This window comes from Macrobrachium nipponense, chromosome 5 (genome assembly GCF_015104395.2).
Source record: "Macrobrachium nipponense isolate FS-2020 chromosome 5, ASM1510439v2, whole genome shotgun sequence".
Classification (NCBI taxonomy): domain Eukaryota; kingdom Metazoa; phylum Arthropoda; class Malacostraca; order Decapoda; family Palaemonidae; genus Macrobrachium; species Macrobrachium nipponense.
Genome location: NC_061107.1, coordinates 56,587,484 through 56,720,393, shown reverse-complemented (window position 1 = coordinate 56,720,393; position 132,910 = coordinate 56,587,484). Strand labels below are relative to the sequence as shown.

The following is a 132,910-nucleotide window of genomic DNA, read 5'->3' as shown; positions in this document are numbered from 1 at the left end:
CCATTAATTACATGTTACGAAGTGCCAAGTATCTGGTTACTACACTTACCATTCATTAACTGATACCTCACAATACCAGACACCTGAACCCTCATCACAGGTATTAAACGACTGAATACTCTAAAGGCAACAGTGATCCCTTAACAACTTACCAGTATTGCAGAAAATCAGACTAAGTTTCATCAAAACAGGTGCGAGGTAATCTTGTAAGTCATTAAATTAATCAAAGGGCATCATTCCATCAACAACTTTAAAAGTCCTAAGTATTTCCCTGATTTCAGAAGTCTAAGTACTTCCCTGGTTCCAAGTCACTTCAAGTAAATTGAAGGAAACAGATTAATCACCACTCTATGTTTTCTACCCAACATCAATAATATTCAATCATTTGTCTTAATTTTGAAAACAAATTGGAAGTCTCTAGAACAATATTTAGAATTAGGGTGAATTTATAAAATAACATTTGTTTACGTCCGCGCGTTACGAATTCGTACATCATTTTGTGATAATATTTTTCCGGTGTTTGCTTTTATTGTTTTACTATGTATTATATATCAAAAGGATTGCAATTTAGTGTACAATACAACGAAAAAATAAATTAACTCGTTAGCTTTGACCGTTTTTTGCACAGCGTGATTTGAATACAATTATCTATGAATTTTTTTTTTTTTGCTACCATATATCGCATTATTTACATATGATAATGATATTATTTTTCATTTCTGATGATTGCATACTAAACTTCAGGCAATGAAAAAAAAAAATGAGCCAAAAATGAACTCTTAATCTTCAAAACTAAGCACGCTGTGATTTTTTGAAAAAATTTATTTTTTCCGCTTCCGCGCTCACTCCAAACCGGCGCCGGCATACAGGAGGGGTTTTTGATTTTTAGGGCTTCGGCGTAAGAGGGTTAATCACCACTCTATGTTTCTACCTAACATAAATATAATCATAATTAAATGCAAATATACTGGTGTAAAATAAAGAAAACACTTATAAAAATTTTAAATACAAAAATTTATTATTAAACTCAAAATTTATAAGTGAAATTCACAATATCAGGGAAAATTACTGTTACTTGAAAACAAAGTAAAGTTTAATTAATTCTTGAATCAAATTGGAGTAAAATTAAATCAAAATTAATTTATCACAAAAATTCAAGAAAATTAATTCAATTGGAATTCAAAAGTGTTAGGTAATAATTGAAAATTTGAAATTAATTCACAAGTGCTAAACAACAACAAAATTGAGAAGAATTCTAAGTAAATGCAAATTAATTCCCAAGTGTTAAATTTAATTAAATGTGCAATGATTAAGCAATGAAAATAACTAAGTCAATTAAATTGTGAATGCAAATGAAAATATAAAATAAAAAGGCACACTTCAACAAGAAAATATGCAAATACACAAAAAATGAAACAAACACAAAACAAAAATTTGCAATGTGTAAAAGTGTAAATCTTTTCACTCAAAACATTGTAACCATCAGTTTTTACCAAACCACTGTTCCGTTCAGTTATTAGTTTCTTACCAAACCATCATAACCGTCTGTTATTAGTTATTAGTTAAACACTGTTCCTATCCGTTATTAGTTGCAACTAATAAAAATATAACACACTTTACCTTTTTGGTATACCAATTTCTTCTTTGCTGCAGTCTTGTTCTACACTTTCACATATATATATATATATATATATATCATATATATATATATATATATATATATATATATATATATATGTGTGTGTGTGTGTGTGTGTGTGTGTGTGTGTGTGTGTGTATCAAGGCAATTTCTGACTCAAGAAACTGTTGTAACCAATTGGAACAAACTTTGTTCTTGGGTATTATGAAATCTGATCAACTTGCAAGTAGGGCTACATAGTGCAGTAGATCATATCATTTTTTCACTAAAACACTCCAGTTAATGATAAGGCATGAAATTTGGTACATATCTTCTCCATAGGCCACTTTTTAAAAATTATTGGGTTTCCACTCAAAATTCCAAAATGGCTGCTGTTTTTCCAGATGGCCACTAGTCTAGGTCTTAACATGGGACTCATGTACCTCTGCCTATGTTTTTATGCATTTGTTTTGGTTATACGCATTTTAGGCAACATCACCAAGCAATTGTAATGTGTATTTCTGTTAGATATTTCATATGGCATATATAAAGAAAGATGGCATCCAATATGGCAGCCAAAAACTTTAAATAATTTTCTCAAGATTCAGCAGGCATGGAAAAATGTCTTCCTGGTCAGTATGATAGTTGGCAAGTCTATATCTAATTTAGGTTGTGGTTTTATCTTTAGTTTTAGTTTAAAATAGTGAATGTCAGCACACAACCAGGGCACACTGGTGACTTTACTGCATGGGGTTGAGTGTCAGCTACTCTTGCTTTACTTACGCTGTATCTAGCTTTGCTTTAGCGTAGTTTAGTGTCCCAAATGCTGTCTAATACCCCCATATCAATTAGCTGGTAGAAAGTATATGTATAGCTGGTAGATCTGAATTGACAAAAGGTGCCAGCGTGGGAGATCCGAGCCAAGGGTAAGTGGGGCTCTGCATGGCTTGTTCATGATCTTACCTGGGTGGCGTACAGATTACATGGGATTTAAATAGCACTGGATGAATGATCAGGCTGGGTGTAGGGTGACTGAACCTAGTTGTATCCCATACATCTATGTGCATGTCAGATTAAGATTTGTCTTAATCTGATAGCTCCTTGGCCTTAGTCAAGAACTCATAATGGCAAGTGTAAATTCAATCACAGGCAAAAGGAAGACCAAATACAGCAAATGTTGTCTTTGCCAAAATGTCAAGAAAAATGAAGGTCTAACTTCATCCTTGGCCTCTGTACATCATAATTCTAAAAATGATGGGTAAGTAATGATTTCAACCAATGTGGTATTATTCCAGGAGATTGGTGAAATGCCACTTAACTTTGACCCAGCAAAGCTGGATGAAGGCAGTGGCATAGAACCAACACTGAGGCAAAACATGACAAAATACCACAAGAGCCATAGAGTCATGTTTAATAATGCAAAACTTGATCATGCAAGAAAGCAAATATCTACAGTTGAAGGTAGTGAACTACAGGAAAAGCATGAAAAACAGTGTCAAATGAGTCTGGCAATGAAGCATGCATTTTTTGTGAAAATGTGGCACCTGTATCAAATCTTTGACAAGTAATGACCGTGAAGAATGACATTAATCTCAACAGGAGACTACATGAGTGCTCTCACACATTTAATGATGGTAAATTATTCGCAAAACTAGGTGTGGGTGATGCAATTCCACAAAAGCTGAAATACCATCTTGTATGTCTCACTGACCTTTACAATAGGGTAAGGTCCCATCTTAGAAATCTTAAGAAAGAACAGTGACAGCAAAGAACCAGGTGTAGTATATCCATTGGTTCTATCTGAGGTTGTTAATTATATCATTGAAACCAGCTTGAGTATAGATGGTCCTGCCATATTTCCTCTTGCAGACATATCCCAACTGTACTAGCAGTGCCTGGAACAATTGGGCATTGCCTCACCCACTGCCATGCCGAGAATTAGTGCCTATGCTAATGCATACAAATCAACACATATTGTCTTTGATGTGTATAGTTCATCAAGTCTGAAATCAGATACAAGGTCCAAAAGGGGAAAATGGGGAAAATGCAAGGTAACAGAAAATAACACCATTCCTTCAAACAGGCAAAACTTCTTGAGGCACAATGGCAACAAGTCTGATCTCAGATGTCTGCACTGAACTTGGTTGTTATGACGAAGGGAATCCAAACACTTAGCACTCACAAAGTGAGTCTACTTGAACTAGACAAATGTTCTCATGAGGAGGCAGGCCGCCACATCTTCGTCCATGTCAGATATGCTGCAGGAGAGGGGACCAAATCTATCATGGTTAAAGCCAATGACACAGACGCCCTTGTCATTGGCCTAAGTGTGTTCCCAATTCTGCAAAGCTTGGGTCTACAGCAGCTGTGGCTCTCATTTGGCCAAGGATAAAGCCTTCGATGGATTGGCATTCACAACCTGTACAATGTTGGTCAAGTAAAGGCCAAAGGCATGCCATTCTTTCATGCTTTTACAGGTTGTTATGCAGTCTTAGCCTTTAGAAATAAAAGAAAGAAAACCCATGGCAGACATGGAACATTTTTCCAGAAGCCGCTCCAGTTTTTTCTAAACTCAGCAAGTACCCATCAGCCATTGAAAATGGTGATTTGAAGATTCTGGGGAAGTTTGTGGTCCTTATGTATGACAGGTTAAGCACTGCTGACAATGTGGATGAGGCCAGACTTGACTTGTTTGCCAGAAAGCAGAGACTATATGAAGCCATCCCTCCAACCAGAGCAGCTCTGCTTCAGCACACCAAACACTCAGCATATCAGGAAGGTTGTGTATGGAGTCAGGCAATTCTGCACCACCCAGAAGCATAGAGTCCAGCTGACTGAGGTTGGGAAAAGATTAGCGAAAACTGGAAAGTCTTTTGGTCCCCCCATGCAAAGAGTTGTGACCAGCTTACAAAATGTGGCTACAAGTCTGGTTGCTGTTGCAGGTGCAAATACTGCAGGCTTGGGCTTACATGCACAGCTTTGTGTAGCTGCAAATGTGAGGTATAACTATAATGATGCTTCAGATACATCTGGATGAGTATTTCGTCACACTAAAGGGTGACACCATGCATCTTTAAAATCTTGCGTTCATTTCAGGGTTTTAAAAAGACATTGGGACAGTGCTCAAACATAGATAAGATACAAGTGATTTACTCAAAGTGTCATAAATCGAAATAACTAGCGGCCATCTGGAAAAGTGGACACCCAAACTTTTCAAAAGATAGGGTTTAAATGAGTGCTTGTGCCAAATTTCCTGTTTGTATCACAAACTGAAGTATTTTCCTACTTATCTGCTGCACTAACAAGTTTACCTTCAACTGTATGCACGAATGCATCCTCTTTCTACATTTTCTGAAAATCAGATATGCATTAGATTCTTAATCTAACTTGGAAGACCACATGAGTAGAAGATTTGAACGAAAACAAATTACTGTAGCTGTGTTTTTTTTTTACACTGAAAAAGCATGGGCTACTACATCGAGGTATGTAATATTAGAAACGTTATATAATAACAGTATTCGGGAACATTTGCCTAGGTTTATGCACAACCTTTTGATAGATCGGAGTTTCCAGGTGAGAAATTAATGACGTTTTGTCCAGGACATTTCCAACTGAAAACGGTGTTCCACAAGGAAGCGTCCTTAGTGGCACACTGTTTACTTTAGCAATAAATGATATCAGTAATAACCCACCTATTGGGAAAAAAAGTAGCCTCTATATAGATGATTTTGCCATATATTCTACAGCGTCTCGCATAAAACATTCAGAGAGAAACACAACATGCACAGACGGATCTAAATCAGAAACCGGGTGGGAGGGATGTGCTGCAGCGTCACCCCAAGACAAACCGTATCAGTTCTCTCTACCTAATGATGCTTCAGTATTCACAGCAAAGTTGTGCGCAATTGCATAGGCCATAAAAGTAATTCAAAAGTCATCATTCAATCATTGTGTGATCTTTAGTGACTCGAGAAGCGCCATAATATTGTACAAAAAATAAAATTATTTCTCCATAAGATATATGATAATGGGAAAATGTAGAAATATGTTGGATCCCTGCCCGTGGGGCGGGGGAGAGGCGGGTGGTGTGGTTTTGGGGGAGGGGGCTGAATCAAAAAACCAACCCACAAGAGAAGATCAAATGTGAATATCCCTGTTACTGATTAGTAATACACATAAAGGTGGAATCTTAAATAGATGGAAATATATATGGAATGAAGAACGTGAAAATAATAAATTAAAACAAAAAATACCTGGTGTTAAAAAAAGGAATTCATACCTTACCTTACCTTACCTAACAGACCTTACAGCTCGTTCGGACTTCCCCAGGTCCTTCAGTGTGAGGCACCTCTAATGTCTACCCGGGAATTGCTAATGCATCTTCCGGTATATTTTGCATCTTCCAATCTTGGATGGTCTGGGATGCAGCTTAGATATTTGTCGAGCTTATTCTTAAACACATCTACGCTCACTCCTGATATGTTCCTCAGATGAGCTGGCAACGCATTGAATAGACGCTGCATTGTCGATGCTGGTGCGTGGTGGATTAATGTCCTGTGTGCTTTCCTTAGTTTTCTGGTATAGTTTTGGGCACTATTAATCTACCTCTGCTTGCTCTTCCTTATATTTTTAGCTCCATGATGTTTTCGGCAATTCCTTCTATCTGTTTCCATGCCTGTATTATCATGTAGCGTTCTCTTCTCCTTTCTAAACTATATAATTTAAAAAATTGTAGTCTTTCCCAGTAGTCAAGTTCCTTAACTTCTTCTATTCTAGCTGTAAAGGACCTTTGTACACTATTTATGCAATATCCATTTGGTAGTGAGGGTACCATATCATATTGCAATATTCAAGTGGACTACGCACATACGTTTTCAAAGCATAATCATGTGTTCGTCTTTTCTTGTTTTGAAGTGCCGTAACATCTTTCCCGTTTTTGCCTTGCATTTTGCCAATAGTATTGCTATTTGATCATTGCATAACATGTTCCTATTCAACATCACGCCAAGGTCTTTAACTGCTTCCTTATTTGTGATCGTTTCTTTATTAGAGAGAGAGAGAGGAGAGAGAGAGAGAGAGAGAGAGAGAGAGAGAGAACGGCCAGACGTGTCGCGGAAGTGTCCAGAGGATGAGGACCTGCAGCAACTGTCAACTTAAGGAGAAAAATCAAAGAATGAGAATTTGTCAGAATCTGCATTTTCAATCGTTCCGATTATAATGTTCATGAAGAGATGTAATTTAGTTGATGAAATATAAATATAGGTAAATGATGAAAATACGAAATCCTTAGGTCATTTAGTGAATTTTAAAAACAAAATATTAAAATATGACTTGACTTTTCCCGATTTTATTTTTTATTATTATGTATGTATGGATGCATGAGTGAATGTATTTGTTGTGCACATGTGTTCCAGTGTGGAAGCATGTGCCTCTCTGCACTTTTTAGTCTCATTTTCACTCATTCGTCATCACACCGAATGAAATATTCGGTTCCAGAGCTTCGCCCCAGGCTGGTTTTTTATTCTAATCATTCAGGCCATCATCCATATGACAGATGAAGGTCAGTTCAGTGGTCTGGTTAAACTACTCTAATAATAATAATAATCTGAAAATCAGCTATTTTTTGGTTGTACAGTTTGTTGACTGTTGCTTTTCTCAATTAAAAGCTAATCTTTGGAGTTGCGTTCCAGGGTCCATTTTCGTAGATTTGTAACTTTCCGTCGCTGGAGGGCTTGACTGCCGCCTCCTTCCGAGTAAGGCCTACTTTTTGTATCGTCCGCTTCATTTACTGGGAGAGGGGTTGCTTAGTATAAATAAGGATTTTAGGTTGCTAATCTACTTGGACTGTGCTTCAAAAATAAAGCGACTGAATGATTTAGACATAATCGCCCCAAAGCCGAGGAATCTTGCCTGACACATAGTACTTGTCTCAGCCATAACTGTTTCCAGGATGAACGATGGGGTTTGATGCTTGCCTCGGAAGAGTCTTTTACCAGAGATGTTTCGTGACCTTCAGTCAGGATATTTTGGACAACGAGGTCAAGGTTTCATGGAGATAAAGAAATTCTTGTCTGGTTGAATTTTTCTTCGGATCATTGTGTGTATCATGACCGGAACCAAGATCATTTAAACAAGGTCAGGGTCATTGACAGAGGAAGAGGAATTATTTTCTGGGTCATGAGTTCGAAGAGCACTTATGGCTTAGAGACATAAGACAAAAAAAAAGTCCAAAGTAACTTACACAGATAAATGTCCCAGGAGATAAAAACCGATTCTTCTCCAAGTCATAACTTTATGATGCAGGAATTCTGTAAGCATGGTTATTACATATAGGTCAACTGATAGAGGTACAAGGACACTTTTTTCTGGCCATAACTTTATGATGAAAGAATTGTGCAAGCTTTATCAAAGATAGTAAGAGTGATTTAGAATCAGTCACGAATCTGTATTGAGAGTCTGGGTCACAGAGAAAGGAGCGAAATTCATGTCCTGGTCCATAATCTTGGAATGCAAGGGTTGCTTTAGAACTCTCATCCAAGGTCACTTGAGCAAGTTCATGGTAAGACGGAGAAGATGTAGGACATTTTTACTTGAATCATAACTTTTTGACCCAGGGGCTTACTGCACTTCTTTCTAGCTTGACGCAGAGATATCCCACAACTGGATGGTGTTTCGTGGTCTTTACACAAAGTCAGGTGGACAAGTTCAAGGGCGCTTTAAAGGTTATAGAAGCTTATTTCAACGCCAGGCTTCGCATGACCTTGACCTGAGGTCACAAAGCCGAGGGAAGGAATTGTAGTCCCGACCAAAACGTTTCAATGCAAGATATGCGAAAGCTCAGAACTAACAGGAAAAGTTTTTAGCGACCAGTTGGCTGTCGTGGTCTTTTTCCAGTCATTGTAACAAAGTCAAGGACTTGGATATTCCTTATTTTCATTATGATATCATTAATACGTCTGTACTGTATTTTAACGATATTAACAAAGGATTATTGAAACATTGAAAGTGGCTTTGCCGTGTTCTCACTTTGCTATTTCTTGATCCTTACGTACATGATCATCATCCTTGATGATTTGGGGGGCTTTCCTTCTGGCCCCGCTTGGCCCATTTGTTTGCCAGTTACAGTTGAATCATTTTCTTCAGTAACATTTGATTCCGTGTTGTAACTGTCGCTGGAACTGAAAAGTTTGAAGAGTCTTCTTGAATATTATGTTTTCACATCTTTTCAGTTCTTGGGCTAACTTACCGAACAGTCAAAATGCTGTCCATTCAAAAGTTTTTCCAATTTCTTTGTTGCATGTCCATGCTTCCTCGAATGTCTATGCTGTCAGTGGGCTGCCAAAATAAACAAATAAATAAAAGATAAATTTGGCCAGGTAAGACCTACATGTGATGGAAGAGAGGGAGATGGAACGATCGTGGCTTCCCTCATGAATACCGAACAACTAGGAGACACGAGTCTATCTTGATTGTCTGATCATCATGACGTCATACAGTAATGTACATTATTGATTTACAGATTTTTATAGACTGGCGTCATAACAACGATGGTCATCGACGTAGCATTTATTGGACGTGTTATGTCGCCACTGGTTGGTTTCATTATTGTGATATGATTGGTTGTTTATATATATATATATATATATATATATATATATATATATATATATATATATGATTATAATCACTTTAGCACGTGATTCATTTATCACACATATCCACAGGTGAAAAATAAGAGACAGGGTGTCGGTCCTGACCGGTTTCGGCTTTATTTTTCAAGCCATTTGTCAATGGCTTGAAAATAAAGCCGAAACCGGTCAGGACCTACACCCTGTCTCTTATTTTTCACCTGTGGATATGATATATATATATATATATATATATATATATATTATATATATATATATATATATATATATATATGTGTGTGTGTGTGTGTGTGTGTGTGTGTGTGTGTGTGTGTGTGTGTGTGAGTTGAATAACAGCCGAAACCCCTAAAAATGAGGGTAACCAAAAGCATGTCTATAGGAGCCAATGAAGTCCACACCTCGTAAACGCCCCCAGCCAGACAAGCGAATTAGCGACGCTAATTGTTTATTTTTCCACTCAGGAGGAGAGGGAGACACCTACTGCATGACTGGTGCCGAGGTGCTTCGGCAGGAGGCTAAAGACAGAAGTGACGTACAGATGAACACAGCAAATGGTAAGGGACACGGGACTCCTCACCACAAGTAAACAGTTAATCATTCAAGGCGCAATGAAAGTTTTATTGCGAATGTCTCTATGTGAATATGGTGTGTACGTATGTGCGAGGAGTATTTTTTGTCAGTATGCCCTCTCTCTCTATGTACTAATTGTAATGGCCGCAATGCGCTCTGTTATTACGGTTATTTGCGCATCTGGTAAAAAGTGACGAGTAGATTCTCTGTACGTATTTCTGTTGTGTGTGTTTGTGTGTGTGCACGCCACTGTTCTGAGTAGCCTACGTATTAGCAATATTTGTAGGGTCAATAATATTCTGTGGTTCGACGGGTTCTCTAAAAATGTGTAGTGGTTTATGTACCTCTGCGTAAGTATTCTGTACAAGAGAATATCGTGCGTTACTGCGTTATTCAGCACAAAGAGCTCAAGTCATTTACCTTACATATTTTGTTCAAGGTGTTCTTTTGAACCCTCCTGAACTCTCATTTGCATATAATTACCGCTCAGGTGCGGTAATTACACACCCTATGGGCGGTGGTGTTATTTATCTATTCCAGTGTCTACGTTATAGTTAGGCCTCACGTCATTTATTTTCTGAATTAGTACTACTGTTAAGTAATGAAGTTTGGCCACCTTTGTGTAGTTTTGCAATGAAAAAATCAAGATTATCACCTCTCCTGAAGAGCTGTCCGCGTGGAGGGAGCTCATGATCACGGAAACTGCATCGTGAATCTGAGGAACACGTAAAATTCGTCTATTTTGCCGAGTATATATATATATATATATATATATATATATCTATATATATATATTTATATATATATATATCATATTATATATATATATATATATATATATATACTCATGTGGGGTACTTTTCGCATCCGTTATGAACATTTTGCCACGAAGACGTTGCCCAGAACACGAATACAGGGTCCTTGTCCCCGGAGGAAAGACCTTCTAATCTCCTTCGCCTGGGAGTGTGATCCCGACGCCCTGCTGGGGAGTTTGATCCCTCAAGGCTGCTCTGACTCATAGCAGAGACCTGGGGCAATGTTTCTGATGGCTGGGAGGGGCTGGGGGTGTTGATGGGACGGGGAGCAGGAATGGATGACCGTAGTAATGGCTGGAGGGTGAGGGAAGTGGGGAGGGATGCGTGTTCGAGATTAGGATGGGGAGAGCGAGAGAGAGAGAGAGAGAGAGAGCGTCGTGTAGTGTAGCGTTTTGGGAGGAAGGGAGTAAGCAGCGAGCGAGGTGGGAGGTACAGAGGTAGCGGGGAAGGGGAGAGCGAGGGAAGGTGCTGACGAAGGGGGAAGGAGGATAAAAAATGGGCGGAGCTAAGATGTGGAGGGTACGACGACCACTACACCAGCACTTGGGCCCACGGCAGTTTGTTAGAGTCGTCTTAGGTTTGTTGCGCAGGTGGTGTGCGTCGGGCCGCTGTTGAGGCTTACTCTGCTGTTGGTGTGTGGTGGGATGCTCTGTCTGTGTTCAGTGCTCCAAGCTTTATAAAATAATAATAAATATTGTGGGTGCTCCATTCATTACGAGAAGTGACTGTGATTCCGCAAACAGTTTACGAAAGCGTGTCATTTAACATGTCATAGTTGAAGTCAGCATAATTGTGTTTCTATAACATATTGTTATTACTGTATAATTGTTGTGCCAAACTCTCGTCCGTCAGTACTCGATGGAGTGGTCTCATTTAAAGGCATGCCTTTTGCTTTGGTGAGGTGAGTGAGTTGTCTCGTCGTTTTTTCTTAGTATTTTATTGTTTTCATTTTGCTTCTGTATCATCTTCTCATAATGTTAGAAGTCGTCAGTACTCACTCTTGACTTGTTTTTGCGTTATATGATTAAAAGCATTATCATTCAGAAATGAAATGAAACACGAATGTCATTAGAACAAAGAAACTAACAAATAAAGTGCCTTCTTCGCTTTTGAATGTTTACAGTTTTAAGGGACCAGGCCACAAGACAGTTGGACTGTTGGAGAGAGTTGGGTAGCTATCACCAGGGATACCTTAGGCGGGTTTTGCGGGGGAGGGGTTCGGGATACCACCTAGGTAGGTGAGGGAGCCAGAAAAAGAGGAGGCTGGTGGAGGAGGACTTTTGGGGGTATCCCTGCCCGAAGTTGGATGATGGGCCTATCTTGTTGACTTTTTTATGGGTAGCCAGATTCCTGTCTTTATGTCATCTTCCTATGGAACGTTTTCATGTGATAATGTTGTTTATATCTTTATTTCTATCCCAAGATTGTTGTTTTTTTTCTGACAGTGGCTGTGTTGGGTCCGCTGTGTTTTTTCCTACATCTTACTGACATTAGGTACACACACACACACACACGTGTGTGTTTTAACATAACATAATAGGGTCCGTTAAATTTTCACGAAGTTTGGATTTACTCTACGGTACCTACCTGCTGTGATAGAAATAAACCCTTTAGGCCTCCAAAAAAAAATTTTTTTTTTAGGCCTCCAAAAATTCATCTGGTAAATAATGTAGAATATTGACAAACTGCTACGGTGTATTTGAAGTAGTATGCTGTCATAATCTTCTGTTTTATGGATGTGTGTTTCAAGATATAAATTCAACTTTTTATAGTTGATTTAAATATCAATAGTATGCCTGGGAAAAGCCACCAAATAACTTGAAGGAAAAGCAGTGCATTAGATTAAATATTTTCTTCGGATCACCCAACTTCCTATTGACGTAGGTAACCTTCGGTAACTTTCTGAAGTTTGCCCCATTTCCATTTGGTCTCGAGTCACAGAAGTGAAATTCTGTGGATAACTCTACGGAAATATCACTTCTCCTTTGGCTGATCGTGACCCTTTAAATGGAGGTTTCCCATCCCCGTAGTACAACAAAGTCTGTCCGCAATTTTGATGGATATTGAAACATTTTTAAGTCACTACTGTTGACTTCTTTTTTTTTAAATGTAGTAGACGGATGTTTTTTTTAAATATAGTAGACTAATGTTAAGGAACTTTATCACACAACGTTGATGAATTACTTAGTAAGGTACCTTAAATATTTTCATTTTCCTGATTACTTGTGTTGAATGCAAAGAGGCGTGTTTTGTTATTTCTTCCTCAGCCAAGTTTTAGAAACAAAATTCTGTAGTAGAAACGTATTGGTTTTCCAGGTTTAAATCCTATAGCTCCTGTATCCGACCACAGAATGTTGACTTTAATCGCGATTTTTATTGTCAACTGGCATCCAGGAATGAATATCCTTGTTATTTATTGCAAAAGCCAAGTGCCAAGTCAAGTGTGTTATATGTTCCTGGACAGAGAGAAGCTTCTTTGTTTAGCAGTGGTTGCTATTACTTGCGTAGCCTAATATGCTTCTTAACGTTATATCTTAGTCTTAAACAAGTGAAATATATCATAATCTTAAACAAGTGAAATATATCAGCATTGTAAAGCAAAAGAAAAAATTAGAATTTTATTATTTGATATAGCAGCATCCACTTAACTGTCGTGTATTTTTAAATGTCAGCGGCGGAGAATTACACGTAATTCCTTTGCAGTAATGACAATCGATGTCAGTGACCTTTACCAAGGTTACGACGATAACCAAACACTGATTAAGATCGATTTTTGTCGAAACTTTTTTTTTCCAAATGTAGTATATGAGAGTTTTGACCCTGCTGTGTTTTTTTTTTTTTTTTTTTTTTTTTTTTTTTTTTGTACATTATTAAAAAAATAAACAAAAGTTGGCTTAAGTATAAAGACAAATCCTAATTGGCGGATCATTAACAAAACTGAAGCATCGTCAGCGATCCAGCCGCGTTTTTTCGTTGATTTTAATACAATTGATTGTTCATTTTCATTAAAAGTACAGTGGTTCGTGAAAACATATAGCTCTTTTATCTTATGTAATAATTACTTAGTTGGACTGAAGATGAATTCAGGATAGGGTTCGAAAACTTTTTTATTACATTTTTATAGTCTCACATTCTACCAACACACACACACACACTACAGCCTCGCGGAATCCCCTTTCCCCTCCCTCCCTTTTCTGTTGAAAACAGAATGGAAAAGAAGCCAGAGTACCATGCAGGCTGATCTGTGCACTTCCTGATTGTAACAGGTAGGCTATTCTTTGCATATGATAGCGACATGGACCTTGGACTTTGGTGAAACCTAGGCCTTTAATGTTGACCAATAAACATTCCATCGGCCCTCCCAGCCATCTACAGGAGCCTTCAGTGGGTTTCTAACTTCCTTCAGGCCAAACTGGGATCATCAGTCGTGAAGCTCAAAAGGCGAAGCAACGAGCGGACTCTGGTGTTGAGCAGTATCTTGAGATCAACGTTTACCTACCTACTCCAACGGTCGTTTAAAGTTTTTGCTTTCGCTTTCTATGGTATTTAGGAATTTATCCCTTTCTCTCACTCGCCCTCATTGCGTTAATCGGAATTTTGAGCATCGGGTTCGATTCCTGGTCAGGGTAGAAAGACTCAATCATAATTGATTTCCTTTGATGGTGAGCTAAAGTAAATTTCATATCAGTGGACCATTTAGGGCTTAATATTTAAGTGTGCAAGAATAGCAGCAACAGTCAGGATAAAACGGAATAGCTAGCAAGAATACTGATAAATAAGAACAGTGTAGTCATAGAGAATGAAAATACTTAGAGGTTTCTGTGGTAAATACTAAGTGACCCAGAAGGGGAAGAGATTTTGAAATACAGTGTGACCGTAAAATGTGTAAGAATAATGGCCAGAGAGCAGATGGAAGATCAAATCTCGAGTTTTACGTGTCAAATGTGGTGTTTACTTGCTTGAAAAGAGATAAAAGAGGATAATGAACAGCGAATCAGAAAATTAGTAGATGTGGAAGTCGGTAGGACGAAGACCTGGTGGAGATCCATTTAAAAAAATTATGAAGAATAGGAATCGGTCGTGGCCACCTAGAATTATTTTTGTGGCCTCAGATAACTGAAGCGGGACAGAGTGGAGAGAGCTCATTTCACGTCTTACCCCATAGAGGGGAAAAACTGGCTTGGAAAAAGATTATGTATATGGTGATGAGTAAACAAAAAATGCTAATTTTGAAGTAAGCTTTCACGTCAAAGTTAGTCTATAGCTTAAAGTTAGAATAATACGTAATTATAAGTTACTACCTTAAAAAAATAAACCAGCTGAACAAATCAATGACGAAAAGTAGGTTATGTCGCTTTCAATTCAGAATCGCTGCCTTATAAACTAGAGATCATTCATCCAGAACAGGTCCTTCCGATTCCTCTGGGAGAAAGCTCCTCTCTTGGAGCTTGCGAGAGGAAAGGAAAGCCGTAGGTCGTTCTCAGACTTAAATTCATCCACACAAAAGAGGTATCTAGGCAACGAATTGGTCACGATCGCCCATTGAATGAAGATTACAACACTTCCTTTTCATGTTATAAGCCTCTCTAAGAGGCGATGTCATGGAAAATTATGACTAATGAAACAATTCTCTCTCTCTCTCTCTCTCTCATTGCATTCCATAGTTAGCCAAATTACAAACACAAGTCTTTTAACTTTTATGTGTATAACTTCAAAATACAATGTTTTCCACCCTTGGCAGGCCTAAGTAGCCTCGCGAAAATCTACCACATTTGACAGTGTTTGAAAAGTATCTTAAATTGCAAAACAAACTTGAGTTAGGTGAGGGACCCTTTTTGTGTATACACGAGAGTTTTATGGTTATAGACCTATTAAGCGCATACTGGCACCATCACGTTGAATAGGACACGAGACTTGCTCGTAAAAGACTGGCCCTTTATTTATTTATTAGTGATTGTGCTAACTCTGGAGTCTAATGAATAACCCTGATGAATGAAAGAATGAAGCTTTTTCATTTAAGGGAAGAGAGATTGTTTGGCTGAAGAAATCCATGAATCGCAATCTTGTTTTACGCTTCAATTCGATGGACAGGCAGTCTCTTGTGATGGTTGTACGAAATAGGAAACAGTACCTCAATGAAAACTGTTGCCGGTACTGTTGTATTCCTTTGCCAGGGTCTTTGTTGTGTGATGGCAACGGGACTGAAGGGGATCTGGGGATACTACTACTAACAAAGAATGATCTACAACCAAAGGCACCTCTTTCAAGTCGAGTCGAATTACCCTGCTAAAAGAGAGGGGAGCTCTGAAGAGATCCTTATTCTAACATCATGGCGAGAGATTATGGCTGCCATGCGGGAAGGGCGTCTTCCTAAAGTGAGTGCATCTAGTGTTATAAACATACGTATATTGGTAAAAAAAAAAAAAAAAAAAAAAAAAATCGACCACTATTACTGCTTACGTAATTCAAGTGGCCAGATAATTGTGGAAAGGTCTTTTTATTTATATATAACTATTACTTCTTTTTCAAAAAGTAAATATCTTAACAAGTCTCTTTTAACCGCGAGCCCTTATCATAGCAGGGTGTAAACGTTAACAAAAGGACCTTCTTAGGCCACAGCAACAATCTCTCATAGCCACTTGAAGACTTACCACGCGTCCTTTACTCTTATCTCTTCAACGTTTTTTAATACGGTCTTTCTCGGGAGTTATTGGGAGTAGGTATCGTTTCATTGGTCAAAGCGTGTTTGCAATTAGGCTTCTGGTTATTAAAAAAGCAAATTTATATTGTCTTGGCTGATTATTTATAATCCTTGTTGTAGTTGTATGATGTGCTTGGTAGTATTTTTGTCGTTACTGACGCATTGGACCTACTGGATTTTTTTTCCGCAAAGCTATCTTGCGTTTGTTAGTTGCTATGAGTAATTTTTAATTGGGATTGTTTATAGTACCAGAACGAAGTGCCGAGCAATTCCTCTGATGATACACGTGAAAATGTGTCATTACGATTTCCGCGTTTGTAAGTACGTTTTCTGCCTCTTTATTTATATTGTTCATAATTAGTGTCATGTTCGTGGCACGAGAAAATATGCAAGTTTGTATCGCAGAGATTGGATTAATGTCTATTCTAGCCAAGAGCGGGTAAAAGAAAGAGACCTCGTCATTCTGGGATTTTCCCCTTTTGGGAAAACATCATTTGCCTTAAACGTGTCAGCATTTACTGGAGACGGATCAACTTTTGGACGTTCATATTTTGAGGAATGACTTCACTCTCAGGAGAAGGAGCGGCCACCCAACTCTCTCTCTCTCTCTCTCTCTCTCTCTCTCTCTCTCTCTCTCTCTCTCTCATGTGTGGCTGTTTTTATATGTAAAACGATACTCACAGTTAGTGTGTCAGCCATTGAGCGATGATTTCAGTCTGGCTGTTATTGTGGTGTTTTATCTGTTACCATAAATGGTGCATCATGTTTTTCTATTTAATTATTTTTGTTTGCCTGTTTGTCTGTAGGACTTTCAGACACCCTGGAGAGTACAGTGTTCACTACAAACTTAGGCATTCTATCCATATTCAATAATTGTATATATTCAGTCGTTTAGCATCATAAGTCGTCACATTCAGTTGGTGGACAGTCATTCGCTTGGAAGTCAACACGCAACGATCTTTGAAGTGCGCAAACTTTTTACAACTGTACGTACCTATAACAATATACAGTATTGAAGCTATGCAAAAACCATGGTGCCCACGATCTATGGCTTAGTCTGCTTAATACCATGTTATCCCATTCAATAAGCTTTATACATATTCTTAGTCCATATCTTGATGTCCAGATATCCAGTCTTTCGGTGTGATACGTCAGGCGTCGTGATCCTCTAGAAGGGCAATATAGGGCCCCAACGTAGCCATCTTGCGAGAAGAATATTTCCACTGGCAGATAATTACGCAGTTAACCACAACAAAGCAACTCTTATGATGTCCTGTCGAGCTCAGACCAGAGTACTGTCTCTGTATCAGAGTCAAGGTCGCACTCCATGAGTGAACCACACTGGAGGTTTCGATACGAAAACAAGGCGAAAGACCTCGTGTTTATAGTGTTTGGGCCTCACGTTTATTTATTTTACTTATTCTTTACAGTTCTGCTGCTTCTTTATTAACCTATTATTTACAGTCTTGCTGCTTCATCGTTATTTTGTGCTTTCTCAATTAGTTTAATATTGGTTGCCCTGTCTTGGAAATATTAAGTAATCTAATTTTATGGTTTGATGTATTCCCGTAGTCTTGACTCTTTGACTGTTCTGTCCTGTTTTTTTTTTCGTATTTGGTTCCTGTATGCCTAAACGTTAATTGTGTATATATATATATATATATATATATATATATATATATATATATATATATACATATACATATATATTATTAACATACATATATATATATATTATTATTATTGTCATCTGCACTTCTGTTTGTTTAATGTTTCTGTGCGTGTTTATATGCATATTACTACTAGAATTGCCTTTACATATTTGGATAGTTTTACAGCTTATTTTAGAAAATCCATTGGTCCAGGGAAGCGAATATGATAATAACCACTTTTGAGACGTTTCGCGTGTTTTACTCAGCAATCATGAATCCTCACCGGTCTCACTTTTATGAGTTGCTCTCAAAACTGGAGAGGACAGAATAGAAACCCATCAACGTTTAATTGTTCCCCAAATCTTTATTCCTTCATCTGGAAGATAGAACACTGTCACGTGGCCTCAGAGCACCTGTCAGTGTATATGTATTTTACAGAGTTCAGCAACCTTCGAAGGTACGAGTACTCTCTATCTCTCTCTCTCTCTCTCTCTCTCTCTCTCTCACTGGCTGCCTCGGAATGATTTCGTGTACTGTTCTGTCTGGCCAGTACCAGATACAGACATCCCTTGACGTTGACGGTGGAACCGTGGAATTGTCCTCCTGATGACGCAGATATTGATGCTCGTAAGTTAGGGCGGGGCCGTAATCTAGTTCACGTGACTGGGTCTTCCAGTATCAATTTGCTTATTACGATTGGGTCATCAATTGGTTTTTATTTTCTCTCTTATTTTCATGTTCACCTTTGTAAGAACTGGAAACGAAGAGAATGAGGTAGTCTGAAATTTTTTCTTCCATGAAAGGTCAACGGAGTTATTGTTGATGTAGATCTTGTCCATGCAGGTCTTGCTCAGTAAGCAGCCTTTAATTAGAAGAATGCTCCATAGTCTAAGAACTCTTTTGGATTAAACGCAAGTTAGACATTGTTGAATGTTGATCATGAACACGCGAGTTGGTTTGGCTCCTTCCCTCTGCTGCCCTGGGTCAAGTTGAATAGTGTAGTCTGTTTTTACAAGAACATCACAAATGAATTTTTTTTTTTTTTTTTTTTTTTTTTTTTTTTTTTTTTTTTTTTTTTTTTTTTTTTTTTTTTTTTTTTTTTTTTTTTTTTTTTTTGCTGTCTTCGGTGTTTGTTATCTTGAAGGAAAAAGAGATACGAGATTTCGGTCAGAGCGGGATCATTTTTTGCACTAATATAAATTATATTAACTTGTGCAAACTAAATTATCTCTATACATTCATTTGCATTAAGAAAAGCATTTGTGGCCGATAAGATTTTTTTTAATGAATATTTTGTGTAGGCATCGTCGTCTTGGTTCATGTGATTCCATTGATTTCATGAGCTTGCTATTGCTGCTGGTACTATCTAGTAATCAGTGTCTGAAAATGATGTATTTTCAGCGATAAATTTCCTTTTGTTCTCGGTGTTGCCTTTGAATCTGATCTGACTGACCTCCTTTGTGAGCGTCAGGTCAGACGCCCATTTATTTAGACTAAAAATCGACTGGTCAAGTTCAAGGTCGAAAAAAAAATTTTCCGGTAAATTTCTTCCTTGTTTTCATAGTCTTTTTGTCAGAGTTTGGAATGTGTGCTGTAAACCTTGTTTGGATTCATGATACCTGCTCAAAATCACTGTTGCTTCACAGCCAGCCCCACGAGAGCTGATAAGAATCAGATAAGTAGTCTGATTAAACTCTTTCAATAATTATTCAGCACCAGTTCGGGCATTTTTACCCTGCCCATCTGCCACCTGGTCAACTTCAAGGTCACAGTGGTTGTAGGAATTTCTTCCTTTCTTGAAGCGGGGTTTTGCAGCGATGTTAGAAGTGCTCGCTCGCTTTTTATTCTTTTACTCACTATTTGACGTCATGAAACGTTTGCCCTTTTGCTCTTGGGCATTTTGAACACTTGCGACACATCTAATGGTAATATTTGAAAGGGACAGCTTGTGGATATAAAGCGTTGAATAATATTGACGTAATATTACCCTTAACTACGATGACCTTATTGAAGTGATTATTCGTTCTCTATGAAACTAAACAGCCATTCTGGAGTATAATGAAAAAGGAAGAGCTATACTAGTAGTTTTTGTCGCTATACCTGCCACTCGCACGCAACCGAGGTAAAGAGAGGGCAACCACGTCGTGATGGATGGATACTGGATGGATATAGATCAGGTAGTCTGCAGCCTCCGAGTGTCGTCGGTGTCTCGAGAACTCCGAAGCTTTTGGAGAGAGAGAGAAGTTTGAGCGTCGAAGACCCAAGTCGTGAACGGCGTTGACTGGTGTCATGTTAAAGATGGTCGAGATAAAGGGTTGATGGCTCTGATAAGACAGGTCAAACGATTGTTTTCGTTGATGATGAGAGGGAAAAATTTGCTGCTTTAAGGAAAAATATAAAAACTTCAAGAGTAATATAAGACTATGCGGGGATCGAGTTATTATTATTTTTATTTTTACCATAAATCTATTGTAGTTGATCACGCGCTAGTATTATTTCAGTGGCAACTAGTAATGAAAACGGTATAACCTTATTTTTGTAAATGATCTCTGAAATCTGTTGTTGGTGCTCAGTGAGCGATCCGTTTCCATGGTTACGGTAATATTCTGAAAAGAAGCTGGACTTGTCGGTGAAAGCTTGAAGTTGGGAGGGTGGTGGTGGGAAGACGAGTCGTGCCCGAACGATGTGTAGCGGGCATGATTTACAACTCAACCCTTCCTCGTCCGACAGCTCCCCCTCTTCTCCCCCCCCCCCCCCCACCTCCACCTCCCGGCCCTTGGATGAGTTGTATCGGGATGGATGGATCTGGGGATCTGTTGTTCTCTTTTGAATAGAATCCGATGGGCAGATCGACGTTATACTTGGTCGGCGTTGTCTGGCAACTGTCAGTCACGTTACAAGCTGGCTTTCGAGATCTTCTTTTGTCTTTAGTAAATAGGGACCAAAGATTTCCATAGTTCATCTGTTCTTCCATGTGGGTTGTTGTCTTCATAACATTATCATAAATATAGCACTGTAGACAGCGTCCTTTCGGTGGGAACGATGCAGTTCTGCTACAGGTAACACGATGGATGACTCAGTCTCTCCTGTTGAGTATCTAAGGTGGATTTTTGTAATACAAATGCTTGTTATATATGTGATTTATCTTAGGTTAGTTTAGGAATGCAATAATCTCCTTTGGGAGACGCAAGGTTGGGACCTAACACGTTTCGAAAATTGAAGATTCGGGTCCCGTCGCGTCTAATCTATTTTTAAGAAAAACCTAGAGGCGTCTCTCTATTCCTTGTAGTTTACATTTGTTATGAATAAAGGTTCGACTGTGTGTTTTGATGCAACCATACTTTTATTTTTATTATTATAATTATTATTATTATTATTGAATTTGTAAATGGAGCGGATGTTTTGACCAAGTGCTTCATACAGAATTTTGTTTATCATCTTGACTTCCTCACAATTCGGTGTGGGAGGTAAGTCAGTCCATCGCATCGGTGTGTTAATTAGGCGAGTAATTGACTATCACCAGGTGGGTTCTTTTGAGAACCCCCGACTCTCTCTCTCTCTCTCTCTCTCTCTCTCTCCTCTCTCTCTCACCAACAACAACAACAACACAAAACACCAAGTTAGACCAAATGTACCATAGTATAGTTGATGTTAATTACCAGCTGGTACAAGGCATTCTCGTATTTGTATTCATACTGGAGATTATAGGACGAAAATCGATGTCAGTCGGAGCTAAAGCAGATTAATACAGTGGTGCCAAATGTACGAAATTTATGGTATATGAATTATATTGAACTATGATTTTGAAAGAACTACTGTACAGATTTGTCCGAGAAATTATCATTTTCAGCTAAAAAGTCCTATTTATATTTACTACCAGAAGATAAACAAAAAAGAAAAAACTGATATTCGCCGTAAACGTGGCATGGTTTTTGAAGACCTTTGCCAAATGTCCTGTATGGTCAAGAAGACTTCTACTATGAGATTCAAAGCCGGTGTCCCGTACCTGACAAAGATGACACTTAATCATATGGTATCTTACATTCCTACCTAATTTCTTACTGTCTACCTGGTAAGTAATTATAAGAGTAACACCGACTTCTTGTAGACATCGCCAGCAAACTTGGTGGACTGACTTTCGAAGATATAATGACGTAACTTATGACGTCATTAACTTGCCTCCTCCTCAATGGATAATTGGCTATTCGTGAAAAAGTCTCAACCTCTGGCAACAATGAAATACAACCAGTACTTCTTGTTTACACTTTTTAGTAGTGGTAGTATTATAGTAGTAGTAGTAGCCTTGGATGTCCGAGTGCACTCCCTACCCAAAAAAAGGGCCCTATTATTCATTTATATACCTGTTCAAGCTTATGTAGGATTTGCCGCGGGCCTCCTCACTTGTAAACAATTGTGCAAGTCGAATAACAAAAGCTGTCCTGCAACCACGGGGACAATGACTTATCATAGCCGCCATTCTTGAAGCCTTGACAAGTTACGAATATTCATTCAGAATTTCAGAGACGGCAAATATACTTTTTTTTCTAATATACGTATGTAATAAAGAATGCTGCCGAAAATTAGGTAGGGATGTAAAGTATACTATGACTGAGTAATATCTTTGTCAAATTTACAGAAAAAAAGTTATTCCGGAAAAACACCGGGATAAAGGCTCTGAATCTCATAGTAATCTCATTTAATGGCCATGACCCAACCATACAAGACAGTGGAGAGAGACCCAAGTTTTTCTAGCTTGTTTACGCGCTTGTAGTTTTACCACCACGAAGTACCGCCTCTGGCGACTGGCGTTTATAGATCTACCCTGTTGTCAATTTCACAGAACGACAACTTTATGCGTGTGACAGATCGTTGAATGTCTTCTATGAGACAAACAGTGGGGCTATAATTATAAGGTTATAGAGGTTGGTTTTCATTTCCAGGTATTTTAATCTTATTCCGCTCTCTCTCTCTCTCTCTCTCTCTCGTTTTTTTTATTTTAAAGTTTTAACCAATATTTTATCAGTACTTGTTGATGTACATTTATTATTATTACAAAATTGGATACTTAAAAGTAGTTAGTTAACGCTCAAGAAATAGGAGATATATTTCTTGTTCATTTTTCGAATTACGAATTGAAAAACACTGTTCCTTGTCGCCTATATATTAGCTATAGCGAGGAGTGTCGTCCTTCTTAAGTTTCCAATCAATTATTTTGTCAAATTATTGTCAGAGAGAGAGAGAGAGAGAGAGAGAGAGAGAGATTTGTTTGTATACAATTGTTTATTTTCTCACGCATCCCATCCCTCTATTATTCTTTATTTCATATTTCCTCTTTGCAATGATATTAAGAAATCAAGATATTTGTAGGAAAGGGAACTGCCTCCAAACATACCGTGAGTGACCACCGGAAGTGCCCCTGGAGACTCTTTGAAGAAGCTTCTTTGTGGATTTCAACGCACGTGGAGAGAGAGGGAGGGAGCTGTTTGAAATATTGGCCACAGCACCAAATCAAATAGAAAATCTAATTCCGTGTTTTGTTATTGCATAAAAAATAACTGCGTAACGAAAAAGATTATATTTGACATCTGTATTGGGAGAAATGGTTTTCTCTGTTGTCGTTGTCATAAATTTGGCAGATGTGCGGAGGAGATTAAACATAAGTGAAGAGACCCAAACAGCCCCGCCAAAGAGCTCATTTTATTCGGATATGACTGGAATGACTATATGCCCTAGGCCAGTGGCTCTCATAACCACTGGTTCCATGCAACGTAAAACACCATACAAACAAACGAGTTCCTGGAGAGGAGAAACACACAAAATAACGAATTGGGGGTTCACGGTGATATTTTACTGGTCCATAGGGCAATTCTACTTCAGAAAGTTGTTATTACTGAGAATGGAATGTCTGTCATCTACGCCACATTAAAATACTAAAAGTAGAAATATTATTGCAGCTTTGAATTTTTATGACAATCAAGTAATAAGTAAAAAAAAAAAAAAAAAAAAAACGACGTTTTACAGTGTGTCGTAAACTGAAAGTTACCGCCAATGCCTTCTCTACACTAAAGCCTTGTATCTGGTTGAATGGCCTCCATTCGGTTACACCGGGCGGTGAGTGGCAAGAACAAACGAACTTGAGTATCGCCCATCTTTTATCAGGCAGCTACCTTAAATGCTTTGTTTTCTCTTTTCGTGATGAATTAGAGATTATAGCTACTATTTTTACCTTGAGGGTTGAAGGGGCTCAGGACCACAAAGGTGCATTTACTGTAGTCCTAATTGTCCCACTATATATAATATCCTTTGGTATTATTAAACCTATGGATGAAGAGAATACGCATGGCTTTGCCTGGTGGAACGCAGTTTTAGACCTTGGCTTTCACGTTTCATAAAGTTCATCGTTGGATTCAAACTTTTTCCTTCAGATTTTTCATCCCAACTCTAGTTATGAATAACTGGCAGATACAAATGCAATTGGGCGGACGTCTGCATGATGCCCTTAGTGTTGTGATAAAAGTGTTGAACCATTTTATTAAATCAAATGCTCTCCGAATCGCCTCATTCGTGAATTCTGCAGAGACAATGGAGAAGTTTTATTGCACTTTGGGACTCTGCTGTCTTATTTCTGTCTAGCGCCCAACTTAGAGAACAACTGCTTGCAACTCAGTGTGATTTATTTTACTTATCAGATATATTTGAAAAAATCAAAATACTTAATAAACAGCTCCAAAGAAAAAATTCTGATCTCATATTCAGTAAAGGTGCTGTTGCTGCTTTTCTGAGGCAACTACAGTTGTACAAAATCAACGTCAGACGTCGTACATTTGAACAGTTTCCTTGTTTGGGTTCGATTAGAGAGATTTGCACGATGACGACGTTGCAATGCACAGGGTGGGGGGGATATTTAGAAAATTTATATCTTCCTCTCGATCTGTAATCTGTTGCTTTTGTGGTCAAGACACTGAAAATGACTTCAACTGCGGGATATACTATTATAATATATAACTAATAAACGCTACAGTCACTGAGTGCGCGCACATATTGGACTAGCTCATCCTGACCAGCAATCGGGCAACTTCTTTCTTCATTGTGTCATTTGACATCTACGTCTATGGGCCAGCGGTTGTGGTTGGACATAAGGCCACTATGATATCATGAATGCTTAATTAATTCAGAGCAGGGGCGGGGGTGAAGCAGCAGTGTGCACGATTGATTACCTTCTTATGTTCCGAAGGGAATTTCATTCATTTTAGGTTTTGACGCACTAACACGAATATATTTCATAGTATATAAATGTGTGGTTTTGTACCAGCATTGAAGGGTCGAAAGATGATATGAGCCTGCATTCAGACCAAGAAACCAGAAGGATGCGTTTTTTAAAAAAGCGGGAAAGGTATATAGTGGGATTTTATGCGTCTGTGTTTTGATTGTTTTGCATTGTTTTTAATATTAAGTTGAAATTTTCACGATGCGCGTTAGTGTCTGGTAGTTACATCTAAGCGCTGCATCAATTATCTCCTACTTTTTTTTTTTCAGTTTAGTCGACCTCAATTGTTTCCATTCTCTTCATTAGTGATCTGCAGTTGACAGTCGCTGATCTTTGAGGATTTCTGAAACTTGCGCTTTGTAGTTTCCCACCAGAACCGTGTGGTTGTCGAGGAATTCCTTCTCCGAATGGCGTCGCTATGGACTAGGGAGTGCTTCTTGCCTCCATTAGAAAGGAATGGTAATGGGAGTCAACGCCGCTCGTGTAATGGCCGTGAGAAACCCGAGGGAGGTGGCAAGCGCTCTCGCGCCACAACGAGCAAAACTCACGTTGGCGTGAAAAGGTCTGGCGTTTTCTGAAAATTTGTGGCGTAGGTGTCAGCGTGATCAGCTGTTAAGGTGGGAAATCGTGTCTCGTCTTTTTAAGGGCCCGGTTGCTTTGTTCTCAAGGTCAGGGAAATTCCCATAGAGATATTGGGGTTGTTGCGAATGGTGTGAATTATTGCTGGTGTAGTTACGACAGTGAAATAAAATTCTAAACCCGAGAGAGAGAGAGAGAGAATCTTCGTGGCTCGTGTGATTTGAGCGTCTGTTAGGTGAGGCAGTAATGTAGTAGGTATTTTGCATGATAGGTCAAACACTTAAGGGTTACTTCAGGAACATAGATGGCATGTAGGTCTGACATTGAAAGAAATGTTTTGTTTTATAAACCAGCTTTGGTCTTACGTTAATCATTTGTTTTGCACTTGAACGAAGGACACTCGTGTAGAACTATTTAATGGTATATTATTCTGCAGTCATTACCTGCAACGGACTGTCTGCCTCTCGTCATTTAATTTTTTTTTTTATGATTAATGTTCGATGTAGTAACACCAAAAAACTATGGACCTGTAATTCGTTTTCGTCGGTGCCGCTTTTCCCCGGTTTTATTCCTAAACCCTGGAGATGTGGCACAAACGATGCCATATCTTCCTCCAACCAGGTCGAATAGGGTAAAACACCTTGAAACCATTGTTCTGAGTTTCTAACACTGAAGACGTAAAATAAACGAAAGAACTGAGGTATGATGTCGAGTAAAGGATGATTTATAGTTTAAAAATGCAGTCCGATGTATCATACCTTAAACTTTTTGGTAACACGGTATGATAAGGATGATTTAGTTTTCATTCATCGAAATGAATGATAAAAATGCCCAAAATCTAGCACTGACTCAATGATGAAAAGAAATGATAAAATGGGATGAAAAAAAGTACTGTTAGTCTCCGCAAGTGAAGGCAAATTGTCAGAGAAGAAGGCCTTGTCTGGGATCCGTCTCTTTCTTCTGGAAAGCCCCTGGAATGATGGATCAGTAGGAGTTTATGATCGGATTAAAGAACCTCGAATCGAGAGGCGCATGTTAACTGTAGTAGGATTATAAGTCAGGAAGAACTTTGGCAACGTAGCAAATTTCATTGTGGTTTTACTTACATGCAGCTTACCCATACATATTCGTTCTAGAGACCTCATATTTGTCATTTTAAGTTTCCCATTGTCCAGATATGTTTTTTGACCAACTTTCTTTTGGTTTGAAATAGTTTCCGAAACATGGCAAGTTTCCGTGGCATAATATGCCCATGAGGAATGTGACCCAGCTATAACAATATGAGGAATATGACCTATCTATGATAGTATGGCCTAGTTGTAAGAGCACGAGGAATATGACCTAAATACTTTGAGCTCAGGTAGACAGATCATTAGAAAATACCATCCTCTCTCTCTCTCTCTCTCTCTCTCTCTCTCTCTCCTCTGCTCTTCTCTCCTCTCTTTACGAGTCCCTTGAGGTAGAAGTTTCATTGCGAACCTCCAGTTTAAGAAATTCACCCCTTTCTCTCATGAATAAGAGTCAGCTACGCAATTTTTCTTTTGCCCCCCCCCCCTCCCCCTATCTTTCACAACCCTGCCGCGTCACCCCCTCTTGTCCCATATGGTCAGATGGCAAGAGAGCAAGATTCTCTCTCTTCTCTCTCTCTCTCTCTCTCTCTCTCTCTCTCGTTGCATATTATTCATATTTTTTTTATAAGGCGGGTGCTTTGTTTTGTGTTCAAGCCGCCCCCCCGACTCCCTCTCCTCCATAGTGGGGTACTGTCATCAGTGTACCTCACCTATTGGCTGTGGGCATTATTCAAAGGTGCCTGCATCCGCTACATCGTCCCTCCGGCCACTAACTTCTCCCAATTTTAGCCTTTTGTTACACATCCATTCCCGGTTTCTTCTATCTTCTTGCTGTGGATCCTCTTTGATCTATTCTTTCCTTGTGAAAATCTTGGAGATTCTCTCAGTTTCACCTTTCGAGCCTCGTTCTTCGTCGCATTCATTGTCTGGATCTCCCTGTCTGAGTGAGTGTCTAACCACTTCAGCTCCCTCTTTTCACTGCCTTCAGTGCTGAGTGGCCAAAAGTGCCTGTCTTTATAGCCTAAAATTCAAAGATCATTCATTCATATTCATCCTCCTTTTATTTTTAACTCTCTCTCCTCTCTCTCTCTCTCTCTCACTCTCTCTCTTTCTCTCTCTCTCCTTTTCCACATATTCTTTTTCTATCAAGGTTTGCTATGATTCCTTCCCTCTTCCCACACGACCAAGAGTCTCTTTCTTGACAGCCAGAGTGCTGTCCGTCAGTGTCACTACTGACAGACTGTGTGACTTGATAAGGAGAGTCCTCAGGCAGAGAAAGTATTGACACTGCATTTCTTGTGAGGAAGCCTTGACGATCTGGTGATTCCGAATGAATGGTAAGTTTTTCTGTGAACTTCTCTTGTCAAGTTGGTGTTTCCAAGTTCAGTTACGGAAAATATATATACTATTTCCCCTTTCTATAAAAATGCTTTGTCCGCCCCGGGTTAGGGCTTGGTAAGTATGGGAGACATCCACCCTCCAGCAAACCTGTTTGTCCGCCACGGGTGGGGCGTGGTTGGTAGGGAGACATCTGCCTTCCTGCAAACTTGTGTGTCCGCCCCATGTGCGGGCGGGGTAGGCTATCGGGAGGGTAGGGAAGACAGCAGCGCCGAGATCCAGCGTGCCAACAAGCTCGTAAACAAATAAATAGCAGAAAAAAATAATAGACTGACGCGTCGGGGCTGGGACTAAGTTGTTCTGTCATTTAATATCAGCCTCATGAACGAGTGAAAGTGTGTGAGAAAAAGAATTTTTAAAGTATAGTCAACCCCTTGGTTGAAATTCTAGAATATATATTTCCAGTAAGTTATAATCTATTATCGGCAAATAAAGCACTGTGTCTATTTTCATTCATAATTTATTATCGGCAAATAAAGTACTGCGTCTATTTTCATTCATAATTTATTATCGGCAAATAAAGTACTGTGTCTATTTTCAATGTTGGATTATTTGCGGTTTCTTAAATATGAGATTGCAAAAATGAGCGTAATATTTTACGATAAGGTTTTTATTCTTATTTGAGTGGTTCTGTAGTCATATTGTTACATTATTCAAAATAATGTCTAATTCTTTGTAACAGACTTTTCTAAAATTGGACGGTTCTGTTTTTATACGAAACAAGGGTGTTGTAATATTTTTCAGGAAGCGAAAATATAGTCAAAAGGAATGTCCGTGTTTCAAATGTCACAATTTCAAGTTGTTCCCGCTAAAAATTGACAGTAGACGAGATGTCAAGGGGTTTCAAGAAATCACACTGCCTACATTTTGCACCTGAACGGGAAATGTCTATATTTTTATTTTTCCAGAAACAGTTCAGTGCAATTTGTAAGGTCTAGTCCTATCATTCAAGTGCAGTAGTCTGAAATGTTTTAGTAACCAGCTTCAGAAAAAAATGTAAAGTATTTGTAATCCGTGTCATGTGCATTTAGCTTATTAATACTTTTAAGGAAACCTTATAAAATCCGCCTCCAGGAGTTTGAACTTGATAAATAATCGTTCAGAATGAGTCTGTCGACTACATTCCTCTCCTTGGAGTTTCGTGTCGCTTCAGAAGAAGACAATGATGGATGGTTACCGACCGTCCATTGTCATGGTTTTGTGTTCTCCCTAACGTCGCCCTAGGCCTAACTCTTGGTTGAAGAAACCAAGGTGTTCTCTGTCCTTCTTGGGGTTTTACACTTTATCGTTCATTTAGGCGGTTTTCCGTCGTGTTCGTGGTTTCTGGGAGAACAAGTTCATTTGGTCAGTTACATTCTTTTCGGTTGCTTAGAGTCATGTTCAGAATCTCTCTCTCTCTTCTCTCTCTCTCTCTCTCTCTCTCTCTCTCTCTCTTCTTCATATCTCTCTATTATATATATATATATATATATATATATATATATATATATATGTGTGTGTGTGTGTGTGTGTGTGTGTGGATGAAGTACTGGATTATGTACGCACGCGCTTACCACACTAAATTTGTCTGTACTATTTAAACTTATTTACTTCCGTTCGCATCATTTGTTTAGTACTGGCGCTTCTTTAGGTGTACGTTATTAGCTCCGAGAATGTGTTAACAGAGATGAAGAAAGAACAAATTAAGTGATGTTGAAATTACTAAGGCCATCCTATGAACCGAGAGACTAACGGTCCTTTACAGTTACGTGAAGTTGAAATAAGCCTAAGTTTGGTTGTTATATATAAACCTTTGATTAGGACTAACGTCAGGTAATAACAATCGATTGTGGTATATGAAAGGTTCCTTTGATGCATTCGAATGTCTTTGTATATTGACTATGACTGGAATCTCTCTCTCTCTCTCTCTCTCTCTCTCTCTCTCTCTCTCTCTCGCCGAATCTTGAACCGAATGAGAAGGATCGAAAAAAAGCTTCTACATCTACAGCTTCATAGCCACTTGATGGTCTCCAGATTACGGAATCCAAATTGAAAATTTTTTTACTGGTGTTGCTATAGATGTCATGCCTTCACTGTTTTATGCAAACTGTGCTCATTTGATATCGAAGGCTACGGAGATACAAATCTGCAGTTTGCTATTAAAACAGCTTTTATTTGTATTTCGCAAAAAATTAATGCAATCGACCGCAACTGAAGACCATGTAAATTTATAACCATTGTTGATGTTTGTGGTCCCCTAATGAAGACGTTCATTGATAGAAAGGGGTTGCACGCCCTCAAATTATGCTGCGCAAATCGACTCTTGCCGGTTTTAGTGATTGAGAGTCCCTCTAGTCTTAAGTCTCTCGGACTAAGGAGTTTACTTTCACTTGAGAAAATTGCAGAGATTGTCATGATCTGTATGAGTCATGACTTGGTAAGGTTATTACTATTATTATTAATTAATAATTAAAACTTGAGATGTATAACTAAATTGGTTACTTAGTCGGTTGATATTGAATAGAGTAAGTAAATGTTTATGTATGTGTATATGTATATAACTATATTTTATTTATTTATAGTACTATTGTGTGTTGGCACACACGTTTAGTCCTTATCACTAATTTATACTTTAGGCTGTTTCACATTGTCTACACTTTCTATGTAAATATCCTGTAGACTCTACAGGATATTTACATAGAAAGTTCTGGATGTCTTGGCAGCTAGGTTTCGTGATTCTCAGGTCGTCTGAAATAAGTCTCTTACTGAAATTAGCAGCATCAGTTCCCCCGCCCCCCAAGAGTCCGTTTATGGATATGTCATCAACGAAAAAGCAGACTTAACTCATGCTCCTTCTTGTTTTATCATTTTCATATTTTCCTGTAATATTATGTACGGATGACCGGAGCCAGTCGTAAAATATTAAAGTTGAAAGTCCTGGGAACCAGCCTGATTTTGTGGCATTATTGGAGCCATGACTGTTCTTCTCCCATGGCCGTTCTTCAGCCAACAACTGACATTCGTTGTTAGAAATTTTTTACTCGTTGCCTCTTCCGTGGATCGAAGTCTAGTTATTATATATATATATATATATATATATATATATATATATATATATATATATATATATATATATAATTTAGTTTTTTCTGAATAAGCCTAATTGGATCGGTTTATATGTTCGCTGATTAGCACTCCATTAGGTTACTATAAAAAAAAATAGTAGAAAACCATTTCTATTTATGCATTAATGAATCGAATTAAGTTTGAATGAAGCAGCTGACCTTCTAGTGCCTGTCGTTTGACTTTTCACATTTTTATAGGACAGGAGAGAGAGAGAGAGAGAGAGAGAGAGCGAGAGAGAGAAGAGAGAGAGAGAGAGAGAGAGAGAGAGGCGTTCCCACGATAAGGAGAATATAGTTTCAGCTGTTCTTGTTCGTGTTCTGTCGGTAGCCGGACAGCAGTTACCCTCAAACATGCCAAGACTGAGCTCATGTTGCGACTTAAAGGCGCTCAGCTGGCTTGCTGATCCGGATACCATTTCAAGCCTACGAAGATTCTTGGAGTGTGTGTGTGTGTGTGAGAGAGAGAGGAGAGAGAGAGAGAGAGAGAGGAGAGAGAGAGAGAAACTGGTTTAGCAAGTTATGTATGAGAAAAACTTGGAATTCCTCCAGGATTTGAAAAGAAGTTTTGACAACTCATCTTGCGAGATGCCAGAATTTTATACATATATATATATATATATATATATATATATATATATATATATATATATATATATATTACATATATATACATATATATATATATATATATACTAGATATTATATATATATATATATATATATATATATATATATATATAATAAGTGAAATGTTTATATTCATTTGCCTAATCTAAATATTGTTTTTTATTTGCACATGAAATCACACACGTATTATGTACTCCTAAGTCTTTTAAGTCAATGACATGAAATACCTTGCTATTCTCAAAGCTGCGATTGTCACCAGCATTCAGAGTTCGCAAACGGCTTCCTCAAGACAATTTATATAGAATCTAAACTTATTGGTAAATCGTTTTCGTCCTAAATTCATATTATGTTCCATGGTTGCCACTCGGAAACCAAACTATTTCGTGCCATGTAAAAGGTGACCAGAAGGCGTGGTTCCATAGGCGGTGAGGGAAAAGGATTCACTTTGGCAATGGCTGCCTCGACGTGATTGATGAAGGCTGTAATATATATATATATATATATATATATATATATATATTATATATATATATATATATATTTATTTATACATTATACAGCCCTTTTGAAGCCTCAAGACTTTTTTTTAGCAACCTTTCATAATGACATACCGCCACATTTCTTGACGTCTGGATGGACAATTATGATCAAGTGCAAGCCTTTGTACCACCACTAAAAATATTTGTTTTAATGGGAAATGCCTTTTAAGATATGTTATAAGAAAGAAAAGACCCAGAAGTTACTCTGTTAACAAAAATCTGAAAACAACATCGATATATAGCTTGTAATTGCATTATATATATATATATATATATATATATTATATATATATATATATATATATATATATATATATATATATATATATATATATATATATATATATATATATATAATATATTTTTTTTTCTTCTTCTTTTCTTTTTTTTCTTTTTTTTTCTTTTTTTTCTTTTTTTTTATTGAGTGAGTAGTTGTGCGTGTGCAGAGAGATGTTATGGTAGGTTTCGATTCAAATGCAGAGTGAGTCTCATCTGGGTCACGCCCTTGACTTGCAAGCTTCTCTCCTGCCAGGGAGGTGAGTGTGATTGGAAGATCCTGAACTGTGTAAATCTACTCAGCTTTGTACTAAGCTGGAGAGTCAGGCGTGTTGTGACATACAGTATTTGGTTCCTTCCAAATTTTTCTTCTATTACCGATTATAATTATTGAAGTTCCTTCGCTAGATTTTGGTGTGTAAAGGCGTATTGAAATATCAACTTCTCAGCTAATGTCTTCAGCATATTGAAGACCTCATACACTCAATTTCAAACACCCACAGTAATGGTTTTGAACAAATCCTACAGCCAGAGTGGCGAGCAATTCTAATAGTAGGCCTCCAACATGTTTGCATTGTGTTAGAGAAAAAGATCACATGTTTTCCCTTCTCCCGAACATGCGAGATTTGCATTCAATTCCAGTATAGTTTGTTCGTGATATCAAGGCTTAGCTGTTTCTGTCATCTTAATTAACTGCCGTACTATCGCTTTTTTGAGCTTCATCCGCAGATCTGTTGGATCAGTGGCACCATTCTTCCTTATGAGATGACTGAGGGAAGTAAGTCAAGGCTAGGAGCTGGTTCCCGGGTCCTGATGAAGTCAGTTCAACAAAACTGCTGTAGTTTTGCCGCGCTCTTCTTATCCCGAACACAGCAGGTGTTGTTCAGTTTTCATTCTTGTGGTTTACTTCATTGTGAAGATAGGATGGGGTTTGTGTGTGTGTGTGTGTGTGTGTGTGTTTATTATGAATTTTTATCACATCATCGTGATTCATATACATGCGTTAACCTACGAATGCCCTTTGATATCCAACTCGTTCTACCTCGGAATTGAATATATTTTCATATATGTTAACCGAAGGGAAATTTTTAGTTGATAATTTCGTCCTCTCGTGGATTCGAACCAGCGCACAGAGATAATCAGGACTTCAGTGTTGTTAACGACTCGGCCAACAAGTGAGGTGTAAGTTGATATCGATTCCGACCATACAAATCGCTGTCGAACTTAGGTATTTGTAATAGATATAAATATGTGTGTGTGTGTATAAAGGTTTTATCACTAATTTGCTCATGATATTTTATATACTCTTAAATATTGAGCCACAGATACTCCTTAATATCTAATTCACTTTACGATGGGAATAATTTAATCCAAAAGGAAGTATAAGGGATTCTGCCCTGGCAAGGATTTGAACCTTCTAACTTTAGGGTATGATGCAGAGGTAGATAGTTAGTTTATCCACCATACTTGCAAAAGAAAGAAGTTCATTTCGACTCTGCTGTACATATTCTTCTCGGGTTGAGATCCTGTTCCATGAAACCATCCCAGCCCAACCAAGATATTTAAGTGTTACATTCGCAACTGGTAGATATATATATATATATATAATCTATCTATATATAATATATATATATATAATATATATATATAATAATAATTAGTTGGTATGGCGGTGTTAAAGCAAAGTTACTGAATTTGAAATTCTGAATTTCCAAGATTATTCCTGGTGCACAAATTCAGACTCTCCTGACTAATGACATGCAGACTATGAACAGAAAGATGATAATGGAACCCTTATAGAACACCCAGAATTACTCTCCAAAATAAGGAATGAATGTAATGTGTATTCTGTTCATATAAATTAATATAATTTCTGAAAGGGTAATCAGAAGATATGCAATTTACAGGAGCTCTGGCATCTTGCCACCCGTGACATGAATTCTACTATTCACAATACCGAGGGAAAAGGTGCCACTAAGTTGCAAGCAAAGATAGAAGGTCAACTCGAATTTTTGTCCATTATGAGGATGCGCACCACGAAGGAAGTCCCCCGAACGGTTGTTCTCTGATGCCGTCATTAAGGACGAGGCAGTGACGTCACATGAAACGTCAGGACCTACGTCACGAATTTAAATACCATGCATTCAAGATTTTCTCTTTATACCATGTATTCATAATGTTCAATCTTACACCATGCATTCTGGGCTTGATCTTGATACCTTTCATCCAGGATTCTCTTAATGTCACGCATCCCAGATTTCCTCTTTTCACCATGAATGCTGGGCATCACTACAAACACAAGACAGTCGTAATTCTTATAAGTTGCAATTATAATATTCTTTTTTAACAGGTATGTTTTTAGAAAATTCAAAATGTGATCCACAAAAATGAAAGTTTGGCTACATAAGCTGCAGCCAAAATATACCTTCCGAACACACATGTAAACAAATGATGCTATTCATCAATCATGTGGAAAATTGTGTTCCCATTGGTTGGGATTTATGACGTCATGCTTTAAATTTGGACTACAGTCGCCAGTTGTCTACTGGCCGGTGGTATGGCTCATATGGCTAATTTGAGTTTCTTTGTGTACTCTATAGTATCTTTGGTTGAAGGATCACATAGGTACAGGAGAATATGGATCGTGAACTTAAGATTAGCAACATACAGTATCACTATTCAAGTGGAGTACTGTAAGTGAGCGTAAGCGCCACTGGCAATCAGGGATACGGTTCCCCAATATTGGCACTGGCGGAATAGGTGAGTGGCACTGTTGATCCACAGGGGGAGGCACACAGCAGGGCAGTCTACACAAATCTGCAAAGTATTCGACAATGATAACACTGATACTTGCAAAGGCAAAATTACTCAAGGATTTGTAAGATATCCTTCTATATTAAAACCTTTGATATTATGTTAAAATACGTTGAGCTTAACTTGATTTAAAAGTAGCAAATTATGATCATTGATATCACTATTCACACTCAAAACACATCTGGTCTCATAGGGAGACGGGAATTCTTGGAATGGGAATTTACAGGAGAAAACACAGCTAAAAAGAGGAATGAGTGTCAGGAACACGGGTGACGGGCAGACACAACAAATGTTTGCTGTCACTTACCTTAATTCCGTGGCGTGACGGGCGTGGAGTTGTACCAGGGCGTCAGCCGAAGTACGTTGGGTTACTTGCAGGACTTCACCAAAGGAAATCAAGAACTAATCAGGTAGGCAGCTGTCAGGAGGACTCACAGTCAGAGGCTCAATGCACAGTTGTGGTTACTTGAGAGGATCAGCCGTTACCAGCTTCAAGATGGTGGTTGAATAGAGTGGCGGGCTGAGTGGTCAGGTATGGAACCACTACTGGGTAGGCATAAAGAACATTTGAACACTGGCAGAGAAGGTGCGAACATTGGGAGAAAAATAGAAAACACATGGGTTGAGAGGCGGGGGTCATGCAGGTGTGAGGAGGCAGAGTTGGGACACAGGGTCCGATGACAAAGGTAGCCGGGTGGAGTAAAATCTAGGAAGACATCCCGTGAGACGTGTGAATTTTCACGACTTGGCAGGAAGTTTTCAATTTAATGGCTTTTGCTAAATTATGTCGGGGACCATATTACAATGGAAAAAAGGACGCAAGTCTCGGGATTTGACATCAATCAGTAGCTAACCCTGCCGGGGAGATGACACCTCATAAATCATAATACGATGGCCATTAGGATGTTTTCCATCTTCGTTTGGCTTAGGAATACAAAAGGAAAAATCTGCTAAGTCAAAATGCTCTTAAGGGCCCCTTACTCCATTCGCAATGTGAAAGGGAAATTCTTGACTGGGCCTGACTTAAAAGATCTTTACTCTACTTCACGCTACTTCTCTTCACAATTTGAATTTAATGGTTTTAGTTTGTACTTGTTCCCTCAAAACTTTATGATTGGCTGAAGAAAAGATAAGAAACTAGGATCCAAGGTTGATACTCATAATATAGTTTTTGCATAGTGAACTCATTTTTCCGATGATGCAGAGAAATGGCATGTAAACACAAACTTTCAATATGCCCCCAGAGGCCATTAGCCGTAAGGAACACTTGGTATGAAGACCTTTTTTTTTTTATGAAGGGGCCCTGCCCCTTAGGAAGTTCATCATAGTCGCCTCATAAAACTTCTCGGTGCGTAACTAACCGAACCTCAACATCAACAAGAACATTGAGATAATCATGCACTCTCTTCACAAGATCACTTGATAGTAACTAGCCTAAGTGTCTTGAACACTAAAAGGCTTCGCTTGTTCTCACTGTTTTGAAGTCGAGACTTATTAGGCTTGTAGGTCACTCATTTTTTCCCATGCTTTGTTCACCGCCTCTAAATTCTTGTTGGATACAGGCAGTCACCAGGTTACATCAGGTTCAGGTTAAGTCATCCCGGACTGAAGGCGCTTGCCTCATAATGCTGTTAACCTGCTTTATAGCTCTGTAACCCAGACTTAGCGCTGTTGCTATTTATTCCAATTATAATTATGATGATTCGGGTTACGGCGATTATCTGCTCACGCTGCCCCGCCGTAAACCTGGCACTGCCTCTATTCAGGTTTTTAAATGTGCAGCTTTCTGCATTAGATTTTGTTAATATCATTTCCTATGTTTAAAATTTATTGACACGTCACATTTTTACGCTTTCTGATCATAAAATTCACCAAAAATAATATCTCCCTAGCACCTCTTCCTCCGCACATTTTTTTTCTCAGTTACAAGGGAAAGAAAGAGAAAGGCTGGTCGCCATTTCATAAGATGAAAGTGAGTGGTGAGGAGGAAGAGGCAGGAGAGGAAATAGACAGAAGAAGAAGCCATGACTGGGTAATGCTACGGTTAATGAGGTAGTTTGGGATTAAATGGCTTCCGTGACATGGACCTTGGGTTACGTTACGGCTTTTCACTCCGTTAAAGTCTCTCTCTCTCTCTCTCTCTCTCTCTCTCTCTCTCTCTCTCTCTCTCTCTCTCTCTCTCTCTCTCTCTCAGAGAGAGAGAGAAAAAAAGAACTTCTCCAAGTGTGAATAATAGAGCCGAGATGATTCTCATGAATAATGACCTGTTCGCATCGATCCAGACGAAGTAATTTCTTTTAGGTGTTTGTTGCTGCTGGGGCAGATGTTTCTCTTTTAATGTTGGGTCAAGGGACAGGTTTGAGAGGTTGCGGATCATTGGGAATTTTGACCCCTACAAGTGACCCAGGGCGTGTCTCTCGTCACGAAGTTTCAGGTTTTTTTTTTAGTTGGAGAGAGAGAGAGAGAGAATCGCAGGACATTTGTTTTATAATTTTTTCTTTTATTTTTGTTTTTTATTGGGTTGTTCATACGCAAGCAGAACTGTTCCTGTCATTTTCAGTGTACATAACTTTTCTTTGGTTATTAATATATTGTTTTTTTTGGTAGAGTTGTTATTTTTTATTTATTAAGGGATCTTGATATTCATGTATTGTTTCTTTTACTTACAGACACCATCGTCTGTATTTTTTTTCTTAATTTCTAAAGTTCATTGGAGTTTGGTTTGTTTTGGCAGCCTAGTTAACCGCTTAGATATATTTTTCGAGAGTCATAAGACAAGGGGTCTCAAATTCAGCTATGTAATGTTTAGAGAATCCTTAAAATTTTATAGGTATGCATTGACGGCATCTTTTAATATGTGAGTTTAATTTTCTGATATCCCGTGATAATAATTAATTAAAGCCTACTTGGGCATGTATATATTTGCTGGAGAAATGTGGAGTATTCCAGAGGAGATCCGAGCATTCCAAATTGTTCAATGGAAGCTGTTTCCAGCGCCCATTTTTTCACTGTTACAAAGCAGAATTAACATTCATACATTCATACCTTTATATATCAATGCATTGCTTTATTTCGTTAGGAAACAGAATCCAATACTGAATGCATGTTACAGAAATATGAAAGTCGTCTCCCATTGGTCTTTTAATGGCCACTCCAATGTCATCTTTCACCTGGTTGCTGCTGCTGCTGCTGCCTTACAGATCCTTGCGGCGCCAGAAGATGTCGTCAAGAGTTACCTCGACAGACGACAACCAGACGCGTTGTTCCATACACTCAGCCTCCGTCGCCATTGTGCGCACAAAAAAAAAGGAACATTCCGCCCGCTTTCTCTTTCGCCAAGTCATGTATTGGTTCCTTCGGCAACATGCATAGAAGTATGCTTATATATTATATATATATATTATATTATATATATATATATATATGTTTTTTTTTTAATTATAATATATTATATTTTTATAATTTATATATTATAGATATAATATATATATATAATATATATATATATATATAATAGATAGGATTATGGAGTGTTAATGCCCGCGTGAGACGCCTTTGCCATATCTTGAAGAAATAGCTCTTTAATAGATACATCGGAAAGCCAGGTGGCTCTTTCATTCCCTCCCTCCCCACTAAATCGGCCCCCCTTGAAAAGTACTTAGTAATCACCCCCCCCCCCCCCCACCCCCCCCCCCCCCCCCCCCCCCCCCCAACCCCCCCCCCCCCCACATCCACCCCCCCTTTCCCAACCATCATACACCCGACTACTCACTCCGGACTACAAGTTCTGCACTTTGATGAGGTAAAGGAGGTGCCCTGCTAACTTTAACTTTCATAACGTTCTCTCTCTCTCTCTCTCTCTCTCTCTCTCTCTCTCTTCCTCGTCACTGATGCCTTCTCTTTCCGTTGCCGCCCGTGTTATTCAAACACCTGTGCTGAGGTAATGTTCAATTTGGAAGATATTCTTTGATAAAAATTGAGATATATATTTTAATTTTGCCGTTGTGCCTAAAATACTACAATTCTCTCTCTCTCTCTCTCTCTCTCTCTCTCCTTGAGAGATAGAACAATCGAAAGACAGATGATTGGGCAAGGATGTAGGTCTTAGCAGTATTGGCGAATGTTGACGTATGACTTACGTTTAGTCTTATTTTCAAGAATAACGCAAGTATTGTGTGAATGCCTGTGGTCTGCTTAATGTCCTTTTGATGTCGGTTTCTTTTACAAGAAAATGTATTAGTCTAAGGCAGACAATTGTTGTGTGAAGGAACAGATGTCTATTACTGTAGCGTTTGTAGTTGAGCAATTTTTTTAGTTAACAAAATAATAGAGAAGTTAAGAGTGATGATCATCACCTGGTGCTTTGCAAGTATTTGTTTTTTTGTGTGCATGCCTACGCAGTTTTGTGGTTTTTTCTCAAGACAACGTCCGCGGAGCAAAAGAATGCAAGATTTTAAAATCATTTGTTGGTCATGGAATGTGATGTATGGAAGGGCAAATAAGCCCCAGCCTGTTTTTTCTGATCGTGGTTTCTTTACTTGGTTGTAGAGAGAGAGAGAGAGAGAGAGAGAGAGAGAGAAGCAATTTAATTAAGGAAGATCCTAGAAGCATTTTAGAGCTAAGAGTCAAAAGAAGGAAAAAGAAATCGTTAGTTCGTCTTTGGAGGGAGAAAATAATCCAAAAGCCTCCCTCGACTAGAAGGAAATGGAGGATATGAGAAAAAGGGACTGAGAATTGAGAAGAAAGTGCGTGAGAGGACATTCATCCAGATTCAGTCATTCTGGGATGAAATCCTTCCTTCCTTCACTGAACGACGCCACTGGGTTCCTTGGTGAAGAAAGAAGGTTGTAGCTCTGAAAACGATCTGGTCACTTTGAAATATTAGGAGGCTTTAAAAAGAGCCGTGTCGTGATGTTGAAAGTCTATTGAGAGATATTGTTGCCACTGAAAATATTGACAATTTGGAGATGTTCGTGATGATTTAGTCGTTTCAAGGATGTCCTTGTAATGCCTTTATGACTCGGTTTTTAAGAGAAAATTTTGTTATTTAAAAGTTACAGTTTTCAACGTTCATTTTATCATTATTTTAAGACGAAATTGTAAAATTGGTGTTGACGTGTTTTGTACGCATGGCTATGTCTCTGTTGTCGATGATATCTCTTTTTAGGAATCCTAATCGCCTTGAAATTAAAGCTGGTATCACACTAGTCATTCTTGCTCGTGGTTTTGGCCAGCATCCAGCCGATGCTCGCGAGCAAAAGTGTTTGTATCGTCACACTCGGACCTCGTGGTTTCGAGGAGCCGTAGGAAAAAGTAAACAAAACTGATCATCTGATATCATCATGGCGCCCAGAAATTGTCGGACTGTTGCAAGATGCGCTGCAGTGGTTTATTTCTCGGAAACTTACGTGAATGCAAGAGTAACAAAAAAACGTTTGTGGGTTCAAGAGTGGCTCAGGAGAGTACGTCCTATCAGCAGCAGCCATCTTGTTTGTTTACACTATGTTGTGGCTCGCGGCTCGTGCTGGCTGCTTTCCGTCCTGTTCGGAAGCAAGAATCTCGAGCTAAAAGCTCCCGGTTTTTCATTCTCGGCAGCAACGGCTCGCTGCTCGAGAAAAAAATGCCTAGTGTGAGGCCAGCTTAAGGGTCAGCGGCCAACAACGTCAGTGTTGACAGCGGTCATTAAACAAAGCTGTATCATCCGTCCTGTTGACTCGCTCGCCTATCACTCTGTCAGATGATTTTCTTCTTCTTCTTGAAATGTTTTCTTTATTAGAAGTTGTACTTCTCAAAGAGAAATGTCATTAGCTTCTGTATATACGTCAGATACAAATACACCTCCGTAACTATTTAATTAATACTAGTAGCCATAATTTTTTTTTTCGGCAGTTCAATAAAAGCTTAATGTCCACGTCTTTGTTCTGATTTGATCTTTCATATTTTGAATCTTTAATTAGGCCTTTGATCATTATGATTAACTGTCCAGCGTTTGATGTTTATGTTAGAATCAGTTTTAGGTTCAATTTAATTTGTGCCGGTTATTTTGTATGCGCTTTGGTGTGGAACTTTGGAGAGAACGGTTTTAACCTCTCTCTCTCTCTCTCTCTTCTCTCTCTCTCTCTCTCTCTCGTGCTTGTCTTTTTACATTGCGTTTAATTGTTAAATGTTTGACAGATGGTTGATTAATAGGATTGTACTTAACGTCATTAGCCACCCCGCCAAATAGCTTAGGATCTGGAATGCAGCTGATATGGGCTAAGTCGACAGGAGGAGGAGGAGGAGGAGGAGGAGGAAGGAGGAGGAGGAGGAGGAGGAGGAGGAGGAGGAGGAGGAGGAGGAGGAGGAGGAGCAACGTTGTAGACAGGGTCTCTCGGCCTTCCAAGAAATAAAATTGATAATCACTATCATGAATTTCGGTTCCGTGTTCGAAAAATTTTCATAAAAAATACGAACGCTAGAGCAAGAAAACAAATAGATGAGTTGCAGCAGGAGAAAAGTTGAGTTCGATCAACTCAGTTGTCACAAGAGCCTGGCAGCTACTTGTGGTAGAATTGCAGCCCAAGAATCGACGTCTGCTGCACTGCAAGGGAAATTGTCCTTGATTTTTGATAAACGAACATTGCTCTGACCGCCACCCGCCACTGATGTCGCCAAGGTCTGATATGAGCGGCAGGTTAAAGTTTTTGAAGTAAAAAAAAACGTCGAAGCTGATAGGTTATGGGTCATGACTACCAGGTTTGAATGATAACTTCCCTACGGGAATATTCGAGTGCTTTTCAGATCCAGTCCCTCCCATTCGTCATATTGATCTGTTGGCAACCTTTAAACCTTTCAGAGTTTTGGAACTTGTACCCACCCTGCTAGATCTGCCGTCTTCTTTCAACATTTGACAATTGTTAGTGTTAGTAGTGCATGTTTAATCAGTTTTTTATCGTATCATATGGTGCAGCCTTTTGTTTTCAAACTGCGCACCTGCACAAAGTGTGAAAAATAGTAGCCTCTATGGCCGTGGTGCTTTGACCTGAAAGGTGAAGGAAGGAAGGAAGACCTTTTGTCCGATTCAAGAAGCTGATGTTTTTCTATCCTTCCTCTGGGGAGTCAGTCAGTCAGTCAGTCAGTCAGTCAGTCAGTCAGTCAGCCAGCCAGCCAGCCAGCCAGCCAGCCAGCCAGCCAGCGATGCCTGGTTGAAATCAAAAGTGACCAGCCAGATGTATTTCTGAACCGAAAGGAAATTACAGGAAGAATATTATTTATTCGGCCTTCGTCACCTCTCGTTTCTTTGTATATAAAAATAGATTTTGAGACATTTATCCTTCGTTCATTTTATGTATTTTCTTTTCCAGTAAATTTTCTGTGCATATTGTTGTATTATATATACTTAAATGTATTTGTGTAGCGACCTCCAGCGTATTCAGAATATACGAAGACTTATCAACTGACTTAAAGGTTATTTCTTCCCGACGGCCCACAGGAAACATCGTCCGAACCGACAGAACTTGGGACAGACCACCTGAGCCTCGTGACTCTTGATCGGATTAATTGCATGATTATCGAGGTGACTCAGCGGCGTCATGCACGAATGCAAAAGTCATTCATTTGATGAACGCGACGTCTTTCTTTCGCTTTTTATTTTACTACCCCGTTTGTTTAGCGTTTGGTATTTTGTTTTCCAGGAGTTTTTTTTTTTTTTTCCTTTTTTTTAAGGAATGTAATATAGTCCTAGCTTGTGCATGTTTAGGTTGTCAAGTAAACAGGAATATTGATTTATTTTGTTAATTGCTATTATCAGCGTTCATCTTCTTGCTTTATATATATATATATATATATAATATATATATATATTTTTAATTTGATATTATAGCGTTTCATCTCTTGTTTTATATAATATATATATATATATATATATATATATATATATATATATATATATATATGTATGTATGTAGTATGTATATATGTATGTATGTATGTATGTATGTGTATATATATATATATATATATATATATATATATATGCAATTGTAATAGCCTCATTGTCCTCTTAACTTCTTAAATTCAAGAAGTTAAGATGGCATTGTGGCTATTACAGTTATTTAAAAGATATAGATAGATAGGTATATATACCTATCTCTCCATCTATCTATATCTGTTAAATAGATAGAATGCTTGCTATCCTACGCTTCCTATAAATGTTCATTGTAATGCAGCATACTGACTGATCAACAAAATCCGTGAGTGTCATGAAAGCCCAGAGGTCTGATGCAACGTAGCCGTTCACAATTCGACCTTTTACCTTCGTCATTCCGTTCATATCCTTTGGCCAAATGAACTGACGTCATTGGATCGTAATTGTCGGGTGACTCTTTTGAGTCAAAGGAGTCAGTCGTCTCTCCGTGTCAAGATTTGGAAAGCGGTCGAACGGCTTTTGCCAGCTGTGAGCAACCGGGTGGTGACTACTTCGTCTACAATGATTGGATCGCCTGCGGCTTTGTTACTACACTACGCCTTGTATCCGATGCTCATCACTTTTAGTGCTGTTGTCCGTTTTACGTTATATAGTTGTCTTGAGGTTCTTCTCATTGCGTATTATTTCATTTAATATCCTCTGTTATTGTAATCGTTATCATGGCACTAAAACACCAAATGTGAATAGTAATTATTTCCTCATTCAGACGAGATGTCAAGTGCTACTGCTGCTACCACTACATCAACGAGTTTAGTCTCTCAATGATTTGAAGGGCAGGTTACCTTATACCGCCTACTTTTAAAACGGTCGAAATGAAAAAACGCCGTTATAAAAACATTGGTGATAATAATAATAATAATAATAATAATAATAATAATAATAATAATAATAGTCACATTATTTCCCATTTTTGCTTCACTTAGCTTCGCTATTCTCCTTTATTTTATCTTCTCTGTTTCTTTGATGGAATATATGATATACGTAAGGAGCAGGTACTGACTACGCCCTTTTATCCCAGCTGTGGTCATTAGAGTTAATGTTAACCCACTGCCTTTAGCTTTCTGTTTTTGCTGTGCGCTCTTTATATGACGTATTTTAACCTTTTATTGGTTATTGTCATTACATGATTTGATATATTTTTTGCGTTTTTTTATTACTATCATTCATGCGAGTTTTTGCAAACATGATAGTCTTACTTTCACATGAGTTTTGCTGAATTCTTTTGGAATTCAAAAGCTGACGTCATTTATTTGTGCTGTGATTTCCACAGATCATCGACTGCTTCGGTTATTTCAGGATCTCATCTCATCGAATTTGTCTAAATAAAAACAAAACAAGAAATGCGCAACGCAATAATTCGCTAAAGAGCGTAATGACCACGTTCATGGGCTTCTCTGTTTATAAAAACTCGACTTGAAAAGATGCTTTTTGTATTTTTTTATCTGGATTTGGAATAAAGCTACTTTTTCTTTGGTGTCGCTACCAGGTGCGTGAAGACATCAAGTTCTCCGGTGACTTTATGCGGCTCATATGTTGATGTAGTATTCTTCATTGGGAATGACCACGCCCGGATCGTTTGTCCAATTAACATTTGATTGAATGAAATTTGGTCCGGAGTCTGATTTCGCTTTTCATTGCTGCTCTCGTTTCTGTGGAGGATCTCGCAAGTGAGACCAGGAGGAGTCTCAGGAGAGAGAGAGAGAGAGAGAGAGAGAGAGAGAGATACTTGGCTGGTGCTGATTTCTGTTGAGAAGGAACCAACCACCTCTGCAGGAAACTCGCATCACGATTTTCATATCGACACGAAGGTCTCACCATTTACTGTAGCCTGTTGACATCACTTCACCTTTTCTATCTTGTGTCCGGTATTTGCTGGGTCTTGCTCTCCGTTTTCACTGCTTATCTTCATTATCTCCACATGACTCAACCTCATCTTTCCTCATGTATTGTCCTCTCATCTTTGTTGTGTCTACATCTGTGCGCACTCATCAGACTTATATATATATATATATATACTATATATATATAATATATATATATATATATATATATATATATATATATGAACTGACCATCCTTTAATCATTACTTATTAGACAACTGGTTCCCCAGTTAGATACCCAGACCTCCTCCACACAACTGTATTCCTTGAGTTAACTTTTTATTTTATTGTTATTCTGTCTTCTGCCTTCTTTGCATGAGGTTGGTTAGCGGTCTTTGGACTTGTTTTTTTGTTTGTGTGTGTGTTTTTTTTAAATTCTGTGTTGTAATTTGTAAATGTTGTTGAATTTTAAAGTAATTTTATTTGTTGTCTAATAGAACGAAGGAAATAAAAGAGTTACAATGAATTACAACGTTTCTAATGGTCCACCTTCCCGTTGATTTATATATATATATATATATATATATATATATATATATATATATATATATATATTATATATATATATATATATATACATATTTCACGCTCGAGTAACCTAAAAAGAAGTAGAGTAATTATGTAATGATTTCCACTTCTACCCACGTTTTGCATACGTTATGAACACATATTCCACGATATCATTATATTGTACGGTAGATAATTTTTTAAATTAGCAACCTTTGAAAGTACTTAAACAAAATAGTGCTTCAAAAATAAACAAAAATGTGTATAGTGAAGAATATCCAGAAATACTTGAACATTCTCTCTCTCTCTCTCTCTCTCTCTCTCTCTCTCTCTCTCTCTCTCTCTCTCTCTTTTTGTCAGCTTGGGACGAATAAGGCTCGTCAGTGGAATGCGCTCGAAGCCACCTCCTTCATTCCTGGGGCACTCGCTCCACAGACAGTTGAGAGTGATGATGATGGTATTAGTTTCCTTTTTGTGCGTTTGGCCACTGTCTGTTTTCGCCTGAGATGGCAGTTTTATTATTATTGTTATTGTTAGGCATTATTGTTATTTGTGTATGCTGGAAACAGACCTTTCAAGCGTGTTTTAATTGAATACAATGGCAGAATTTACAGAATTGATCTTATTCAGAATTCTCTCAAGTCTTCTAACATGAACGGAATTTCGCGAAGGCTGGTGTTATCAAAGATGGCTTGGGATCAGGGATAGGCTAATGCCAAGAGCTCGCCACAACAGTGCCGTGGCACTCGCCCAACAACGAGCGCCTCAGTGGCGTGGTTGGTATGGTGTTGGCGTCCCACCTCGGTGGTCACAGGTTCGATTCTCGGCCATTCCATTGAGGAGTGAGAGATGTGTATTTCTGGTGATAGAAGTTCACTCTCGACGTGGTTCGGAAGTCACGTAAAGCCGTTGGTCCCGTTGCTGAATAACCACTGGTTCCATGCAACGTAAAAACACCATACAAACAAACACTCGCCCAACATAGGGCCAGTCACCCCTCTCCAGCCACACCCCAGTCCGCTCTAAGCAGCATGAGCACGCTTATCCAGACGTTGTCGGAAGAAGAACTTGAAGCATGGCTTAATCGTGTAAAGAATGTGTTTGTCAATTACATCCCCACTGCAATCGAGATGTCGTTAATCCTGAACAAGCACATGTAGGACAAGGGTTTAACCGCTCTCCGTACTCTGACAACTGCTGTACAAGGAGATCTTGAAGCAGTCAGAGGAGCGGTCAACAAAGCCTATGGAATTACACCTGAACGCTGGAGAAAACGCTGGGAAGCCTACTTTAAAGAAGACGAACTGGACGTATCACAAAGGGAAAAATGATAACCATTGGCTGGATTCCCTTGACATCAAGACACTTGCAGAACTTTCTGAGTCTCTGCAATTGGAGGATTTTTTCTATTATGCTCCAAGCGCACTCGTCACATTATGGCACCTCCTACAGATAACTAACTACCAAGTATGCCATGTCGAAGATTAAGATTTTGATGACTGGCACGCAGATCTATTTCATAAGAGAAGATCGAGTCCCCTACAGAGCCATCGTTGACAGACACAACTTCGTTACCGATAATGATACTCCCAGCAGTTCAACTGAGGGTCACCAGACCTCATCAATGAAAAATCTGCAGACTTGCAGTAGTCATATATCTTCCAGGAGGTTATGATGTCCTCCTGTGACAGGACTTGAAGGCCTCCACAGAGAGTCCTTGCGAACTGTTCTAAACACGCTGCCAATGCCACTTGAGTGCCCAGAGCAGTGCCACATTTCATCCACCCCAGATGTTGAGCCACTCTCCAGTACGAGTTCTGTGCCTGGCCCCGACTCAAACCCATTGCCAGTGCCCACACTACATTTTCCCCCAGGAGATCCCCAACAGGGTACTCTCTCACCTCCCAGCTTGGCCCCGCTACCAGTGTCGGGCCGAGAGTTAACCCCAAGTGCACATGAGTCCTGTTAGGACCCCCACGACCAAATCAGACACTCGCACAAAGATGTGACCTCGCAACCCATGCCTGAGTTGGTCATCGTTACTTGCGAGGCTCCAACGATTGACAAACCTTCTTCCTCTCCTTCCAAATCCTCAGAGCAGGATACTCTGGAAAATCTGCCAAGTAGCCAAGCTGGAAAATTGAGCTAAATGAACTGTGCCAGCAAATAACAACGATTGTTGGCACCCTCAAAACTCCCATTGTTGATGCAGTAGGAGTGCCTAAAACGCCAACGTCTCCTTTGGAGATTTGGCATCAAAGGCTCTGCCTATACCAATGAACATGCATACTAAAAGACGACCAAGGAAGGATTGTTAAAGGCGTAAGTCTTACAGATAGCCTACAAGAGCCACTGAGTTCTTGTGCCCCAATTTATCTGGGTCTGATGGCACCTAATCCAGAGTGCCACTCACTCCCTTCATACTTCTACTTCTCGCCCCTTGTGAGTGTGTACTCATAAACAGTAAACCAATTATCCCATACTTAAACTGTGTACTAATTACATAACCTGTTAAACCAGGATTTCTTTAAGAGTACTTGGGACTTTCATCCAGAGGCGGAGGCTAAGGGACTCCCTATTTCCCACCTTTTATGATTTATAGCTTAATTTCCTTTGTAACCTTGATATTGGTTCATTTTGCAAATTTACCCCCCCTAACACTTATTCCCTATTCTGTCTGATTACCTTATTGTGCACTGGTGCAAATTGCACAGTGCCAATTACCAGTCATACTGGTCAGAAAGTAGGTCAAAAGGCCTACAAGTCAAGTAGAGTAAAACATTAATACTTCGTCAAATCTTGGAGGCGAACCTAGTTTAAATAGTCTTAAGTAATGTACTTGGGACGGAAAGCTGTGAGAGAGAGAGAGAGAGAGAGAGAGGAGAGAAGAAGAGAGAGAGAGAGAGAGAGAGAGAGAGAGAGAGAGAGAGAGAGAGAGAGAGAGAGAGACTTAAAAAATAGTTCTTTATATACCTGATTTCGTAATAAATAATTCGTTGCATACTACCTACAATTTGAAGTTCATTTATTTGCATTGGGACCGGGAAATTCACTTTCATTCGTGTAAGCTCGAATTCGTTACCAGCCTGTACGTTATAAACGAACCTTTATATATATATATAGCCATATATATATATATATATATATATATATATATATATAATATATATACACACATACACACACACACACACACATATATATATATATATATATATATATATATATATATATATATATATATGTATGTATGTATGTATGTGTGTGTGTACAAACACAATGTATGAATAATTCGTGAAGTATTAAAACGTACTATTGGCATGTAATTTATCGTGATCGTGTGTTGAGAGAGAGACAGACAGACTTGAGTATCCATTAATTTCTAGCTTGATATATTGCATCTAATAAACTGATTCCCCGTAATTACTCCGGATTGAAAAATTATCGACAGCTTGACGGGGGGGGGGGGAGGGGGGGGGGGGGGCGGGGAGGGGAGCGGGCGCGGGTGTTGGTGGATGGTTCTCTTGTCTTCTTTTGATCACATGCAGAACATTTTCTTATGTACAGTGTGGTTTTTAAATCTTTGTTGATCTGACGGCTAAAAACGTTACGTTTATTTATTTATTTTTAGTTAAATGTTAAAAGCTTATTTTGTTGTGTGTCAATGTAATGTACAAATGGTAGAATTAATTCAGGCCTGTACCGAGGTGGGGGTCGTTCTAATTTCTGGAAGTCCATATTTTCAAGTATTTCATCTTGTATTTACCTATATATGCAATGACATTTATAGAAGACAAGGTCCAGTCTTGGGAAAACGACCCCCCACCCCCCAATAAAAAAAAACACTGGTTACGAGCCGGTAATTTTATTTGCTATTGCAGTTTGAAATAATTTTTGATATGTTTGTTTTTTGGGAGATATTTGGGATGAGGTAGAATGCGTTTCACTATGAAATGATCAATGTTTAAACGATTTTGCGATTGAGATGGAACTTGCAGAGACAGATATAGAGTCTAGTAGGAACTGCTTCGCGGACAGGTGCGGCTCTGATGATTACTGAATGTATATGCCCCATTTTTGGGCCTTCACTCAGTACTCCCTCAACTCTTTTCCAAACTAATAACTTCTAGCCTTTCATCGTTCTTCTTAGCCTATGGCTTTCTATTTCATTTTATATTTACATGCATCTGACTCCTAAGGTAATCACCGCAGAGGTCAGTGTTCGTTCATTGGCTTGTTCTTTTTCTTTTGCCGTCTTTTCACGTCTGTTTTCTGTCTGTAGCCGCAGTACAGGAACAAAATTGGACCAAGGCGGAGTTAGGCTGCTCATTATTATGGTGCTCTCACCTGCCAAACGATAAGTAAGGCTTGGAGCAACGTTCGCTCCTTGAGTTAATTATTCCCTCGGATGTTGCATTCCTTTGCATTTGGTCATCTGCTGTATCGCTCTGTCTGCTTCTGCTTAGCATAGTCTCTCTCGCCTTCTCAGCCAGCATTTGAAGTCTTCATTTTCTGTCATAATGCCGCCTTCAGTTTTTGTCTTTCTTTTTGTGTCTTTCAGCTGCTGTTCAGTTGTTCTGCACCAAAGCATAAGAGGTTTTCTGCCTGTGGGCCTAATTTTTTTTTCAACTATCTTAAACACAATACGCACACAGGGTGAGGAATTCAATGTAACTGGAGAAAATTTGCCTTAAAGCAGCCCAGTGAAAGCTGTCAAGAATATGCCAACAAACCAACTATCTGTCCCAGACCTAACAGGAGCCATCTTTTATTTACCTTTTCTCCCTCCAGTAGACCTGGTCTTTTCCTTTGTGTTTGATGCCTGATTCGAGAACTCTGCATTTCCTCTCTCCCTCTCGCGGTCGTGGACATGTTTACACATGTTCTAGGGCAGATAGTTATTCTTGCTATATCTGAGTTTATATTTTTTTTTGCGGGGGTAGGGGGGGTGATGTTTATTGAGCCACAAAGTTTTTTGAAATGTCCTTTAACATGGAAAAATTCGGATGGAATAAATAATACAATCATCAAATATTCCATACGTAAATGCCATGCTTTAGTGAACCTGATTTGTCTGACACGCTACACTGTTGCAATCAGTAAGTAAATTGCCTATGCTCAACCACACACACACACACACACACACACACACACACACACACACACACACACATATATATTAATTATATATATATATCTATTATACATATATATATATATATATATATATATATATCATACATACATACATACATACATACATACATACATACATACATACGTAAACCAATCATATCACAATAATGAAACCAGAGTTGTAGTAGGTGTCCCAAGGAAAGAAAGAAAAAATGAGACCTGTTTAATGTAGGTGTTATCCTGCCAATTTGATACAGGTGGAAGGAAGATCCTTGGTCACTCGGCGCCTGCTTGTATCAGCCACAACCCCAATTTGACTGTTGTCACAGCCAAAGTCTATAATATGTGGACTGGTCATCCTGCTAGAGTGATTGATATGTACCGATACTTATACTAAGCCTTAGGTAAGCTGTAATACTGCTAGAAAGCGTCGTGGACCATTGCCTTAGAATTTACTTGTGACCTGCGTTGCTGGTCTTCAGTTGGTGTTCTTTATGAGAGAGAGAGAGAGAGAGAGAGAGAAGCTGCATGTGGTTTATTCTGCCCTGCCGGCCGCCTCTCCTACCTTCTCCCTGGGTTGCTTAAGGGTTCAGAGGTAATTGAGACAAATGGACGCGCAAAGTACTTTCACGCGATGCTCGGCATCGTTGCATAATGACAGTGATACGGGGGATTGGACAGTCTAGTCGGTACACGCCTTATCACGATGTGAATTCCATCTCTCTCTCTCTCTCTCTCTCTCTCTCTCTCTCTCTCTCTCTCTCTCTCCATTTATAATCCAATTGATTTGATCCCTGTCATTAGACTTGATCAGTTTCTGATGAAGATGGTGAAATGGGGCGTTGATGAAAGAGTCATTACGAGGATACTGCAAGAAAGGAGAGTCGTGGCCGAAATAGCGTGACAACAGAAGGGAGAAAAAGCTCATCGTCACCTTCGTCTCGGAGCCAAGCGTTTTAAGAAAGAATTCTAGTTAACTGGTAATGACAGTTCACTTTGTTTTGTATCATTCGTAACAACAACAAGAGTTACGATAGATTCCAGTGTGTTTTTAGATGCTGAAAAACGGTTTTCTCTCTCTCTCTCTCTCTCTCTCTCTCTCTCCAACGCCTTTGTGTGGGGGGAGGGGGTGGGTAAACTATAGTGCGTTTACTTTTCTAAGATCGCTAGGGTGGGGCCAGGTAGAAAAGACAGAGTTGCCATATCTACGGGAATGTAACTCCCATTAAATGCTTCCCGCAGATATAATCCTTCTTCGGAGGATCCGCTTTAGACCTTGGGAGTCGAGGGAAAGGGTTTGCTTCTTCCCTGTTAACTTTTTTTTTTCATTCCCGATTCTACTTAGCTATTCCTTCTTTCTCTTTCTATAATTATAGATGCCCTGAGTGGCCTGTTGGCTCCGGTGTTTGGACTTGAAACATAAATTCATGAGTCAATCGATCTATTATGCCCATGGAAAAGACAACCACTAATTCCTTCTCTGCATAACATTTTCATCAAAATCATCTAAGTCAGTCACAGGACTCACTTTCTCTTTTCTTTTTTGAGACATTGGAGATTCCACAATATTTCCCGCCTCTCTTGCTTCTTAAGTCTACGAATAGTCATTTCTAACACTTTTGTCGCTTCAGATGTTCTCTGGATAGCCTTCGAAACATCAGTTACAGGACCTTCAAGATGTTTTTTATAAAATAAAGTATTTCAGGAAATTATAGATTATTTCCTTGTCCTCAGGTGGTGGGTGAAGATGTTTACGGGAGTCACTTGGGCTGGGCTGTCCATACTTTTCACAGTGGGTGATCGAGTGCGAGTATCCTTTAATGATATTGACCATGACCTTTTAAATCCTCTTAAAAACCATAGGTCCCCTGAACTCAGATCTGGCATCGCCGCCGAAAAAATATGCCATATCTTAATTTTCATTAATGAAACTGAGGTTTTAACGAAGAATATACGAAATAAGATATATTCAAAATATCTGATGCAAACAAAGAATCACATTTCAAGAAATAGAAACTATTTCAATAGACTCCATGAAACTAATATGATTACCATAACATGAAAATTGGCAAGGTATGATATCTGTACAAGCCACACCACAGCGATCTTAGAAAAGTAAACGCACTATAATACCTGTACCATTCCTTCCATTTCTGCATTTTCGACTCTACCAAGAAAACTCCTCTGGCAAAGAGTTATGTTTTGACATTTGGTTAAAACAAATTCAAAGATCTGCATCCAAATTTTCCAGATTGAATAATGATCATTGTTTCAAATAGGTTTTGTCGAAACCACAATTATGTCTTAACGACGTAATAACAGGTACTCGACCAAATACTTCCTAACAATTTTACTCGGACAGGAATTTCCCAATGATTTCTTTTCATTCATTTCTCTGTAATGATCTCGCCCACAAGCGGGTGTTGGTTGTTGTCTTATTGGACAATAATCGTACCGATTGGCCTGAAGAGCTCCCCTTGTGACGTGACTGGTTGGATGATGTTTTTATTATAGTTTCGTCTTTTCTTTTTCATTCATTTCCACTGCCAATTTGTTTTCCTCTGTTTTTTATTTATCCATTCTTATTTTTGTGTCATATTTTCTGTAAGTAGAAAGCTTTCGTGTTATTTTTTGTTTCCACCTCAAAACCGTTTCTTGCAGTGGGAGGTGGCCTCAGAAAAAGACAACAATCGCTGCCCCATGCCGTCTTCGAACCACGCTGACGCTGCCACGTTGGAAGTGACAGCGTTTATTCCATTTTGATCATCCTTGCCCGTAGGGGCAATAGTCATCTTGGTTTGATCCTACTCTCCAATACCCCCGTGGTAAATCCCCCTAGGGTATTTGGACTTTAAGATACGACATGATCAATAGAAAGGGTGCAAAATATCATCGTAACTTATGACAAGATATCTACATAACTTTATCTACAATTATTGAAGGTAGAAAGGAAAGAAGTATTATACACGAATGCAACCCGTCCAGAACTTTGTTGCTTGAGATAACTACTTACTTACCAGGTGAAGTCCTGGGATTGACTGTTTTTGGGCAGGAAAAACGCAGAATGAAGGGGGGTTTTCACTGAGCTAAGGCCTCTAGTCATTAAGGAATTGTTGTCGATAAACAGTTTAAGATAACTTAAAATTACATAAATGTACTACATTAACAATAATCAGAAGGTTAAAACGGCAGTCTATCAGGTAGCAATTCCTGTCTAATTATCAAGCTACCGGGACAATGGAGATTGGAGAAGAATACCGCATCGTTGTGAATGCAGACGACAATCAAGAGCAACATCCACAGCTAAGGTTCCCTCTGTAACGGAGAGTTTTATGAATGAAGGCCAGAAAAGGCACAGGGTAAGACAAGGCAGCGCACTGAAGGTGCCAAAGAATGGATGCCTTGGACATACGACCTCCAACAAAAAAAAGCACTTATTATTAATATTAATGTTAACATTTGACTGGCAAGGGGAGGCTGGTATGAACACTGGCACTGGAAACACTAAGTCGGAAGTTTTAGCGAAAAATATGAAATGACGTGACTGTTAAGAACATCTGTATCACAGAATACATTACCTTCTAGGAGAGGTGGTTTTGGCGTAGAATAGGATTGGAGGTGGACTTTGTGGCTCACTTGTAAGTAACTTGTGGTCCAACAACGGACCATACGGTAGGGAAAATGGCCCCTGATGGAAGCGGGAAATGCAAAAGGGGTGATGCTATTCCGCCAGCTTCCAGAATGCCTCTCTTTTTTTTTTTTTTTTTTTTTTTTTTTTTTTTTTTTTGTTTTTTTTTTTTTTTTTTTTTTTTTTTTTTTTTTTTTTTTTTTTTTTTGCGTCGGTCCTTTTATGTCCTTAACCTGTAGATGTTTCCCATTTTCTACAGATGCGCGCATCCCGACATGTGTTTTTTTTTTTTTTTTCCTTATCAGGAAGGTCACGTGATTTGTTCGGCCCGCCCCCACTTTCCCTTTCTTAATCCCAAAAGCTACTCTATTGCCAAGGCCACGGGTCGTCTCCAAAACGGCCTGTTTTCTGGAACATTCTTAAGGCAGTCACATGGTCAGAGAGAGAGAGAGAGAGAGAAAAAAAGGGGGGGGGGGGGGGGCAATTAAAGGATTTAGGAAAAGGGCCCAGGGGCCGCATACTCAAAACTTTCAATGGCGCCTTTTGTGGCAAAGGCGCCATTCCTATCGGCAGTTACTCAGAAGGTTCATACTCAAAACACCGAGTGTGCGCCACCATCTTGGAAATATGGCGTCGTGAGAGCCTTTGCGCTAGTAGGGCTGGTTAGAAGAGCCTTTGAGAAAAGTACTATATTTCAGAGACTGCTGTCTCTCTCTTCAGGTATATGAATGAGAAAAGTTTACAGAAAAGGTGGTATTTATACCAAGAGATCCATCCACAGGTAAGCCAATTTAGGTCACCTCGCTGATAATCTTCCTTTAATCTTCTTAAGCGTTGGTTGAATGAAAACTTTGTCAATCACATCTGAATCCCATGCTCCCTTTGAGATGTTCCTTACCTGCCTCTCTTTTATTAAGGCCGATTCCATCATTTGACTCTTGTACCGGCAGTTGCTGCTATAAATTATACGTGACAAATTCCAGTTTATTCTATGGTTATGTTCATTTATATGGTTGAAAGTAGCTGAGTTCTGCTGTCCATACCTAACTGACCATTTGTGTTGTATTAATCTCTGGGGAAGTGATTTTCCTGTAAATCTGATGTATGATTGGTCACAGTCCTGGCATGGGATTTCATAAACCCCTGTTTCCTTGGGAATGTCTTTTGTTGGACGTTAATCAGGGATTTGGCTAAGGTGTTTGGGTAAGTAAATGCAAAAGGGTTAGATTTTCCGAGGGTCTGAGTCACTGTTTTAATCCTGTCCAAGTGAGGAATTTTTATTTTATTGTTGGGTATCTCTTTGGTCTTGTTTTGAGGGGGTCGGTAGAAAATTACGTTTGCTTTGTTAATTGCTTTCTCAATTATATGGTCAGGACGAAAGTTACTTACGAATTAGTTCAAATTCTTTTTCCAGGAAATCTGGGGAATAAATTCGTAAGGCTCTTAAGAACAGGTTGCTGGCTACACCTATCTTGATAGCAATGTCGTGATAGCTAAAGTAGTGAATGTATGAAAATGAGAACGTTGGTTGTCTGTATATGATAAATTTGTATTCTGTCGTGTCTCTGATTATTGAAACATCAAGAAAAGGAATTTTGTTGTCTGTTTCCCATTCAACTTTAAATTTGATGCTGGGCACTAATGCGTATAATTTTCAAAGGAATTCATTAAAATTGCCCCACCTGTTATCCCAATTTTAATGAATTCCTTTCAAAATTAAACGCATTCCTTGAATTCCTTGGTTGCGAGTATAAAATTTAAAGTAGAATGAAAATAAATAACCAAATCCCCTTATTAGATGTCTTGATCATCAGACTGATAACAACTACAAATTCACTGTCTTCAGGAAAGCAACATTCTTACTTTCATGCATACATTTTTACAGCTATCGTGACATTTCAGTTAAAATCAGCATAGCAAGTAACTTATTTCTTAGAGCCCTGAGAATTTGCTCCCTAGATTTTCTGAACAAAGAACCTGAAACAATCAGAAACCAACTTATCTTGTAAAATACCCCAAGCACATAATAGAAAAAGCCATACATAAAGCAAAGAGCATTTTTAATAAACCCATAGAAAATAAAGTAAAGGAAAAATTTACAAACAAAATCATAATTTCTCACGTGGATAATTTATGAGAGATCATACAAACATTAGACCACCCTAACCCTTTCATTTTCATCTATTCGAATACAGTTGGAATTCCTTAATTAACGTTCAGCAGAAACCAGTTTCTTAAGATGCAGGAGTCTATGAAATCTCCTTTAGGGATTGTGATAAGTCATATGGATTCATCGGAAAATCTCTCTCAGAAAGATTTAACTCAATATATGTGCTCAGTGAATTATGGGCAACAAGTTCAGCAATTTTCCATCATATGAAAAACATGAACCATACCATGGATTGGAACTTATCCTGAATTTTATACAAAAGCAGTTGTCGATACAAATTGTCTTCACGGACAAAACAAGATAATTGGATCAACCTTTCCAATGGAGCCTGGGACTCTGACCATATAAACAATATCTTCCTAAAGTGGATTAAGACAATTGACAGAACCAACTACATATTTCACAAATGTAACTTCTGTCATTCTCTACTTGATAAGGGTGGGAGTCAGTCCGCCAAAATATAGTCCTTAACTTTAAACTAGAGTGTTATAATGGGCCTTTTATACTTGAGACTTATCCTGTTTTAACAGAAGAATTTTTCTATCAAAAGATATATATATATATATATATATATATATATATATATATATATATATATATATATCTTTTGATAGAAAAGTGGTTTAAGTCGACGTTTTATCAGTTCGAATCAAGTTCGAATCATGGCTGGGATAGATTTCCCTTGGATGTAAGTTATTGAATTTGGTATTCATGTTTAAGTATGTGACAAATTCCTGTGTATATTTAGATACATTCATGTATATTTACACATATTTGCAATGTGCGTATTTCTTCGTTCTCTCTAGACGTAGAACACTGGTCTTTTAGTTTACTTTTATCTTAAATAGACCTTTTCATTTAAGCCTTTTTCAGATGTAAAATGTGATTTCAGAAATGGTCTTGATCCAGGCTTTATTTCACTCTTACCTTAAACATTCCACAAACTTATCCTTAAAACTAGATAAGGACGAGCCTGGAAGAAGGCGGGAGATCCTCCCGACGCCCTTCAAATTTCGGTAGAAATTATGAATGCTTATTGCATGTATTTATATGTTGATGGCCACCCACATTTATCGTGTAGCATGCTGATGGGCAAGAACCTGATTTTTGGCAGCGGATAATTGGAACGATTAATGAGGAGGAAGTATCCCAGGTTTAAAACAATGATGCCCCACCGAATCTGGAACGAGAGAGAGAGAGAGAGAGAGAGAGAGAGAGAGAGAGAGAGAGAGAGAGAGAGAGAGATTCCCTAATCATTGTCCTTGGTCCTTCAGAAAGAGTGGAGTTGATAGAAGACGAATGCAAGTACCAGTAAAGTTAAATGTTAAAGCTAGCTGATAATTAGAAATGAGATGAGTTTGCGCCCTAATTGCGGTCATACTTGCATGTACAGTGAGTGGAGCGAGGCGGTTGGCGGCATAAGTATACCTACTGTCCTTTACTTCCTTGACAGGGTCAGATGCATCACAATGCATCGAGAATAGCCGGATCATGGGCTGTAGGATGTGTGTACGAATGTTAACTGGTTAAGGAAGTCGATATTGAATATATCCATAGATTTGTAGCTCTTAAATGTACTGCATATCGTTAATAATTCTCTCTTATCTTATTGTATTTTTTTGCTTATTCTCGAATTTATGTCTGCCTTTTTTTCTCTCTCGCGTTAACATGCGTATGTTGAAGCCATTAGTGTTGAAGTGGGAAGAAAGAGGAATTTTTCAGTAAAAGTTATCATTAACATGAAACCATACATATAAAAGTTGCCAATTGTGCATTAGTTCTTAAATTCCCTATTTCTGCATCTTTATAATAATCTATTATGGAATTTATTAGTGTTTTGTATTTCGACATTGAAAGGTCTAGCCATTAGTTTCGAGATCCCTTTGGGTCTTCAAGGGACCTTATATGATTAATTGAAGAAGTATAATTTGTAGTATGTGCGCCAAAAATAACATTCATGACGTGGTGATGAGTATGAATGATGATTATCGTATCACTTGGGAGTCAGTCAAGGAGGCGGGAATGTACGAAGAGTGAGTGAGAGGTCTCGTAGAGGGAGCCATATTTATGCTCCTCCCCGTGGCAGGTGTCTTGGCGCTTTCGGACGTCCTTAGAAGGACAAACTGCCGCATCATTCTGTTCTGCCGTCTTTAATAGGCACTCTTGCACCTACGCCTCATCGCCACATTCTTCTCGTGCCTGAGCCATCAGGACTGCCGTTTTTGTGGACAGTTATCCGGCGGTTACGCACCAGATCTTTATAGTAATTACCTAATAGGTTTGGTTCGTGGTTTGGAACTTCGGCCTTTGTTTTCTGACTAGTATCCTTTGGTGTTACGAATAACTGTAAACACACTAGGAAAAACCTCTGATTGTGATTGAGACTGTCGTTAACTCTCACGCAACGGCTTGAATTTGAGCCCTTTTCGAGTTTGAGTAATTGAGCGTAAGACACAAACACTCAGACACGTAATGATTTGTGGATTTAAAAGTCAGTATAACAATCTTCTCTATAGTAAGTAAAATGAAAAACTTTGATTCACCTGTTGTTGTCTCCTAGATCATATTTCAACTTCGATTCGTATTTTGCTGGTAAAAATGGCACACAGCTTCCCGCTCAAAGATCACACTTAGCCGAGTAAACAACTAAGTAATCAAGACGCATTTATTTGCTACGACTTTCATGGCGCTTGTAGATCTTGCCTGGAATACATTACGTAGATTTAGCCTCTCTCTCTCTCTCTCTCTCTCTCAATCTTATGCATTGCTTTCGCGCACTTAATAATGTCATGACTTAGTTAAATCATATTAATTTTCTTCATTATTTTATCCCTTCTGGGGCATTATTATTATTCATCATACCGCTTCTCAAACGTCATGCGCTGTGCCAAATGTTTTTTTTATGTTATGTTATGCGCATTTATGTTTCTGGCAGTGTATTCTCTTTTGTGAAAATACCAGGTTTGCTCATAATTCAGATAATAACAGGTGAGTATTAAGTATAATAAAACACTCGTCAGCGGAATACACACAGGCACACTTTATTTCCCATTTGTATTGATAGTGTCAACGGAGTTTTAGATGAAGTTCAACCAACTTTTTGTTGCGAAGTATATGTGCCGTGAAGTGCTTTTTCGTAGAATGTAGAATTCCCTTAAATATCAGCCCATCAGTGTTTTAGTAATTTCTGCTTAGTTTGTAGTTTGTACAAGTTGAAACTGTTCTGCAGTTTTTTTTTTTTTTTTTTACATAGAACAGAAATTTCAGAAAACCTTGAGAAAATTGATACCTAGAGAAGAGGCTGATTGGGACTGCAGGGTTCACACAATGCCCAAAGCGACTCAGTTGACAGAAACTTCTTTCAGTAGTAGCGTTCGTAGTTGATCACATATCTTGTTGATTTGGGAGTTGCCATTGTGAATGTTTTCATAGCGAAACTGCGCGCTCTTACCGCGTCCATTCATGGGTTAGGCTCTGTCTTTCCAGTACTGACATCTGTCTCTTTCCTGTCATCGTCATTTGTGTCTTCTCCGCATTCCATTTGTGTTGCTAGATACCACGGTCCAGATACAATCTGCTGTGGCCTTTCTTACTAGTTGTTTGTCATTAGTTATGGGTTATGGTTCCCAGGTGACTTAGCATCTTATTTTATTGGACAAAACTAGAAATAAGAGTGTCTACTATGGTTGCTGGAATGGAATTGATTTTATACAAGCATTTCTATGATGGAAAACTATGAAAAATAGTTTAGCCTTTTTATGATCTCGGGTTTTTAGATGCCTCATGAAGCTTGCGGATTTTAAAGTTGGATACTTATTTTATTGAGATAGGAACTGATGTTGAAGTATCCCTAGGTATTATTTTTAGAAAGTATTATGTAGAGAGTAGACATATTTTCGTATATGTCATATAACCTTGTTAGTTGGTATCTCCATTTGTTTGCATCCGGGATTCAGCCTGCCTCAGCTTTTTAGTTATCCAGCACTCCTGTTATTATTATTATTATTATTATTATTATTACATTATCATCTTCTTCATCATCCAACACTCTTATTATTATTGTTAATGTTAAACGGACATAAATGTACCTACTCCGATGGTAGTGTCATCGCTTTACTATTCTGAAGAATTTGCCACATTTTGCAGATGCTAATTATTTTCTTCTTCCGCAGGTTTGGCCAGATGTGGGAATGGCTGAACTTGGGTATGCGACCCTACCTCGTGGCATGCGTATCCCAACCCTCTCCTTTGGCCACTTCTCGAATGGCCATCTTTCGAATGGGCATGCGGGGGGCGCAGCCTCTAACTCGCGTCCACCACCTCCACACGTACCCCTAGTTAGCATCAACAGCAGTCTGGCTAATGGGTCCGTGACTGCTAATGGGTCTGCAGGTATATAAATATGACGCTTTAGTAACATTGTAAAGCATGAGTTGTCGTGAGCCGTGAAATCAATTTAGCTGTCAAAACGTGTTTATAACAAAAGATTGGACACATTTCACTTTATTATTATTATTATTATTATTATTATTATTATTATTATTATTATTATTATTATTATTATTATTATTATTATTATTATTATTCAAGAAACTATATCCATCATTGTGTACTGGTACTGAAATTTTTTTAGATTGAGACCAGAAGTGAACAGGTGTTTCGGAGTTTAGTTTTCGTAGTTTCAAATAAGTAAACAATATTCATATCGTAAGACTCATTTCACACACTCCTTCATTTCGAAGGGGGAAGGGCAGTTCACGATGGGTTCGCCACCATCCGATCGGGCGGGAGCAAGCGAGGGCGTGCCCGCAGTTCGCCTTCCGTGGTCGGGGAGACCCGAGGTCACCAGTGCCATCACGGATGCTGTCCGAATCTCGGGAGAACGTGGGCCATGGAGCCCTTATGGGAGGAGAAAGGCTCCCTGGAGCCTTCTGGAGCTCCCCAAGTGACTCGGAGAGAACGACAACAGCTGCCCTGGTGGGAAATCGCCACCCGGCGATCCAGGTATCGCTCGTGTCCTGCCTTTTCCCAGGTGAGGGAGGTCTCAGTTGTTTGGGAAATTGCTACTTGCCTAGGTGAGGTGGCCTGCAAATGGTTATTATCGCTGATACTTTTGCGCCCGTTACTGCCGCTTGAAAGGTTGAGACTATTTCATTCGTCCCACTCAACATTTTCGGGGGAATAGAATAATGGTAATGTTAGATTTGCCCTTTTTTTTTTTCTTTTTAGCGGCTTGGCCATTTCCTCGTGTATGGACGATTAAGTGAAGTATTGATACACGGGTCCCAGTAAATCCGGGATTTTCCATCATCTCTTTCCATTCATTAGAGCTAAAGTAAAGCACAAAGATTGAAACATTATACTTGGCCCCTGCTGTCCACTTTTTTTTCAATATTGGTCTTATACAAATCTACAAAACTTAAGCGTACATTAAATGTTATATTATTAATATAATATTATACTATCTATATATATATATATATATATATATATATATACTATTATACATAGTTTATGTATATATAACCATGTATGTAAAATATATACATACTTATATCTGCATGCATACATTGCTTAAAACCGAAGCTATATTCAATTGAGTCCAAACGAATCAGTGGACAGTAGTACTGCTCGGATTTGTCCATTATCATCAGGATTAACATTTTTGGATTAGGACCAAGGTACGAACTTTCAGCAGGATGACTTACGTTTCATCATAGTCCTTAAACTATATCGTGATTATACAAAAAGGGCCTTGCGTGGCATCACCGCCAATTTTATTAATGTCTCAACCTTTCGTAGCTACAGTATAAGTGGCAATGTAATGTTGTGCAATCGCCATTACAATAATTCATTGTTGTTAAGATATATATTTATCTAAATTTCTTCTTGTTAAATAAATTATGCCCCGATATATTTTCTTGAGCCGAGTAAACTTATTCTTGAAAGGATTTGCAGGCAAGTGTCGTCAATGCGTTGGAACAAACGATGAGCAGCGTCACCAGTCGATTGGAACGACTTGCCTCCTCTCCTGATCTCAAGGTAAGAAACACTTTGAACCTTTTTGAAAAGTTCTCAAGATTCTTGTGTCTTCTAGACAGCACTTGCTTGTTGTTTCATATATATATATATATGTATTTTATATATATATATATATATATATATATATATATATATATGTGTGTGTGTGTGTGTGTGTGTGAGTGTGTGTGTGTGTGTGTGTGTGTGTATGTATGTATGTATAAAGGTTTTTGCCACGAAGGAAAAAAAATGAAAAGCGAGATAGCCCAGCACTTTCGGTCTAGTTCGACCCTTTACTCAGGCACAACTGATCTTACAGAGGAAAAGCATAGTCAAGGTAGGCTTAATATCCAAACTGACACTACAAGATTAGCAATAAGGTCGATTTCACTCTACAGAAACGAGGAAACGCCTGAGGGCGGGAGCCACACCTTGGAGGATACACACGTGGTCAACAGACGATTCATCCAGAAAACAATACATTTTGAAAAAAAAGGAGGCATATAAACTTATCATGAAATTTACAAAAAAGTTCCCCCAAAAAATTATAATGAAAAGACGAGAAAAAAATATATATAAATATCTCGAGCAAGATATTCTCTCTCCCTCTCTCTCTTGCTCGATATATTTATATATATTTTTTCTCGTCTTTTCATTAATAATTTTTTGGGGGAACAACTTTTGTAAATTTTCATGATAATAAGTTGTATATGCCTCCTTTTTTTCAAAATGTATTGTTTTCTGGATGAATCGTAGAGTGAAATCGACCTTATTGCTAATCTTGTAGTGTCAGTTGGGATATTAAGCCTACCATGACAGTTTTTGAATATGTTTTTTCCTTTGTAAGATCAGTTGTGCCTGAGTAAAGGGTCGAACTAGACCGAAAGTGCTTGGCTATCTCGCAAAAAGCTTTATTTATACATTGCATCACGTTTTATTACTTCGTGATCAAGTTATTCATATATGTATGTATGTATATATATGAAGGTATAAGCCACGTCCTTCGTGGCTTATACCTTTTTTTTTATGGATTTATCACATTCCAAACTTTCGTGATTCAGTTATACATACATACATATATATATCAATCTTACACTATTCGAGTGCGCAAATTAACAATAGCGCGAACTTCCCCATTGCAACCTAACTAATTATCATACACGAGTATTTCACAGACACCCAAAATCTTTTAATCCTGGAGAAACCCTGCAAAAGTATTTAATTATTTATGTAATTTATAAGTTTTCAAGTTTTTATGTGTAAGTTGAATAACATTAAATAATAAAGATGATAATTCTCTCTCTCTCTCTCTCTCTCTCTCTCTCTCTCTCTCTCTCTCTCTCTCTCTCTCTCTCTTTTTTTTAACTGAGATGAAAGAATTTTTATGGCACATGTAGTATGTACTATGTGTTATTCATATTTTCAGATGATAATAATAATAATAATAATAACAATATATCTGTAATTACAAAATTCGCATGAGATAGTATTTTAAAGAAATAACCTTCCCATTCCACTTTAAAGTAAGGACAACCCTTCTCTATCTCTCTCTCTCTCTTATTGAGATGAGAGAGTTTGTTGGTATATCTAATTATGTTTATTAATATTTTCAAATAATAACAATAATAATATAAATGTAATGACAAAATGATGCATATAAAGAATTCTTTCCCTCTCCTCATCTTTCGTTTTAATTCACCAGAAGCTCAAGTCCAGAGCTGTCAAATATGTCAAATGTGACAGGAGGGAGAGGGTTTAGGGTTAATGGTTTCTCTCTCTCTCTCTCTCTCTCTCTCTCTCTCTCTCTCTCTCTCTCTCTCTCTCCGTATGTATGTAGTCTTCACACACTCCTATATTTTTACCAACAGTTTATTTCTTTTTTAAAGGCAATTTATGGATTTAACTTTTAAATGAAAGTTAGTTTAATACTTATGTAAAGAACGCTTCTCTCTCTCTCTCTCTCTCTCTCTCTCTCTCTCTCTCGTAGTTAGCGACATAACTAAGAGTTGTATTAGTCCAAATGAAAAGCGCTGTTTGTTCACGAAAAGGAAATGCAGAGCAAAGAGAAAGAGACAAATGATGAATTTCTTAAAAGAGGCTGAACAGACTTCTAAAAATAGATCGGTCGGTTGGAAGGAGGAAAGAAGACAGAAATTTTTAACGGTAATGTATTAAGCTAACTTTTAAATGAAATTACAGCAACTTTAATTTCATTTTAAAGTTATCTTAATATTTCGGGAGCGTGATTAGGGTTATATTTAGTGCTCAAACTCTAGAAGTATGCATTTACTATTAGCATTTTCAGAGACAGTGCCAAACTTACTCGAAAATTCCCTTTGCGTGAGGGGTCTAGAACCTAACCTCGCATAAGTTCGGGATATTACTATATATATAAATTCTGCACATACATATGTACAGTACATACATGTGTTCACACATACACTCACATTAAGTGGCGTATCCACGGAGAACAGTTAAACCGGATATTGCCTATCACCTCTTTCCAAGACATCACAGACTTTATCAAATCTTTAATACGAGTAAAAGAGAAAAATATTCAGTGGCTTAGAATCTAGATGTGGTGTTAAATTCGCGTATTCGTGGTATTTTCCACTGAGGAATATTCACAAATTCCTGTATTTCCATATAATTTTCGTGACTATAAGCATTTTTAAAGGGTTTTTCGTGTTTTAAGTCAAAGTAGGCAGTTCTAAGCATTTTTAGTGGTTTTTAGGCAGTTCTAAACATGTTTAGAGTGGTCTTAAGTATTCAGGGGGTGGTGTCTGGTACCCATCCCCCACAAACAAGGGGGGTCTACTGTACAGGGGTCCAAATAATACATGCCAGGGCTAAAGTTAAAATGACAACAGGAAGTAAGCTGTATAATAGCAGATTCTAAAAGATTTCGTGAAGAGAAATCTTTCGATCTGATAATCACCAAACTTTCAGTTCAGTTTATCTTGTGAAAGTTTTCACTTAAATGAATGAATATAGCATTGGGTGTTTGCCCAGTTTTAACAGAATACTTATGCTGTGTAAATTGCACTTTTAAATCCTTGCTAGATTGGCTGATATAAAAAGAAGGGCAGTCCAGAAATGAAATTTTATGTATTGTTGTTGTTTTCCTTAGGGCTATTTTTTATTAACATTCCTTTTAGTGTGTTATTATAGGAAAAACGAGGTTGACATTAAAAGATTTTCACAATGATTTTATGTTTTCAAAACCACTAATATAAGGGGTTTCTTTCTCCAGCTTACCTTCACTATAAAACTATAAAACCTGTCCTTATTTTTCTTATGTATTTAATATCTTGATCCAGATACTGGGGACTGACAATAGCCAATGTTTGTAAAAACATAGAAGTAATAAATTAATGCCCTGAATAAAAATAGACATAAGTTGTTGGTTGGTTTCCTATTAATACTGAATTTGTGTTGAAATGGTTCTCTATATTAAAACATCTAAGAAACGGAGGCAGTTGTCTTTTTATCATTCCTGATTATGTTCAATCCTTGCTTTGTCTTTCACAGCTTTTACAAATATATTACACAGTGCTGCTTGTAAAATAGGGTTTGTTCCTGTATTGTTGAGAAAATTATATTACTGTCACGCATTTCAGCTCTTTCATTATACTGTACCTATATTGGAATACTGTTTTACTAGCTGGATGTTAGCAGCCATTTTCCCATAAGCTTTGTTTTAAGAGGAAGTTCTCTGCTGGAGGATAGTGCCATCAGTGCAGACCTGCTTGTGGTGCATTGTTGGCATTACTAAAGGTTGTTTGCAACATCCATTCGGCACCTACCTTCACCCAGATTTTAGCCTTTACTTGACCAATCACTCCGACTCCTCTTCACTCTCAAATGATGAATGGCTGAAAGTACCCCAGTACTCGGCTTTATAGACAGATTTTCATGAGTTAATCAGTCAATAAGAAATTTCTTTTCCCTTTATAGATTTAATGCTCTTGCATTATGGGGAAAATGCTCATTTGTGACTTTTCACATTTTTATATTTTCACCATCAATCAAGATATAACAGTGCAATCCCCATCTTTGAGATCATGGGTACTTCCCATCATAATAAAATCAGCTGGTATTTCAATTTCTACATCCTGTAGTATCAACTGTTTCTGGTGTTTTTATAGTTTGCTTTTAGCAATGTTATTCCTTGTCTCTAGCAGAAGAACAGTACTGCCTCTCTCTTTTAAATTACTTTTCAAAGCTGTATCTTCCCCAAAACCAGCTTTTTCCAACATGACCGTTCAGGTTTCTTCTTCTTGTTATACCATCAGAATGTGACATTGCATCTGGTAAACTTTCTTGGAATTCACGTTTTTTTTTCATCTTGTCTTGTTTGTTGTGAGTTTACTTCTTCCTTAAGGTCATTTTAATATTCTTTAATTTAGTGATCACTTCCCTGTTACATCTGTCATTTCGTCTTTGACCAGTATGCCTTGTCTTGTCCTCCAACACCACAAAATATGCTAAATTTCTGACCAATTTTTTTTCTTTATAACCTTCATAATGCACACAGCAAACATTTGAGTATTGCATACCTCAACTGCTGAACTCGGCCACCCAGTTGTCATGGCTTGACTTTATCTGCTGAAAGGTCATTAACTTTATAGTTTTATATCCTATTGGTCAGGAATAATGTTGGAAGAAAATTTTTATTTTATTTTTTGTCAGATGTACAAGAAAATGTATAGAATATTATTGTAGACAAAGGGAAATTGGTTTACCAAGAGAATGGGATAAGATATGGCACTTCTGAAACTCAGAGTAGTAGTAGTCCTTGACAAAATTAATATTTGTTCATTTATTTAAGAATTAGGAGGATTACCTTAGTTACAGATTGCTGTAATTTTTTGCAGGAATCAGAGGCAGCTGAACTGCGAAAGACTGCAGCAGTATTACGACAGCAGAGTTCCGCAGTTTGCCAGTCAGTTAGTTCAGGTAAAGATCAGTATCCATCACAAGCACTCAGATTTTATTACTACTATATATCTTTTTCATTTACAAACTAACTAAGCATGTTATGCCAGATTAAAGGTATCCCACTTTGATTTTGAAACTTAACAGTTGTTTGGCAACATTTTGGTAAATGCATATATACAGTGCAGGCAGTCCCCAGTTATTGGTGGCCTTCTCAATTATCAGTGATCCTGTTTTACAGCACTTGTCTAGCAATGACAATAACTGGATTTTAGGTGCAAATCGGTGCCAATCCCCACTTAACAGCACTGCCAATCCTCAGTTATTGGTGCTGATAACTGGGAATCGCCACAATTATCGCCAATTTTCGGTTATCTGTGATTTTCGGATATCGAAATGCCATCGGGAATGGAATACCGACTGATAACTGGGGACTGCCTGAATACCTCGATCTTACACGAGTTGAGTTGCACAAATTCACAGACATGCAAACCTTTCATGGGAACCTAATTAATTAGCATACAGGGTTTTTTTGACAGACATGCGGCATTTGCAAAACCCTCAAGAAACCTTGCAGAAGTGAATATGTTTAATGTTTGAAGTAATTTTTAAGTTTTCATGTTTTTATGTGTAAAATCTGTGTGAAAAATTTATTATTTTATATTTTTGTACATGCATAAATATGATACATAATTACAGCACGTACAGTTAGTGTACTTTTAAAAGATGCGGTACCCATTTCCAAAGTTACTGAATTTTTCAAAGATGATACCCCTGCAGAAAGTGTTCGTGCAATTTTGTAATTATATTGATAAGTTTTCATGCTTTTAAGTGTAAAATCGGTATGGAGAAATTGTATTATTTATATTTTTGTACGTAAGTATGATACAAAGGTTGTACAGTTCCTGTGGTATTGTGCTCATTCGCAAAGTCTTTGCGAATACTTGGTCAAAAAGGGAGCCCTCAATCGCTTCACAGCGGTGCCATATCTCCGTTTCTTGTAGGTAACACTTTGATTGTGAATACCTCTTTCTTCCTAAGACCTTGACCTGTTTGTTGTAATCCTCTTAGGTATTTCCTGGCTTTGTTCTCTGGTAAACAATAGAATTTAGAGCTAACTCTTCTTTTAATAACATTATCATCATAAATGAAGATATGTGAGCAAAAATTAAATTAAATTTATATCTTAACTATCATGAGGTGGCTTTCTCTCTTCTTTAAATGTAAATTCAAAACTTTGGGCTGTTTTTTCATGTCATTTCTCCTCAGATTTCTCTTATTTTTAAAGCTCCATCTTGGTTGTTTCCTTGGAAAATTTTTTAGACATTATAGTATGTAAATTCCTTTGTTTGAGGGCTGATGCTTCATTTTAGGGAGATATCTATGGTTCCTCGTGTTGACCTATGTAGCGCTCCTGTAATGGAATGGAATGGGTTAATCCATGGCTACTGACCCAAAACTATAATTGTTTCTTCCTCGCCATTACCTTCAGGGAAACGCAGATGTGGCAGGACATAAGGAAAGTGCTGTCACATTGCCTTAATATTTTCACATTCTATTCCTAATAGTATTATTATCATTAAACTGCCATTAATTATAATGAGATGTGTTTAAACTGCCATTGATTATAATGAGATGTGTTTCTTAAATAAATTCCTTTTTCTAAAGAATCGAAAGGGAGTCTTCAATAACCTTATTTGCACAATGAAGTAAGTACATTTGTCATCACTCTTTCACCCTCAGAGACCCTCCTTGACCAAGTATGCTAGCGAGACTATAGTACCACACATGACTTCGAGGTGAGGTTGTTCAATCACACTGGTTTGATCAATTGAATTCGCTAATGTACTAAAACCATAGAGTCAATCACTGGAGTGGTGATCTCCCTATCGAGTGTGTGACCTTGGCGGCCATAGTGAAAGGTCTTGGTCCAGCTCATAGTACTATACTTTATTACTATTATTATTTTTACTATTATTATATCTTATTATTATTACTATTAATGTTTTTATTTTTACTATTGTTATTATTATTATGGTTATGGGTATTATCATTATTATTATTATTATATTACTCGACCCAATTTCACAGAGAAAAATTATCCTACAAAAACAGGTTGGCCTAAGCACTCCAGTCATTGTGGTCAAGGCCTAAGCATCTGCTCTTGGATCTAAGCAGTGTCTAGCATAAATGGCTCCTGTAAATAGGAGGACTTTCCTAGCATACAGTCACTAAGCACTGACTAAACAGTAATGTACAGTCATTAAACACTAACATTCACAATACATTTACACTCACTAAACACACAATTACTTCTCACACTCATGAAACACTCACATTTAACATACACTCACACTCAACATGCACTCGCACTCAGTAACACTAAACACTCACTAGGCAGTCACTATATACTAAATGCTCACTAAACACTCATAAAACACCAAAGACTCACTATACCACAAACACTTTGTAATCATTCAATAAACACTCACTTAATCCTAATCAAAATAACCATTCACTAAGCACTCACAATACACTAAACATTCACCAAGCACTAGTTATAAACTAAACATTCATTAAACACTAAATACTCACTTCACCCTAAATTAAACCCCTAAACGCTAAATAAACACTTACACACTAAACGCTTACATTCACAAGACATTCACTAAACACAAACATTCATAAACCTTAAACACTCACTAAATACTAACATTTACATGACTCTCTAAATACTCATTACATTTTCACTGGATACTTACACTAAACATTTAGTAACATTCACTAAACCCTGAACACTCGGTAAATATTCACTAAACACTTACTCATAAATATTCACAAAACAGTTACTCATTAACACTTACTCATTAAACTTTATTGATAATAAAGATTCACAGTCTCACTAATCCCCTGTTCAATTTTACTGGTTACCAGATCTTTAAAAATGGCCATGAGGCTTTGCAGTGCCACCCTGGTGGAAGACCACAGAACTATGTAATGCTGGTAGAGAGATCACAAACTCCAGGTATATACCCTCTATGACTAAAACATATGAGACATAACTAAGAGTTGTATCACTGTCATTCTGTGAAAATTACTTTAACCCCAGAGAAAAGTGCTGGTGCAATCTGTGTTGCATGTCGTTACAGCACGTGCATTTAGAGTACTTTTACAAGATGTGACACACATTCGCAAAGTTACTGCACTTTTCAAAGATGTGGTACCCCTGAAGAAAGTGTTTGTTTGATTTTTTAAAATTCTATCAGCATTTAAAATAAACAAAAGAACAATGCTTGGCTGACACAGCCTGTAATCACCTCTTTCCCACCATTGTAAAATTGGTATGGGAAATTTATATTACAGTCCATTATTTTTAATGCACATATGTATTTATCTCTCTCTCTCTCTCTCTCTCTCTCTCTCTCTCTCTCTCTCTCTCTCTCTCTCTCTCTCTCTCTCTCTCTCTCTAACAGTGACAGTGCTCACATATATTTTTACAACATTATTTCTCTGTACATCCTTACCTGTACAGACATAATTTTGAATTGATTGAATTTGACCTTTACCCTCTACAAACATTACATACATGTTTTCTTTATTTTATTGAATTGTGTACCATTGTTATGACTGTAACTTATGAAGTTTACCTAGTGACGCAAAAAAAAAAAAAAAGTCTTTTACTCTGTGAGTGAAAAAGAAATTGACATCGCATGAATTAGAGGTAACATTGGTATATGTACATACAGTAATGCTCAAATCTGATGTGACATGATTGTTTCATCCAGATTCTCAGACTCAACGTGACGTTGCCAAGTAGTGATAAACTTTTTTTTTTATTTCTAATGTCATACATGTCGAAAAGTTTGGAATTCACATCTAGCACTATTTTCCTTGTGCTTATATAAATGTGATCCCTTTTATGGATTGGTATAATTTGTAATCTGTGTGATTTGAACTGATTTTTTTCTCATTGCTTAGTTCAAAATACAGTTTGATAAGGTTAGCAGTGCAGTCAATAACAGCACACTCAGCATGCTCCTCTGGCTGGTCAACAAACTACCTCTTCAGCATTATAACAGTAGACCTAATAAGCTCAATAGTCATAACAACATTTTCAAAATAGGAGGAATAGGAATTACAGCAAGTTTTATTTGAATGTTGAAGTTTTAGGTAGTGTTTAGGCTTCCTGTATGTTGCAAAATGATTTACTGGCCTAAAAAAAATAATCTAATCCTTCTGAGATGTAATCTGTTACTAATTATTGGTAGAGATTACCTGTTCTTTGAGGAATAAAAGATGGTGATGATTTTGGTTGTATGGAAAAGATGGCTATTATTCAAAATGTCTATTAATATTAATAGTGTCACAGCATATGGAACTTGCTTTTTAACTGGCTTAGAATATTATTTTCTTAAGTCCTTTGCTCACTTTTGGTGTATAATTTATTCTTTCATACAGTAACTTGAAGTGCAAGAATGTGTAGATAACCTCATTTACTTTTTGGCCAGAAATGTGAATGTTAAGTGTAAAGAAATCTACCACACCTAGGCATAGTAACAAAATCTTGGGTTGGACAAAAGAATAATTGCACAGGTGAATATTTGCTAGTAAACCATCATTTTTTCAAGTATTTAAGAAATATAACAGATAATTTTGTATGAAAATCCCAATATTCCTGTAAAAAATATAAAATAAATGTTTTCAAGATAACCTCATTGTAGACCTATGTTAGACAAGGTGGTTCTTGTTGCACCGCCACAAATGATTGCGTCACACGCTCCGCTCACACATTGATATCAGTGGGCGCATTCTACTTTTGTATCTACATATTTACAATTTTTTCAGCATTGAGGTGTAAAAAAATCAAAAAGGACTATTTCAAATTTTATGCATGCTTTGGAAGCAGTATTAATGTTATGGATTTTTTTTCGTTTTTTTATTTAACATTTGAAGTGAGGCTTAATGACGACTTCGTTTTGGTCCAATGCATCCGCAATGAGTGAATGAAAGTTTTTCAAATGTTTTGTAAGTGTTTTTTTCTGAAATTTGGCTACATGTGACATTTTCTTACAATTTTTAAATATATGACAGATTTCACTCTTATGGAGCGTATTATGGCTTCATTGTATGCAACAATCTTGTTTTTGCATTGAGATAAAAGATAAGTATGGAGCATTTTAGGTTGCCAGTTAGTGAATTTTGAATGAAATCATATGCAATTATGAAGCATCAGTTATGAGCATAGCTGTACCTACTGTAAATGAGCTAATGTGACAAATACAGTGCCCATTACAATACTGTACTCATTTTTATCTAAATCATTTATTTCTTTTTTAAAGGTAACGTATTGAGCTAACTTTTAAATGGAATTACAGTAACTTTAATTTCATTTAAAAGTTAGCTTAATACTTCTGGAGCATGATTAGGGTCATTTTAGTGTTTAAACTCTAGAAATATATAAGCATTCATTTGCATGTTTAGTGACCGTACCAAACTTGCGCAAATCTTCACCTTGCGTGAGGGGTTCTGGAACTTAACATCGCATAAGTTTGAAGTATTACTGTAAGGTAATTTATGTAGTACTACATATTTAGGTAAAATATTAGAGTTAATATTTTGAAATATATTTTACCTGTATTCTTTTGTTGTATGCGCAATAGGCATACTAAAATCAGTATTATGTACATTCTATTATCAAGTACATACTAAAGTGAGTAGTACATTTGTTGCTTTTGGATAAAAATAATGATTTTACCAACAGGGTACTTTACAATGGAAAGGCAGTTGTCATGTGATAGTGTATCAAGTGTAACATCAACAATTAGTGGAGCATCATTGTCATCATTTGCATCTATGCCTTCAAGATCAGTTCCCGGAACCCTCTCACAACATTTTAACCATAATCAGTTTCATCATCAGACCGATACACTCAATTCAACTGATAGCAGTAAGATAAAAAAGAGAAGCTGGGTAAGATATCAATGAGCATATTCTTAACCTTAGGGCTAGTTCAGTTTAAATAAGTCTAATACATATTAGGAAAAATATTTATAACTTAATTCTTAGTATTTTGTGGTTTTTGTCCTAACATTTTTTGACACCGAGAATCAAAGATTCTGCTTTATAATTAAAGAAAATTCTTTAACTTTTATGTTAAATAAGTTAAAATGTTTTTCATGTTGACTTAATTCATATTTAGAAAGAGGGTAAACTGTTCAACAACCTTCTATTGACTTCTGTTTACAAAATTTTTGGTTTCTTAATAATAGTACTATTAGGGAAATTGATGCAATAATTAGGCCTAGGCCAATTTTAAAAGAATAACTCTGAAGGTCAATACACTTGCAAAGGTTGCAGATACTGCATGTGAATGTTAAATATGTTGTACTGCCATGCTTTTATTGAACATTAACAGAAAATATTTGAACCATAAATGCTAAATTAGGTATATCTTAGTTTAACCTGACCACTAAGCTGATTAACAGCTCTCTTAGGGCTGGCCCGAAGAATTTAGATATTTGTATGTGGCTAGGAACCAGTTAGTTACCTAGTAACGCAACCCACAGCTTATTGTGGGATCCAAACCACATTATATCGAGAAATGAATTTCCAGTCATCAGAAATAAATTCCTCTGATTCCACCTCGGCAGAGCATGGAGCAAACTCCAGCTACCAAATCGGTAGGCAAGCAAGCCATAAATGGTAAAAAAAATATGAAATAAACATATACTACTTGAATGAAAGAAATTAACCACAAAATAAAAGTAAAGATAATATTTTCAAGAATGTACGTAGTTAAAAAAAATATTACTTTGCAATAGGTAATTCACAGGCCATATTAGAAATATATGAGAGGCTACACCATGAGAAAAGAAATCCAGTAAGGTGTGAAGATTTAGGAATAGAAAGCCGAGAATATGACTTGTAAAAAATCATATGGCAAAAGAAAATTGTGTTCGTGGGTGTACTCCCGAGGAAAAGAGCTCATAACCCTAACTTTGGAAAATCATGTTGTATATAGAGGTTGTTGCAGACTCAAAGATATTAAAACATTAGGTTTGTAGTAGGTGATGTAAGGTAGCTAAATATGGAAATTGCAGTTGTCACAAATAATGTCATAAATCTTACATTAATTTCACAGAACATAAGAAATAAAAGGCTGCTAGGTATCTGACAATTGCCATAAATATTCATTAACCAAAGCCATTATTGTGAAAATGGTTTCTGTAGATTTTGTAAAGAAGTTATGTTTGGAGTATAGAGACATCATTTCTTTTTAGTTATTTTCCTAATAAAATTATGTATATTTAAGTTATTTATTTTTATTTTTTGTAACTAAAGTTATTATTACTACATAGTGTTATGTATTCATTCTTGTTGTTTTAAATATTGCAGTCTAACAATTATTCTCACTGCATCTTTATCAAAAAGCAGTTTCATGTGTGATCCTTATGTCTCAGATTTGTTGTAATGTTTGTTTTGTAATTGCTGCTTTCATCATTGCATACAAATATTTTATTATTCATCCAAATTTATTCAGTGGCTATTGTGTCTTAACAGCTACGCAGTTCATTTCGGCGAGCCTTTGGAAGACACAGCAGAAAACGAAACAAGCAAACAGTGGATGGGAATCCAGAAGAATCTCATGAATTACCAATGCATCACACAGTGAATTCAGCAGTTAAACATTTATCTCCTCCTCCTCCTTCAAGCTATTGTACTTTAATGAAACCTCACTCAACTCTGAAGTCTTTTAGTAAGGAAGGTGCAAAACAAAAACAAGAATTAAAAACAAAGGATGAAAATCAGAGGTAAGCACTTATGGTGTAGACATTTTTTTATTTTTATTCAAGTATATATAAAGCATGATTTGTAAGCTATTTCAAAAATTTCATAGTCACTGCTATCATGCTACATCCGAAAACACTGTTACAGGGTATGATGTGGTGTGTCTCATAATGACCATTATAACTGATATTTAATATGCAATCATTTCTTTGTTTGCTTTACTGTAGTTCACAAGAAGAAAACAACTTGATTGCTTGCTTACAAAAAGACCTTGCTGATAAGGAAAGGGAATTAACAGACTGTAGACTTGAAGTCCTCTCAACTCAACATCAACTACAGTCTCAGGCAGATACTATTACTAGACTGCAGGTAAGCTTATAAACTACTGTCCAGTTGTTATTATTGTATACCCTAAATATTACTTATAATAATCATAAGTTGTAGTTTGAATTAGATGGTTTGATTGAGACCGTCGTGAAAGCACTACCACTAAGATCAGGTGGGTCTTGAATTGGAGTGTAATATTTGATCCCAGCTTTCCCTCCACCCCCAAAATCATTATTTTATCATGTACTTAGTGTCAGCTGAAGTTATGATTTTATAGGCAGTGAACAGTAAGTTGTTCTTACACTATACGAACCATTGTCTTAACATAAGAAATACGCTTCAGTGAACAGTAAACCCCCTGTATTCGTGGATTCCTCTATGTGCCATTTTCGTGAGAAATTCGCCTGATTGCAGTATTGTTTATGAGAAATATCCACAAATTGCTGTATTTTCATATCAATTTCATCATAAAATGCACTTTTTGTGATAAAACTATTGAAAAAATGAGGTATAATCATCTTTAGTGGGTTTTTTTTTTAGTTTCAATTAACAAAATAACCAGTTTTAATCATTTTTAGAGGGGTTCCAAGTACGTATTTGGAGATTCTAGCTATTTGCGTGGGATCTGGTATGCATCCTCCCAGGGGGTGTCCATGTAGTTGGAATGGTTATTTAACTCCTGGTGTGATTGTTGCTTGCTTGTTTTATGGATATTTTGTGTACTTGTTTATGTGCTTGTAATTTTAAATGCAAACCCACAAATCATGTGATAAGCCTATCAAGTAGAAGGCTAGTACATACAGTCAACCCCCGCTACTTGCGATTCATGGATTCACCTATTTGTGAGGTTTGTTATTGAACATATGTAGGCATTATTCACAGTAGATTACCCTGTTTATGGTATTTTCACTGAGAAATATTCACTATTTACTTTATTTTCATGACTAAATACACTTTTTGTGATAAAACTATTAAAATATCATGTAGACAAAACTATTAAAATACTCGGGTATAAGCACTTTTAGAGTTTTTTTTGTATTTGAACTATTAAAATAAGTATTTTTAGAGGGGTTTTAAGCATTCACAGATTTGAGCTGTTTGCGGGGAGGTCTGGTACTGTACCATGTGTATCTGCCCCAGTACTGCCTCTGAACCATACAACCATTACTGCTTTAGCCAGGATGTTGACCCTCATGTCTTTTGCATGAGTTGCAGGGGCCATGATTGTATCCCCGAATCAATGTGTGACAAGTGTTGTGACTTGTTTTATCTCCTGTGCAATGGGTGAAGTTCTCACAGAGGAGGAAGTACAAGAAAAAGGCATGTAATCCCTGCATATGCTTGCTTCGTCAGCTTGCTTCGTCAATTGGACATCGGCATGGGGGGCTGCTCACCAGGATGACCTCTGCTTAGTGGTCTCTGTTCACTCAGTTGCGGAAGAATCCCTTTGGAGCAAAAGGAGGCTACCAACCCTAACCCAACTTTGGTTTCAAGAGTGGAAGAGAACGAGGAATTCCAGGAGACACGGGCCTCTGAGATGTTCCTTTCTGAGAGTTTCCTGTCCTCGTGATGCCCCCATGACTTATGCTTCTGTAACAGTTACCAGTGTAACAACACATGCTGCTGCCTCCTCTCCTAGCTTTTCCCACCCCAAAGAAGTCCCATCATGGGGCTTCTGAAGGGCTGCCTCCCTCCATGGGGGAGACAAAGGGATCTCTCACCGGCTCTCCCCGGTTTTCAGACACTGGGGCCATGTCTTGTCTTGCAGAGGCCCTGTAAGTCGGAGCATCAAGTGTGCGGGCCTCCAACGGGACCCACGTACCTGATACTAGTTTCGAGAAGTCACCTTCCAGGACTGGTATAGTTCCTACCTCTACCCATGTCTGAATGTCCAGTATGTGATTCAGGAGCTTTGAGTGCATGGACCTTCAAGGGAGGACTGTGTCACCCCTGGGTGCTCAGGTTTTGCCTAAACCTTGAGTCACCTCTGCCAGTACCATGGAGTAAGCTCCACAGGCTAGCTCAGGCTGTACTCAAGAAGATGAGCAAGTATGCAGGTGCTTCTTCACCACCTGCCAAAGCTCACCAAAGTATGCAGCCAGGGTCCCATGCAGGTGCAGCTGACTCAAAAGTCTGCGCACCTGAAGAAGCATCGGGGAGGTCCCACACACAGTCTTCTCTTCTGGAGGGCACTGCCTTGAAGAAGACTGGAGCATGTTGGGAGGACAGCCCAAGCTCACACCCTAGATTGCACGGTTGCTCTCCCTAGGTCAGCCCCCCAACTTGTGTTTGTGCAAACAGGTCCACTCATCCACTCATACATAACTTCTGTATATGTTCACGTGAGACTGCGCACTCTCCTCAGGACAGCACCCCAACATCTGTGTTGGTGATCACACACAGCTTTCTCTCCTGCCAGGGCTCCAGCTCCCAATAGGACAGGAAAGAGTGCTTGATCCTTCTCACCTGTCCCGTCAATCTCCTGTGACTGGGTTGCTTCTCCCCTACACAGCCTTACCATGAAGGCTTACGTTCCGGGGTCAGTTCTGGGATCAACCCAGTCATGTGCCCAAGTGGTTGAGCAGGGATTTGGTGGTTCTGCTGAGGTTCTCTCTCCTGCAGAGAGAGTAGATCGGGAGAATGGTGCCCTGGAAGGACCTGATGGTCCTCTTACTCAGAACTTGGACACCCCAAGATACAGAGGACCTTTGCATAGATCGTAGCACTGATTCATTCTTGCGCCTATTGGGGGCTGAAGAAGGAATGCAAAAAATCTGTTGGCTTACCAAGGTCCACACTAACCAAAGGGGTTTTGGAGCAGGTGAACTCTCTAGCATCTGGAGAGGAGAGTCCTCTTCATTCCAACTGCTCGGATAAGCTACTTGCTGCTCATCTGCCTTGACAGACGCAATACTACATGCCCTCAGAAGGATCTCTGCCAATGAAACTGGTTGACCTGGACCTGGTCTTCCTATGTCTAGGTCTGTCGCTGCAGCAGCTTGGTGCAGAGGGTATCCCCCTAACACAGCAAGAAGCAACGAACCCAGATTCGACTGCCATGGCAGTGTTCCAGGCAGTCTTGGCTGGACCTGTGGTCCATCACAGTGTCCAAAGTTGCTGCCTCCTCAGGTTCCATAACCCCAAGTGAGGATTCGACCTTCTGGAGACTGTGCCAGTCTGGAGGTAGGGCTATTACCTACGTGGCCCACCAGTCTGTGAACCTGTGGGCAAACTCGGTAGAATGGAAGAGGAGGGACGCTCTATTTACTTGTATCTCCAAGTTCATGGACCACTGCAGTGGACAAATGTCATATCAAGGCTAACGACCAATTTGTTCAACGGTTCTTGCGTGCCACTCCCCTGCAGCCAGGCCCTCAAGTAAGGCTAGCACTTCCTCCACTGGCTTCAAAGGATTCCTTGGGGGAACACCCAGCCTTTTTCTGCCCGCGCCAGGAAAGGTATGCAGTCATGCCTATTTCAACCCTCCTTGCAGTCTGGAAAGGGGGGACAAGGGCAAGACGAAAATAGGAGGAGGCTAGGGGCGGCGTTCACCTCCTCATGCCGCCGTTGCTGGGGAGGTGTCTGTGAGTCATTGGGCAACATGGCAGTGGTATGGAGCCGAGACCTGGGTAGTGGATGTTCTTTGGGAGGGCTATTTACTTCCCATTGAGTCTTGACCACACCTAACCAACAATCTAGTCCATCTTTGAATGTATGTTCCTGGCTCACTGAAGGACCTCGCCCTTCAGGCAGAGGTAGAAGCGATGCTGAGGAAAAGCACCATGGAAGAAGTGACTCATTGGTCCCCAGGCTTTTACAGCCAAGTCTCTCGTAGAGAAAGCAATGTGGGGTTGGAGACTGGTCATTGAGCTATCTCCCTTAATTCGATTCATTCACCAGATTTGTTCCATGATAAAAAAACTACACAGCCAGTGCTCGTGGTCATCAGTGAGTCTGACTTCATGCTTACGGTGGACCTGAAGGATGTGTATTTTCAAATACCCATCTGTCCGTCCTCAGGGAGACTGTACACCAGTTTAGGGCACACTGTTTCAGGCTCTCAACCACTCCTCAGGTGTTCAAGCAAGTGTTCACCCTTAGTGTCAACTTGGACCCATTCGCATAGGATATGTTTGGTGAACTTTCAATCGCAGTTGCTCCTGGACAGGGATTGCCTCCTCGAATTTTGCCACAACCTAGGTGTTGTGGTAAATATCAAGAAGTCCGATTTCATACCTAGGCAGAGGATAAAGTACCTTGGCATGCTGATAGATAAGGCAGCAGCAAGAGTCTTCCCTTCAGACCCACACACAAGTAGGTTTAGGAAGACAGTGCAGTTGTTCCTCTAACGACAGGAGCAGGCAGCTCGGTAGTGGCAAGTCATACTCAAACACCTGTTGTCCTTGAAGATGCTGGTCCCTCATGAGCAGCTTCACCTTTGTTCCCTTCAGTGGATGATGGAGTTCTGGTCTCTGGCATGGATCTCCTTGTACCTTCCCTTTCCATACTCGGAGGAAGTGAGATAGGACTTAGTGTAGTGGCTAGACAATAGGAACCTTGTAATAGGAGTGTCTCTGCAACCCCCCCTCCCCCCCCAACAAGATGCTGCTGATCTCAGATGCTTCAACTGAGGGATGGGATGCACACCTGTAGGAGTTGCTGATTTCAGGTATGTGGAGCCAAAACGACAAGCACCTTTGCATCAATATCCTGGAGCTCAAGGCAGTCTTCCTGGCTCTTATAGAGTTTCAGGATTAAAGTAATGGGACACTTTGGTGTTCATGAGCGACATTACAGTAGTGGTAAGCAGCACATTCAGTATAGCTGTCAGTCAGATACATTCCAGGGAAGAGGAATGTGGTGGCAGACAAGCTCATTCGCCAGGGTCAGGTGATAGGGACAGAGTGGTCCCTTCACACAAACATCACGGAAGGATTGTTTGACCTTTGGGGTCTTCCATCCATTGACCTGTTTGCCACTCAGCACAACAGAAAACTTTGTGTCTTGTTCCGTTGTGCCAGACCCATGGGCCACTGCAGAGGATGCCTGTCAACACCCATGGGGCAACCTGCACACATAGTACACCTTTCCTCCACTTTGTCTGATTCACAAGTTGACGAACAGGGCAATGATCAACCCAAATCTCAGAATGACTCTGGTGGCTCTCAAGTAGCCACATGCCATGTGGTTTCCAGACCTGCTTGCTCTACTATCTAAGGCACCGTGAAAGATTCCCCCCTGGCACAACCTTGTGTCAACCACACGTAGAACAGCACCACCAGTCAGTAGAGTCCCTTCACTGTACTGCTGGAGACTATCCAGTATCTATTGTGAGCAAGAGGATTTCTCACCGCACAGTAACAGGGGTGTCTGGATAGCTTTGTTAATCCTCTGCAGTGGTGTACCAAGGGAAATGGACCATCTTCTGCGGTTGGTGTCATAGACGGAGTCTCCCTCTGGTCAGAGCTACTAGTCAGCAGGTAGCTGACTGCTTTGTCTTTCTTTGCTGAAAGAAATTCTCTCAGTCTTAGCTGTAAGGGGCTAAAGGGCTGCCCTGGGCCTAGCCCTACTCCTGAAGGGGGTGGATATCTCATCCTTTACAAGAGTCATTAGACAGGGATCTGACCCTCAACACTGTTTTCTTGCTTGCCCTGGCATCAGTGAAGAGAGTAGGTGAACTTCATGGACTTTTCTTCGATGTTAAACACTGGAAGGGATGGGGATCCATTTTGCCCAATTTTGTCCCTGATTTCATAGCGAAGATTCAGAATCCAGCTGTCCCTGACGCCAGGTTCAAGTCCTTTACGATCTCATCCCTACAGGGCTTTGTTGCTAATGATCCAGATGAGATGCTACTTTGTTCTGTTAAGAGTGCTGCTGTACTACCTCAAGAGGACTTGATATCTCCAGCCTGAGTGATAACAACTCTTTGTAGCACTAGCTCAACCAAGAAAGAGGTGTCCAAGAGTACTATCTCTTTTTTGCTTTGTGAGACGATCAAACAGACGTACTCTGCAGATGGTAAGGAGAACACTGGTACCTCCCAAGCGAGAGCTCACAAGGTCAGGGGCATTGCTCCATCCCTTGCATTCAGGAAGAACGTATTGTTCCTCAAGTACTGAAGGTGGGGGTGTGGTCATGCCAGACCACCTTCACTTCCTTCTACCTTTGGGACATTGCTCACGAGCCCTTTGACAATTTTTCCTCAGGTCCGGTGGTGGCTGCTCAAGTTGAGGAGTTGGGTAAGCTTACCCAGCTCCTCTTAAGAGGACAGGTAGCATCTTGCTTAAGGTATTCAGTTGCAAAAGAAAGAGTATGTGTGAGAGTGACTGGCCTCCCTCCCTCCCTTTCATTTTCCTTAACCTTCCTCTCCCTGTGGGAAGAGGGTAGGAACTGGTGTTGATGCAGGTGAGTTTTACAATTGAGTATCCATTCTGTTATCTGTGTAATATGGATGTATAGCAAGGAGAGGGAGGATCTGATGAATCAAACCCATTGCTTACACCTACATTGCCTTATTGTCTCCAAAACTTAGATTCAACCTAGCCCCTTTTCGAATGATGTTGCTTCCACACCCATTCATTCAAAAAGGCCAAGAAGTCTGACAATTGAACACGCAGTGCCCATACACCGTCCAGCATGTCAGAGGCATGGTCCTTTTCCTTGATCTACCTGACCAGGAAGAAGGCCCAGGTGTGGCAAACTACCATTTAGTTCAGAGACTTACTCAGATTCCTCCCACCAAGGAAGTAAATCCTCCTTATGTAAAGACCACTGATTTGATTTGTATATTGTGTAGGAACAAATGACAAATTCTTAAAGTAGTTTATATTTTTCCTAACCATACAGACCTGAGGTCTGGACAGTTATATGCCCACCTCATGCCACCTCTCATTCTGATACCTGGCCCGAAGGCAAAGTTGATGATTAACGTCCAGATAGGTGGAACTCTTCTTTTCCACTGTTATCCCTACATTACGGGGTTGGTTGCCTGATACGCCTTCTCCACTGCCTTCTATCAAAGGCATCATCCTCCACCAAACCTCCTCTCTCCATATCTTCCTTCACTTTATCTTGCCATCTAATTGTCTCTCTCAAACATCTTCTAACAGGTTCCTCCCAAGCCCTCTTCACTCCCTCCTCATCATCCATCCTCAACACATGCCCATACCATCTCAGTCATGACTCTCTCATCACCTCTGTAATCTTTGCCCATCATTTTCCAATCTCTCAAGCAGCAATATTCCCACAATCCACCTCAGCGTTCCCATCTCTGTTCTCTCAAGCTTTACTTCCTTTTTTCTTCTTAGAGCCCATGTTTCTGCTCCTTACATTAATATTGGTCTTATCACTGTATTATATATCTTGACTTTTAGCTTGGTTAGCATTTTCTTATCACATACCACTTCAGCTACCTCTCTCCACTTCCCCATGCAGCTTTTATCCTACTGTCAACTTCAGCCTCCTTACATCCTTCCTATTGGCTTAAAGTAGATCCTAAGTATTTAAACTCTTTTGCCTGTTTTATAATCGAGCCTCTTCTCTCTTGTGCAGGCAGTCCCCAGTTATCTGCAGACATGGTTATCAGTGATGCAGTTTTATGATGCTTATCTAGTGCCATAAAATCGGTGATTTATGGCACCATAACGGGCTGAGTTCCGGTTATCGGCACCATAAGGTGCCAATGATAAGAGTTATGGTGCCCTAGCATACCTAACAGAGGCTCCATAAGGGTGCTTATGACCATAAGCACTATTATGGCACCAGAAATCACTAAATTTCGGTTAATGACGGTTTTCGTTATTGGCACACCCCCATGAACAGAACCCCTGCTGATAATCAGGGACTGCCTGTATCAGTATTCTGTCTCTATCTTCCCTACTGCTCAGCAAAACCTCTGTTTTATTCACATTCACCTTTAAGCCACCCCTCTCTAAAGACTCCTGCCACTCTCCAACCCTTCTCTGTAGGGCCTCCTTATTTTCAGCAGTAATCACCAGATCATCGGCATATAACAACTCCCAAAGCTCTTCATTCCTGATCTCTTCACTCAAAACTTGCATGACCAGCACAAACAGTCGAATGGTAGCTAATTACCTAACCACCTTGTTTAAAAGTTAAACAGCCATTTCCAGCTGTGTTGAAGCATATTCCTTATGTAAAATACATATTACTTTAAAAATCTGTCATGTTAGGCTATATTTCATTTCAAAATATTAAGCTACACTTCACGTATCAAAGTATGTACTATAATTAATTTGTTATAAGCTGTGACGAGATTTATAAATGCTCTTGCGCACAGGCCGAAAATATAAGAGTGTAAGGTACACGACTTTTCCCCCCGGGCCGAAAAGAACATGCGCATGGAAAAGTTTTTTGGTAAAATACGATATGTCCGAACTATAACTGATATACGGTTGTGGTTAGTGTTATTATGTCAGCAAATGATTGAATTATTTCCTAAAGCAATCAGTACATCTTTACAAGGCTTAGAAATAATAAAAACAATGTGATGAATTTGAAATTTTTACAAAAAATCATAGATATTTTTTGGAAATAATAAATGAAAAATACAATAATTGGGTTTGGGGAGTTTGTTTTATACCTAAATTGTGTAGAAATGGTTGATCTTTCATGTGAAAGCAATAATTTTGCTATAAATGTGTTTGCTAATGCTAATGACATTTTGTATCGTAGCTAAGTAAGCTAGTGGCGTCGGGTTTATGTTTTCTTTGAGGTTCATCATCTGTTAACCCAATGGCATCAACTTTTCTTTCCATAAATTATAAAAGCTGGGATTAGTATTTAAATATATGAAATCCCTGATCATGTGGTCTTGAAATAAAAAAAAGTATGCTAGTGCAGCAGCCCAAACCACAACTACTAAGACTGATGTAATATAGTATTCATTCATTTCAGTGATTATTTAACCCTCTTACGCCGACTGGACGTATTTTACGTAGACATTTTTTGTCTCCCGTGTGCCGACTGGACGTATTTTACGTCGACTTACAAAAGTTTTTTTTTAAATTCGCGGAAAAATACTTATAGGCCTACCAGCCTAAAACTTTTCAATCACGCGCCTTGGGGGATGCTGGGAGTTCACGGATCAAGGTGTTGTTTTGTTTACAATCGTTACGCAGGCGCGCAAGCGCGAATTTCTTCCTTGACGCACTAAAAAGTATCTGTGACACATCTCTGAAATTATTTCGTCACTTTGACATAATTTTTGTACCATTGTAAATTAGCCGTTACATGAAGTATTATATATGAAAATGTGCGCATTTTTATGTAAAATACAACAATAAAATACTCATGATTGTAGCTTTTATCAGTTTTGAGATATTTTCATATAAATAACGATAATTGCCAAACTTTCAACCTTCGGTCAACTTTGACTCTACCGAAATGGTCGAAAAACGCAATTGTAAGCTAAAACTCTTATATTTTAGAAATATTCAATTATTTACCTTAATTTTGCAACTAATTGGAAGTCTCTAGCACAATATTTCGATTTATGGTGAATTTATGAAAAAACTTTTTCCTTACGTCCGCGCGGTAACTCTTCAGAAAAAAATCATACATGCAATTGTGGTAATGTTTGCACCATTTTAAAATTAGCCGTTATATAAAGTTTTATATATGGAAATGTGCGCATTTTTATGTAGAATACAAATAAAAGCAACCCATGGTTGTAGCTTTTATCAGTTTTGAGATATTTTCATATAGATAACGATAATTGCAAAAATTTCAACCTTCGGTCAACTTTGACTCTACAGAAATGGTCGAAAAACGCAATTTTAAGCTAAAACGCTTATATTCTAGTAATATTCAAGCCTTTACCTTTATTTTGCAACAAATTGGAAGTCTCTAGCACAAAATTTCGATTTATGGTGAATTTATGAAAAAAATAACATTTTCTTTACGTCCCCGCGGTAACTTTTCTGAAAAAATCATACGTGCGATTGTGGTAATGTTTGCACCATTTTAAATTAGCCGTTACATAAAGTTTTATATATTAAAATGTGCGCAATTTCATGTAGAATACAACAAAAAATAATTGAAGGTTGTAGCTTTTCTCATTTTCGAAATATTTGCATATAAATCACGATAAATAGAAAAAAAACCACGTTTGGTCAACTTTGACTCTACCGAAATGGTCGAAAAACGCAATTGTAAGCTAAAATCTGACAGTCTAGTAATATTCAGTCATTTATCTTCATCTTGAAACAAATTCGAAGTCTCTAGCAAAATATTTAGATTTATGGTGAATTTTAAAAAAAATCTTTCCTTCCCTCCGCGCGCGGATTCTCCGCCACAAATCTCCGAAATGCATACGTCCCATTCTCGGAATATTTGCTCCGTTTCATATTAGGCATTTCATAGAGTTTTATATATGAAAATGTGGGCAATTTCATGTAGAATAAAACGAAAAATATTTGAAGGTTGTAGCTTTTCTTATTTCCGAAATAATTGCATATAAAATATATATATATATAAAAATTCGACATTCAGTCAACTTTAACTTGTCAGATATGGTCGAAAACTGCAATTGTAGGCTAATAATATTTTCTCTGTGTTGCTTTTATCGTTTTACAATGTGTTATATACCAAAATGATCGCAATTTAGTGTACATTACAACGAAAAAAAAAGTAACTTGTTACCTTTAACCGTTTTGCGCACAGCGCGATTTGAATACAATTATATATGAAATTTCGTTTTTGCACTATCATATATTGCATTATTTATATATGATAATGATAATTCTTTCATTTCTGATGGTTGCATACTAAATTTCAGGCAATGACAAAAAAAGGAGCCAAAAATGAACTCTTAATTTTGAAAACTAAGCGCGCTGTGATTTTTTGAAAAAAATATTTTTTCCGCTTCCGCGCTCACTCCGAAACCCCTCCGGCATACGGGAGACAATTTTTTATTTACCACTCCGGCGTAAGAGGGTTAACATCTCTGAACATCTGGCATATCCAAACAAAGACCTCATTAAAATTATTTTACCTCATCTTTGAATTGATCAACTCGTATAGCCCTATCCATGTATGCAGACAATGTTTGTCAGTGCAAACACTCTAGAACTTAAATCAACAGCAATTCTCAAATATTGGAAAGAAATTAATACTGCAATGGGAGTTTGGACAGAATCACCATCATTTTCAGAGTATCCAACTGCTTACTAAATTTTTGAAAAATGTTAAATTTCTAAATAGTATAATGTAATTTTTATCATTACAAACAAGCCATTTGTGACACCCCATTGATAATTAAAAATGTTAAATAATTGATCTGGTTATTCTACCTATTAATGACATTACATAATAAAAAATGCTTCCATTCACATGCTTATATGCTGGAGGATGATCTTGACACAATACTTAGTATTCCATATTACATTTAAATCTGGTAGCTGACTTTTCACTGTCCCATGTCAAAATTCTTTCAAGATAGCCCTTAAAAAACAGGCCTACCTCAGAGCTGTAGTTTATGCTCTTATATGCAAGTTATGAGAATGTCTTTCTGTATTGTTTAAGAATCAGGTACTCATGTAGAACTTTTTCCTATTTGCTGCCTCCTCCCAATACCACCCATAGTTTTTTCAACAATCTGATCTCCTCAAAATTAGCAATATTTTATGAGAAAGCTTCTTCAGGCTATTTTAGTACATAAGAATATCATGATGTATACAATAAACAGGAATAAAGGTTACTGAGTTCAAGGGAATGCTGCTCACAAAACTCATATATAGATTCTCTACATCATGATGGCCCCTTTCTTGATACAAGAGTATGGTGAGCCTTATGAAAGGAACTACATTCCAAACTTCAGTTATTATTATTTGTTAGCCAGAACACTGAGATCATTCATTTAGCGCAAAAGTTATCTTTATTGATAATAAGTTCTTGTTATTTTGTTTATTATATTGCAGCCTTTTATAAGTTTTATAATTAGACTGAAAATGAGAGACATTCTGACAAAATTTCTTTACTTTTATTTGTTTGACATTCATTGGCAATTATATTTTGGACATATACATGTGGATTATCTTGTCGCTATTCAGTCAAATATCCTTGGGATAGACAAGTGACCATTTCTAAGGCAACTCAAAATCATGTGTGAGTTGCTCCTTTTGATATGATAAATCCCTTATTCCAACTCTGGGCTTGATCTGTTTCTATTTACTGATTGTAACTCACTTGAGGTGACTGATTGGTCTCAGTATGATCTTTAATGTGCTGTCTGGTCCCAAACCATTTTTAATACAGGCAGTCCCCGGTCATCGGTGGACTTGGCTGTCGGTGATCCAGTTTCATGGCACTTGTCTACCTGGCCAAGTGCTGGTTATTGGCACCATAAGGATGCTTATGGCGCCATAAATAGCCAAGTTCTGGTTAATGGCAGTTTTTGCTTATAGGGACACCCCCGGGAACAGAATCCCAGCCGATAACCGGGAACTGCCTGTATAAGTATTGAATAACTGTCTTTGATAATGGGGGTTATATTGTACTCATAATTCTGAAGACTACCAAACAGTTACATAATGAATAGTAAACCTAACCAAATTATTACAACTAAATTTCCAGTTTATGACGGCAGTCGGAGGCACCAATACTTTTACCCATGTTTATCATACTTGAATAACTGTATATAGTGTGTTGGATCAACCATCTTCATTTTTATTACCAGGCAGAAGTAACAGGACTAAGAGAGGAAAATAACAAGTTGTTATCACTCATTAGAGGCCAGTGCAATTCATCAGCCGATGCTCTTCTTACCCCATTATCCCATTCTCTCACCGCTCTTACTCTTAACCCAGGAAACACATCTGGTGAGTAGCACTTCTTGTTTTCTGTCTGTACAACTGACGTGTTCATTTCATGTTTAATTAAATTTTGACATCCTGTGAGCCAGTGTGGTTAAACCATAGTAATGTTCCACTTACTTTTTAAAATCTTTTAGTACTATATATATATACTAGGATTGTTGTGATGTTTGATAAGTAACAACATCAATTTGATAAGTAAGAACATCAACTTGGTGGACTTCTGTACTGATCAGCTACCACATTTTGATAATTTCTTCCTATACCACCATTTTGGGTGTGATTACGTAATTTGTTGATATATCTCTTAAATTGATTGTTAAGTACTTGTTAGTTTCAAGTTAGTAACTGTGAATTGCTGTTAAATATAAGATGGTATCTAGAAATTATACAAGTGCAGGCTATAGTATAGGGTCTTTGTTACTTATCAGACCAGACCCCCATAGTGTCTCTTAAGTCGAAATTTTATCACCTTCTCCCCATGCTTGGTCCTAATTACATTTCTGCTTGTATTTTAAATGTTTTTGACCATTATATTTATGCTTCTCCTTGTGCTGTTGTGTAACTGCTATGAGTTGTGTGATTTTGATTGAATATATTCATGGTCTTTTTATTTCCTCAAGAAGACAAGAATATATTCATGGTCTTTTTATTTACTCAAGAAGACAAGTCTATATCTGTCAGGCAGAGGAAGGTGGTGGTGCTACATATGTGCCATCCGGACATTCAGTTTTATGGTTCTGTAGTGCACTCAAGAACTATCTCATTGTTTCTTGAGGTATAGTTCCTTCTAGATCTGTTTGCTCCTCACTTGAATGATTGGAGATTAGAAGTTTCCTCAACTGCACTGGGCAAACTATTCCACAGTTTAGTGGTGGCCAAGATGAAACTTCCAACAATCTTAGTAGAATTAAACCTAGTACTAAAAATGGCACAGAAAGAAACTAAATTAATTTGTCAAACCAAAATAAAAAATAAAAATAGATAACAATCAGTAACAGGAAACTAACAAAATCAGTAAATCAACATCACAAATAAACCAACCAACAGGAGCCCCACTTCAAAATTAGGACATAACCATAGATAAAAATTCCTGTGTAAAAGGAAAAGTAATCAACCCATCATCAGTGCTTGCAACAATAAAAATTCATAGGAGAAAAAAACAAGATAGAAACTCATAATGACACATGCATATGAATACAAAAAGAATATAACAACATAATAAACAAAACATTAAATTTCATAAAATTTAGAAATAGAGAAGCAATTGACAGAAAAGATGATGTGTATTAACCATTTGATAGAAAGAAAAGAAATGATAGATAAATTACAAGAGAAAAATCAATTGAAAGATCAAGGTAAAGAAACTAGTAATGAAACTCAAGAAGATAAAGATAAAAAAATCAACTTTGTAAACCACAAAAATCTCACCTTTCTAATGAGGTTTCACATGTCAGAGGCGGGGCCTATGTGCAAAAACATAGTTGTTCATACATAAACAAATCTTCGGTCTTAACAATAGGTTAATTTTCTATTACCTAGCTGGATCCGGTTAAACAATCAAGAGATTGAAAAGCAGTGAATCTGTGATCTGGCAACGTGTGCATGTATCGGGTGAAAACTGGTCTAAGACTGTGCACCCACGCTATCGTGTTTAGTCTTTCCCAACCCAGTCTTTTTCTTAACCACCTGGGTGAGAGATGTAATTGCTTGCTCTCTGCCATCCTGGTTGTTTGCCCATTTTCGCTCTTTTCCTGGTCTGTCTGTGTGTGTGTGTGTGTGTTGTTATTATGGCTCCTTCTGTGTCTTCTCGGCCTCGCGAACGTATGTGTCTGGAGACTCGAGGTTTCCCGTGTTCTCATTTCCTGGCTTCTTCGGCAATAGACCCCCATTCCACATGCAGTAGGTGTCATGCTAATTTTTGTACTATAACAAATCTGTAATATAGGTGTGGAGAATGGCATAATAACAGAAGCATCTTGGCAGCAACATAACTTTGTTTCAATCCTTCTTCCGACATCGTCTCAATGACCTACAACATGGCTTACATGGCGCAATCTTTTTAAAACATAGAATGTTCCCAAAGTTAAGGTACATAGTGCATTATAGAAAATGGGTTTTTTTTTACAGACACTACATCCCTCCTTTATTGAGCATAGAACAGTACTAAACTATATTGCAACAAGTGTAATATTTGTACCTTACCAGGAAACTTGAACACAATACTTTAACAATATTCAACTTCTTCAAAGAAAATAATTTCATGAGCCTTCAAATTCCACACACGTTACAAAACAATACTAAAAATCAAGGATCTCTTCCTTTATAAAACATCAGGAAAAACATTTTATGTTCAATAGTAACTCAAACATAAATGATATCATTCTGCATACACAAAAAAATTATTACCTCACATAATGTGTCATTCAAATATCTAGGAGGTTTCCTTACCCTAGTAGACCCTCTTTCAACAATATCAGCACCTGGTGTAGGTCTACTTGATGTAGCATTATCATTTGCATTAACATTTGGCTGTTCCTGACCGGACACTGAACTATTTACATGAAACTCGTCATTGTCAGATCTAAAATAAAAATCATTAACATCACTGAATTCACCAACATCAGTACTACAATCATTCCAAAACTCAAATTTATCTTTTTCATTTTCAAAATTTATTTTTTTCACATGAACAACATTCCTCCTCCTTTGTATTCCCTCAGTACTCTCAACTTGAGCACTGTTACCTTTCTTTCAATGACTATAAGGTTCACTACAGAAATTTGGTGACAATTTATATTCTCTACTTAGTTGTAAAATTACTAAATCACCTTTACTTATTTGTCCCTCTTTTACATAGAATTTCTCATCATAGTACTCTTTCCCCTTTTCTTTACATTTTTATCCCTTATTCTAATTTCATCATCACACCCAGTGTAATCTAAACACATCTCAGGCAATTTTGTTCTAATTTTCCTACCATACATGATTTCAGCAGGACTAACATTAGTTACAGTATGTGGAGTGGTTCTTCTCTTGCCAGTTTGTTGCAGTCTGGGGCAAGGCGTTCTTGTATCTCGCACACCTCAGCGTCATTTTGTGGATTAATCTTCTTCTGATCAGAAGAGACACGGCTTTGTCCAGGATAGCAAGATCGGTTGACCCTGAGTCCTTGTTGGCGCTAAGGAATGGGGATCTTTTAGAATCTCAGTTCCTGTTCCCTCGGACTGAGCTGGAGGACGCGATAGACTGACACCAGGCTCATTGAAGGACAGGTTAGTGCACCAGGCTGTGTCAAAGTCAGTCTCGTTCTCGGAGACGTCCTGCCCCTCCTCCTGCCCTGCTCAGTAGCAATCACAGAGATTGTCACCTGGTAGGCCGTCTAGGAGTTCGGTTTCAGCAGGGCCTTCCCATTTGTCCCAGTCTAGGTCAGAGGACCAACATCCCTTTCGCTCCCGCTCTTTTAGGTCAAGAAGGGGCTCCAGGGGCAGAAGTAAGGGGGGTCATCGATAGGTTGGGCGCCACTTCCCTCTCCTTTACCACGGGTTGGGGTGGCTGCCTGGCGGGCCAGTGGGTCAAGTGGCAGAGTTATGGGGTGAAGTGGGTAGTAGATGCCCTTTTGGGTGGGGTATCTACTACCATTTGACTTCTCTCCCTCACTCTCGGACAATACTCTGCTCAAGCGGATATATCCCAGAGATTCTCTGAAGTTCTTGGCTCTCTGGGAGGAAGTGCAAAAGATACTGGACAAAGATGCAATAGAGGAAGTGGCATGTCCGTCTCCGGAGGTTTCCAGTCACATCTTCTTGGTTCCCAAGGCAACAGGGCGATGGAGACCTGTGATCGACTTATCCACCTTGAATCATTTCATCAGGAAGACGAAGTTCAAGGTGGAGACCCCGCAATTGGTGGTGGCAGCTGTGAGGGAAAGTGACTTCATGCTGTTGATAGATTTAAAGGACACATATTTCCAGATCTCTATTCATCCGTTGTCCAGGAAGTTCCTTCACTTCTCTCTCGGAGACAAGGCCTTCGAGTTCAAAGTCCAGTGTTTCGGGTTGACCACAGGGTCTTCTCTCTCATCTTAAGTTGGGCCCATGCTCAGGGGATCCGTTTGCTGAGGTACCTTGAGGATTGGTTGGTATTGGCAGGTTCCAGAGAGAAGCTGCAGCAGGACAGAGATCGTCTGCTTCCGTTTTGTCTGGAACTCAGCATCATGGTAAACCAAGAGAAGTCAAACCTTGTACCCACTCAAAGGATTCTCTATCTGGGCATGGTCATCGATACAGCAGTCTCAAGGGTTTTCCTGTTGGATCAGAGGTTGGAGAAGTTGCGAGTGGTGGCGCATGACTTCCTATCGCATCCACATCAGTCAGCTCATCAGTGGCAGGTTCTTCTGGGAATTTTGTCTTCTCTGGAGAAGCTGGTCCCTCATGGGTGACTTCATCTTCAGTCTCTGCAATGGAGACTAAGGGAATTCTGGTCTCCGGCAGGGGACTCACCCCTAATAAGGGTTCCTCTGTCTCTGGAAGTGAGAGAAGACCTTTGTTGGTGGTTGGACGACTGGAATCTCTTGAAGGGTGTTCCTCTGCGTTCTCTTTCCCTGGACTTCCTTCTGTTTTCAGATACCTCCCTCGCAAGTTGGGGTGCTCATTTAGGCAGCCTCATTACTTCGGGCATTTAGAGTTTGGAAGACAAACAGCAGCATATCAACATCTTAGAGTTAATGGCAGCCTTGCTAGGCCTGAAGGAATTTCAGGAGAAAGTAGAGGGTCATTCTGTCGTTCTCATGTCGGACAACGCCATGGTGGTTACTTATGTGAACAAGCAGGGGGGGCCTGGTTTCATGCCAGGGGCTGGTTTCATGTCACCTTCATGCCTTGACAGTCGAAGTTCACCAATGGGCGGTCAGCAATTCGGTAGAGCTCTCAGCCAGGTATATCCCAGGTAGAAGGAATGTGGCTTCAGACAAGCTCAGTCGTTGGGATCAGATCCTAGGCACAGAATGGTCTCTTTATCAGGCCGTGGCAGACAAGCTCTTCCAGGTTTGGGGGAGACCCATGCTGTACCTCTTTGCAACCTAGTTCAACAGGAAACTGGAGATATTCTGTTCGGTCGTTCTGGATCCTCTGGCGTTAGCGGATGCCAGCGTCCCTGGGACAACCTGGAGGTGTATGCCTTCCCTCCATTTTGTTTGATCTGTCAAGTCCTGAACAGGTTGATGAGTTTGCAGAGTCTCAGGATGACTTTGGTAGCCCCTCTGTGGCCACAGGGGGAATGGTTTGTGAATCTGCTGTCATTGTTGTCGGAGGTGCCGGGGGAGATTCCTCCCTGGTGGCATCTTCGGTGTCAGCCACTCGTAGAAAGATTCCACCAGTCAGTAGAATCCCTGTCTCTTCACAGTTTGAGGCTATCAAGTATCTCCTCCAAGCGAGAGGCTTTTCTCAGAGGACAGCAGGGCATATGTCCAGCAGTCTCAGAAAGTCTACTTCTGTCATTTACCAAGGCAAATGGGCGATTTACTGTGATTGGTGTCGTAAATGGGGTTTTTCTCCACTCAGAACCTCTATTCAGCACATAGCAGACTTTTTTACCTTCCTCAGGGATGAGAAAGGTTTGTCTATTTCCCCCATTAGAGCTACAGGGCAACCCTGTGTTTAGTGTTACGTCCTAGATGTATTGACATCGGATCCTGGGAACTCTCCTTGCTAGTTAAGGGATTTGAACAGTCATGCTCTCCTAGAGAGCTCAAGCCCCCAATGTGGGATGTTTCCTTGGTCTTGAGAAGTTTCACTGAAGCTCCGTATAAGCCTTTGCGTCATTCGTCAGACAGGAACTTGACACTCAAAACAGTTTTCCTCCTGGCCTTGGCATCTTTGAAGAGAGTGGAGGAGCTACTTGGCCTGAGCTATGATGTGAAGCATACCAGGGGTTGGGGGTCAGTGTCCTTTGAATTTGTCCCAGAATTCATGGCTAAGACCCAGAATCCCTCGGTGTAGGATGATAGGTTCACCTCCTTTTCCATTCCATCACTGGATAATTTTGTGGGCGGAGATTCTCAAGAGCTCTTGTTGTGTCCTGTCAGGGGCTCTGTGTTGCTATTTTTTTTGTTAGCATGGGGCGTATGAAGAAAGAGGTGTTTTCCATTTGTACCAGAACCATTATAAATACCTATCACTGCATATATTATCAAAATACATAATCCTCAAACATTAAATATTTTATGGATATATGTTTTATAACAATAACCCTCCCCCACCCCTTTCCCACCCCTACCCCCTCCAAAGTTACGATAACAAAATAAAGGTCATCATAGGAAAGATGCTCCAAACACTTTCAGTTGCTTCAAAAATGGTGTTTTACTGTGTGTGTGTGTGTGTACATGTGTTGTGAGATTGTGTGTGTGCATTTTTTATGTACATAGTGCAAATTTTTAACAAAAGTTTGTCCTTTTTTATCATAGTTACTCTCCGAGTCACTCTCACTCATTTTGAAGCTTTAATATCCAAGAAAAAATACAAAATAGTAAAGAAATACCTGTGAATGCTTTGACACATCGAGTTGAAGAGACGCTGTTGATATGTAATCCAAGATGGGCTGCATGCTAGCCTGTCATTGACTGAGACGCAAAATGTAAACATTTGGTGATGTTAGGCAGTTGCTGATTGGTTTAGAGCGTGATGGCTTGGGCCTCTCTGTCATCGATAAATTCGAGTTGGTCTGTAAAACATCCAAAGTCATTGTGCGACTTCAGACCATAAGTTTGAGGGAATTAAGGGTGTTTTTCATTTGAAATTTATTCCCACATGAAAATTACATCTTTTCTATATCTTCCCACCACAAACTCAATATTGCCATGTTTGAGAGTTAGGCCCCTCTGACATGCTGCACCTCTTATGCAATGCTGAGTGATTATATAACCCATTTTATAGCCACTCAGCACTTAGGTAAGCCATGTGATTATCTCCAGCAGTCAGATGATTGAGTTGATTAAGTACAGTCGACCCCCATATTTTCTGGGGATTAGTACCACAACTAACCACAATGAGTTGGAACCCCCCTCTAAAAATGCTTATACTAACTGCTTATTTTGATAGTTCAAATACCAAATATTCCTTCAACTATCAACTTAAAACACTTTAATATAATTTCAGTCATCTTACAACATTACTGTATCCTTAAAAATACAGTATAACTTACAGCTATGCATGAACACTCCTACAACTGTTACTGTACTCTTACCAAGGCAAAAGCTAATCAAGTTATCCCTGTCCATATTCAGGCACTTACAATTTCTTTCATACAGGGTGGTCTTAGTTTATTAAAAATAAATAAATTTTATTGATATTTCGTTGTTTACATTAATGTTAATATATTTGAAAATTAGTAAATAATTTTTTTATTATCAAATGTATTTAGTCACAAAAATACAGTAAAAGTGGCTTGATGATAAGCAAAAATTGCCGATAACTGGATTTTGGCCCCGTTAACTGGTTAATGGCTCCTCTGTTAGGTATGTATTGCTGCCAATACTTTATTATCAGTGCCGATACCCAGAAATCGGTGCATTTCAGTGCTGAACATCGATTTTCTGTGCTAGACAAGCCCCATAAAACTGGATCGCCGATAACTGGGGACTGCATGTAAAATGAAAATACCATAGAACAATGGGACAGGGTCTGCAGACATAAACAAACCTTACATTTCGTTCAGAGGTAGTCATTGTTCTACAAACTACCCACATATTTTAGATACTGTATGCTATAGTATCAACATAAAACTACACTTAATATTAAGTGTAAAGGACAGGTTTGATTGGGTTTGGTACTATGGGAATTGCTGTTAACTGTTAGATATCTAAAAAAATATTCAAGTGCAGGCTATAATATAAGTACTACTTTGTTATGTATAAAAAAGCCAGACCTCCAAAGTATTTGCACTGTTGCAAAACACCCTCACAACTGGTTGTTTACTGGTTTGTGGATGTTATTGGCAAGCTCATCTAGCACAAGGCACAGAAGTCAGACCCTTCTCTAAGGACAAATGAACACAGTAACAAAAATTAGCATGATTTTATTACAAAAATAAATATCTCATTGCTCTATATATTTGATTATCATAAATGGGACTCATTAGCATGCAGTCTAGGCAATATCACTTAATTAATGGCCATGTGGTCCTGAGGTGGCACATGGTTTAGAACTAACCCAATAAACAAGAAATCACAGAAATCTACGACATGAGTTTGGGGAACTCATTCAAAACATTGATCAAAGTAACACTTCCAAATAACATGACGTAAATAAACTAAGGTTACATGTAACAGCGTATTAGCACAACATGATCTGACTGCGAATCAAGAGGGCAGATAAAAACACATCTTACCTCAGCAATGGTTTGGAAAGGAAGGGCGAATGCCTTCGCGCCCACTCCATGTGCTGTGACCAGCTAGGCACTTTTGCAATTTATACACTACACAATCATTCGCTTCTATAATGATTCTCATACAAAACTCGTAACAAAAAGAAATGAGTAGTAGTGGGTTCCCGTGACTCGGTTGAATGCAGACAAAAAACATATGTACTGAATTCACATATGAGAAAGAACCATTTTCTCGTGCTGCCTGCTTACATCTCCACACTTCTGGTTCGGGACTGCAGCAAATTCAAGTCACGAGAAAATGGTGCACACATTTTTTTATGACATGTTCAGTGGTATTAAAATCTGAGACAGCATTATATAAATCATAAGTATTGCAAGAACTAAATGTATATGAATATGAAAACCATTTCCTTTTCAGGCAACAGTGTAGCTCTTGTGAGTGGTCATCAGGTTAAGGTAATGGTGGTTGAGCATTCAGACTTAGCAACTGTAAATCCTTCAGCCATCATTAATTTGAAACCCAGTTATCTTACTCATATTGGTAACATTAATGTCGAGTCCAAGACAACTTGGGAAGAATTTGACAAGTTAATCGCTAATACAGTAAAGGTATGACTTTTTAAACTATTTCTTGTGTGGTTTAAAAATTTTTATTTTTCAATTCGTAGTTATTAATTTTAACAGCATTTTTCACTGAACTCTCCATTATGACTGTATTGCTTGTTTGTAGTGCATTGACTAATGATTTTGGTAAAGTGTTCTTTTTTATTGTTACTTTTTCCTTAAAGTTTTTAAAAAAACTTAAATTTCATAAACACAATAATGATTGAGTTTAGGATTTTAGGACCATTTGTTAGCTTTGAAAATAAACGTAATGGGTTAGTTAAACTTTTAAATATCAGTCCATTTCTTATTGTGTCCAGGATTATGGGAATCGTATTGATCCAGTATCGGCCTTAGGACTGGAGAGTGATTCAATATTATGTTATCGGGTTGATGAAATTGTCCATGCTCCAGATCTACCATTACCTGAATTGCTGCCATATGGATACTTTGTTGGCAATGTAGATGCTCTTCATGTCTGGTTAAAGGTATGTTTTATGTTGATTTATCAAACAAGAGTTAAAAGTAATTTGAGACAGTATTTCCAGTTATTTCAAAATTTTTAAATTATCAGTGGTTTATAAAGGTGAAATATTCATGGAAATTCTCTTAATTATAATTATACTGATACAATACAATCAAAGATTTGGGTAAACTTTTCAAAATAATCAGTATCATTAAACAAATACATCATCAATTCAGGGTGGAAATCACAAAAAGGATGGGGAAGCTGTTGGAGATGTGTCACTTGCTGCTTTTAGCAGTGTAACACCAGCAAGCTCACTGAAACGTTTGGCTTGTCAGTTAACAGAGCATCGCCGTCTGTTACTTGCTGGGCCTCCAGCTTGTGGGAAGAGCTCACTAGCTGAGACTTTGGCAAAGTTCTTTGTCACCAGTTCCACTGGAGAGTATTCTGGTGATGCTATAAAAACATTTAAGTAAGTATCTTTTCCTTATAAAGGCTTCTATTAAGACTGAAAATGGGCAAAACAAGAGAATTTGAAAATAATCATGTACCTTGACTATCTTGTGCATTAATAGGTTTTAAAGCTGTATCCTGATCTTTTCCAGATATAATATACACACATTGTCAGTTTCTTTATCCATGTCCTCAGAGTTACAGGAAGCAACACACTGGAATTGTGCCAGCTACTCTCAAGCATGTGGCCGAAAGGTCTTGCTTCATCATCTCAGTCTACCTCTTCTATGTCTTCAAGTATTAGCGTTTCATCTTCATCACTGAGTTCAAGTATTACTAGTCCAGAGGATTCTAGCACTCCTCACATAATAATTATTGATGATCTTCACTTAGCCAGTAAGTTCCAATTCACTTCTTTAATCACATAAGGAAGTTTAGTTTACTTTCCTCCCAAGATCTTAAGTTGGTTATAAAAATAGTTTAACCAGACCACTGAGCTAAAAATTAATGCATTCTTAAGGGGGCCGGCTGGCTAATGCCATTTTTGAAGGACAGGACTTTGATATTCATACCACTTAATAAGGTGACTTGGGATAGATCCAAATCGCTTATGATTTTCGGCTCTGACCTCCGGTTTTGTGACGCCAGGGCGATTTATCCTGAAAATAACCATTTTTCAAATTCCATCTCCTCCCTTGATATTTAATATTAAGATCTGGGATTACTACCATATATAGACCTGATGTAGACCTCCAATCAAATGAGTTTTTTTTTCTAAAGCCCATTTTTTTGCTAGATATGAATTTTTCATTATGGTAAAAAATAAACCCCATAAATCAGGAATAAAAAATTTATAAAAAAAAAAAAAAGACGAAACAAAAAGTGGAAAAAAGGGCTTCGTTTGATTGTTCTATAATGTCTTTCTGAGTTATATACCAAATTCCAATGTTATAGCTTTAAAACTAAGTGAGAAAATAGATTTTGAAGGTCAGTAATTATAGTTTAGAGATATGGCCGTTCAAAGTTTTCCTTCGTATTTTTATAAAGACAATGTTAATAAATAATGCTTATTATGAATATATATTTCTTTTTTGTGTATTAATAAACCAAAATTATATTATTTATCATAATTTATTCATAAATGGGGACCCCTTTACTCATATATTGTAGCCTGGGGCACTGCGTCAGGCAAGACGGGGGACTCTTTCCTAATGCAACTCTCTCTCTCTCTCTCCTTCACTAACTCGGTTTATTACAGCGAATTTTCTTCTTCTGTATGTTAGCGAGATGTTTTCCTTGTATTTTCCTCTTTGGCATGATGAAATTCTTGCCGAAACAAAGATAACAAACTTAAATACAAGAGAATGTCAGAGGTGAAACTTGAAGGTGTACTCTCTTCTTACAAAGACAATGTTAATAAATCGTGATTATTATGAATTTGATATAACTTTTTGGGTATTAATAAACCAAAACTATGTTATTTAACATAAATGAAGATCCCTTTGCTCAAAGATCGTAGCCTTGGGCACAGTGTGACGTGTGCGTCAGGCAAGATGGGGCCGTTACTACGCAACCCCCCCCCCTCTCTTCACCAACTACGCTAATATCACATATATTATGATATTCTGTAATCATATTTGAGCGAATTTTCTTTGTCTGTATGTTAGGAAGATGTTTTGCTTGTCTTTTCCTCATTGGCATGATGAAATTCTTGCTGAAACAAAGATAAACATACGTAAAAGCAAGCAAACGTGTAAACTACTTAGGGTTTGTGCTCACACTGAATCGTGGTTGAACTTGGTAGCTGCCTGACTTTCCTTCTGCGACTCATGGAATTTCTACAGATGCCATTGCTCACAATTTCTTTGACAATAATTATCAAAATTTACGATAACAGAAGAGAAATTGCATTTTCTCGTACGGATCAATGTTTTTGGCTTATTGAGTTATGTTTACTAATTACCCTATAACTATGAAAGTAACAGGAATTTTGACAAAATATTTCATATATGTATTCTCAATTGCCATATGAAGCTCCATGAATTTTTTCATGACTGCATTTTTCACCCTATACCCCCATATATAACGGTTCCGGCCGGCCCCCTTATCTACTGTACTGTAAGTTGAAATGCAGACATCATTTAATACGAATATGAAAAGTTAAGTAGATTATGGCCTTGTTTTAAAAAAAATTTATTTATTTATGACAGATGGTGTCGTTGAAACTTTGCAAAGATGTCTTCCAACATCTGTTCATGTTGGCCCTGCCATCATTGCTACTTGCTGTCCAACTGCTACTCTAGCCACCAGATTGCACATTAATTGTAATTTCAAGTAAGTACAAGTATATAGGCTATAAAAAAAATTAGAAGGGGATGAAATTCAAAGCTGCTATGAAACCATGAACAGCCACAACAGCTCCATCTTTCCAATGTTGAAGTTTTTTTTATTTCAATTGTATGTATGTTTTTGTGTTTTGTTTAGATGATGAATGGTAACAAGAAAAGTGCCAATGGAGGTATAAAGGATGAAAGCAGGTGTGTGGCCACCACACAGTTTTAAGTTTGTTTCGCAGGAATAGATTAAGCAACGTTGGTTTTCCCTGTGAAGAGGTTTGGCAAGAAATAGAGGAATGCCAAAACATGTATGTTATCAACTTCACCCACTCTTCTTGGTCAGCCACATATTTTGAGGTACCATCCATCAGTGCAGATAATTAGCCTTTACAATTGAAGTTGAACAGCAGTTCCTATGAGATAAGAGGCTTTTCTCATAGTACTGCGAGGTAAATGTCCAGCTGTTTCTAATCAATCAATCAGTAAATCATTTCCTGTGGCACCCACAGGGACACATAGGGCTTCAGTGTACACTCACCACCACATTCTGTTCTGGGCTAACTCCTCAAGATCTTTCCAACACTCATCTCCTGCCTCATTGTTGTCACCTACATCTTCAACATACCTCTACCTCTTCTACCAAGGGCAACTCACCTCAGTGTATCTCATACTATTCCCTGTTTTTTATACATATGGCCCAGCCACTTCCAGCGTGAGAACCTAACATACTCATCAACTGGCTGCACCCTTGTTACTTCTCTAATTCTATTAATTGATATTCTATCCCTCCAATTAATTTCTAATAGCACCCTCGTTACTTCTCTAATTCTATTGTTGGATATTCTATCCCTCCAATTAATTTCTAATATTCTTCTGAGTGCCTTATTTTCAAATACTATCTGAAGTGTAACTTATTACTGTTATAAAGGATTAGTTCATCCGGACCTCTGAGCCTAATAAAGGCTCTTCTCGGACTGGTTTTAATCTTAACAAAATTTATGTGCTCAGAGAACCGTCCTCATTATTAACCACTTCCTGTATAACCATGCCTTTAATTAGACAGTCCTGTGCATTTTCAAAATCATAGTCATGATTTCAGTTTTTCCACTATTAATGACCAAACCAACTTTTTGACCTTCAGTCACTAGACAATCCAACCCACACTGCATCTTTTCTGGTGCCTTGCAGATCAAAACTATATCATCAGCATAATCCAAGTCAAGAAGTTTCCCATTTTCTCCCCAGAGTATACCTGCATCCATTTCTCTTTTGACCCTTCTCATAACATAATCTATGGCTAATACAACCAACAGAGGAGACAGAATGCCACCTTGAATCACACCAGACCAGACCTCACTCCAAACGGATCACTCAAATACCCATCAAACTTTCCCATTATTCCATGATGCCTCAAGATTTTTCCCATAGTCTGTCTTGAAATACTATCAAAGGCCTTTTCAAAACCAACAAAAAGACTTAGCAAAGTTTTCATTTCATTAGGTTGCTGCATTGAATATATAACTAGTTATGAAGATCTGATCACTGCAACCCCGACCCTTTCTAAAACCAGCCTATTCATCCCTTGGAGTACCATCAACCACTGGCTCCAACCTACTCAACAATACTGAAAATTTTCAAGGCTACAGGTGACAGTTTTTCCCTTCCAATTACCACACCTACTCAGGTCTCCTTTGGAACTTTAATGATCACACCATTCTTCCAACTTGGTGGTATCATCCCCACAACCTTATCTCATTGAATAATATCTTCCAAGACAAGTTTCAATCTATCCTCCTCCACTTTAAACATTTCCAGTAATAAACCATAATCTCTTTGTGGCTTATAATTTTTTTACTGTTTCATTTTCTCAACTACTTCTAGCCTGATTTCACCTTCATCAATGTTTAAATCTTCCTGACCAGGTGTTACTATATCCTCTTCTGAGGGGGCTGGTCTGTTATGAACTGTCTCAAAGTGCTCTTTCCATCTACATATTTCTGATTTCAATACTTTTGGTCAGTAAATTACCTTCCACATCCCGATTGGGGTACATAACCTTATTCTTAGCTTTGACTCATCATTTTTATTCATTAATTTTTCAGTTTCCACAACCATTTCATTAACAGGCCTTTTTTTTTTTATCTCTCTTAGTCTTTTAACTTCTGAATCTAAACTCAAGTACTTGGTTCTTGCTAATTCAAATCATCATGAATGAAACACATCTCACTCCTCAATTTTGCCTCAACTCTCGTTTTGATCATATCCCATGTTTCCTCAGACATCAACATCTTTTTTCTCAATCCGAGTCTTGTTCTCTTCATAAAACTAGCAGCTTCATGCAAGGTTTGATTCACAATCACAACATCTCGTCTACATTTCTCCCTCCCTCCTCCAATGTTTCCAACACCAAAAACCTGTTTTGGCATTCTGTTCCTCTCCTTCCCTTCTAAGGATATCAGTGTTGTACCTATCAACAACAGGTTTTCCCTTCTGACTCTTTAGCTTGAGTCTTATTTTTGTAACACTGAGATGATGATCACCACCAATATCTGCTCGCCGATTAACACAAACATTAGCAAAGACCTTGGATGCCTTTTATTACCAGCAATATGGTCAATCTGATTTTGATATTTTCCACACGGTGTGTATATTGGATATTGAAAAAGTGTGCCCCCAATGACTTAAGTCATTTGCTAGACAGATGCTCCCAAACCTTACTCCATTCTCACTCATCCTATCACTGACACCCATCTTACCCATACAAGCCTCAAATCCCTCATTCGAGAAGCCCGTTATTGTATTTTGGTCTCCAATACAATCAAAACATCATGTCTAGCAACTCTTCCTACTCCATCCTGCAGCTTTCCATTAAATGCATCTTACCTTTCATCAGGTGCATCATTCACATAGAGCCTTCCCTACCTTGCATCCCAACAGCAATCCTACTCCCTGATAATGAATGCATTCCAACCTGTTGGCCGGACATCAACAAACATAAATTATTCTTCCAGTTAATCTTGTTTCTGTTGTAGCAAAAATGTCTTAATTCATAACTCTCTAAAAAGCTTGGAAATTCTCAGCCTTCTCTCAGTCCGTGGGATAAGTTATTGCTCTGCCTTGTGTCAGGTCATACAACTGAAGAACATGGACCTCTTCCTTAGTAGTTATCCATTCTAATAAAAAGCTGGAGTGGGATGTGGTGCTCATCCTTTGCAGTCTCAGATTGCCATGCTGAGGTTTCACTCTCAAGACTGGTAGCCTTAGCTTCAGCAGAGTATGTTGGCAAGTGACATGGCCATTCATATCTTATCCAGCACTTGGCTGCTTGTGAATTCCTCTCATTTTCGTTCTCAGTTTATAATTTATCAGCTTTGATAAGAGATTTGAGAGCTTTTTGGTTCCTTCCTTCTAAGACTTTGTTAAGGGGGTCCAGATAAGATTCTTTTGTACCCAGTGTGAGCCTGGTCACACTACGCACTATGTATCTAAAACAAACCAACTTCTTAGGCTAGTGTTGGTGTCTCTCTTAGTACTAGCAGGCATAAGAAAGCGGTGTACAAAAAGTTTCTTTTTGGGTCTTTGAAGCAATCAGGTACATCATTCACATAGAGTATCATAAATATGTAGTAGAACATCATATACATATAGATCCACACTATGCGGTATATACTGACGGGTCGATTTGCAGCCATCTCGCTCAACAAAATATAGCAGATTTTCCTTGCTTAAAAATTCAGTTTTCACATCAGAATTATGTGCAATGTATCAGCCTTTTAAATTATTGAAGATATATCATTGCAAACATACAGTTTTAAACTAGAAATACTATACAAAAACCATTCAGATTTATTTTAAAAAATACACTTTCACAATAAATAAAATTTTGCCTCTACAGATGATTCCAAACAGTAAAAATGTGAAAAAATGTTGGAATGTATAACTTAGTTTGGAGGCCAAGTGCTGTGACCCACGAGGTCATTCAACACTGAAAATAATATTGAAACAATTGTTAGGAGAGGGTGAAAAGTAAGATGGGTGAAAAAGAATAAGAGTAGAAGTATATCAGTAGGAATAAAAGGGGTTGTGCCCAAAGGGATGCTACAAAGAACCACAAGTAATACCTACAGTGCACCACTTGGAGTGGATTGACAGTACTGGCCCCCTGCGAGGGTGGGAATATTTTGGGTTCCTTTCCATGTAAGCATTAAAATAATTGAAGATGATAAAACAGTCAAAGGTGCAACTAATATGACAAGATGAAAAATATACATATTCTCTATAATTCATTGTTATAAGTAAATAAATGGAAGAAGATAGGGAACTATGAACATGGTAGATATAAATTTAAAAAATAAAGCAAAACATTGGAAATAGAGCTCATTACTATATCTAAAGGACAAGAAGAGTAACTCTGACACTTTTAGAACTGGTCATTCTAGTTTGACCCATGAATAATTTGATGAATAGTCCAAATGATCCAATCCTTAGATGTACAGAATGTAGAGGCACATTAGCAGTTAAACATTTTATATATGAATACCCAAACCGTAATTAACATCAAAGTCAAGAATAAAGTGTGAGAGTTACCTGGCTCTAATTTTGAATGGTAATGACCAACATATAACAGCACCTTTTATAAAATACAGTACAGGTGTAACTTAGTAGATAAATCATAACTTGTAACTTTATAATGCAATGAAGTTACAAGTTTGAGATATCCTGATAGGGATTATACATTCATTCCTGTAAATGTTTTCATAAAAATTCTCTAGTTCTATTACCCATTTTGACCCATTACAATATATTACACTAAAGTATTTTTTGTGAGGCTGCTAAGGAAGTAATCCATTATAACTCCTTTTCATAAAATTGTTCAATCTATTCCTCAGGTGTGAACTTTGATATTAAAATTGATGGTAACCAATTTTTTTTCCACATCTTTTTTTCAGATGGGCTACTCTTAGTATTCAGCAAGAACCAGTCAGAGGGTTACTTGGTAGAGTCCTGCGGCGCAGAGTGGTAGCTGCTGAAGTAGCAGCGAATACTAGACTTCCAGATGCTCATCATTTGGCAGAATGGTTAACAAGGCTATGGCTTCACCTAAACACACTGTTATCGGGTCATTGTAGTTCGCACGAAGTTGGAGTTGGGCCAGGATTGTTAATGGATAGCCCTCTTGGTCAAGAAGAGACACAAGTTTGGTTTACTGAAGTCTGGAATACTCGCTTAGTTCCTTACATCAAAGAAACCTTGAGAACCTCATCTTCTCCAAATACTTCTATCTTTGACACCTGGACTGACCCACTTGACTGGGTGTTAGCCACATATCCTTGGCCAGTTAATGCTGCTTGTGGCCCTGATCAGCTCACAAGGCAAGTGTCATCCTCTCTTTGCTATTTAAAGATTGTAGTCATGACTTTTTAAATTGATAATGCTAAACATTTTGTACCAATTCTTTTTAAGAGTTCTCCTATAATAAAAATTTTACCGGCAGAATAACAGCAAGTGATATTGGTAAAGAGGAAGGAGGCCTTTTAAACAGAAAATTGTCAGCTCCTGAGCCCTATGTTCCACTGTCCGTTCGTCAGCAGGTAAAGTATATAAAAGCACACTGGTTTTAGAGACCACCTAAAGGTCCTAGGTAGAATTCATGATATAAGTAAGATTACACTAAGGGTTAGTGTAAAAATGGAAATTGACAGTGCACAAAAAACTTATAGTAGACCAGTTCTAAGTGCAGTATTTATTACAATTTGCATCTTTAGCCCTGAAAATTGCCTGACAGGTAATTTTTTGGGAAATTTTTTTAATTAGGGTAGTCTAAAGGAGAGTTATGGGGTATCCATTATGTCATAACATAAATTAACAGTGTTATGATGGTGGGTAAAATCAGTATTTAAAACTTGTTTTACAAATATTGATTAGTACTAGATGTAAACATACCAGTTAGAATTCTTAAGTATGTTTTGTAATAACATTTTTTAAAATTATACCAGATCTAAGAACTTAGAATCTTTCTGGAAAAATGTAGATCCACACGTATTGGCCTAAGCTATCATCTTGGAAAGTGGATGAGTCACACATTTAAGCGGGGATATAACCTAGCCAAACCTTCTCGAGAACTAATCTTAGTCATGATACTGTGATCTAATTGGAAGAAGGGGCATCCCCCTTAAATTAGCAATGAAAATGTAGAATGATAGGCGAGATTTTTTTTTTTTTTTTTGGGGGGGGCAACTTGAGGACTGACCTAAGCTACTCCTTAACAATAGTTAGTTGAAAAAATGTCTTTGTGTAGCACATATACCAGGGGTACTACTCCTTACATCCTCTCACAGTTCTGAAGAAGATGTTCATTGCTGATCCCTTTAGTCCTGCCTTGACTTGGAAGCTCTCCGTTAACCCAAGAGGTGCTAGTGTGGAGGAGTGATAATGGTAGCTACATTTGACGACATCTTCAAGGTTTGCGTGAGAGAGAGAGCGAGCGATCGATCGAGAGATAAGTGAGAGCGTCATTGGGTTGAGAGTGTAAATGTTTTGTATGTTTGATATGTAGTGTTTGGTGTTGCTGTGTGATAGTATGTAAGTGTGTATGTGTTTTTCTGAAGAGTGTGAGTGAGCGAGCAATGGAGAGAGAGAGAAAGATCATAAGCAGTGGATGAGATAATAAGGAGTGGTTTGATGGCGGGCAAAAGCGTCTGTGTAGTCAGTTACAGAGAGTTGTAAGAAGTCAGTAAGTCCGTGAAGTTATATAGTCGGGAACGATCTTTTGGAAGAGAGTATTGGTGGTCAGTTGTATTGTGATTTCCTAGAGTTGATTTTTTAGTTGTTATTGGTATTATGTGTTGGAATGTTGTTGTGCTGGTGCTTGAAGGTTGTTGTGCTTGTGTAGCTGGAAGGTTGTTGAGCTTGTGAGTTGTCGAGTGTTGATGTTAGTGAGCTGTTGTGATTTTTTGGTGTTGTGGTTAGATGTGGACTTGTAAGGTTCTTGTTTTGATGTTGTTGGTGTTCGACTGTGCAGTGATTTGTTGGGTCGTTGAGTTGTTGTATCGTTGTAGTACTTGATTAGTTGGTTTGTGTTGTGATTCTTGGCGATGGTTGTGTCACTACAACTAGGTTATATCCAGTGGATGGCACAGCGCCTAGCCCTGAGTATCCTGAATCTGGTGAGTACATGAATGTGAGAGTTTTGTTTGTGTGTTTCAGTAATGCATTTGTCCTGCGTGTATTTAGTAACGTGAAGAGGAGTGTGTGGCAGAGGGAAAGTTTGATAGTCGGTACGCTTAAAGTAACTGTGGGGAAATTTGCTTGCTTGTGGTCCTGCCACACTAGGGGGTTGCCCCTTGAGGACGACAGCAATATTATGCATCAACAACTTCAGTAATGGAACCAATTTTTCTTGCTCATTTTTTAATTTATCACCCAGTGTTATACATGGTTATATTTGCCTTGTGTCACAGGTTAATAATAAAAAATTAAATATAAGATACTTTTGAAAACTATTTAAAAAGAATATTTTTTGGAAAGAGAAGATTTTTTCAAAAACTGCATTTTAGTTTTGGATTGTTTTATGCAGTTATTCTGAGATAATTTCAAATTTTTCCATGATAATATTACTTCTTAGCTATTCAAGAAATTCCTATAAAATAACAAAATATATACAGCAGTTATTAATTGGTTGAATCAGTGTATGTGTGTGTAAGTTAACGGATCATGTACACTAACTTTTAAACCAATATTACTATCGTCACTATCATGTGTCTCGATATCACTGTATGATGGAAAAATGAATGAGCATCATCATCAAAAGCCACTATCACCAAAATTACTAAAGAAAAGATTATATAAATTTTCGAACATTGTAACGTCAGGATATGAAAGCCTCCCTAGTCCTGCCCCCCAGGCTGATGGAAGGTTTACAATTATGCAATTTTTACACCTATTATTAAGAGAAATATGGCATCTTTTATGTTCAAGAGTGAGCTGAATGGCTGATGAGACTGTTGATATTACTCAAAACAGAGCTAAGGGGAGGGACTAAATTTACTGCAATATTTGAAAATAAAGCGTTGATATGACGTCGTCCTTCTGCATTAAGTACAGCGTCGATTTTAGCTACACGCTGCACTTGTGGGTTAAATTTCTATGCATTTCACTAATAACCCACATATTTTTATGGTGTCTCCTGCTCCCTCAAACTTCTCATCTAGGTACTTGTATGTCTTTTCTTGGTCAATACAGATCATATAAAGTGCCCTCTGCTTCTCTGCATTTCTCTATTACCGGGTGTAAGGAGAATTTACCATTAGTTGTGCCAGTCCTCTCAGGTTACATTCAAAATGAACCCAAAGAATGTTTTATCTCCATGTTATGTCATAGTCCCTCTCAAGGTCAAAGACAAGTGAAGTGATGCTATTTGCTAACAGCTTCTTGTATTGAAGATTCCTTTCAAACTAATGCATCTGTCATGGAGTGCATATTTTGCAAATTATACTGACCCGCCAACAAGTATTTACCACCTTCCAATACCATGTCAAAAGTTCAAACCATTTTTTCCATAATCTTACTACATGTATAGACATGAGGTCACTGTAATTGGAAAGTAATTCTGTGTGTGTTGAAGGGTCTCTCCCTGGTTTCACAAATGGGAGTAATTTTTACATCTCTCATAGCTTGAGGAAGGTACATATGTTCTAGAAAAATGTTAATAAGGCTTAATATGAACTTCGCACTTTCTAATGCATGCTGAGTCAATATGTTATGTCATCCAGTCCTGGATATAATCTACTACACTAGCTTAAAACCAATTCATGTATACCTCATAATAAAAGGTAGATTGTGTTGTTCACTTCCTTAATGTACTTAAAATCAATTTCTACCTACTCCATGCACCTTCTTTGAAGTGAATAGAGTCTAGAGTCTAATATTTTTCTTGAGAATGGAGGTTCACTAGCAGTAAATTTGTCTGCTATTTTTCGCTCTCTCTCTTCCAATCTACAATTAGAAAAAATTTGAAATTGAATATGAAGACAAGGTCGTACTGTAAAGGTCCATGACTTTTAAGACAAGTCTCGTTGAGAGGGTATGTCAACAAGATATGAGAAATTCGAATATGTATCGTTTCAGCTAGTACATTGAATATATGATCATATAATTAAAGTCACAACTTCAAAATGAATTATCATCAAAGTATAGATTGACAAGTTTCATTCAAAATTACCATTTAAAATTAAAATATTCAGTCCCTCTTTTGTTTATGGTTTTATGTCCATCCCTGAGGAGCTTGCACTAAACTTGGAAGCTCCATTGGACACTGTGTTAATACCAACCCTTTGTGAATGTAAGTAAAACATAAACAAAATACATTAAAAATCTCACTGCCTCGGCAATTTCCAAAAATATTTTAATCAACCTCTACTACATTATACAGGGTGTAACACGAGTTTATGCAAATATTTTGGGAAATGAAAGAAAAAGTTTTTCCGAACAGAAAATGTTGTATGTATGAGCATCGTTTGTTGGCGAGGCAAATTTTTGAAAAAAAGATACGTTATCATTAAACGGGCGCAAGGTGGGTGGGTATAAAAAAGGTGGTTGCATCTGAAGTTAAGGAATTGACTAATTGGCATCTCTTGCCTCCTTAGGCCATGGCCCTTTACACCACAATTGCATACTGCAGGTTTGCAGTATGTAATTGTAATTTAATTGAAATTTTTAAGGCAATTGTAATTTTGTATATTATTTAATGGTAATTGTAGTTGTAATTGTAATTTGATAATAGGACAGGTAATTATAATTGTAACTGCAATTGACATAAAGCATATGTAATTACTCCTAGCCTAATGGAAGGAAAATCATCTGCTAAACAGGTGAAGACGTCGTACTACAGACATGACCGTCATACTACAGACATGACATCACCTGCAGAATGATTTCTTGGAAAGCAATAAAAATGTACAATTTTCTTATGTTTTTGTGATTTTTGTGGCACAAAGTGATAGCACAAGACACCCATACTTTAGCTATGTTAAAATATGCATATATTTAAAACCACAAAAGTGATATTACAAGACACCCAGCTATGTTAAAATATGAATATATTCAAAACCACAAAAGTGATAGCACAAGACACCCATACTTTAGCTATGTTAAAATGTGAACATAGTTAAAAAGACAGCTTCTCATTTTGACAACTGATAGTTAACGAGCATGATATAAATGGGGCAGGGCTGGGTGATGTCACCACAGGCAGCCAATCAGGATAGGATAGGATAAAAAATTAGTTTAACCAGACCTCTGCGCCTAAAAATGACTCTTCTCATGTGAGGAAAAAAAAACTAGACTTTATTAAAAAAAACAGACTTTACTTAGGAACATAATTAGGAACATGATAATTTTGTTAAGTGAGAAATCCCTGCCTTCAGCTTGAATTCCTGACATTTTTGGATCTCGAAAATAAATGCGCCTCTGCTGAATCCTATTTGGCCATTCAATGAGTAAGTGCTGGACAGTCATGGGAACTTGGCATCCATTGTATTTCATTGGGTCAGAATGTGGGGTTGTCATTAGATGACCATGAGAAAATCTAGTATGACCTATGTGGAATCTTGCTAATATTACTTCTTGCTTTTTAAGAGAAAGTGGTGCATATTTTTATTAGTTTCAGAGTCCAAGGTGGTGGGTTTTCTATTGTTGGAGGGAAAATTGGTGTTATACGAGTTCATTAAGTGTTTGGCTCTTTTTGGGAAGGAGCTAGCACCATGATGTTCAATCCTAGGATTATAATTCAGGAAGCAGGTAGCTGCAGGGGATGAACCTGCTTGTTGGGAAAGGCCTCTACATAGTGTTATTAGGTTGTGGTGGTGTCTCAAAGGTAGTATGCCTACCTTTGCTAAAAGGGAATTTGTTGGAGATGATCTAAATGCACCAGTACATAAGCGTATTCTTTCGGGATGTGATGCATCAAGAATTTTTAATGTTGCTTCAGATGCTGCAGAATATACAGTAGTGCCCCAGGATACGAAATTAATCCGTTCCAAAGTGGCCTTCGTAACCTGATTTTTTTGCATCTCAAACTATGTTTTACATTATATTGCCTAATTCGTTCCAAGCCCTACAAAAACACCACAGTAAATTTTATAATAAAGCTAAATTGACCAATAACCAATGAAATACAACAATTTGGAACATTCAATACCTAACATAACCTTTATTGTAGTACGTACCTGTAAATAAAGTGTATTCTTTATTGTAGTACGTACCTGTAAATAAAGTGTATTAGTGTACATGGTACAAGAAATACTGTACGTACATATGTAGTAAAATATGGAACCTTACCTTTTGAGTGAGGCAATCTCCGAAAGTGGCGACAGAGGAGGAGGACAAATGGCAGAAAACAGAGGAGGACGACAAATGGCAGAAAACATGGACATTTAACTTTACGAAACACATTAAAAAATGGCAGAAAACTTTAACACTAAACTTTATGAAACACATTAACAAATGGCAGAAAACATTAACACTTCTTGATTATCTCCATCTTCGCTCTCCATAGAAAGCATCCTCTTCTTTCCGTGAACTTCAGCAACATTCTTGGGACCCATTGCTAATAACGTAAGTAATTAAGTTCACACACAAAATGATAAAGTAACTTACAATACAATGAAAGCTAAATCACTAATGCGAATTTACGTTAAACGAAATATATGTGAACGAACGAATTTCAGTGTTTAAGATAACGCTGCTGCAAAAAATAGTCAAGGAACGCCTTTACATAGATGCTGACCAATAGGAGAGCAGGATCTTACGGCAGTGACTAGCATCAGGAACCAATGGGAAAGCAGGAGGATGGTGGCGAGTCTACTCAGTTGGCGGCGCGAGTTTTAAAATTGTTCTTGGCGGTCCGGGAGAATCTCAAACCTTGCCCTTTCGCAACCTGAATCATTTTCGTATACAGAAGAAAAAAATCTATGTCTTTGCTTTCGTAACTTGGATTTTTCGTAAGTAGGGACTTTCATATGTTGAGGTTCCACTGTATAGGAGAGCAGTAGTCTATTATAGATAAAACTGATGTCTTATATAATGTTAGCATCATATCATGTCCTGCTCCTCATGTAGAGTCGGATAGTTTCTTTAATAGGGCAAGGGCTTTTATACCATTGGCTTTAATATTCTTTATGTGTGCTTTCCAGTTTAAATGTTGATCAAACATTATTCGTAAGTACTTAACATTTGCACAGGAATCAATTTCAGTGTTATGTAGATGGAGTTTGATTTCTTGGTCTTTTAGCCACCTTTTGCCTTTATAGAAAATAATGGCTTTTGCTTTATTGGTTGAAAAACTAAATCCAACTGAAATGGCCCATGTGCTTATATTTGTGATGGCAGTATTGATGATTCTTTGGGCATGTCTCAGGGAGCTACTCGTGTAGTGCATGCCAAAGTCATCAATATTTAAGCTATTTTCAACTCCATTTTGGTAATTGTGCGGTGATGTCATTGGCCAATCAGGAGAAAGAAGAAATTTTCAAGTAAAGCTTTTTTTTATTTTTCTGTTTTTTAATCTTTGTCAGCATCAGTATCAGGAGTGCAAAAGACAACTTATGCTTTCCTTTACCTTGCAAAACTATTTTTATTATAGTGAAACTTAAAAAAACAAACAGGTAAAAATCATATTTTGGTTTGTTACCACAGTGCTCAATGGGAATGACGCTACCTCTTTCTCTAGATACCTTAGGTAACTGGATTGCTAGCTTTTTTAATTAGTTATATTCAGCAGGTTATTGAAAAATGTAACATTGCAGTCCCTTCAACTAGTAAATCACCTATGAATAGACTTCAATTAATTAATATTAATGATTAGCTTTACCTATTAAGAATGTAGTGTAAATGTTGCCCAGCAACATTTGTGATCATTGAATTCTAGTGTATACTGTCCTGCCATCTTGTCACAGAATTCTTGAATCAGGAGTCAGGACTAGGCCTATGCCTATGCTGAATGAGTGACTGTGACAGTAGTGACAGTAGTCATGAAGTACCTCTCGAGTACTTTATGAATAGGCTACCTTTGAGAGGAACGAAAGAAGAAAGGGAATTTTCCATAATGTTCCCTGCTTTTTCATCTGACAGAGACAAAAGTTTTCATATGTGCATTTTTTCCTTTGACTGGTGTGATGAATACTTTTGATAAGTTTTAAATCTTTACTGCTTAACCCTCCATCCCTATCCAAGTACAACTCTCCATGTACATTCCCCTTCCTATGCAACTCAATCATATTCCTGCTCGGATGGACCACCATCCCACACTTCTTCAGGAACCTGTATCCTAACAACATATCATACTTATCACTCATTCCCTCGATCACATAAAAGTCACCTTCATCCATCACTACCCCTTCGATTTCTACATTTTCATGCAACATTCCCACCACAGGCATACCCAAATTTCCTATTCCTCGTACCTCCCCTTTACATTTCCTAATTTCACACTCACTCCGCAACTTGTCACATCCATTCTTAAAAAGAACACTGACACTGCACCCAGTATCAATCAAAGCAACCAAACACACCCCTTTGCACCTCACTTTTACACTCATACATTCATGAGCTCTTCCTCCAAACCCTTTTTCATTCAACAATCCTTCACGCACATGCATCACTCTTACTGACCGCACACCAGAGGACCCACCCAACTGAATCCCCTTTGTACCTAGTTTCCCGAACTCCCAACCTGACTCATCCTCTTTCGCCTACACACACTCGCCACATGACCTTCCATTCCACTTTCAACACATTTTGTCCGGTTTTCCTTACACATCCTAGCATAATGCCCATTCTTCCTGCAATTACCGCAAACCTCAGTCACACAAGTACCTCGACATCCACTTCCTATATGCCCTACTTGCCCACACCTGTAACATTTAATATCCCTATCTTTCTTACACTCGCTCACTAAATGCCCTGTTTGCCCACACCCGAAGCAAGCTCCCAACGCCCACCGACATTCATTCTTTCTGTGCCCTAGCTTTCCACATCTGTAATACTACTGCTCTCGTTCACGACTAACCGACCCTACTCTTCCAACGCTTGCACTCCGATCTCTCTTAGGGCTAACCATACTTACGTTACTGGCTCTTAACGCTCCTATCAATCACTCACTCTGCCATTTGCCTTGGCCCTTCCAAAACTGCCTGCCTATAGCTCTTAAACTCTGGTATAACATCAGCCACTTCAGTCCTAACACTAACACTTCTACTCTCTTTCACACACCCATCCAACTTGTAGTCCTATACTATTTCCAAAATGTCGTTCCACGACAACCTTTGATTCGTCCATCACATTTTCTCCTCATGTTTCAGATTTACAAACTCATACACACTCTCAGGCACAGTCGCCAACAACTTCCTCACTAACTCTTTACACTCATTTATCCCTTCATCCCCAAACTTTTTCCTGGCTAATGTTTCCAACCTGCACACATACATCGACAACTCACCAACATTCATTCTTACCTCATCAAAACCATGTTTTCTCCTATATCTAACACTACTCCTTATCCTCTTCGCCTGTTCCACAATCCTGGCTTTCACACTCTCATAAGGCACATTCCCCACACTCATCATTACCCCATACATATTCAACAAAAATCCCGTCAAAAAGCTACCCAACTCTCTTGCCCAGATTCTCTTGTTATCCCCATACTTTGCCTCACAATACTTATCATATTCCTTTAAAAAATCCCTTATGTCCTTACTACCATATTCCTCGAATTGTGCACATCTAGGTATCTCTCTCGTATATACAGCCTTTCGTACTTCCCGCTCACTCTCACTTTCGCTACTAACATTCTGATCCCTTTTAACCTCGTCCGATACAGCGAATCAACTTCCATACTAACATCCATGCTCCTGATTACGGTCTTCTTACCCATCTTTCTACCCACCTGTTTCCACTCACCGCAATCCAAATCACTCTCAGCCCTTTCCCCAATGTATTCAGTCCTAGTCTCATCCTGTCCATCATCCTTACTAGCCTTCTTTCCCTTAGTCGTCTTTCTTTTTCCTCAGCCCCCTTCTTATTCTTGTCCTCAGGTTTATCCTTATCCTGTCTCTCTCCTTCTTTTCACTTTACCAAATCAAAAAAAATCACAAACAAGTCACCTTCGTCACTCATAGTTTCATCCACTTGCTTTTCCATTGTCTTTACCACTTCTGGCCTATCACAAGGCCTAGTAGGCCTACCTCCTACAGCTCCTTCTCCCATGAACCCCTTCATCATCTCCTGCACTGCATTCATCATCACTAAAAATTTTTCAGGCATTTTCTCAACCATTCTCTCTTCCGCTCCTTTCACTTCTTTTTTCATTTCCACTTTTGCACTCCTTAGCATTCCTCTCATTTCCTCTAACTCGCTCTTCAGCTCCTCACACTCTACCCTTAACCTCTCATTCTCCACTTCCAATTGTCCTCTTACTTCCCTCTCCAACCTCAACTCCTCCTCCAGCCTCTCCACCTCACTCAATCTTTCCATCCCAAACTTTCTCACCACTCACACACACTGGCCTAGACCAATCATCCTGCAGCTGCCACACCAGCAGTCCCTGTTCCGGCGCCAAAAAATAATGTGGCAGGATCACAAGCTTAGAAAAAACAAATAAACTCCCCACAGTTACATTAATCGTACCAGCTAACAAAATTTCCCACTCACACACTTTCCCCTTTACGTTACCTTTAACCTGCAGGACAATTGGTTCAATGAAATACCAAACACACAAAACACAAACAGGTACTCACCTCTGGCTCCAGATAGGCTAGGCTGTGTTGTCCGCTGGATAGGCTATAGGCTAGCTTGACACATCCACCGCCGATAACCAACCACACACCAACCAACTGAGACCAACAAACCCACCACAACTCAACAACCCGACAAACGACTGCAGACTAAGAACACCAACAGCCCGAAAGAACACGACAACCACACGACTTGCAGAAGCACAACCACCCGCCAAAACCAACACTGCCCCAACCACCACTCACAGACACCGAAAATGCATCCCCAACCTCTTCAACTTCACTAAAACCAGACAGACACATGCACAACAACCTTACAACACCAAAATAAATCAAATACCACAAAATCAACTTACAACCAACGGACAAAGGCTGTCAAACCAACTCTGTGAATTTACTAACTGCCTTGCTTCTTCCGACTCTCGTAACAGACTTCCACTGACATTCTACAGAGCGCCACAACAGACATGCTTCCGACCGCCATTTAACCACTCCCATTCATTCTTCCACCAATCTCTCTCTCTCTCTCACAACCTTTGGAGACTCTGTCAAATATAAACTCTCATTACTCCTCCATACGGTTATTGGCAATATTCGCTTATCATCAAGCTAGCGGAACGGAACCCCTGTCAGTAACTGGGGACTGCCTGTAGTATTCTTCTGTCGAAAAATCATATTAATCAATGATATCTTCATGTGCAGCTGTCTTTTGAATTTACTGCATATTCTGATGCAGAGCACAAGCACTCAGCTAAGGCATTTTGTTAGACTTAATATAGCCTAAATTACATATCTCTTATGTTTTATTTTTTTTTTATTTTAGGTTCTATTGTGCTTTATGCTCAATCCTTTGAAAGAGATTTAGAGGCTTCTTACTATTTTACAAGTTCCCCTCCCACTCACAAGCATTATCAGATATCACCTTGCCCTGCAGGTTATATGCCATGCCAAGATCTATGAAAAAATTACAATGGCTTGTAGCTATGAAACAAATTGCTTTACATTTACAATTATGTAGGTTTTAAATAATATCAAGCATTAAATATTCCTAATGTAATTTGCTGGGCATACAGCATAAGCAAACGAAAGATAAGACCATGGCATAATCTTATGTTTCTGAAAATATGAGATCTTATTCTATTAGTCAAGCAAATGAAAAATAAGATCATGGCGTAGTCTTATGTTTCTGAAAACCAGAGATCTTATTCCATTTGTTATATTGTAAAGTGTAAACCATGCAACAAAAATGTTTTTCATATTCTATCTACTTGGCTGCCATTCTTTTTCTTTCATTTGAAAGTTAAGACAGAATTAAAAGTTTGTGTAAATTATCTTTAGTCTCAATAAGTTGATAAAACCTCTTACATCCTCTCCTAACTTGAATTTCAATTTCTCACCAGATACGGAAAGCAGAGTCCATTTATTCAACTCCACAGTTACTTCCTTCAGGAGGACTGTCAAAGCCAGGGACCCATGGAACAGGGCAAACAGTATTTAGCAAGGACATCCAAACAGTTAATCCCTATCAACCTATAAAAGTTGATGAGAATAGTGAGAGGAATGAATGTCCAAATACATTTAACCACAGACAAGTACAGACAGTCAATGGTTTGCATAAAAATGGTAAGGTGTTCATTGACTACAAAAATGAAAATCTGAAGTCTGAAATTGGCATAGAAAAGTGTGATACTTCTGACTGTACGAGTGTATTATCAAATAGCAGGGACAGACTCGACAATATGGGTGAGAAGCATGAAGATTACAAAACATCTACTGGTAATTTAAGTGACAGCAGTAAAACATGCAACTCTCAGTTATCTTTAGTGGAAAATCACAAAAATGAGAGGGATAAAGTCCAAATGGATGAGGAAATGGAAACTGAACCATTAACAGAAAAGAGAGAGAAATGTGTACCTTCCTTATTCAACGGATATGTGAATTCTTTCACGAATGTGATTGATTGTAAAGATATTATGGACACTGATTGTAATGCTGAACACTATGATTCAAACTCAAGTAATCTTAAAGTTTTGGCAAAAAATGCTATAAACTCTAATAGCCTAGCCAATGATTGTGTGAAAATTATAAGGGAGACTGCTCCAAAAATTGATTTAAGAGATCTCTCTCATGAATTGACATCTACTTTTAAGCCAGCAGAAACTGCAATGTAAGTTGCTATGGAACAATGATTTAGCATGGCTGTAGCATATGTAAATTCAGGTTTATTCAGGTACTAGCATTCATAATATATAGCCTTCCTAACATAGTAAGTTTTCGAAGCTATAGTTTTATTCTGAAATAAGATGATTGCATAGTTAATAACTTCATCATTGTATGTCAGGTTCTCCCTCAATGGAGAACATAGAAATTACCTATTTTCTCTCTCTTCTGCACTGTTTGCCAGAATACCCATATCCCTTCCCTCTTCTTCATTAGGAATTTCATTTCATGCAGCCTAGCAATAAAAAACCATTTTAATAAAAGAGCATAGCGAATTTTAATTACTACGTTCATCAAAAATTTTAAAATTTTTCCTAATTCTGTAATAAACCTGCTTAACATCTTCAAAATCTTTTACTAAATCTTCCATAACCCATTGTTCCCACCGATGTACCAAATTTCTGCCAGAGTTTAAGTACATTTTCATGAATATCACCAAAACAGAGCCATCTCCCTTTTTCAACTGGTGTAAATACTGTATATGTATAATAATTAAATGCAAATTTTATCATATTACTATAGGTCACCTATTCAACTGTATATTAGAATATCTTGAACTTGAAAGTGTTCATATTGTGTAATATGTACAATCACAACAGTACATTTTTAATAATGTATTCAATGCTATCCAAAGATTAATTATTAATAATAAAACAATTGTTTCATTGATTCCTGCATTTAATGATACCCAAGATTATGGGCTTTTGGGTGACTCATAATTATACCAAGGTAAAATATTTATTACAAATAACAATTATGATATTAGTGTGCCAAGAAAACCCTACAGAAACCAAAAATAAGAATTAAAATTTAGTATAAATTCAGAATTCAAGCTTTTACTGCTTTTGCAAGTGTTAAATATGATCTTTTGTATCTTTTGTTATAAACAGAACTAGTGCTTCCTCCTATACAAGTTTTTTTTAACTTTAAATCTAACTAATAGCTCATCCATTCACATTTATTTAACTGTAACAATATTTAATTAGTATTTAACCTCTTTACTCAAATGCACCACAAGCCTAAGAACTAAGCTCAAAGAGTATCCACAAAAAATATATTTATACTTTTTTAAAACTTTCAAACACTGCTTCCATACTCATGGCTAATTTTTATATTTTTACAGCAAAGTCTTTCATCTTGATAGGCTTTTGTTGAAAAATATCTACAAGGGATAAAATACTGAAAAAAATACACCTTAAACTGTTTTCTCAAATTTTGTACACTGCAAACATGCAATCAATACATTCTTCAAATCAAATGTTGACAGAAAATGGCTTATGTTTAAACATATATTACTGGATAGTTTAGGCTACTACTGAGAGTGCTTTAGAGACTGTTGTGTGGTATAAGTATTCAATAACCAGCTCTTTCAATATATTAATAAGGTTTACAGGTGTCTTATTATAAAATAACAGGTTTTGACATAGGAAAAACCTATTTTTGGTAGTCGCTATTGAGTCCTCAAAGGATTTACCCTCCATGGTGTGCGCCAGCGCTCCATGGAATATCAAAGAAATATCTTTTAGCTGGCTATCATGCCATAATGATAAACACTATGACAAGTGAAAGAGTATAATGGACTCAAAGACTAGAAGGCATTTGTGATATATTGAGACTCAGTGTATGTTTTGTGTCATTAGATTACGTATGTTATCCTGTGGAATGTCGTTTGTTTGTTTATATTTCTTTTTACGAGAATCATTACTCTGTTGGTCAACGCAGGATGTACCTTTACCCAAATCCCATGGTTTTTCGTCAAGGAAGTGGGGGGGTTTTGAGGACTCAACACCGACTACCAAAAATAGGTTTTTCCTACGTCAAAGCCTGTTCTTTTTATAGCGTAGTCACTGTTTCATCTTCAAAGGAGCATTACAAAGAAATTCAAAGGTGACGAAAAACTAAAGCTCACAAATTTTCATCCCAAATATCTCAGTTTTAAACTGAAATCATTTCAGGTCCAATGTCAAGCCACTAGTTTCAGTAAAAAAGATAACGAAAACACATAGGATATACTTGTAGCAAAAAGTTCTATGGTGACTTAACTAAGTATGCTGGGTATGTTGCGACATTTTCGCACCTTCCCCAGCAATGGTCAACATACCCACCTGTTATGGAGACCCCTGGTTCTTTGTCGTGGCGCCTTTGGGGTCAGGACTAACCATACCACCTACTGATACACAGTGCATTCGAATTTGTTCCAGCTCATGGCAGTAGTGTTATAAGAATACCGACTCTGATGACCACCCAGTACATTCTTCGAAAGATACATTTCTGAAGAATGCCAATGATGTACTATTTACTTTCCTAATATAATGTGATCTAGGAAAGGAATGTGGGTTAGCCTTTTTATTGAGGGACACTAAAATTATTCTTAGCCCTTGTAGAGAGAGTGGTTTGTTCATGCCAGGATGTAGGAAAATTGGACCTTCTGAAACATTTGCCATGACCTCTAGATAATCCTTAAGTGCTTGAACTGGGCATAATGTTTTGTCCGCTAAACTGAGTTTTCTTATAGAATAGATGTTTCCTCTTAAAGGATTCTCATTCTTGGCCAGGTCCTGTTGCCTTAGTACATAAAAGTTTTGAGTCCCTTATTTAGGGACCAAGTATTGGAATTGAGCTAACTTCTGATGTTGGAATCAATCCCAACTCCATAAAGCAAGGGGTTTCTCGTTAATGTTAGCCTTGTATGCTATAATGTTGTAACTGCAAGATGTTTGTCTTCAAAGAGGTGTATAAGAAAATTCATTAATGTTTCTATAAAAATCTTGATTGGGGCTCTCACTCTGGATATAATCTAACCACATTCTCCATACGGACTGGTATTGCTGGACAGATGACATCTATAGTTTTTGCACTAGGTACCTAGCAATATTGGGTGAGTAGTTTTCACGGTAGATTATATTTTTAAAAATCCACACGTGAAGGTCTCGGGTTAGAAAGGAGGATGCGTAAACGACTTTCCCTCCTACTTTCTGGGATAGCACAGCGGATGGTAATGGAATTGACCTCTTCCTCCGCTGCTGAAGTAGTAGGAACCAATGCCTGTTTGGCCAATTTGAGGCTATTAGGTTAGCTGTTCCTTTGAAGGTTAGGAGCTTGTTCAAAACCTTCAAAATCTGGGACAATGGAGGAAAAAGATGAATCGTCTTCCAGTTGTTCCAGTCCTGTAGGAAGGCATCTCTCGCTATTGCTTGATTGTCCACATTCGGGGACACATATACTGGGAGTTTGTGATTCTCGTATGTGGCAAACAGGTTCACTTCTGGTTGTGGAAGTAGGTTGTATAATATTTGAAAGGAGTGGTTGTCCAATGACCACTGTTAAGGCTGTCGTATTCCTTGACAAAGAGTCTGCTATTACATTGAGCAGCCCTGTCAGGTGAATTGCAGACAAATGCCATTTCTTTTCCTGTGCCATCCAAAGATGGCTAACATTACCATATTGAGAGGAGGCGAGCGTGATCCCAATATTTTGATGCAAGACATTGTAGTCGTATTGTCTAGGACCAGCAGAATGTGCGTCTGTTCCAGAGGTTTGAGTCTCTTTAAAGACAAAAAGACAGCCATCAGCTCTAGGAAATTGATATGACAATTCCTTAGAGTAGCTGACCACCTCCCCGCTACCTGACGATCCTCCCAATGTCCTCGGAGGAGTCAGGGTGACCTGTTTTGTCCATGGCCAAAGTATCTCCCCAAGTTTTTGATGCATTTGAGATTTGTCTCGCATCCTTTTTGTTGCATGTGAAATTCAAAATTTGTCCACGTTTTTCAGTTGTAACCTGAGTATTGGGGATCTGCTATAGATGCAAACTGTAGCAGACCCATCATGTGCTCTAATTGCTGTCTGGAAGCAATGGGCTATGTCAGGAACCTTTTGAGGTTTTTCCTTATTCTGTTCTGAGTTTTGAAGGGAAGATACAAAAGGCCATGAACCGTGTCCCAACACATTCCCAGCCACTGAAAATGTCTGCTGGGTGTGATACGGGATTTTTTTCAATTTATAATAAAGCCTTTTGACTGGAGTCTGTTGACTAATGTTCCTAGGTTTTTCAGGCACTCCTGTCTTGTGGCTCCCCAGACTAACCAGTTGTCTAAATAAGCTATCACATGCATTCCTTCTTTCGTGAGTTCCCGAACTACTACCGTCACCAATTTTGTAAAGATTCTCGGGGCAATGTTTAGCCCGAAAGGCATGACCTTGAATCTGTATGTGCTTTTTTCCTATCCAGAACCATAGGAAGGGGCAGAAGGGGACAGCAATAGGGACGTGCCAATATGCGTCTTTCAGATCTATAGAAACTATCCAGGTACCTTTTGGAATGACAGAACGTACTTGGGCAACAGTAGTCGTTTGAAACTTTTGGCAAACATTGTGTTTGTTCAATGTTGACAGGTTGAGGATCACCCTTCGTTCTGAAGAATCCTTTTTGGGAACACTGAAGAGACGTGCCTGGTGACGAACATAAGAATGTTTTTCTATGGCTCCTTTTAATCTTTCATAAAGGGGTCCAGTTTTTGAAAGAACCCTTTCAAAGGTGGAGGGGGGTGAGACCATTTCCACTACAGTCTGCTGAGAATAATGTTGTCCCCAAAGAGAAGACTTCCATTCCGTTTGAAACTTCTGAAGTCGACCCCTGACCAAACAATCCTTTTGGGATCCCCCCCTTCCTCTGCCTCTTACCTTAATGGCCATTCCAGGTGTTGCTTTTCCTTTTCCTCTATAAGCTGGTTTTTGGACCTTGTGAAAAGGATACGCTTTTTTGTTGTGCAGGTTTTTGTCCCTTTTGAGGGTGCTGTTCCTTCTGGCTACCTACCTGTGTATGAGGAGAGCTATTGGAAGTAAATGGAGGCCTATATGATTTTTTTTATCAAAGTGTGCCTTTTTTGGATTTGGTAAGGGGAAATTTCTGGTTTTTTGTTTCCTGAAATCTTTTCCCAGTAGAGCATACACTGTGCAATTTTGTTGACGCACTTGTTCTTTTATTTGAGTCACAATAGACTCAAACAGGTCTCGGCAGAAGGCATTAGGCTGTAATAGGGTGGTCACATTGGGAAGTGACTTGTTGGAGTTTTCCAGTACCTCCATTCGTGCTTTTATGCATCAGTCCAAAAATTCATAGAGAGCTTCCCATAATGTTCTCATAAGGCTTTTAGCCACAACAGCAAAAATCATCCTAGATTCTTCTGGAGGCCTTTTTGTGGCTACTTCTAACAGTGAGAAAGTCGTTAAGACACTAAGGAGGTGGGTCCTGGCACGAAACTCTGATGCTCAGGTACCTTCTGAAATCCTTCTCATTGGAGTACCAAACTGCTGAGTTGTAATATCTAGGGGGAGCTTTTTCCTATCAAAGGGAAGTTGTAGCGTTGCCCATTCGTCGGTGGAGTTTTTTGAAAACCGGGATAAACGAAGCAAATGGTTTTTAGTTCTGCAATGGTTCATGCTTTCTGGTTACAACATAATTTTGAAAATGTTTTTTGTTTTTATATGATTTATGACTTTAAATGTGAAGGGGCAGAAGGCTGGTGGTACATGGTGAGCCACCTGAGTCTTGTTCATAATGACACTATAAATTCCTGTCCCATTTACCTGGTGAAGAGTTTCATATACAGCTCTTAATGCCAAATTTTCAGCTAGGAGAACAGCTTCCTTTGGAGGCTTCTCCAGACTGGCACAGGCGGTATCAGGCGCCATTCAGTGTTAGGAAAGGCTGACCTGTCTCTAATTCAACATGTACTACTTCTATCATGGTCTTTCTTTCATTAATAAGACACTTACCATCCTGAGAGAAAATACACACTGAGGCTTGTCGCCAAGGGTTCTCAACATCAGAGTAGGATTTTAGGGTCTCTGCTAGATTTTGGTCATAAGACTCATAACCAGAACTGGCCATTTAGTTGGTTCCATGTGGGTTTGCACTCTTAACTTCTTGTTTGGGCAGGTTTGTTTCAATTCTCCCCATTCTATTGCAAGACGCAGGATGTTTACATTTTGGTGTATCATTCAGTATGTCCATTATCTGGTTCCTTTCAACAGCAAAAGCATCTTTGATGTCATTCATTATTTCCTTCCGGAAGTGATCTAATACCGCAAACTGTGTATCCCTTTTGGGGAAGCTTGCGGAACCTGATTGTATATCTACAGCTGAGCTACGCTGGTCTGTTCCCCAGGGGGCAGAAGTCCGGGTGTGAATTGCTATAACCCTCTGAATTTGCTATTATTTCCATTGGGTTCAGGTGGATCCTTATATTCCTTTTGGGGGAAGGGTCCTGATCAGCTTCTGGAAGCTGCATGGGAGATTGACTTTCTTCTACAATTTTTTCCCATGGCTCATTGACATCTGTGTCCCTGGTCCTTCTGGGTTCAGCAAGGTTCTTTTGGTATCAATGTTTACCTCAAGGTCTTTGAACACTTCACCTGTAGGTGAGGATTCCTCTAATTCCTCCTCAGGATGTACCTGGGGGGTTAGCGGTGACTGATGTTATTGGGTTTTGGCCCGAATATGGAATGTCAGAGAAGGTTTTAAATATATGCTTCCGAAGTTTTGCCGGATAGATATAGTCTTCCCCTTCCTCACCTTTACTAAACCCTAGGACCCATTGAGACAGTCTAAAGATTCACACATATCAGGAACAAATTTGCCCTGATTGTTACAGGGACTATGCCTATGGCAGGTGGTGTGGGCAGTGCCCACTGGCAAAAATCGCACCGAGCAACCAGCTATGGCACACTTTAATTGAGGGTCATTTCTCAAGATGGCCCCGTAGTGAAAAAACCAAGCTGTTATTAGAAAATTTTTAGTATAAATTATTTTTAATACGTTGAAAACTGTAAATATTAACGGTAGTGGATATTTAATAAGTCAGTTTGACTAAAAATGTACATTTCTAGTACATTCTGTAAATCATTTAGGCAATGCTACGTACTAACTCTGCACGGACTGTAAGGAACGGTCCCGTAAATATAGAGGCCACTAGGGACTGGGGCGTCAAATGTCATTTTTCTGTTTCTGATACTAGTCCCTGGGGTTAAACTCTACCCCCCAACAACAATTCTTAAATTTCAAATATCAACTCAATTACCTTTAGAGAATTGTAATTTTCATGTGAATACTCGACGCAGTTATTACCTAGATCTGCCTAAATCTGTTATACAACACCAATTACTATTCAAGTTAGTTTATGACCCAAACTATTTACTAACCTAGGGTAGTTTAAGTTAGTTGGCCAGGGCTGCGCAACACCTTTTTGCCCGCCCCATAATCACTCCGCCATGGTAAGTAGTTCACGGACCTGACCCTGCCCGAACGTGCTTCGACCAGTCAGATTTTCAAAACTTTCGCCAAAACAAACAGCCGCCATCTTGTTTGTATTCGTCCGCCGATTACCTAGCAGACACTCTCCGGTTTCCCAATAGGTCCCCCCTTACCGTTTTTAAGGACATTTACCCTTTCTTCTGTGTCCTCCTCACCCCAAAAACACCAGTTCCCAACAAGGTCCCCCCTTAACTTTTGTATATGTTTTTTGGTTTTATATTACTACACATATTTTCGAAACTGGCGCCAAAACAAACGGCCGCCATCTTGTTTGTATTTGTCCGCCGATTACCTAGCAGATTGTACAAGGTGATTATGAGACTTGTACTTGTTTATAGCATCACTAGCATTTCGTGAGTCACTGAAAATTATGGTGGAAATTGCTCTCTTCTCAGATATTATGTCTAGTGCTATTCATATGGCTGTGAGTTCTGCAGTTTATACTGATATATTGGGGGAAGACTCAAAACTTTAACTAATTTATCTTTTGAGAATGCTGAAGCTTCTACTCCAGTGTTGTTTTGATCCATCTGTTATAGATCATAAGTTGAACTTCTTTTCTTCTGATGTGTTGTAACGCATGTTGGTAGTACATCTCTGTGCTTGCCATATTTATTTTTAAAAGATATGATGGAGCAGTACAAATAAAAATACATCAACTTATTCAATAAGGGTTATTAATAAAAATAAGTTGGATTCCAGCACATGTGGGAGTTGTAGGAAATGGAAAAGCAGATACAGATGCCAAATTAGCTTGCACTATTCAACCAACAATGACACATGTTCCAGTATCAGACTGGGTAACCTCTATCAAGCCTTAACATATCAAGATTGGCAAATAGATTGGACATCAGTGCCAACTCCAAACAAACTGATGAATATAAAAAGTGAAGTTCATTCATGGATGTCATCATCTCAAAAAGAAAGAGCTAAAGAAGTTGTAGTATTAACAACACTACATATATAGGCTATACTAAATTTTCACATGGTCATTTGATGTCTAATCCACATACAGACACAATGAAAAAGCAAATACCACAGGAGATAGTCAGAAATCCAAGCGCTTTCGTCTTTACTAAGACATTGTCAAGGAACGAATGAAATACAATTGGAGAGAAAGTTATCAGGTAAACAACAGATCAAAAATACCAGATGGTTAATTGTTAAAAGGGAAAAGTTAAACATAGATTTAACCTAACAGAAACTACCAAAGTATTCGTACAGTCCAAAAACATGTAAAAACTGAATATATTAATTTTGTTGCTTATATTTATCTACAACTTTTTTCATTATGAAGGCATCAAGTTTAAGTAAACCAAGACTTAAATTTACAAAATTTCCATTATTTGACTTGATGAAACAAGCTTCAATGATATTCCTTTTAACTGTGTCATTACATGGGATTAAGGCTCTTGCTTGACTCCGGTTAATAGGATGATCTAAATCTCTCATATGTACAAATAATGCATTCGACATTTGCCCAGTTCTCACAGAATATTGGTTGCTGTTTGAGACGTTGTGAAAGAGATTGACTGGTCTGTCCGTAATAGACTCTATCACACTTTTTTTGCAAGGAATTTCATATATGCAGCCTGGAAGATCTTTAGGAGAATTTTTTATTACTAAACTCTTGACATTAATATTACTGAAAACAACATTTATGTTAAAAAGCTTTAAAATTCTAGGAATATCTAAAGACCTTTCATCATAGGGTAATTTTAAAATGTTATGCTTACTAAATTTTATGAGCGATAGCAAGAACGAGTGGAATTTTTGGTACCCATATATATTACCTAGTTTAAGATAAATCGAATGATATTATGCATTAAATGTACCAAAATTAAGTGTTCACCTTTTTTTATTAGAGTTTTTGGTTCGTAGAGGTGCTGAACGCGCTCATGACGTACCCTGGGGTTAGTCTATGGGGGTTAGATAAAGTTTGTTCAAAGTAATTTACCCCCCCCGCACACCTCAAGAGCGCGTTCGAGCCGATCTCGGCATAATATTAAGTTATCATGCTTCGATAGGCTATTAGCAGTCTATCATATAGTAGGGGCGAGAGAGTTAGAAATTCTTTCTCTCTTCCCAAAGTAATTTTGCATGAATTATTTCTTACGAACCAAATAGATGTAAATATCTCTATACAATTAATTCACTAAAGAGGTGGAAGAATGCCACCCATCAGTTAAGCCCAAGTAGACTAATAAGGTAGGCTAACTGTCCTTAACCGTTACCCTTATGCCTCTTCCCCTGATGGAGCTAAAGCGCTTCAGGGGGGGATATCAATGATAAGAGAGCCCCCTCTCTCTTTTCATATTATGGGACCTATCCTCCTGGCCAGTCTGAATCGAATAAATTCGAGTTTGGTAGGTTTAGTTGAGGGCTACTGTCCACATAACGATATCCTAGAGGAGATTTAGCCTAATGTTGCAAGTCGCTAGCGATCTCGGACAGACAAGCTAGATCCATATCGGTTATTTTCCCAAAAGTTATATATATAAAAACCCCTTGCAACTCTTCCATAGTGCCTCATTATCAAGTATGTATGTATATTCATTATTGTCATTATGCAATACTGTATCACTGTATCGTAAAAGGTCTGGTAAACATTCGTCTTGGCCTAGCCTCCTTTGGTCTAACCTTTAGTAGTAGGCTACGCCTCCCGATCGAGGGCCACCCCAACCGGTTGTTGTACCAACCACGACGGGCCATAGGCCCAGTCACACTACCACCCCTACAGTGGTAGTCCACACAACCGCTAATAGGTGGCCACCTCTGATCGGGTAGGTGGCCAGACGATCACAACCAACCACCTGTCCCCCCCATACCAACCCCCCCCCGCCCCCCCCCTCCACCCACCACTAGGCTCGGCTCAGCCGAACCATTATAACTCGCGGTACTAGTACTCTTAGTGAGGAACGGCCGCTTGAGTTTCACATAAGTGGGAAGGAGGGGGGGCGAGTGTGGGAGGGGGTAGATGGGTACTAGAGTTCCGAACTTATAGTCCCCCGGCTCCACCGGGTGACAGACATAGCTTCGGGTCGTACATATGTAGCTCCGCCGCTCTGTCGTCTCTTTCTCCGGCCCCCTCTAGCCGTGGAATTGGGGTAGGAGTCTTGCTCCCATTTCCCCCCCTCCCAGATAGGTAGGCAACTTCAGATATGGAATTATCTTTCCCCTGATCCGCCACCTTGGTCCGTTCCACAGGCAGTGGCTAGGACAAGGAGAAACGAGACTTCAAGTAAGCTAAGCTTTGAGGGACTGTACAGTGAACAGCTCCGGACCCTTGTGGTACCGACGGAGAGTGACTCACCCTCACATCCGCCACCGGAGTGTTGCATTAAACCTGCCATAGCTCAGTTCTCAATCTTAGGAGATCATGTAGGCGTCTACGTTAATACGTAGCCTTCTGGTCCGGCCAGCCATACAGAGTTGAGGTCTGTCCTCCTCCCAGGTCTAATACTTGAGATCTGATATCCTCCCAGGATATCAGATCTCAAGTATTAGACTTACATTGAACCCAGGAGCGGGATCGGGAGCAGGCAGTTATATCTAAAGATATTAATTAAATTTATTCAGTGAATTGAATGTGTTAATGAGTAAGACTTGAACATGATCTAGTTTAAGTTGCATGCCCTCGCCGGAGTAGCTCCGGCCCACGCCAGAGTAGCTCCGGCCCTCGCCGGAGTAGCTCCGGCCCCTCCTTGAGGCTGATACTCATTAATAATTAAAATTACAGAAGGTACGCTGTCAGTCGACGGGGTGCTCCGCCTCCCTCGGCGAGACCTCCGTGCAAGAGGTGTGCCGATCACACGCCAACTGCTCGGTGCCCTTCGAAGGCGAGGAGGGACAACCCCCATACATGGTCTGGCACCCGGAGGCATGCACCGTCTGCTATGAGGCGGTGACCCTTCTCATAGATGAGCGGGTAAGTATCTTACCTACCTTTTCATGATGAATAATGGTGATAAACCGCATAGAAAATGGTTTACAAACTGGCTTCCTATGTCGGGAAGGTTAATTCCCTTTTCCTCCCCGACAGACGGCCGAGGAAACTTGCCAGAATGCTAGGACGGACCTGAGGCGCTGGGTCTCCGGCTACGGAGGAACGCGCCATCAGGTCACCCCTACATCCTGGATGCCAGCCTGGGAGCCCGTTTGTTCAAGGGGTCCCCCTCGGCATTGTTCCAACCGATCTGGCGGCTCCCATCATCAACGGCATCCGGGCGGAAACGGCACCCCTGCCGGATGACCAAGAAGATTTGATGGCGGACGTGGCTGCCATCAACATACATATGGAACCCATGGCCCTGGAGGAGGAGGTAAGTGGTGAGGTAAGTGAGGCAGGTAGTCTCCTTAGTCCAACTCCTTCTTATTCCTCTTCTTTCCAGGGCTTCTCCAAGCCCGCCCCTACTTGGGACAGCTCACGGTCGGTCCGTCCCAAGGAAAAATCAGTGAGACCGAAATCCCTGCCCAAGGGATCAAAGCCAACTCCGTCAGCGGCGACTGAGTCATCTCCGGCCCCACGGCCGTCGACATCCTATGACAAGTCACCTGCTGCCAAGGATTCTCTCCCCTCTAAGGGATTGAGATCAAAGTCTGCCAAATCCAAGGCGACGGAGTCCGGCGTAGACCATGAACTGCTCGCTAACCTTCTATTGTCGAGGGTTAGGGAAGCAGTAGACGAGAGGTTCGAGTCGTTGCGACGCGCCTCCGAATCTGAAGTCTCCGGCCAGTCAGTCTCTGACATGGTGGCCGAGAGAATCAAACCGTTGGAGGATATGATGACCGGATTTCTCCACTCCGGATCTCCGGCGCTGGCGATGGCGGTGGTGGATGTCTCCAAGCTTCCCCCCTTCCATAAAAGCAATCCGTGGCGGCTTGCTATGCATGCCCCATACGTAGATGGGAAGCTAACCATCGAAGGGTGCGGGACCTGGCCACTGGAGGACTTTGAGCTCTTCCCGAAAGGTCTCCAGTTCCCTTTCCCCGGGTTTGTCAGACTAGCGGAGCAAGCGCTAGTGAGAGTTGACAAGGTCCCAAAGGAGATGGTGATCTTCCCGAGGGACCAAGCCCAAGCTGTCTGGGCACGCACCATACCCAATGGAAGTGCATTAACACCAGGTTAACGCCTCACAAGGGCACATACACCATGTTTGCGACCCCGGATCGAGTTCCGTCGCCCTGCACCGACAAGGGGGTGGAGCTAACTCTGCAAGCCATAGCGGAGGATAAACCTCTCCCGGCTTTAAAAGAGACAGAGGCTACCTCCCTTCTCTTCCCTGCGAGTAGGGAGTTTTGGAACGAAGCCCCAGCCACGTTTACGGCAGGTAAACTGGACGCGGATTGTGCCTCCACCTTATTCTCCGAGAAGCTGCCTAAACTTCCGGAGAACCTGATCAAAGCAGAGTTCGAGGCAAGGTCGAGACTAGCAAGGTCTATCAATTCCGTCACCTTGGCGGAGTTGGTAGCCACGACGTACTGTGACAAACAAGTATTCCAGGTCCTGACGAAAAGTCTATTACAGACTTTCCAGTCAGACCTGTACAATTTTGGAATGGCAAGGCGAACTTGCAGGAAATACGTCCTGGCGGAGGCTTCCATCAGACATGAGCCTAACAGATTGATAAAGGCGTCAATCTGGGGAGAGAACCTGTTCCCTCAGGCAGAGGTAGATAATGTCTTGCGAGAAGCCTCCAGGGCCAAGCAAAGAAGAGGCCGAGGAGATACAATCCCTATAAGCCCTCTCAGCCACAGACAATTGTTCAGGGGGCCCCGGTATCACAAGTTGGGAAGCCTTCAACATCGAAAGCTCAGCCACAGCAGCAGTTTGTTCTGCTACAAACTCCGCCGGCCCAACAACCCTCAACCTCCACAGCCATCATAACCTCCCCAGTCTTTAACCCCACCTATGAAGCTAGGGAATCATTTCATGGCTAATAGGCATGCGGGTAGTAGCAGGGCCAGAGGTGGCTCCCGGCTATGAAGCGGCTCAAGGGGTAGAGGTTTCCGAGGAGGCAGAGGGTACAAACCTGCAACCAATCAGTGAGAGCCCACAGGTAGTAGGAAGGAGATTATATCTCTTTCGAGATCATTGGACCTTCAGTCCATGGGCCCACAGTATAATCTCCAAGGGCCTGGGATGGAAATGGAAGAAAGGGCCCCCACCACCAATAAACTTCTTCCAGATCCCAACAGCAGACCTGGTAGAATATACCAAGGATCTCCTACAAAAGAAGGCCATAAAGAAAGTAAGGAGTCTAAAATTTCAAGGACGTCTGTTTACTGTGCCAAAGAGGGACTCGGACAAAAGAAGAGTGATTCTGGACTTGTCAAAGCTCAATTCATACATTCTTTGCGACAAGTTCTGTATGCTGACAGTCTCGCAGGTGCGGACCTTACTTCCCCGTGGGGCCATCACCACCTCTATAGATCTTACAGACGCTTACTATCATGTTCCGATAGCAAG

At 38.7% G+C, this 132,910-nt stretch overlaps 1 protein-coding gene across 2 annotated transcripts; it reads left to right on the top strand.

The window, feature by feature from the left end:
• The first annotated feature begins 11,235 nt into the window (after positions 1-11,235).
• Positions 11,236-119,783, top strand: LOC135215345 (neuron navigator 3-like). Of its 2 annotated transcripts, XM_064249902.1 has the most exons (17): positions 11,236-11,553; positions 61,141-61,360; positions 61,711-62,000; positions 62,927-63,010; positions 67,867-67,948; positions 73,689-73,897; positions 75,488-75,738; positions 75,943-76,084; positions 88,743-88,884; positions 97,679-97,869; positions 98,184-98,351; positions 98,566-98,801; positions 98,979-99,178; positions 100,993-101,116; positions 106,068-106,490; positions 106,613-106,709; positions 118,307-119,783. In XM_064249902.1, the coding sequence occupies exons 2-17, from the start codon at positions 61,159-61,161 to the stop codon at positions 119,075-119,077; spliced, it is 3,612 nt and encodes a 1,203-aa protein (XP_064105972.1). In that variant the 5' UTR covers positions 11,236-11,553; positions 61,141-61,158; the 3' UTR covers positions 119,078-119,783. The 2 variants fall into 2 exon arrangements, with proteins under 2 accessions (XP_064105972.1, XP_064105973.1); XM_064249903.1 differs by lacking the exons at positions 11,236-11,553; positions 61,141-61,360; positions 61,711-62,000; positions 62,927-63,010 and adding an exon at positions 69,671-69,726 and having other exon boundaries at positions 67,934-67,948.
• Positions 119,784-132,910: the final 13,127 nt, after the last annotated feature.

Excerpts from the sequence above, each read along its gene's own strand:
- LOC135215345 (XM_064249902.1), top strand. The coding sequence starts at position 61,159 with ATGGCTGAACTTGGGTATGCGACCCTACCTCGTGGCATGCGTATCCCA. Across the intron at positions 98,802-98,978 it reads GATGCTATAAAAACATTTAA|AGTTACAGGAAGCAACACAC; the intron begins GTAAGTATCTTT and ends CCATGTCCTCAG. Across the intron at positions 101,117-106,067 it reads CACATTAATTGTAATTTCAA|ATGGGCTACTCTTAGTATTC; the intron begins GTAAGTACAAGT and ends TCTTTTTTTCAG.